Source organism: Oryzias latipes, chromosome 14 (genome assembly GCF_002234675.1).
Source record: "Oryzias latipes chromosome 14, ASM223467v1".
Classification (NCBI taxonomy): domain Eukaryota; kingdom Metazoa; phylum Chordata; class Actinopteri; order Beloniformes; family Adrianichthyidae; genus Oryzias; species Oryzias latipes.
In genome coordinates this window covers 2,231,535-2,344,912 of record NC_019872.2, presented here as the reverse complement: position 1 = coordinate 2,344,912, position 113,378 = coordinate 2,231,535, and the positions used below count along the sequence as shown (strand labels likewise).

The 113,378-nt window shown below is 44.7% G+C and overlaps 4 protein-coding genes across 6 annotated transcripts; 2 read left to right on the top strand and 2 right to left on the bottom strand.

Moving 5' to 3' along the window:
* The first annotated feature begins 20,092 nt into the window (after positions 1 to 20,092).
* LOC101156427 (spectrin beta chain, non-erythrocytic 4-like) lies at positions 20,093 to 66,961 on the top strand. Of its 2 annotated transcripts, XM_023962197.1 has the most exons (20): positions 20,093 to 20,823; positions 21,024 to 21,178; positions 35,955 to 36,218; positions 37,502 to 37,735; positions 37,881 to 37,970; positions 39,620 to 39,898; positions 39,979 to 40,109; positions 40,225 to 40,429; positions 41,691 to 41,936; positions 42,022 to 42,156; positions 42,272 to 42,513; positions 44,638 to 44,776; positions 44,879 to 44,963; positions 47,730 to 47,941; positions 48,298 to 49,739; positions 50,482 to 50,542; positions 50,621 to 50,889; positions 58,655 to 58,825; positions 58,911 to 58,953; positions 63,794 to 66,961. In XM_023962197.1, exons 2-20 carry the CDS (start codon positions 21,056 to 21,058, stop codon positions 64,076 to 64,078), a joined length of 4,656 nt encoding a protein of 1,551 aa, XP_023817965.1. In that variant the 5' UTR covers positions 20,093 to 20,823; positions 21,024 to 21,055; the 3' UTR covers positions 64,079 to 66,961. The 2 variants fall into 2 exon arrangements, with proteins under 2 accessions (XP_023817965.1, XP_023817966.1); XM_023962198.1 differs by lacking the exon at positions 20,093 to 20,823 and having other exon boundaries at positions 20,872 to 21,178.
* A 3,560-nt stretch (positions 66,962 to 70,521) lies between these two features.
* Positions 70,522 to 77,627, top strand: micu2 (mitochondrial calcium uptake 2). The gene is made up of 12 exons (XM_023962216.1): positions 70,522 to 70,777; positions 71,848 to 71,977; positions 74,025 to 74,056; positions 74,133 to 74,208; positions 74,286 to 74,333; positions 74,409 to 74,491; positions 75,069 to 75,116; positions 75,195 to 75,292; positions 76,255 to 76,426; positions 76,520 to 76,628; positions 76,729 to 76,886; positions 77,362 to 77,627. The coding sequence occupies exons 1-12, from the start codon at positions 70,586 to 70,588 to the stop codon at positions 77,461 to 77,463; spliced, it is 1,248 nt and encodes a 415-aa protein (XP_023817984.1). The 5' UTR covers positions 70,522 to 70,585; the 3' UTR covers positions 77,464 to 77,627.
* LOC101155950 (interferon regulatory factor 2-binding protein 1-like) lies at positions 77,617 to 82,741 on the bottom strand. Its single transcript, XM_004076076.4, has 3 exons — positions 82,174 to 82,741; positions 79,078 to 81,078; positions 77,617 to 78,241 (listed from the first exon to the last, which is right to left on the bottom strand). Exon 2 carries the CDS (start codon positions 80,882 to 80,884, stop codon positions 79,103 to 79,105), a length of 1,782 nt encoding a protein of 593 aa, XP_004076124.2. The 5' UTR covers positions 80,885 to 81,078; positions 82,174 to 82,741; the 3' UTR covers positions 77,617 to 78,241; positions 79,078 to 79,102.
* Positions 82,742 to 82,859: 118 nt separating this feature from the next.
* On the bottom strand, positions 82,860 to 98,342 carry LOC101166731 (heterogeneous nuclear ribonucleoprotein L). 2 transcript variants are annotated; one of them, XM_004076033.4, is made up of 15 exons: positions 98,220 to 98,342; positions 97,957 to 98,084; positions 97,487 to 97,605; positions 97,095 to 97,332; positions 96,232 to 96,317; positions 96,031 to 96,127; positions 94,950 to 95,022; positions 86,180 to 86,215; positions 85,913 to 85,981; positions 85,584 to 85,834; positions 85,304 to 85,425; positions 85,022 to 85,223; positions 84,872 to 84,929; positions 83,282 to 83,377; positions 82,860 to 83,188 (listed from the first exon to the last, which is right to left on the bottom strand). In XM_004076033.4, exons 2-15 carry the CDS (start codon positions 98,038 to 98,040, stop codon positions 83,130 to 83,132), a joined length of 1,590 nt encoding a protein of 529 aa, XP_004076081.1. In that variant the 5' UTR covers positions 98,041 to 98,084; positions 98,220 to 98,342; the 3' UTR covers positions 82,860 to 83,129. The 2 variants fall into 2 exon arrangements, with proteins under 2 accessions (XP_004076081.1, XP_020564290.1); XM_020708631.2 differs by lacking the exon at positions 86,180 to 86,215.
* Between the last annotated feature and the right edge of the window lie 15,036 nt (positions 98,343 to 113,378).

The window sequence follows — 113,378 nt, the reverse complement described above, 5'->3', positions numbered from 1 at the left end:
GTTGGTTCCCACACAACCTGAGCTGTTAAAGTGATACATCTGACCGCTGCAGCGGCAGCGCAGCATCACCGCAGAGCTGTGGTTAAGTCAGGCCTAAGAAGTGTACAACATTTTCCTGAAGGGCAGCTAGCTCAAAAATATGAGGGGGGGGGGGGGGTCACTGGACAGGGGATGAAGAGCAAATCCAGACAAATGTGCAAGACTGGCATGCACAGTTCTGATCCATGTCCTGACCCGGGTCAGCGGGCCTGCATCTGGTCAAACAAAATCAAAACTTTCAATAAATGTAGCAGTGGAAATGTTTTCACAGCTCTTGCTGCTGTTTCATTAAAATGTTTCAACAGAATTAACTTTCCTTCCTAAAGGTTTTTCCCTTATAACAGTTTATGCTCATTTAAGAAACTGTTCCCAAAGTAAGTGGTCTTTGTGACCATCTACCTGAAGAGGTCAAATGATCGGAAGAGAAATGTCGTTACATCATTAAAATCCTTCACCCATTTTTGTCCAAAGGTTTCCCCCCAAAGATTGGATCAAATCCAGAGTAACTAAATACCATCCATCCATCCATTCTTCCATCCATCCATCCATCCATTCTTCCATCCATCCATTCTTCCATCCATCCATTTTTCCATCCATCCATCCATCCATCCATTTTTTCCATCCATCCATCCATTCTTCCATCCATGGAGCCATGGAGCATCATGAAGAAAGTAAAGAAACGAGTTAAAAATGGGAATGATAAAACTTTCACAAAAACTAACATCATTTGCCAGCAGTCTTTCATCTCTTTAACAAAATCTAATTGTTTTTTTTCTACATGAAATTGTGTGGCTCAAAGCTCTTGATGATCACACACACTCTGGTCATGCTTGTGTGTGCAGACTGTGGGATTAGTTATAAATGCATGCAGCCTGATCTCAACTTGTCCACTGGAACAAGAAAGGAAAATGATTGCAAAAATGGCGCCCTCTAGTGGGGAAACGCATCACAAACAGCTTCAGAGCGTCAGTGCAGTTTGTTTCAGATTTGTGCAGCAATTACTTACTTTTATCAGGTTGATGGCCTGATCCATCAGTCTGATTAGCTGAACTGTTTTGATGATGTTTATGTTATTTTGTTATTATCATTATAAAGTCCTTTTTAAAAACTTTAGCGACAAAACTGTACATTTGCATGTTTTATTTAAGATTCAAAATTCCCCTTAAAACTCTTAGTACATTTGCCTGTAAATGTACTAAGAGTTAAGTAAACCTCCTTTTCACACAAAAACTGCTCAGCTGTAACTCCAGAGACCCAGATGATGGTCTGTAGACTCTGATCTATGCTGATCAAGTTGGCCGTTCAGAACTTTTTAAAATACCATTTACCTGTTGCATTTTTCAAAAATCCTGCTGAGGTAAAGAAATCCATTACTCACTACCTCTTGACTGGTGTTCCACAAGGCTCTGTTCTGGGCCCAACTTCTTTTCTCTGTTTATGTTGCATCTCTGAGTTCCATCAATCCTGTTTTTGCTACCACTTGTAAGCTGATGGCACTCTCTGCTTTTCACACCAAAGCACCGTGTCATCACACATCTCTGCCTTCCCACAAACAGCTCTGAACATCTTCAACTCTTGAAGACAGAAGTCCTGAACTTTTCTGCCAGCTCTGCTGTATACCACAGCTTCACAATCAACCTTTAATCTTCAGTGATGATTGGTACAAATTCTGCAGGAAACTTAGAAGCCAACATTGATGACAAGCTTAGCCGTACCATCTTCTCCACCTCCTTGTCCACAGATTTCCCTACACAACATCTGGAAGACCAGACCCTACTTTCTTTTTTCACAAACCAGCTCCTTGTTCAGGCGCTTGTCATCCCTGCAACATGGAGTTAATTCAGTCTCAGCAATCAGAAATGCACACAACCTGTTTCACAAATACACACTCTCTGATACGCAACTTTATTTTGACGCAAATGTGCAATATAAATTTGGGAATGCACACGTTGTGTTTCACAAATGCACACCCTGTGTTTCACAAACACATAATTTGTGTTTCACACATGCACAATAAGTGTTTCTCACAAATGTGCATGCTGTGTTTCACAAAAACACAATACATTTTTCAGAAATTCACAATAGATGCTTCACAAACATCACTTTTAGGTACACTTGTAATATTTGACCACTTCACCCTCATCAACCCTGCTGCCCTTAAGGAGACCCAGCTCCATCTTTCGATGCCAGTTCGTTACCCCATAATGGGGACTACGTCTGGTCTGCCTGCTCATGCCTTGCTTAATCTTGCCTTGCCTCACACTAACCTTGCACCTCCTTGTCTCAGGATTCACCAAAACGAAGGTCACCCGTGTAAGTCATCTGTCACTTACCTGCTGCCTGACAACTGATAACAAAGAAAGAACCATAAAGAATAGCTAGAAAGCAATTAACTGCATAAAGGGCTATAAGGCAATTTCACATTTTTTAATGTGTCTCCTCCAAGCTGTAATAACATTCAACACAATAACATACCAGCTTTGGATTTATTTTCTCTCTTCTCCTTAAGGAAGCTGTCTTTGCCCATTCAGTCTAGATGAAGGAGTGTTGGTTTCAGGCTATGACCTGATGACCATCGATGACCGCGTAGCCGTCCTTTAAAAAGGCCTTGAGTCCTCTCTTCCTCGCCTCCTTCACTCTCGGCCAAAGACACTGACGAGTCTCCCTGTCTTCTTTGCAAAAGTCTTCTTTGAAACGAATATTCAGATCTTTGCAGATTTTTTCATTTTTTGACATTCTCCAGACTTGGTCTCGAACAATTCTAATTCCAAACTGGATGATAATTTGTCTTGGTTGGTTGTTTTTTCCTTTCTGTCCCAGCCGATGCACTATGTCTACTGTGTTTCACAGTTCCTCAACATTGACCGACATCGCTTTGGAAAGGATCTTTAGAATTTCACCTCTTGTGATTTCCCCTTCTTTCTCAGGAAGGCCAATAAGTTGCAAAGACCATCTTCCTTTATATCTTGCATGTTCCAGAGACATTTTATGGAGAGAAGTATTTTCTTTTTGCAGAGACACCATCTGCAGTGTGAGGCGGTTTACATCTTCCACAACACTTTTAACAGCAGCTGTATTTGCATCAACAGACTCTTAAACTTGTTTAACAGCATCTGTGTTGTCTTGCAGTTGAAACTCATATCCTTTCAGATATTCACGTTGACTATCAAACTTGGTTGTCAGGGTTTGAATTGCGTTAAAGAGGACACTGTTGGATATTTCTTCCTTGCTTTCTTGTGGAGTAGGGGTGTGTACTGGCAAGAGTCTGGCGATACGATACGTATCCCGATATTTTACCGGAACATATTTTCTTTCTTTTTTTTTTAAATATGACTTTAAAAAAACTGGCAGAATTTTGAATCAATACAAGTATCTGCAAATTAACTATTGCGATATTTTGCCAAATCGATTTTTTCTTACACCCCTATTGTGGAGCATTCTTTTTTAATCTTTTTAGGGTTTGGGCTTTTTACCGGTGTGTGGTGTCTGTGTCTCGTTTGATCTTGTGAGGTGTCTTCCTGCTCATCCGTCCATTCAACCTCTCCCTCGCTGTATGTCTGTCCTGTAGCCACCAGGTGGTACTCGTGGTCTTTGCTAGTGTTAGCCATTTCTTCTATCACGTCGAAGTTCGAAAAATACAACGAAAACCATATTCAGATTGAAAGTTCTTTGCTGGTACCACCTCCCCCCCCCCTAGACTTTCTCCAGCTTCCACACAGGTGACAAAAAGCCCCGCCCATCTTTGATTCTGTACCGGTCGGTGGTTAGCGTGTTAGCTTTAGCATGGCTCGTAGGTATATTGCCTTCGGTTACTGGCTTTTGCAACTTTCCAGTGGACCTTGAAGCAAGGCAAGAGTGGTTGAATGCAGTTGGCATTGATTGAATCCAGCGAACTGTGTCCTGGTGATGAGATTTAGAATGTGTTTCATTTAGGATAGTTTGCTAATACTTTATCCTTATTAGCTATGATGCTCGCGTCCTTTTAGCACTCAGACACCTTGTTCCCTTCGGTCTGGATCATGAGGAGGTGGAGGAGAAAAATCTTTAACTTCCACAGAAAGTTCTGTGGAGAAACTGGCATCACTTTGTACCACTCGCCATATTAAAAATGCAGTGTGATTACGTTACCTCAAGCCAACCTCCCTGTTAACCACAGATCAATACCCCCCCCCCCCATTTTTTTCTCTCCATTCTTCAAATCAGGGCTGAGATTGGAGTCAGCCTCCAACTGTCCTGTGGCGTTACCCCTAAAGTAAGAACAGAGTTACAATACTGATGTCCCTAATCATAATGTTTGATTTTGTTACTCCTAACTAGGGGACTTTGCATCTCCTGGGGCCTCATTTATAAACTTTGCGTACGCACAATAGAAGGCGTACGCCACTCTCTACGCAATAGTTGATATTTATAAAAAGCAAACTTGACGGGAAAATAAGCGGTCCTTCACGCAAGCTCTGACCCAGGCGTACGCACAAAAACGGGTGAAATGAGAAACGGCGACACCGTCGGCAGATGGAAGAAACACGTGAAAGTGACAGTGTGTGCCAAATCGTGCTGGCATGTGCTGTGCTACACAATGTGGCACAGCTTAAAAACGTGCCTCTACCCCCTGGCGCCGACTGCTGTGTTGGCCCCGACCCTGAACCCCATCCCCACGCATTTGAGCCAAATGCTGCTGCTGTGCGCCAGCGTTTGGAAGTGATGCGTCGCTTGTAAAGAATAACAAAAGGTGTGGAAAATATTATTTATTCAAGAATTCCTTCATCGTGCAGTTTATTTCAGTCAGTCTTGATTTCGCCCAATTCCTTGGCCACCTCTCTGATTGAACTAATGACTTCCCTCTGCATTTCAAGGACTGCATCGGTGAGGACACGTCCACTGCTGGAGGGCTGAGAGCCGCGTGCCGTGGAGACGCTGGGTCCAGACGGCTGCTCAGCTGCAGCATCGTAACCACTGGTCCCGCTGGAACACCCAGCAACTAAAATAAAATTGTTCTATATTAATAAACTGTAATGGTGTAGCCGACATACATGTGACTTGACTGCATTCATTTTAATTATTTCTCTTGCCCGTGTCACCCGGTGCATCTGGCGCGTCGGTGTGCCCCCCCGCCTCAGTCACCACTCCACTTAAAAGGGATTCCCCAATGATAGCCGCCAGTCTCTCATCAAGAGGGGTCAGCTCCGGTGTCCCCTGTCCCCCACCCGTGGCAGACACACTCTGGCGATGGAGCGCTAGACGTATTTCGCCTCGACTTTGATGTCCGACCTTTTCTTTTTTATTTCGGCCACGGTCCGAGGTTGTGAGGCTACAGCATTTACGGCGTCTGCCACCGTTTTCCACTCACGTGCCTTTTTGGCATTAGTAATGCCCACACTGTGCCCTCCAAACAACATTTTTCTCCTCTTTTCCACCTTGCCAACGATAACTTCTACTTCACATTGAGTGAAGTTACGTTTTTTTCATTTCCTCTCTTTGTTTGCCATGGTTTCGCAATCAATGAACATTCATTTGTGGGCGTTTCACGGACTATTTATGGACAAATATGGGCGTGTCATGAAGCCGCAAAAGCTGCGCTGCATTTAGAATTGGTTGTGATTTATTAAGGGAAAGATGCGTAGGATGTGCGTGCGCACGGTTTTATAAATCCTAATATTTCTGTGCGTACGCACGTCCTATGTTTCATCCGTACGCCACTTCTGACGCAAATCCTACGCAAAGTTTTATAAACGAGGCCCCTGGACTTAAAAACTTTTACGCCATGCTTGTTTGCCGTGCACCTTCAGGTCTGACATCAGTGTGGAAGCTGGAGAAATTCTTGGTAGCCATTCGATTGGCTAAAAGCGAGCACGCCTGCTTTGCTGATGAGTTTGATTGACAGATTCATTGGCCAATGGGGAAATTAGTTGACATGCAGCGTGAAGGGAGTCTCAATATTCACTGCAGAAAAATCTCTCACAAATGTGGGAAGATTCACAAAGGAGAGCGGGTTTGTGAATGCACATTCTAAAATTCACACGATCTGTGAGTTCATATTACAAGTGTACCTAGAAATGATGTTTGTGAAGCATCTATTGTGCATTTCTGAAAAATGTATTGTGAATTTCTGAAATATTTATTGTGTTTTTGTGAAACACAGCGTGCACATTTGTGAGAAACCCTTATTGTGCATGTGTGAAACATTTAGTGTGCATGTGAGAAACACAACATGTGCATTTCCAAATTAATATTGCACATTTGGGTAAAATTACAGTTGTGAATCAGAGCATGTGTATTTGTGAAACAGGTTGTGTGCATTTCTAATTATTGAGAATGCAAAGACCATCTGAAAAAAGTTTGGATCATCTACACACAGGGGGGTCAAACTCCAGGCCTCGAGGGCCGGCCTCCTGCTGCTTTTCCAGAAACCCTGCCTTGTCTGCTGCTGATTACCTGGATCAGGTGGGTTTTTTCCAGCAGCTGCTGAATCAGATTTAAAGCTTTATCCTGTGGGGAACTAAACAACACCTGAACTCCTTCAACAAGATCTACTTACCAGCTTGCATCCCACTTCCTACTGTGCTCTGAGAGCTGCGGCTGGTGAGGCACTGCCTTACCAGTCAGATTTACAAACATGTATCCAGTAACTCATTTGCCAATCACATATCTCATATAAGCATTTGTTTAGAAACATAGCAGGTTCATATTGGTCCAATGAAGACTATAAAATGTAAAGCACTTCAGCATGACGCCAAAAACACCAAGATAAATGCTACAGACAGACTATAACAGACACAGCACCACGGAGAATGCACACTCTTTAACACACACAAACACACAAAATTCACACACTGTTGTAGCCTGAAGTCCATTCATCTCTCCTTCTGAATAAAAATTTCTGTGACTTTAGTGTAAAATTCATCTTTTCATCTTTTAGTTTAAGAAGTCTGTCAGTCTCAGTAAGTATGTCTTGGGTTCGGCGTTGATCATCTATTATGTATTTATTTATGTTATTAGCTTTTAATAGAAGTTCAACTTTGAGGCATTTTTTACTGAGATTACATCCGCCATTTTTGCTGTCAGTCAGAGGAAAACAAAAAATAACAGACTCCTGTTAAACTTTATAACTATATAAGTTATATCTGGCCCTTCAAGAACAGCCACTATGCTGATGTGGCCCTCAGTGAAAATGAGTTTGACACCCCTGCTATAGACGGCCTGATCAGCGTGCCTGTGAAAAAGGAGCCCGGTCACTATGACAAACTGGCGTCTAAAGTAATGAACACCTGTTAGACCCAGTATTTATTGGAGACGGGACACAATTGGAAAAAATACAGTGTTTTCCATTGAAAAGGAAAGTGTTTTGCTGTTGACTGCGAGCTCCATGGAGAAAGTGTGTGTGTGTTAGCCTGGGGGGCGGAGCTGACAGCACAGACTCTTCCTGGAAGAGGCTGTTCTTACTGGTCAGTGTTGCCAGATTGGGTGGTTTTAGGGTCGGTTCTGCGTTTTTTTTTCTCTCATGAAAATATAATAGCGACTAGGCAGTGTGGCTGTTGGATTTCTATGTACTGGAGCTCCGTGAACACACCAGGCTCTGTCACATGACCTTTTGTTGGGGGTGTGCCGCCCCGCCTCTTAGAAATTGTGTTCTTTAAAGCTTGACACTGCGGCCGCGTGCAAGAGGAGCTACCAACTAATGTTATCGTCTGATCGCTACATAGGGCTGTCTCTGTGTATGTTTCACATACAATGCATGGGAGACACGGAGAATGTGGAGAGATCAGGTTTATTATTTTAAAGAGTTCTGCATGGTTCTCATGTCTCCATGTTTGAGTTCATAAGATCTTCCCAGAGAAAGTCTCTGCTTCAACTCCCGCAGTAAAAGCTGCATCACCGACAGAGTTTGAAGCTTGCTGTCCCTCGTTAATCCGAGAGTGATAAATAAAACCAGGGGACCTGATTTATAATTATTGTCTCGATGAAAATAAAAAATACCATACGGTGCAGGAGGCCAGAGCAGGCTGGCTCCCCATCCTGCAGCGGGTCTCTGTCTAGCCGCCAGCGTATTTATCACAATTGCTCCCACTCCATGAGCTCTGCGACAGACCGTCTAGGGCAGGGGTCTGGAACCGTTACCATTCAAAGAGCCACTTGGATCAGTTTCCCACAGAAATGAAAACACAGGGAGCCGCATCACCCTCTGCAATCAGAAGCGGTGAGTCAAACCCTCTTCCCCGCCTGTTCATATCCTCTGCATATCCTGAGAGTTGTTTTCCCCCGCGCTCCTCCAGTCTGTTCTACACAGAGAGCGCAAAATACGGTCAGCATAGCAGCAGGTTGACACAATAGTCGGGGCGCTCTAGCGCAAATTTCATTAATTTTACGTGGAAACAGAGAGAGAAAAAACTCACACATTTTGACGAATAGGCACCACGACATTCTTAGAACATAGTAATTATTTTACAAAAAACACAGAGAGCCACAGCACAAGGATGAAAGAGCCGCATGCAGGTTGCTGACCTCTGGCCTAGGGTGTACCCGACTTTGCCCCACAGAAGCCGGGACTGGCTCCATAAACCATAGAATGGATATAGCGGGTTAAGGAAATAAATAGAAGGCCGGTCCACTGAAGAAATGTTCAATACTGTACTCATTTTATTATTAGTCTGAACTATCTTTTATTTTGAAAAATAACCGGATCAAGATGCTAAATTAGTCCAGTAGGGGAAAAATAACAACACACAAAAATAGATAGAGAGAGAGAGAGAGAGAGAGAGGGACGGACGGACGGACAGACAGATAGATAGATATGGCTGGGTAGCTCGGTTTGTACGGTGAAGGACTGGCACGCAGGAAACCAGGGTTTCCTGCGCCCAAGGGGAGAATGAACAATCAATGGCAGGTAATGGTATCAAATGGTATCAATGGTGAACAGATAACATCATCCATTGAGGGCCTTTGGGCAAGACCCTTAACTACAACTCAAGCAATCCCACCCAGAGGGGTTACATGCAGAGAATGTGGAATGAATGGATGCTTCGGAACCCACAATCAATGCTAACTGCCAAACAACTGGTAGCTCAATGTTCTAATATCCACAAATGGCATCTCCTATCACAACTTGAGATTGAAGTGGTACAATACACCACTGGGGAGCCAGAACAGCAGATCAGAGTCTCTTAGAGTCCTGTTGATGTTGCACAGCTCCAAGCATTCAGTGATCCATGTGTGTGGCATTGAGTCATAGGCCTTCTTGTAATCAATCCAGGCTGTGCACAGGTTGGTGTGTCATGACTTGCTGTCTTGAGCGACTGTTCTGTCGACCAGGAGTTGGTGTTTGGCTCCTCTGGAGCCTCTACAAATGCCCTTCTGTGTGTTACTCATGAATTGATCCATGTGCCTTTTTATCTTGGTTGCAATGATGCCAGACATGAGCTTCCATGTTGTGGACAGACAGGTTATTGGCCGGTAGTTGGATGGGACTGCATCCTTTGAGGGATCCTTCTGGATCAGGATTGTTCGCCCTTCCGTTAGCCATTCGGCGTTAGTCCCATCTCTTAGCAGCTGGTTCACGGCTGGGTAGCTCGGTTGGTAAGGTGCAGGACTGTCATGCAGGATTCCGGGTTCGATTCCCAGGGCGGAATGAACAATTAATGGGCAATTAACATCACCCAGTGAGGGTCCTTGGTCCTAGGGGACCAGAGGTGGGGGGTGGGGGACCAGAGCACCCTGATGGAAAGTGGGCTACTGCAACAAGACAGAAATGGACTAGATGTGAGAACAAGGTTCTGTTAGAGTGCAACTACTCAAGTAATCCCACATGTGGAAAATGTGGAATGAATGGATGCATCAAACCCACAATTAAGGCTAATTGCCAAACAACTGGTCGCCCAATGCTCTAACATCCACAAACGGCAACTCCTATCACAACTTGAGAATAAAGCGATTCAATACAATACCAAGGGAGTGCCAGAACAGCAGGCTGTGCAAAGAGGCCCCTGAAACAATCCAGCACATAACTGCAAGGTGTAAGCTGCTGGCAGGGAAAGCATACATGGCTGGAATAATATACAGGAACATGTTTGCAGAATATGAACTGGAATGGATATAGCGGGTTAAGGAAATAAATAGAAGGCCGGTCCACTGAAGAAATGTTCAATACTGTATTCATTTTATTATTAGTCTGAACTATCTTTTATTTTGAAAATTAACCGGATCAAGATGCTAAATTAGTCCAGTAGGGGAAAAATAACAACACACACAAATAGATAGAGAGAGAGAGAGAGAGAGAGAGAAACTCCTCCAAACGTGGTAGAGAATGAAAGGGCAAAGATCCTGTGGGACTTCCAGATCCAGACTGATAGGATGGTAATGGAGAACCAACCAGACATTGTAGTGGTGGATAAAGAACAGAGGAAAGCCGTTGTGGTGGATGTGGCAGTGCCAAGCGATGGGAACATCAGGAAGAAGGAACATGAGAAACTGGAGAAATACCAGGGACTCAGAGAACAACTGGAGAAAGCCTGGAAAGTGAAGGTGACAGTGGTGCCTGTGGTAATTGGAGCACTTGGGGCAGTAACCCCCAAGCTGGAGGAGTGGCTACAACAGATACCTGGAAAGACCTCAAACCTCTAAGTCCAGAAAAGTGCAGTGCTAGGAACAGCTAAGATACTGCACAGGACCCTCAAGCTCCCAGGCCTCTGGTAGAGGACCCGAGCTTGGGTGAGAAACCACCCGCGGAGGGTGAGAGGGGTGTTTTTTTATTTTCTTATTTTGTACACATATATATATATAATGGAAATGGAAATGGGGCAATTACCATAAAAAAGACGGGCAATTACATCACCCAGTGAAGGTCCTTGGGCAAGACCCTTAACGTTAATGCCTACCTCACAACATGAGAGACAATGAACCACATGTCATGCCGGCTCAGACGTCGCCCGGCCAAACAAGGTCTGCGTCAGGTGTTGAGGAACCAGAGCACCCTGATGGAAAGTGGGCTACTGGAACAAGACGGAAATGGACTAGATGTGAGAACAAGGTTCTGTTAGAATGCTACAACTCAAGTAATCCCACCCAGAGGGGTTACATGCAGAGAATGTGAAATGAATGGATGCTTCGAAACCCACAATCAAGGCTAACTGCCAAACAACTGGTAGCTCAGTGCTCTAACATCCACAAACAGCAACTCCTATCACAACTTGAGATTGAAGCGATACAATACAATGCCACGGGAGAGCCAGAACAACAGGTCAGAGAGGAGGTTATGCCACACTTCCACCCTGAGATTGGGTACACAGCCCCAACAACCACAATAACACTGAGCGAGGCAGCAACTGACCTGAAAGACAAGATCATGTCTACAATGAACACTAGGCTACCCCGACACCAACTACGACGGTTAAGTGACGTACCTGAAAGTCTACTGGAAACTGTGAATGAAGCATTGAGGGCAATTCCTACCACAAATATTACAGAAACCAATGAACTGGTTTACACTTCAGCAGCAGTGATCCTTGAGATGCTTGGCTACAAGAGCAACCATGGAAGAAAACAGTACCCACCATGGAAGCAACGGTTAGAGGCCAAAATCAAGGCAACTCGGAAGGATGTGAGTAAGCTGACAGAGGCTCAAAGAGGTACAATGAGAAAGCAAGTACCTAAGAGATACAGCCAGATGCCCATACCTGAAGCACTGGAAACTGCCAAACAAAGGCTCCTAGCATTGAGAAGCCGCCTAAAGAGGTACACAAGAGACAATGAAGCCAGACGAATAAACAGGCTCTTCGCAACTCAACCTGCAAAAGTGTACGCTCAGTGGCAGGGTCAAAACAGCCGAGCAGACCCACCAAGGCTAGAAACTGAACAGTACTGGCAAAGTATATGGGAGAAAGAGACAGCACATAACAGCAATGCCCAGTGGCTGGTCTCTCTGAGAAAAGAACATAGCAACCTCCCTGAACAGAATCCAGTAACCATCACAGTGGCAGACATCCAAGAAAGAGTCTCAGGTATGAAGAACTGGACAGCACCGGGCCCTGACATGATACATGCCTACTGGCTAAAGAAGCTTACCGCACTCCACGAGCGCCTGGCAGCACAAATGAGCCAGCTGCTAAGAGATGGGACTCACCCCGAATGGCTAACGGAAGGGCGAACGATCCTGATCCAGAAGGATCCCTCAAGGGTGCAGTCCCATCCAACTACTGGCCAATATCCTGTCTGTCCACAACATGGAAGCTCATGTCTGGCATCATTGCAACAAAGATAAATAGGCACATGGATCAATTCATGAGTAACACACAGAAGGGCATTGGTAGAGACTCCAGAGGAGCCAAACACCAACTCCTGGTCGACAGAACAGTCGCTCAAGACTGCAAGTCACGACACACCAACCTGTGCACAGCCTGGATTGATTACAAAAAGCCTATGACTCAATACCACACACATGGATCACTGAATGCTTGGAGCTGTACAACATCAACAGGACTCTAAGAGCCTTCATAGGAAACTCAATGAAGCTGTGGAAAACCACCCTTGAAGCCAATGGGAAGCCACTTGCACAAGTGTCCATCAAATGTGGGATATACCAAGGTGATGCTCTGTCCCCACTGCTGTTCTGCATAGGTCTCAACCCCCTCAGTCAAATAATCACCAAGACTGGCTATGGATACCGACTCAGAAATGGGGCCAACATCAGTCACCTCCTCTACATGGATGACATCAAGCTATATGCTAAGAGCGAGCGTGACATTGACTCCCTGATCCACACCACCAGGATCTACAGTACTGACATTGGGATGTCATTCGGGCTCGAGAAATGCAGCCGGATGGTGACAAAGAGAGGCAAGGTAGTCCACACAGGAGGGGTCTCACTTCCAGAAGGAACAATAGCAGACATCGAGGACAGTTACAAGTACCTTGGAATTCCACAGGCAAATGGCAACCTGGAGCAGGCAACAAGGAAAGCTGCAACAGCTAAATACCTCCAACGAGTAAGGCAAGTCCTGAGAAGCCAGCTCAATGGCAAAAATAAGACCCGGGCAATAAACAGCTACGCACTGCCCGTTATCAGATACCCTGCAGGAATAATAAGATGGCCAAAGGAAGAGATACAGACCATGGATGTTAAAACACGAAAGCTCCTCACCGTGCATGGAGGGTTCCATCCCAAATCCAGCACCCTGAGACTGTATGCTAGCCGCAAGGAAGGAGGCCGAGGACTAGTGAGCGTAGAAGCCACTATCCAGGATGAAACATTCAAGATCCATGAGTACATCAAGCTCAAGGCCCCAACTGACAGTGTGCTCAGTGAATGTCTCAGGCAATGGAGAGCAGAGGATACAATGCTGGAGGACAGATCCTCATGGGAGGACAAACCCCTGCATGGGATGTACCACGGGACCATAACTGAAGTGGCTGATATCAAGAAGTCCTACCAATGGCTAGAAAGGACTGGCCTACAGGACAGCACCGAAGCGCTCATCCTGGCAGCCCAGGAACAAGCCCTGAGCACCAGAGCAATAGAGGCTCAGATCTACCACACCAGACAAGACCCAAGGTGTAGGCTGTGCAAAGAGGCCCCTGAAACAATCCAGCACATAACTGCAGGGTGTAAGATGCTGGCAGGGAAAGCATACATGGAGCGCCACAATCAAGTGGCTGGAATAATATACAGGAACATGTGTGCAGAATATGAACTGGAAACACCAAGGTCAAAATGGGAAACACCTCCGAAGGTGGTAGAGAATGAGAAGGCAAAGATCCTGTGGGACTTCCAGATCCAGACTGATAGGATGGTAATGGCGAACCAACCAGACATTGTAGTGGTGGATAAAGAACAGAGGAAAGCCGTTGATATGGCAGTGCCAAGCGATGGGAACATCAGGAAGAAGGAACATGAGAAACTGGAGAAATACCAGGGACTCAGAGAACAACTGGAGAAAGCCTGGAAAGTGAAGGTGACAGTGGTGCCAGTGGTAATTGGAGCACTCGGGGCAGTAACCCCCAAGCTGGAGGAGTGGCTACAACAGATACCTGGAAAGACCTCAGACCTCCCAGTCCAGAAAAGCGCAGTGCTAGGAACAGCTAAGATACTGCGCAGGACCCTCAAGCTCCCAGGCCTCTGGTAGAGGACCCGAGCTTGGAGGAGAAACCACCCGCGGAGGGTGAGAGGGGCGTTTTTTTTTGTTTTTTTTTATATATATATATATATTATATACATATATATATATTTTATATATATAAATTTTACATATATGTATATACATTTTTTCAGATGAAATTTGAGTTGGAAAACTGTGACACTATCTGGCAACACTGTCACTGGTCTACATCACAATGTGAGAACCCACTTGTGGATTGGGAGGGGCTGGTGCTCACAGAGCAGGTTTTTAGAGGAACACTCAGAAATGCATTAACGGATCAAAAAACTACTTTGGAGTTGTTAAGTAAGAAATGAACATTATAAGAAAAAAATGTCATCTGCAAGCAAAATATACGTCCATCATTTGAAAACAAAATCATTCATGTGTTATTTACAGTTCAGGTCCAAACAATAATCCTTGAGGTGTTCAAGTAAATATGTATACAAGTGTATTTATACCATGTTCTGGGTGAATACGTGGTTCTGATTGGCTGCAGGGTGTCCATTAAAAAGTGATAATGGACACGTTTAAAAGAAGTTTGGTCAAAAAGCATGAATGTTTTAGAATATTGCACTGGCCTAAATGTCAGTTGGACAGACGTTGGACCACAGTTTATCACAACAGTAAGACAGTAGACAGGATCTCTGTCCTTCAAATGTCTCTATGACGGACATGGCAGGATCTTTAATCTCCAATAGTTTGTTGTCTGTCTTTCTGTTTTGTTTACCTTATTGCTTAATACAGAAGAAAACATTTTTTTTATAAATAATTTCATTATTACTTAAAATAAATGGTTACCGTAGTTTGTTGATGACCAGAGTTACTGCAGGACATTTCTTCAATCATACTGATCTAGGAAACTACTTGTCGACTTCTCTGAAACAAACTTTAGCTTCATCGTCTGGACAAAAACAAGCATTAAGAGGTGAACTCTCCCTCTGAAATGGTGCTTTGGATCACTTCACATGACGCGTCACTGCTGCAGAATGTGTTTCGGCCAGGCTGTGTAGCCATAACCAACACAGCCTGCACAAACAGTCGGCTTTCTGTAAAGAGCAATTTAAATGTTAAAAAATGTTTCTTTAAATGTTTCTTCAGTTCGGAAAATTACAGCCATTGATTTGGAGTGCTTTAATCAAAAATCTAGCTGACATTTTTGCCAATAATTTGAATTATATATGACAGAGTTATACAACAATTACTTATTTTATTTCTCTGACGTTTCCATGGCCGTTGGAGGCTTTATCCACAAGTTTGGTTTTAAAACGTAACCACTAGAGGGACACAGAGCACCCTGGTGTTTCTGACCTGTTCTGCTTTCCCAACACGGAGCACACATCACTCCAGGACTCAGCTCACTTCAATGACTCCCTGTCAGTGTTGCAGTTCTGATTCAGCTTTTACTGTTTACAGTTACCATGGAAACAATGGGGCAACAGTGCATTTTTTTTCCAGCTCCCAGTTATGGAACAATATTCCCTCTGAACTGCTCATCAACAGCTTAACACGACTTCTTCAGAAAGATCTTTTTACACTTTTAATTCTCTGTAATTGGTGTTGTATTACCTACTTTTTTCACAATTTTCATTCTTTTGTTTCTCTTTGCATTTTCTTTTCTCACTTTTTATTTAGAAAGAGAGAAACCTGATGGCGTTGTAAAATGTTACATTTTCATTCTTTCACTTAGGAGATTGGTGGCATTTGTTTGTATCTACTATTTTTGTTTGTTTGTTTTCCACTTCTTTTAAAGGGTTTTGACACTTTTTAACTATTACCAAGTTTGTTTGTTTCCCAAGTATTTCCTAGAAAAAATTGTATTTGTACCTATTTTACTGAAATGAAATTGAGTTTTTGTGTTCAGTTTTGTTTAATTAGATATATATTTCAAAGAATTTTGTCTGATTTATGTTTTGAAATAAATATAAAACAACTGATCTTCTGCCTCTTAAGCTATAGCTTCATGAGAAAATCTCCTTTTTATCAACAGCTTGTCTAAATCATTTAAGACCACATGTGTTTCTATTGTGTTGTTGCTGTTTCTTTGATAAGGTAAATCTCAGCTGTAACCCATTATTCCTTTAGAGGAGTTCACTAATTATATAATTTTGGATCCTTTATCAATGTCAAGAAACACAAAGACGATTTTCTGTTGGTTCTCGTAAACATTAACTAAAGAGTTCTTTTTTTCTGTTTCTCTGCAGTTGATCTGGGTTATGTCACTCAAACAAGCCTCTACATTTATCTGGACTTGGGTCTGGCATTATTGTGTTTTTGTTTTCATATTCGCTTGTTTGTTTGCATGCTTATTGAAGTTTACAGTAGTTTTTTTACATTAAGTGTGAAAAACCCACAAAGCCAAACAACCAGAGGAGTTGGAGGAGATCTAACGTCGAATTCACCAAAAACCTTGTATAGGACTTAGGTCTCCAGCTTAATGTGAAGAAAGCAGAGCATCCAGAAAAAAGCACAGGCCCTGCTTCACTCTTTTATCTGTTAAGAAACGTAAAAAGCTTAATCCGGTGAAGGGTTTGTAGGTTTTAACAGATCCTTCATCATTTGAGGCGATTTCACAGAAAGTGTCAGAAATATGATTTTGAGCTTCTTCCATTGTGAAGAATGGATGTTCCTATGCTTCACTTGGAGTTACGTGGTCGTTTGGATCATAGCAATCATCTGTTTTGGGAGATCATGTGATTGTTTGACTTCAGCAACCTTGAGTTCGTCATCATATCCATGACCGGGCCATCCAAGGCCATGTATGGCCTGATCATGGCCTGAGGCATGTCATGTCCTCGTCACGTGTATCCAGCTTTAAAAAGACCCAGGATGACTTCTGGCACCCTGATACAAATGTTCTATATCTTGGCTCAGGTTCTCTAGTCTCTCGATTTTTCTGCCGATGCAGAATTGATAAGTTTGACTGTGACAGCCACCGTTGTCAGTTTAATATCAAGGGAACCACCACTTTAATAGCAGTTGACCACATTAATATTTTTCAAGTCAACTATTAGCTGATGAGGATTGACTGAGCTCTTTCATCCCTCAGAGAAGAGAAAATCCTCTGGATCTACGATTTCAGAAGGTGTGGGAAATATAGAAAAAGAATGCACCCTTTTGGATCATACATGGGGGTGCCTGAAAAGAATGCTAAATTTTTTGGAGGAGTTTTTGAAAAAACTCTGGAACAAAGTTTCAAAAAACATTTCTTTGAAAATGTGAGATGGTCTCTTTTAAATAAATAAAAAAAACAGGCCATGAATGAAAACCCTATGAATCTACTCAACAAAAACACGTCCTAAAACAAGATAGTACTCCATTAACTGTTTGTACAAAACACAGGTGTATATTTTAGTTTTTTAAGGAGAGTCACAGTGCTTGTTCTGAAATATCCATTAACGTCATCATGCAGAAACACAGCAAGAACATTAAGAGTGTCGGTTTTCTCTGTGTGGATGTCAAAGAGATTAAACCCAAAAGTTTTCGTTCACCTTTCAGCATATCATTTCAGGGATCGCCCTAGTGAATAAGCTTTAACTCATTGGAATCTGTTCCATTTTCCCCACGGCTTAAGTTTGGAAGGAAACCAACAGTTTTTGATGCCTCTTGTCGGAATAAGGTTGCCCTTTACAATTCCTGGAAGACACGAATGATGTTAAGAGATAAGGTTGATTTATTATGAAGAGCTCTACAACATGGGTAATCATGTCTCCATTCAGGGTTCATGAGATCATTCAGAGATTCTGCCGGCAGCTTCACTCCTGCTCCCAGAGCTGTGTCTGTATGACAGCCACTTCCACTGTCTATCTGTGTCTCCATGACCCCGTTTGAAGGCTCACTGTCCCGCATTAACCTGAGATGAGAAAATAAAAATAAAGTTAGGCGACCTTTTTTATTATTGTCTCTATGAAAAGAAGAAAAAGATCCTTAAGTTCGGGAGGCCCGAACAGGCAGCCTTCTCATCCCGCAGCGGATCTCTGTCTGCCGACGTAGCAAGTGACCAGACCGAGAGCCCCCGCGAAGTGATAGGTCTAGGCCTATCTGCAGTGGCCCAGAAGGGTCAGAACACAACACTTTAGATTCACAACACAAAATAACATACTACAATTCGTCACGATGCTAAAAAAATTAACTCTCAACACAACAAAATCAACCCACAACACAACACTTTATCTCAAAAAGTATACCTGAGTTTGGTAAAGTTGGTAAGAAATTCACAGATTCTGACTTCCGGCCTCAATGACTCTTCTGATAAACGGTAAAATGTGTCAGCAAGTATCTCAATCATTTTGTGTTAACAAAGAGAGTGAACTGCAAATGCATTTCTAAAGAAAAAACGTTGCTTTTTGCCTTTGAATGAGAATTGTTCTCTTTAAACTGTAAATGGAGACACGGCAGGGTGACAGTTGCCAAGGAACCGTCAACAAGTGCAAGTTCAGAGAAAAACACACGATCGGAATGAACCGTTTACATGAACAACGATCGGATCAACAATCGGCAATACCCACCTATCTCCATCGGAAAGAAATTTTGATCTGATCAGGGCAGACTATTCCGAACGGCGTGTTTACATGACGCATTCTTCTTCCGATCAGGCGTTCTTTCCGATTACTTTTGCCCATGTAAACGCAGCTAATGTTACAGGTAACATGTGGAGGATAGAAGAGCTTCTTAAAGAAACAAATTCTTGTTTGTTGAAGGTAAATACCTACTTTCTACACCATTACATGAATAACATCTTGAAAAATCAATCAATTGAATTTCCCGGATTCTCTTTTAAATGATAAATGGCATGTACTTATACCGCTTTCCTACCTACTTAGAGGTCCCACTCTTACACTGATGGGACCGACCTATAACCACCAGGAGCAATGTGGGGTTCAAGGACACTTTGGCACATGGAGTTGCAGCATCGGAACTGAGCCTGTGGTCTTTGGATCAGAGGTGCACCGTTCTACCTCTGCACCACTGTTGCCCCCCTCAATGTCTCTCACTGTTGAGGTGGATCTACGATGAACATTACAGACCAAACGCAGCTGTCATCTTCTGTCTTTACCTTTTTTGACCCTGTATGCATCACACAGCTTCATTTGGGCCAAACCAAATTAGTTTACGCAAGGAGTCCCATTTAAGAGGACCCCCTTAAACTTTCATGTAAAAATTAAATTCCTTGACGTACCCCAACTGTAGACACTGTGTCTGATGCCTAAAATTCAGCTCTTTTACTATCATAATTTAGTCAGTTTTCTAGTTTTAAAGCAGTTTTTTATGTGAGTAATGACTACAAAGTAAGGACATGCAGAAAAAGCCAACACAAAGGCAGCAAAACCTGTTCTCCACTTCAGCATCATAAAACTTTAACCACTACTATGCTTTGGCAAAGCTATTTGCAAAAAATGTTTCTATTTATTTATTTACTTTCGAGACCAGTTCATGAATAAAAAATGTCTATGATGCAGCAGCACGAAAAGACATGAGTCAGAAAAAAATGTTTTTTTTTCAACATTTGAATAACGAGCATGTGTGGTGTTCAGTATCATGTTAAAGCAGCCGGTGAACCCATGTGCACCTTCTGTTACCAGGTGACACGTCTGCAGCATCAAAACCACACGCAGCCTTCCTTAAAGAGACCAATGATTGGGGACCAGATTCAGTCAGAGCGGACCATGTGTGGATGCATACATGGATGCAAGCTCGCTCCAGTCCCTCCTCCCATTCCCAAATCCTGATCGCGTTCCGAGTGCAGTCATTTCTTGTGCAGAGAAATGTCCCTGGTGACACTGAAGGATGACGCAGCCACTCTCTTCCCCCCACCACCCTTGTTCTCCTGCCTACTAACACCATCTTTTCCCTCTTTCAACTCCCCCCCTTTCTTTCATTTCACTTTGGTACTACCCCTTTCTCCATTTCCTCTCCCAGTCCCCCTCCACACACACCCCACCCCCCCTTTGCTCCCACTCTCTCTGTGCTCTGGCACTGCAGTGCTGATTGTGATTGAACACACACATTGATGCACACACACTCACGCAAGCGCACACAGGAGCGTAGCTGAGAGGCAAGGACTGCAGCAGCATGCAGCAGCAGAGGCCGAGCCGTTCAGGGACTCCAAGCGGGAGAATTCAGGAGAGGAGATAGAGAGCTGTTGGAGCCCAGCCTTCGTTTGCATCTTTGCAGAGAGGGGACGGGGGGTTTCAAGAGTGGATGCTTTATCTTTGCCAGTCTCCTCTGTACTGCTTCTACATCTTCCTCAGCCTGCTCCTCTCACTTCAACTCTTCCTCCACCTCCCGACTACAGCATCATTATACAGGACTACAGATTGACCAGGACTGGCGAGTGGTGGACGGTCGGGCTTCGCCTCTGTTGAAGGATTCCTACATGGCTATGCTACATCTGCAACCTCACTGATGTCTGGATTCTAGCCGACATCCTCAGCTAGAAATTTACCTCAAACCTGCAAGGAATCTTGGATGTATATATAATTCTTTTCCAGCCTTGTCGCTGGCGCATTTCCCTCATTTGCCGGCTGTTTTTGCTCTCTGTGAGACTGGCTAGTAGGCACTGCAGCATCAGGACCGCAAGATCCATGAAGCAGTAGGGCATGAGGACCCAGGGGCCACCCGAAGCAAGGGCTTGAGTACTTCCATTGCTTTCACTGCTGAGGTTCTTATCTTGATTTTTTTCTCCCCCAGAAAAGGGTGTCTGGGTTGGGGGGTGGGGGGTGCACAGGTATCTAGGCCCCTGTGGAGCAGAGCGGGTGGCTCTGTTGTAGAAGAGGCAGGAGGACATCCTGTGGGAGAGGGGGGAAGAGGAGCTGCCTCGACTGTTGGACTCCTGATGGTGGCTATTTTTGTCTCCCCTAGCTGAGTGACTGGGACAGCGGGTGGAGGAGAAAATGCTTATGGCTCGGGACACAGCGCGGGATGAGGCTCAGAAGCTACACAGGAAGTGGCTGAAGCACCAGGCCTTCATGGCAGAGCTGGCCCGCAACAAAGAATGGCTGGCCAAGATAGAACAGGTGAGTGGCGGTGGCCGCTGGGGGTGGGGGCCAGAGAAAGTCAAGGAGAGCACATGACTGACATTCAGCTCAGATTGTGGATGTGCTGGCGATATTATCCATTTATTCATCCAAGCATCTATCCATCGGCCATCCATCCATCCTCATTCTATACTCACTCCACCTTGTTCAGGTTTGCAGGGTGGGGGCTGCTTACCCAGCTGCAATTGGGGGAAGAGAGAGTAGACCCCAGACAGGTCCATCCACAGGGCAGCACTGTGATAGTGAAGTTAGGTGAGCCGTGATCGCCCAGCTGCTGCTGAACTCTCAAGGTTATGATGCTTTCTGTTGGGCTCTCGCTGTGGTTCCTGCTGTTTTCTGCAGCTCACAGGGATTTATGTATGGAGACTGCAATGACAAGTGTGAGAAATATATGAGCCATGTTGTAGTGAAGGCCTGAAAGATTGATCTGGTGTGCTTTTTCAATTGCCTCGGCCTTGGGCTATACTGCTCCCATGAAGAGACATCTCCTCATCTCAGGCTGATACCATGCAACTTGAATTCATTCATTAACTTCATGTTTTCAATGGCAGTTTTATTTTTGCTTTTTTCCCCAAGAAACTGTGAATAAAGGCTGAACCACAGAAACAAAGGTTTTGAAATGATCCCAGCATCTTCAGTACACAGGGCATAGTTTCAATTTCAGCTGTTCAGAATCTATAGCCTTAAAAAATCATTTAGATGTGAAATGAAAGCTTTTACTTGAAATAAATTTAGAAATCATAAGTCAGAGCTTTTAAATTCCCACTGGGATTTGATCTAAGCTTATTTAGCTTCAAACTGTCTAGAAGACGTTTATATAAATCCTGTCTAGAATCTGGGTGACAATGTTTGACACACCAGTCCAGCTTTACCAACCCTTTCTTATCCTAACATGTTCTTTTAAAATGATCAACTCTGTCACAGAAATCTATTTCTCTGTTTTAATTCTGAAAAATTGGATGTTTTTTTGCATTTTGTGTGGTTATTTCTGAACTAAAAGGAGCATCACTGTGCTTGTGGAGGCTGGTCCTGCACAGAGACTGCCCCCCTCGGGGGGGTTACTGCCCTTCTCTCTTCTGTGTTTGAAGCAGAAAATACTGGAATGGTTTCATTCTCATCCACTGTCATTGCTTACATTGTTTTGTGGTGTACCACAGGGTTCCAGACTTGGTTTTCTTTTGATTTCTCTGTCTTTGCATCAGCTTATCTGTAGGTATTTCCTTCTCAGTTATGCTGACGACCAACATGCAAACTTTTATTTTAGCCCAAACTCCTGCAGGCTGTGTTGGTGGGCTTAAAATCCTTCTACATCTCAACCACAACTAAAACCTGTTTATTGTGGCTTCAGAGAAACAAGTCTGATCTGGAAAAATATTCTTCTTCTTTCACAATAGTTCCAGCCAACAACATCACTTAAGCCACTTATCTGCCTTCTTGTAACCCTTGTGCTATCCTAGGCACTTTAATGTTGGGAGTTGGATCATCTAGACCCACTAGACAGTGCTCTGAACCTTTTTTCTTCAATGATTTGTGATCTTCACTGGTGTCCATGGATTACATGAAATCTTTCCACCTTTATCCACCTTTGTCATGGTAGGGAGAACACATCAATGTAAGGGGGGGTCATCTAAGATAGCACAAGGGATAACCTGATCCTATAGAAGTTCTGATTCCTGCTGTGGTCTGGCTCCGGGTCACTGGAGTTGATGCTGTACCTGTGCCACAAAGACTCACACCTCTGAGAGGCTGCTCAGTTTCTTCCAAGGATGAGGATGAAATCCAGAGGTTTCATATAGCTGGCTGAAAAAAGCCTCTTATCCTGCAGAAACAATATCTGCTTTCTGGTAATTTCCTAAAAAACAACATTTCCCAGTTTGATTTTTAGGATGTAATCTTTAATCACTTGAGCTGTTTATTTCTTTTGCATTGTTTCAGATTGGAATTCTTTTTTGCTGCTTCTTGAGGAGATGGGTACGGAACTGGTCTTAAAAAAATATAATACTAATTATAATCAACCAAAACATATTTTAAAAAATCATCATGTTAGGTCACAGTAATCCAATATCAATAGTTTAGATTGGTAAAACATACTAATAAGGCAGAAGACCTTTGATCTAAAACACAAATCACAGCTATGAAGGGATGTTCAAGCAGAAGTAATCTAACACAATCAACCATTCCTAAAACAAAACAATTTCTGACTCTAAAACAACAATTTAAAATGTTTAATTTTAATTTATATATGAGACAAGAAAATAAGCCTTTTATTGGTATGTCATCTGATGATAAATTTTATTTTTATCTTGGATGTAACGAAAGGAAAATGTATTTGACTGTAAAAAAAAAAAAAAGGTATTCGTCAGAAAGTTGTCGCTCTTTAAAAAGCTAAGTTTGGTCTGTAATCTTCCTCATAGAAACAATTAATTGTGAGAGATGGAATGTAAAATAATCCTGGTAATCACATTGTTTGTTTTTTAAAGGATTGCTTTGTTTACTGGTGCAGAAAATAAGTATTCATCTCCTACAACCAAATCAGATTTCCGTTTCTCACAGACCTGTAATTTTTTCGTTAACCTTTGTGCTATCTTAGATGACCCCACCCTTCCATTGACGTGTTATTCCTACCATGACAAAGGTGGATAAAGACGGAAAGATTTCATGTAATCCACGGACACCAGTGAAGATCACAAATCATTGAAGAAAAAAGGTTCAGAGCACTGTCTAGTGGGTCTAGATGACCCAACTCCCAATGTTAAAGTGCCTAGGATAGCACAAGGGTTACGAAGCTCTTCTATTATCAACTTGTTACCTGTATTACTGTGACGTCACCTGTTTGACATGGTTATCTGTATTAAAGACACCTGTCCTCACCCTTACAAAGTAAGACTTCAACCTCTCCAGTGTGACCAAGACCAAAGAGCTGTCAAAGGACGCCAAGAACAAGATTGTAGACTTGACCAAGACTGGGATGGACCAATCTACCATAAACAGTTTGGAGAGAATAGATCAACTGTTGGAGCAATTTTAGAAGAAACAGAAGATCACTGACAATCTCTCTCCTCTTGAAGCTACATAAAAGATCTCACCTGGTGGAACAAATAATCTGGAGAAAGGTGAAACACAGACCAGAACTACACCGGGGAACTGGTCCCTGACCTGAAGAGAGCTGGGACCACAATGGCAATGGTTACTATGGTAACACATGATGTAATCATGAATTAAAACACAGCAGAGCTCCAAAGGTTCTCCTACTTAAAACAACACGTCTTGAGCCATCTCGAGTTTTCCAGAGACCGTCTGGATGATCCAGAGGAGGCCTGGGAGAAGGTCATGTGGTCAGATGGGACCAAAACAGAACTCTTTGGTATAAACGCCATCTGTTGTGTTTGGAGGGAGAAGAATTCTGAGTTACATCACAAGAACGCCATATCCACAAGACATGCAGGACCCTTGGTGGGAGGATGCATGAAAACCTTTGTGAGCAATCAGAAGATGTCCTTGCAGTGCCCTACCAACCAATTTTACCTGCACTTCTCCTGGATGTCCTCCATTTGAGCGTGGTGATTGGCCCCCGTCTTGCTCTCTGTTCCCATGGGTCGGGGCGGTTGGGTGCCTAGAGAGTTAGACTGGGTCTCCCTTGGGGGGACCTGCTTTATGCTGGGCATTGGATTGGGGGGATGCTCAGGACTCCCAGGTGGTGGTGGGCTGTTTTTCTGGGGCTGGCTCTCCGGTGGATTGGGCCCTTAGCTGGTGCCCCTGGAGGAGGGCTAGTCTTGTGGCTGAGCTGCAGCTTTCATTCTCCATACTCCTGTGCCCCCCTGCTCTATGGCATTGGAGGCTGCTGTGGCAGTTCTGCCAACCCTGTTCTGGATGGGTTAGGTGGGTTCCCCGGCAGGCAGATTTGCTCGGTCTGCTATTCCTTCTTGGTGTATGGGGGCCCCCCGACTACCCCTGCTGCCACGCCTTTAGTGGGGGTTTTACAATACAGTAGAACGCAAACACTCACCTGATCACAGGTGCTCACCTTTGCACAAATAATGACGCAAGATGGAACGATATGATCATGTGTTTGTTTGTTTGTATGCATAGGTATGTGTGTGTGTGTGTGAGCTGTAGTTGTGGTGTGTACATGTTGACATTTTTGTGTGTGAAGATCTTTGCAGCCAACAGGTATGTTTGTCATATTCGAGTGTGTGTGTGTGGACAGGCCGCGCTGCTTTGACTATGCCAGATAGTAATGATGATGAACTTCCACCAACTTGTTGCTTTGTGTTTCCACCCCACCTACTTCTTTAACCCCTCCCTTTTACCCCCCACCCCACCCCCACCCCCCATCTCTACATCCCACTCCCTCCTCTTCTTTTTTTCCCGTCCGGTCCAACATAGAAAGTTTACAAACATAATTAATATGAATAAAGTTTAGCCTCAATTACAAAAGAAGTTTACACAAATACAAACCTTGTGTGTCAGAAGAGTTATAACCTCCTATTGTAACAGTAAAATCTGTCCAACACAAGAGATCAGCTCTGATCTGCTTGCTCAGCTGCCGGACTAATTTAATTTAAAAAGAATACCGTTACCACTGTAAAGCAAGGGGGTGGAAGCATTATTCTGTCATTCTGCAACAGGAAAAAGGCTCATTCTGTCCCGTTTCTGCAAAGGAGACAGAATGACTGATCTGTGTCAAGAAAAATGGATGACTGAAACCATATATGGTAGGATTTTGGTCAAAACGGCTGAGTAGCTCGGTTGGTAAGGTGAGGGGCTACCATGCAGGAATCCAGCGTTCGATTCCCGAAGGGGAAGAAACAATGGTACTGGGGGCAATTACCATATCAATGGCAAGCAGTTAACATCACTTAGTGAGGGTCCTTAGGCAAGACTCCTAACGCTCCCCCAGGGGATGGGTCAAATGCAGAGAAGAATTTCCCCATTGAGGGATGAATAAAGTATCCAAAAAAAAACAAAAACTCCTTCGATCAGTGAGAACATTGAGGATCTGGATTGTACAGCATAATAATGATCTTAAACACATTGCCATGGCAACTAAGGACCTGGAACGATGACCTGGAACGATGGACTGATCAGCTTTTGTGTCACCACATGTGTTGTCCGCTGTGATGCACTTGGTCATTTTGACATTACAGTAAAAGAAACGTACCATGTCTCAATCCATGTGGAATTTTCCAAAATCGATATTCGATTAATCTCATTTTGAAATGATATAATTTTGGTTTAGGTCGATTAGATTAACAACTTGCATTCGACAGATCAGTCTGATTGGATAGCAGGCAAATATGCATTAACTAAGTTGATGAATTATTACCTCTTTCCTTGATAAGTAAAACCTTCACAGCACTAAACTATAAAGCATGCGTTTTAGATAGAAAGATAGAAGTGAACACCTGGCTGAAGATTCATGGCGCCATCTGCCAAGTTAATGTATTTAGTAAAAAAAAAAAGAAGAATCTGTGCTTTTGCAAGTCCAGACCTGAAGCTCAGTGATTCTGTATGATCTGACACTAAGACACCTTTGATTAGTTAATATTTAAAGACCTTATAATCTACAACCTCTCTCTCTTTTCCTGTAAGTGTTTTTACATAGGAACAAAAAGTTGACTACTGACTGCATGTATAAATTGTAGATAGAAGGTTTTTAGCCTTGACTGGAAAATAGTTTCAGAGGCAGAATGAGCGCCTCCATCCCCATCAAACTTCAACCATCAATCTTCTTCTTAAAGAGCTGAAAGAACATCAGTAACATTTTCAGTTCCACTGTTTCCATCTGTCTCTAAAGATACATTTAAATGGTGTTTTTTTTCAAAGTGAAACAGCATATTGTTCACTTAAGAATCAACCCTTGTAAAAAGTCTCATGTCAAATACCACAAACGTGACCTGAAAGAAGTGACAGTGAGGCAGGCGGGGGGTCCTTTGTCGGCTTTGCAGACTGCATATGTGTCTCTATCATCATCCAATCTCCGGCTGTGTCTTTGTTGTTATCTGAGAGACGCAGAGATGAGACGAGGCTGCCGTGGAGGCAGAACGCTGTGTCCTTTTGGAAGGGTTCCCGCCGCGGGCCACACCTCTGTCCTCTCACAGTGCTTACTCAGCACACACGGCTCCGGACGGGGCCTGAGGAAGATCTGTGGGACCTTCTCTGTTACATCAGGACCACTGACAGCTGACCTTGTGCCAAGCTTTTGCATGGGATCTGGGGTCAGCACTTTCGGTTGACACATTAAGAAGGCCACAAGCACAAGCACACACTGTACGCTCATGCATGTGACGGAAGTGGACACTTCGGGGCCCCCTTCTGTCTCATGGAAGAGGCTGCAACCTGCTGCAGTTCCACCAACAGACAAAGGAAGTGGCTACTGCACACAAGGAGAGTGTCTGCCCTGAGACTGGAAGGTAGTGGGTTTGAATCTGTTCTTAGGTAAGACAGAAAGCTCCAAAAGAGAGGCTTAAGCCTTCCTGCTGGCAGAAGGTAAAATGCAGACAAAAAATTCACAAATCCAGGTGTGTGGCAGACACTGGCACTGTGACTGTTCACAACACGGTTCAAATAAAGACCACCTGATTATTGCATTCCAATGTAATGGTAGAGAGGTTAAAAAATGTTAACTTTTACATTGAGTTTTCACAAAGGGTCCAAAACAGTGTTTTTAATAATCTTTGTGATTTGATCATTTGAACTGCGTTTCCTCTGAAGTTTGGGTCAGCCCTGACGCCGGCCTTGAGCTCAACCATCTCTAATCTCTGGACAGAAGAGCGAGGCTCTCGTATGTTGGTGGGTTTGTCTGCAATTTCAATCAGCTACAGATTTTTATGGTTGACTTTTTGTGGAATCTCTGAAAAGATGATAATATCTTGTGTTGATTGAACAATTAAATACACATTTAAGATGGATAGCTTTAGTAAGAAAAGACTAAAGGCTGCTTTGTGGTTTGTCCAGTTACCCTTCAACAAAGATGGGCAGAGATGCAGCTTTTTGTTTGCAGCCTGGGATAATTGTTGTACTGCAGGTCCAGTTCATAATTTTTTCACCACAACATCTCAGTCCTGTTTACCCAGTACCTTCGTGGTTTTGGTTTTTCGAGTCAGATCTTCTGTCCCCTGACCTTTTGTTGCCATATGTTTTGTTACGGTTCAGACTGGTTTAATGTCGCCACATTCAGACTGACAGCTTTTGTTAAAAATGTGTCATAGACCTTTTAATTCCAGTTTCCATCCATGTCACTTCTCTTCGCCACGGTCCGGCCAGCATCTGTCATCCAAACTCTCTTGGGTTAGAAGAAAAAAGGACAAGCTAACACGCTTTGTGGCTTTCATTTTCTGTCGTTCTTCATCACCAGCATTAAGAGTGTTTGTTGGTCAAACAAAAGGTCTGTTCTGAGTATCTTCATGAACAGGTTGTTGCTCTGAGAATCTAGGCTTCATGTGCTGCAGGGTTTGCTTGGAAACACTTATGACTCGGGTCCCACTAAAGGAAACACCTATGAAGAATATGATCAGTCCCAGCTGTTGGCTGTGTTCTTCTGCTTTGGTTCTAATTTCCTGTGACTCACAGTTTACGCATAATCTATAAGAAATTACAGGAACATTTTTGTTTTTGACGTTGTACATCTAAATAAGTTAGTAAAATTGCAGGAAGACTAAACTCCACTTCCTTGCTGATGGTTGGAACATCCCTGGCAGTACTTTAAGACAATGTGATGCAAAATGCTGCTCACATAATCCCAACTGACAGTTAGCTTTCACTTTAGCCAACATTAAGCTAGTCTAGAGCTACGCCATGACAGGCATTTATTATTCTCTACTGTTTTCACTTAAAAGAAAGAAAGGGAGTTTATTATTTCAGCATTACATGCACTCAGAATCCCATCAGCCTTTTAACTCTTGCATAATGGTTAAAAGGTGGTGATCTATGCACAGGGATGGGTTGATTATGCACCCATTCATTCTGCTCACCATATTCAAACAGTAACAACACTGTGTTTACCGAAGCACCGTGGACAACAACAGTCTTGTTGGTGGGAGCCATGCCAGCAGGGACCAGTACTGCTTCACAAAAGACTTTTAATGGCTGTTCAAGAACAAACCATTCCTACAACGTAGTATGACTGTAACAGAACCACCTGAACTTAAACAAGGAGAGATCTTGAAAGTGAGATTGAAAGGTTTTATAGTGGAGCATGGAAGGTCAGTAGTCTTTGGCTGTTGGGCTCTGGGCCGCAGACATCTTCTAGTGACGAGAGCCCAGACGCTGATGGTGGTTAAGGCCAGACCACGGCGAATCGAAGAGCCAGAAGGAGAACGAGGAGGGGGTGAAATGTCTAGAATGCAGATAAACAAACTTCAATGAATTGAAATACAGGAATTTGATTGTGATTGGCTGTAAGGAAAGTGAGCACTTTAGCTATTGGCTCAGGGTGAAGACCAAATGAGTGACGCTTGAGTGATGACTCAGCTGACCCTGTATGACTAAAGATCCTCTCTTCCTTAGTGAAATTGTGCCAAAGCTTTACGAGTGGCAGCAGAACATTCTGGGAAGAAATGTGTTGCCCCCCCCCTGCTTGAACTTTGGAACACACATTTTAATTTTAGAAAATCATTTTGTCTTTTCTCACTTAACTGCCCTAAAGTGCGTCCTCGGTTAAGTAAGCTCTGCAGCCGTTTTTTTCCCTGCTGGTTTGACGGGCTCTTTAAGGACCAACTGCCTTGAAAATTGTGTGTGTGTGTTTTTTTAACATGTTTTTGTAACATTTTTCGTGAAGAATTGATAGAGAGAGAAAATTAAGATTAAAATAGCATTTTAGAGCATTTCTTTGATCAAATCATTTGGAATCAGCAGTTTGAAATAGCTTGTGACGTACAAGTTACTGTGGCAGGCCACAAAGTCCCTCTCTGAAGAAATCCTGCTGTTCTGCAGAAACTATGTCTTAAAAAATGATTTTTTTTGGCCTGAAAATAGCATGATTACAATTAATTGGGAATACTTTAAAAATAGATCAAAAGATGACTGGAGTTGGACTTTAACAACTTAGAACACATACCAAAAGAGTGCAGCTCAACAGAAGTCTTCAGCGACAGCAAATTCCAGAAGAACAGCCAGAACGATAAAAACTTGGACGTGAGAGGTTCAAGGTCTGTTGTTTCAGACCGGGGGGGGAGTTCAGGAGAGCCAATAGGATTGGGAACTCACACAGCCTGAACATGAACAATTGGATTCAAAAAGAAGTTCGAACTATGGATAAGGGGGCTGCAAGGTGGCGCAGTGGTTAGCACTCTTGCCTCACAGCAAGAAGGCCCCCGGTTCAAGGCCCGGTTGGGGGACATGAAAAACACAACATCAATGGGGGACCTTTCTGTGTGGAGCTTGTAAGCATGGGTTTTCTCCAGGATCTCCGGCTTCCTCCCACCGTCCAAAACATGCTTCATAGGTTGATTGGCAACTCTAAATTGTCCAATAAGTGTGAGTGTGAGAACAAATGGATGTGTGATCGAAGATATTCTACCCTGCGACAGACTGGCGACCGGTCCAGGGCATCCCTTGCCTTCGCCCAAGTGGCCAGGATAGGCTCCCGTGACCCCGAAAGGGAATTAACAGTAAAGAAGATGAATGATGAATGGATTAGAACATGTGATGAGGAGGATGTGAGCCATTTCTCTCCTCTAGACACTCATCTTACTGCAGATTATGTCATTAAGTGCATTTAACCAGACAGGTTGTAACCAGTGGATCTCTGACTCTGAATCCTCAAAGACTGGATTGGGTTAGTAACCTTTTCACTGGGATAGAACCAAGATTCTTCCTGAATGTTTCTGAAAAGCAGCTAAAGCTCCAGAGCTGATGAATTCTGTGACCCTGGGCTTAAGATAGCACATGTGTGCACACGCACACACACAAAGAAACAACTAGAGAGAGAAACAGTGTGATACAGAGACAGAGAAGTTTCCAGTTTCATGTAGAGCAGGGCTGCTCACTCCTGCTCCACGTGAGCTACCACCCTGACTGTTTTTCAGATCTCCAAGCCCTGCCAGCTGCTGATTAGCTCAATCAGATGTTTCCACATTCTGATTGACTGAATACACCTGGTCCAGGTAATCAGCAGCAAGCAGTGCAGGGAGAGCTGGAAAACAGGCAGGGTGGTAGATTTTCAGGAATAGGAACAAGTAGGCCTAATATAGTGACATATTGTGATACATTAACATGCATGTGTTCACCAACGACAACCGACATGATTTTTTTTTAATAGTTTGTGTAATGCAATCCAACTGTTCTGCTTTCTTCCGTGTGTTTTTTTTGTCCACGTGTATCTTTTGCATACTTTGTCCGGTTTTTGCCATTCAAATATCAAAATGTTCTGAAAATTAAGGTCATTGTTGCTCTCTTCTTCAAGTTCTACTGCAACTTGTGTTTTTCTGCAATTCAACATAATTGCTGTTACTTTTGCCATAGAAAGACATGGGGAAGGCTCTTCTGCAACTTCAAACTTTCTGCAATTCTAACTTCTGCATATTTTATGCCTTGTTTTATATAGCTTTACCAAAGCTAATTAAAAGCTACAAGGTAGCTTTTAGGATAATGTCACAGCAGCGCCAGGCGTGTGCCCAATATAGAGACACAGAAAGGCATTTTCAGCAGTGATAAAATAAAGGTTCTAACAAGTAAACAGTTGGACTCTTTTTTTTCTGGTTGATGACACGACAACTGTTGCTTTATATTCTTTCCTACTTTGCTTACATCATATGACGACCAGCTACGGTTGTCATGTGATGGCCGTTTTGGTCCAGTTGTTCCTCTCCAGGAACAGACTGGGGGCTCTCAGCAAACCGAAGCTAAGTCCGATAGGAAACTAACTGAGACCATCTAGAAAGATGGGTCTGACAGCAGGTTCTGGTCCCGGACCAGGGTCTGCTAGGGCGGAGTCAGACTGAAAATGTGTTCAGGATTATCGGGGAAAACAAGCTCTGGTTCCTTTTGGCAGAGCAAACGTGTCCAGTCTGAATCCACTCTTTGAAACAAAGAGGCAGAAACTCAGAGATCAAACAGTCGTCAAGATCTCAAAAGAAAAGCTCACAAAAGCAGCGATCCCCAATCTAACACTGGAAGTGAGGCGGTTTGAGCAGGTGCCTCTTTAAAAAAGCATTTTACCAGTGCAGACGCTGCAGCCCAACATCCCATTCATTGGTGACTCTAGCACAGGTGGACACTGAATGCTGCATTCCTGCATGTTTCCCAACATACCCTGCTCTGGCATGTTGTAATTGGCTAGACACAGGGGCAGGCTTACTATTAGGCAAAAATAGGCAATTACCTGGGGCCTCAACTCTCTGGGGGCCCCAAGCTGAACACTTAATAAAAGTATCTAAAATAAATTTTACATCCATAATTATTTAACTCTGTCATGAAAAAAACCCTCAAATCCCTGAACTGGTATAAGATTGATCTTGTAAAAGTGTTTGGTCCACCCCCGTCCTTCCACAGCAATGGTATATTCCAGTCAACAGCAAGTCCAGAGACTCGTAGCAAACAGAGGCAGCATTGCCAGACTGGACGGTTTCCAGCTCAATAGAGCGGTTTTTAGTCTGACTTTGGGGTAAAATTGCTTTAGGTGGATGGACATAATTTGGGCGGGTACGGGATCGGTTCTGGATCGGTTCTGGAGCTTTTAGTCCCTGAATGAAACACGTTTCAAGCAGGGAAGTGCGGTCTGGGGAGAGACAGGTGAAGGACGGTGCTTCACCTGTCGTCTTCCTCACCTGTCGTCATGAGATGTAAAGTCTACTGATAATAAAATCAATGTGTGCACTAACCTGATCCATAAATGCTATTTATATGTTAGATTCTACCCATTTTAATTCTCAAAATCGCTTTATTTTGTGTATTTCCTTTGTTATTCAGCGCAAGGCTGTGAGCTTGAGATTACGCCATCCTGAGTGAAGGTATCAGGTATTGTCTATTTAGTTTACTCAGCGGATGCTAATAATGTAAAGCGTATTATTATTTTTTTTACATTCCAGACATTTTGATTCCATGTCCTCCCTTTCTATGGTCATGTATTTCAGTTCAGATCTGATGTGAAGCTGTGCTGAAAAGACAGAATGAGGCAGAATAACAACAGAGCTTTTTGTGTATATTAGTATAAACAATAGGAGGACTTTTACTGTTTGTGTTGCACAAAATTCCTCTTAATACACAATTAGAAAAAGAAAAAGTACTTCTTAAAACCATCTCAGGTGATATTTAATTTAGTTCTTAATGTTTTATTTAACAATTGTAAATTTTATATGAACAAGAACCAGTTTTCAAAAATCAAATCCCTCTCTATTACGTTTCACAAGAACTTTAGCTTTTTTTTACATAACCTAAATTCATGAAACGTAAAAATACAAGAACAATTTCCACTTTAGTTCATGATAGGGATGTAGTGTTTCATTGTTTGTGTTTTTTCACTTTCCTTTTTAATTGTTCTTAATATTTGAGTAAATCATCAGTGATTGTTAGTAAAGTTCAATAGAAGTCCATTATTTCATGTTTGTCTCTGACTGCAAACATGGTGGATGTAATAACATTGAAAATGGGTTCAACTCATAAATAATGAATGATTCATTGCTGCTAATTAATCACTGATCAATATTTTGGTCTTTTGTGGTGGTTTTTAGATCTCATTTAGGCTGGAAAGCCACAACACTATCTGGCAACACTGGCAGAGATCAATAGATGATTCAAAGCCTTTTTTTAAAAAAATGGTATGCAGAACAAACCAAGGGGCTGAGAAAAGACGAAAAGAAAAACCAAGACATTTGTTGCCAAACTTCCAAAAGTTCTGGAAGACATAAAATTGGAAAATTAAGAACAGAATAAAAAAAAACAGTTCCTTTTGCTTCTTTAGTAAAACCTGACAAATGAAAGAGAAGACAGATTCAAATGATCACAACTCCTGACTTCGAACAGTGAAAAGGTAAGATGGCCGTTTGTCTGTTTTAGGCATCAGTTCAGGGTAATGAGATGAAAGTGCTTGACAGAGGAACTCTAAACAGTGTGGATCTTTTTGATCAGCTGCAGAAGGTTCCCTTAGAGCATGCATGTTTTTACAAGTCACCCATTAAAACGGATCTTCTGCAGCACTTTATCCTTGTAATTTATATGCTGTTTTTTTGAACAGGAACAGCCACATTAAGCAGCTTTAATACATTTTGATAAAAAATTCCTTAGATAAATAATCTGATCGTTTCAGTTAGTGGAGTGTTCATATTCTGCTCAGAAAGGGGCTCATCTATTAAATCCAAAGATGGATAGATATGCGTGCCATAAAAAGTGAAATAAGCAATCGTGTTACAAATGTCATATGCAGACATCACAGATGTAGTAAATGGTAGTTAATCTTTAGGCTACATGTTTTGTGTATTACCGCTTTTACTGCAATGAATTTGAGGACATCTTTGAACAGTAACTGTTCCCATAAATGAAAGATAAATAAGGAATGGCTTTCATCCTTTCTGCTGCTTTACAGTGCTTCATCAGCAATCTGAGTTGCCTGCAGAACCTGGCAACTCGTGCTGCCATGATGTTTCTGTAGTCACTAAAATATCACACTGTCAGCCATGACTAACTGCTCTTCACAAATCCCCTCTGGATCCAACCGTTCCAGGGAAGCTTTACAGTCCAGGACCGCCAGTCCTGCTCCAGAAACCTCTGATCTCTTTTCCTTTTGCCGTCCCTGCTCCTGTAGTCCTCCTCCCTGCTTCACTCTGAGGGTAAATACAGCCGAGCAAAGCAGCAGCGAGAGAAAGGCAGTCTTCCTTTCTGCTGGCTCTGCATTATGAGAGAAAATCAGCGCTGAGTAAAGATAGGAGTGAGGGAGCGAGCGGCAGTTAAGCAGAGATTCTGTGCCAAGAGAAGGAATTCAGCGCCGCATTATGAAAGAAACAGAATATGAGGCCAACTATTTGAAAGACGAGGGACAGAAGCAGGACTCAGGAGGTGCTACCCATCATGCATGGCTGAACCCAGAAAACCCACATGCCACTATCACATACCAGACAGCAGAAGCCTCTTTTTGTGGAATCCAAAGACAGCCTTGCAACATCTTCACTCCAAGCTGGAGGAGGCCAGAATTCCTCTGAATTTGTCGCATGCACTTTTACTCCTCGACTTCACTGCTTTGAATGTGTTGGTAAAGGAAGCCAAACAGCTTCATTTTACTGTATAGCTCTGTTTATCTGTGGGTCAGATCAGATACTGAAGCTCCAAGTAGGAGCAGCAAACAGCACAGAGAACACAGCTAGTTTTTAACCTGCTCTTGAACAAGAGGGGGGCACCAAGAAATCTAGGAAAGTGTTTGTTTGTAAGATCCAGTCCCTCCCTTATACGCTGAAATGATTATTTGAAAAAAATGATCTGTAAGTTCCGTTTACCAATGTAAATGTGGAGATTTGTATTGAGCTGTTCATTAAAAATGTTATATACAAGCTGGAAAACATTCATTCCTGTGATTTTAGTCTAAACGGCTGCTCTGTGCGCCGTGCACCACCGAACTCATGAGAAGCTTGCCTCAGAGCAAAACCTGACATTAAAGCAGAAAACCAGCAAAAACAAAGAGAGCACTCAGCCAAGAAGTAACAGTGCCTGACATGATGCCATTTACAGAGAGAACCGCTCTAACATTTGCAGCAGAGTTACAGTAGATGAGCTGCACAGCCTGGTTTGACGGCTGCTCCTTAACATGCTTTGGATTTCTCTGCAGGAGGGCGAGGAGCTGATCCAGGAGAAGCCGGAGCTGCGTTCAGTGGTGGAGCAGAAGCTGGAGGAGATCAGGGAGTGCTGGTCTGACCTGGAGAACACGACCAAAGCCAAGGCCCGCCAGCTATTTGAAAACAACAAGGCGGAGCCAGTGGTAAAGAGCTACTCAGACCTGGACAGCCAACTGTCTCATCTGGAGCAGCAGCCCCCCCAGCTGGAACAGGCTCATCATCTTCCTACCTTCAACGAGCAGCTCCAGAAATTCCAGGCAAGTCTCTTTCACTGAAAAGCAGGATTTAGAGCAAGACTGTCGAGTCCTAGTCCTCAGGAGGACAGCAAGCTTCTAATTGATAGAACAGATAGTTCGTTGGTGAAAAACAAGTGGGGGCGGCAGGCCTCGGGGCCCCCCCAGGCCTCGGGGACCGCCCAGGCCTCGAGGACTGCCCAGGCCTCGGGGACCGCCCAGGCCTCGAGGACCCCCCAGGCCTCGGGGCCCCCCCAGGCCTCGGGGGCCGCCCAGGCCTCGGGGCCCCCCCAGGCCTCGGGGACCGCCCAGGCCTCGAGGACCGCCCAGGCCTCGGGGGCCGCCCAGGCCTCGGGGCCCCCCCAGGCCTCGGGGGCCGCCCAGGCCTCGGGGCCCCCCCAGGCCTCGGGGACCGCCCAGGCCTCGAGGACCGCCCAGGCCTCGGGGGCCGCCCAGGCCTCGGGGCCCCCCCAGGCCTCGGGGGCCGCCCAGGCCTCGGGGGCCGCCCAGGCCTCGGGGCCCCCCCAGGCCTCGGGGACCGCCCAGGCCTCGAGGACCGCCCAGGCCTCGGGGGCCGCCCAGGCCTCGGGGGCCGCCCAGGCCTCGTTATGAGCTGCTCTTAAGACAGAAAATATCAGTGTTTGTAATGGAAGGATGTTTGCATCTGATCCACCTACAGTCAAGAAAAAAGGCTTCTGATTTTCTCCCAGATCTAAAGATCTAAAACTAACAAAAACATGACTGTATGAGCAAAAACAAGATTTTGTGGATGAAAATATAATCCTCTTAGTTTACACAATAAAAAGAAAACTTTTGTCATAAAAGTAGCCCCGAGATGAATGTATCTATTATATAACAACCTCTGTCGTCTTTTTTACTGATCGAGTCTGTGTTTTGTTCATAAGCTTTATAAGCTTTATAAGCTTATGCACCTGAGAAGCTTTCCCTTTTCAAATGTGAAGTGAAGTGATCAGTAACCGTTTTCCGGTGAGTTTCAGCTGCTGCTGCGCCTGAGCTCTGCTGAAGGCAGAAAGGTCCGTTTCAGCATCAGAAGTGCCAGCCCGGACCACGCTCCACTAGCCAAGCGTGTCGCTCAGTTTCTGGGCTTTTTTAAGTGTTGTGCGTCTACATATTTGCCGCTGTTTTCATGTTGTCGCACACGCAAAAAATAGGCTCCATGTGCTTTTTTTTTTGGTGAACGTGAGCTAAACCATTACATAACCCAGATCGGCTCTGTGAGGAAAACAGCTGATGTGTTTGTCCGGCTTCGTTCTGCTGTTACGTGACCTTCAGCTCCTCCTTTGCAGGCCATGGAGTCTCAGATAGGGGACTTCTACAAGGATGCGGGGGAGCTGGGGAGTTTGCAGGGGCTCTGCCTACCCCAGCAGGGCCTCATGCCAGGCGACAGGGATGACACGGAGCAGTCGGGCGGGGTGGAGACCCGCATAGTCCGCCTCATTGAACCCCTGAAGGAGAGGCGTCGAATCCTGCTGGCCTCCAAGGAGATGCACCAGGTGGCCCAGGATTTGGAGGATGAGATAGTGAGTGGCGCATGTTTTTTCTTTGATGCCAAAGATGACACTGGGATGCAGAATATCATATCAGAAAGAAGACAGCCCCAGCTTCCTTGTTGGATAGATTTGTTAAATGTGCAGAACCCACTGACCTGGCATCAAATGCTTCCAGCTGTGGATCCAGGAGAGGCTTCCACTGGCTTCCTGTAAGGATTTTGGGAATAACCTGCAGAGTGTCCAGCAGCACGTAAAAAAGAACCAGGTAAGGGTCGTGCAGGATGATGGGTCATGCTCAGGGGAAGCTGATGCAGTCTCTGCCCCACAGCATGGGACAAAGCAGGAGAGCAGCAGTGTGTTTCAGAGCCGTGCATTAAGGGCTTTTCACAGCACCTTCATGCTGTTGTCCCGTGAGAAACCAGCTGCTCTCTGACCTGTCTGCCCCCAACCAATGCATGCAAAACGTGAAAATAAAGCAAAGATGTTTCCATTGCATTTTGTGCAAATCAAGAAAAACACCTCAAAAATGAAAGTTTTCTAATATCGCTAACTCTAGTCAAATGAACCATTGATTAATGAATTAACAGGTAACATTTTATTCAACTAAAATGACTAGTCTTTGGAAAGTTTGTCAAAACAGAGAATTTTTCATCTTTTTGACTCCAAACTATTAAAAAAATTCCAAATAGAAAAAGTATTTTTTCCTTCCTTCTAAAGTGATAATTTTTCCAAATGTGATGCGAATTATCTGCTAGTTTTTCATCTGATAGTGAAAAAGGTAACAACACTACTTAAGCATCGCAGGCATCCCTCTCTTGCACAGCCATCTTGAATTAGCTGTGAGGATTTAAACAGACACTAAAACAGCCTTGCAGCACTTCAGTTATGTTTGTACCGTCTTTAAATGAGACGCTTTTCCTCAAATTAAAATGCATTAAAAGGCTGTTTATTATTATGTGAGCAGAAAGATGAGTTCTGGTCATAATTGTGCCAGACGTTTGACTTAAATTAGTTTGTGTTCTCATGGTATTATGAACGGGGCTGATGTTTCCCAGACAACAGGTTAGAATAGAAGAACATTCAAAGTCATTACGGACTTCAGCCTTCGAGGAAAATGTGCGTTTCATCCCATAGGTTTGATTAAATCTGTTTTAAGTTGAGAAGAAAAGCTGCACTACATCAACGCACCACTAAAATGAAGGTTGAGTTTGCTGGGATTGTTGCTAAGAGGAAGCAAAGCATTAAAAGAGAAGTAGTCCAAGACCTGTGGAGCAGCACAACTCATTTTGGTGTTCTTGGGGGACATCACTCCCAAACACAAACTGAAATCTATCACTCAAACATGACCTAAACCAGTTGGAAGCAGGGATCCTGGTGAGATTACAAGACAAGTAACAAGCTGTTTGAATTTCTTTTGGTTGCACACCTCATCTTTTCCAGCAGATTTTAAGCTGCATAAGCACTTTGTCAACATTCTGAAAGGCCATGAGGATGATTGTTAAATCAATCAAAAAGATTCATAAGTCAGGTTTCAAATCAGCCAGAATTGGCCAAAGGGTTTCATGCTGCGACACAGAAAACTGTTAAAAGCCTAAAAAATGCATTTTAAGAAGTGACTGAGATGCTGCTCCACGCACAGCAAAAGCTTGATCTCCTCTTTGTTTTACCGGCAGTCTTGATCTAGGAACAGCTTGAAGAAAGTGATCAGCAGAAACAAGATTTCTTGAAGAAGCATGAGGCAAACCAAGAGCAGAGATGGTTGATGCTGACAGACGGCTGAAGGATTAAAAATAAATAATATGAACTTAAAAATCTTTTCTAAAACAAACTGAAAGAAATGAAAGATGCACCATCCCTTTTGTGTGACCGCTCCGTGATCAGATTCCAGGGGTCATCAAACTGTTGGTCTCACAGGCACTCCAGAGAGAGCTGACCGGGCGGCGAGCTCGGGTTGAGGAGGTCCTGGACCGGGCAGGAATCATTGCATCGCTGAGAACCCCTGAGGTGGAGTTTGTGCGTGAGGGTGCAGGGCACGTGCGCCAGCTGTGGGAGGTTTTGCAGCTGGAGACTGAGCGGAGGGCTGTGATTCTGGATGCCGCCCTGCAGGCTCAGCAGTATTACAGTGAAGGAGCCAAAGTGGAGTCCTGGCTGTCAGGACAGAAACTTCATCTTGCCAGTGAAGAAAAAGGGGCGGTGTGTACAGTTCTGATATTTCTAGTCCTCTAACAGATTCTGTAGCTTTTGTATCTTGACTTTGGAATGATGTGTTTAAGGATGAGGCAAGCACGCTGCAGCTACTAAAAGCTCACCTGACTCTGGAGCAGACTGTTGAGACGTACGCAGAGACAGTCGGCATGCTGTCGCAGCAATGTCAACGACTCCTGGAGCTGGGACACCCGGAGAGGTGTGGCATGAAACCCACTCATGCATGATGTTTCCATTTTTCGTATGGCGCCCACCTGACAAGGTGTGCATTAACGCAGTGAAACGTTGTCTTGTGTCTGTTGTGTCTTCCACAGTGAGCAGATCATGAAGCAGCAGTCCCACATAGACCGACTGTACGTATCTCTGAAGGACATGGTGGAGCACAGAAAGACCAAGCTGGAGCAGCAGTACTGGCTCTATCAGCTCAATAAGGAGGTGGAGGACTTGGAGAGGTGGATCACTGAGCACGAGGCGGTGGCCAGCTCCACCGAGCTGGGCCAGGACCTCCAGGAAGTCTCAGTCAGTACACTTGTATGGTTTGTTCACCAAAAATAAAAGCTTTTCTGAGGATATAATTCTATGACTGTTTAGCTCTTTCACAAGAAAGCTTTGAGTTCTAAATTGAATATGAAAAAAAAAAACACTTTCAATCATGACTTAAAGTTGACCTTCAGTGACAAAAACTACACAGTATCATTTTACACAAAAAAAAAAAACAATGTTTAAGCTTTCAGACTTTTCTTGGATTCCTATGATTGAATTGCTCCAAGTAACTAGTTCATTCTAAATGAGTAGTTTATGATAGAAAAGTAGTGGACCCTGGACAGTTCAGCAGTCCATTACAGGACCACACACTCACACTCCTAGAATCACCAATCACCCATGGGACATGGGAGAAAACCCACACATACACAGGCAGAGCATACCCCATATGAACCAGGGCCATCTCACTGGAAGCTTGCAAACCACCAATAGATCAATGAAGAATTTTTCATTCATCCATTTTCTAATCCATTTGTTCCCTTTCGGGGTCACAGGGCTGCTGGAGCCTATCCCGGCCAATTGCGGGTGAAGGCAGGGTAAACCCTGGACAGGTCACCAGTTGGTTGCAGGGCCACAATCACTCACACTCACACCTAGGGACAATTTAGAGTAACCAATTAACCTATGAAGCATGTTTTTGGACGGTGGGAGGAAGCTAAGGTTCCCGGAGAAATCCCACTAATGCACAGGGAGAAAATGCAAACTCCACACAGAAAGGTCCCCCATTGATGTTCTGGTTCAGGTCCCCCAGCCAGGACTTGAACCAGGGGGATTTCTTGCTGTTAGGCAAGAGCGCTAACATGCTTGAGAAATGTTTTTTTTCTGGAGATAGCTGTGGGCCAACACTGCGTACCTTCTGAAAGCAACCAGGTCGTTTTAATGATAAAGCCATCAGCAGGCTGTGTGGACACATGCTCATGGTGTCCAAAAGACAAGAAGAATAAACTGGAGGTAATCACAGCTCAGCCCAGAGGACACACAAGAGCTGTTACCTTTCAATGGGTCAGATCAAGCAAAGACCTAATTTGTGTGCAGCTGTTTAGAGTGAGAGTCTGAGGCATGGGGGACACTTGTCAGTTTTAAGTCCTGAGTGGAAATGTGGGAATGAGAAGGTAGCCACAGTCAGTGTCGGTCTCCCAAAAGACTCCAGAGCAGAGACATGTTATGAGTGTGTGCATATCCTGTTCTGTTCACGTCCTCTCTGTGTCCCTGAAAGGTTCTGTGTTCTTTGCTGCAGGTGCTTCAGGAGAGGTTCACCAAGTTTGCCACAGAGACCAACAGCACTGGTGAGCAGCGCATGGAGCAGGTGAACAAAATGGTGAATGAGATGATCGACTGCGGACATTCAGATGCAGCCACCATTGCTGAGTGGAAAGATGGTCTTAATGAGTCCTGGGCTGACCTTTTGGAGCTCATGGAGACCCGCAGGCAGATGCTGGCAGCTTCTTATCAGCTGCACAAGTTCTTCACTGACTGCAAAGAGGTGCAGCCAAAACAAATATGAAGCTGATGGTTCTCCAGATGCTCTGTAGTTTCTGTTTTTGTGACACTGCATTTCTGTGTTACAGGTCCTGGCTCAGATTGCAGGGAAGACGAAGCAGCTTCCAGAGGTGAGGGCATGCCAAGCCAACATCTCCAATCCAGCCACTCTGCAGAGGCTCATGCACTCCTTTGAGCATGCCCTCCAACTGCTGGTTGCTCAGGTAAGTGATGTGTCGTCAAACTCTGTTCATTTTAGTCGATTTCTACCAATGGTTTGCTGATTTCTACTCAATCCCAGAGGTGGCAGAACTTCAATTCTCCGTTCTGTCTTGTCAGGTGAGGATGCTGCAGGAGAACGCTGCCCAGCTGAGGACCATATATGCAGGGGAGAAGGCTGAAGCCATCATGGTACAAGAGCAGGAAGTCATGGATGCATGGAAAGAACTGCTGAGGGCTTGTGAGGCCAGTCGAGTCCAGGTGACTTCCGTGACCGACAAGGTGCAGTTCTTCTCTGTGGTGCGGGAAAACCTCATGTGGATGGAAGGCATCATGGGCCAGATAAGATGGGATGAGCCAAGGTAAGACATCCTTTCTCTGCTGAAAAGCACCTTTTTTGGAGTTACACTTGTGAACCACCTTAACCTTTTTTCTAATTAGATGTAACTGGAAAAAGTACTTTATTGACATCTTTGAGCACTCAAAGCTTCTTGTGGGACATTTTATTGGTCAATAAGAGATGATCAGCTTGAAAAAAAACTCTTCGTTTTTATTATTTTATTCTTTTGGTCTAATATTTCTTTCTGATTAAAAAAACATTTTATAAACACAACTCTTCTCTATCACTTCTTTAGTTTTTATGTTCATAATGTTGACAAGAATGATGTAAAAACATGTAATAATAAACTTTATAATAGAAATTGAGTTACAATCAAATTTGTTAACAATCTTTTCATCAGTGTAACAAACGATAGGAGACATGTGACCCATTCAAACCACTGTCCATACATGAGAGAATGCAGAAGCTTGGATTTGCATGATGCCAGTCTCCTGCCCAACAAAAAAAACACAAATATTTATATTTATTTGGTTCCTGCAGACGGAATTCCTTACAACAATAACCCCCACCCCAAATTTACAAAGAAACTGGGTCTCTTGTGGTTGCATGATGGGATAGCTGACCTATGCAAAGACAGTCCAGCTCCTTCATCACTATGTGCCGTTGCCTCAAGCTTTTTAGAAGACAGGAAGTTATCGGAAAACTGGGCGGGGCCACAGAAGGTCCACAACCCATCAGCAGGAGCAGTATCTGCTCTTTTGTTCAAAGAGAACTGGAGGATCACATGCTGAGCCATCTAAAATCCCCTTCAGCTAGACATTGGTGTGGATTTTCATGGTGGTGGTCTCTCTGCCGTCTCACAGAAGCCTTATTGGCATTTGCTAGGTTGAACCGGAACAGGTAGAACAGTCACTAGCTTGGTTTCGATGTACTATAAAATTACGCAAATTGGACTTGCGTTAATAAATTTGGCTAATGGAAACACGACAATTAAAAAAAAACTTGTATTTATCAAAAAAGGTTTTTGCGTTTGGAGGGTTTTTTTGAAGCGTATAGAAATTGACATATTTCACAAAACCGCAATGGAAACACAGGTCCAATCTGAGCACTTAGAACGATCACAGAAGAATCTGAAGAAGCTCTGGTGAAACGCTCCTCTTCCTGTTACTCTTTAGCATGACCACCTCATTGGTGGGTCAGTGATGGTCTAAGGAGACAAATCCATAGAAGATGCCTGTAGACACTAATGACCATTGTCAGACCCTGCATTGGTGGAGTGGGTCCTGGGTTCCTCTTGATGAGGGATAGTGCCCAACCACATGCAGGAGAGGATTTGCTTTGGCATTGACTGGCATCCTGTTTACCTGACTTAAAATCCCACTCCAGTCATCTTCTGATCTATTTTCAAAACCTTCCCAGTGGTCTTTTAATTATAATTATGCTGTTTTTAGCCACAATCAAAAACCTGTGTCGTTTTCTAGGACATAGTTTCTGCAGAGAAGTAGGTATGAATCATTTATTTAATAAAGATTCAATGACACAAGGTTGTTGATTTGTAGAAGTTATTTCTGATTTGTCAATAATTCAATAAAAGTAACATTACAGTTTTTTTCATAGAGCACCATTATAACACTTAATCCAGTCTCAAATAATCTTTCAGGGCAAAAAGATTTTTCATATTTTGTTTTTACATAAATCCTGATTATTATTTTTTTCTTAAACAGAGAACATTTTCTGCACTAAAGTTTCTAAACAGATTTATTCCTAATCCTCCTTTGCTGTAGAAAAATTCATAAAAGTCCTTCTTACAAGTTTACACAAATCAGAAACAACTTCATTTTCTTAAATCTTCATTCTCCGTAAAATATTTGTGTCTGGTTTAAACTTTGACTTTGAGATGAAGATTTTCCCTTTAATGTCAAAGTGGATGCTAACAATCAGACGCTAACTTCTGCCACGACCGGCTTTTAGGGTGTGATGTATGAATAAAGCAAAATAAATGACCCAACCGTGGTAGAACTGGTATGTTCTAAATACAATCTAAACATGAATGCACCGTGTCTGCAGCTTTATTGTCTGCCACCAAATCTCTTGCTCTCAACTACTTTGTCTATGTCTGAAAGGACCTTCATCTTTTACTCTTCAGGGATTTGACAGCTCTGGAAGTGATGATGAAACAACACCAGGAGCTGAAAGCCAAAATAGACGGTCGCAGCAAGACCATCCAGCAATGTGCAGACCTCGGCAAGATTTTGATAGCAGCAGGCAACCCTGCATCAGAGGAGGTGGGTTAGTTTTCTGACGTTATACCCATAAACCACACAATTTCTTCTCTGATAATTTGCAACCAGAATTCCGTCATGACTGCCTTTTGTCCTTCCCACCAGATCAAGGAGAAGTTGGACAGTCTTTTAATGAAGCAGAAGGATCTTGTTGAAAAATGGGACAGGCACCAGGAAAGGTTACAGAGCAGTGAGTAATTAGAATACATACAGATGGTTAATTGGTTACTTTAATTGTCCCTAGGTGTAAATGTGAGTGTGCGTGGGTGTGTGATTAGTGTGGCCCTGCGACAGACTGGCGATCTGTCCAGGATGTCCCTTCACCCACGAGTGGGCGGCCGGGATAGACTCCGGCAGCCCCGCGACCCGGAAAAGGACAAAACAGGTTTAGAAGATGGAGGGATAGATGTAAATATAATTAACAAAAAAGATTCAAATAAAAGATCTTTATCCACTTTATCAAATAATGTTTTTGCTATAGATTGAAATACATATTTTAGAATGCCTGACCATTGTTTCTTTTGTTTTTTTCTGTCAAAATTCATAATTTATTACTGAGCGGGAGCTTTATCCATGTTATACTTTAGATGTTTATAATGCAGGGAGAAAGAGGTGGAATAATGGCCCTCTACAACATTTAGAGATGGACCATACATCAATTAAAGTCAGACCCTATAACTGCTATAACTAATGTTTCTGTCATTTCAAAACAAATTGTTAACTTTGTTTTAACACCTAAAATGCATCTTCTCACTGTACAAATACATGGTACTCACCTGCTTCTTTTAAATACTGATCCCTTCCCTACTGCAGCCAAGTTGATTTGATGTATTTTGTTTGGCAGGTGAAAAGGCTCACCTGATTCTGGTGTGCACCAACAAAGAAAAAAACTGTAGCCCACTTGACAACAAGGGACATTTTTCACTTGCAAAGGAACAATGGTCCAGTTCATTTCAGTGTGAATGCAGATGGACTTTCTGTGAGCCAAAGAAAAAGGAGGGGTTGAAATATGTAAATAATAATTGTTAGCACTAATTATTACAATTGTCAGAAGAGTAGCCCTTTTTCTACTTTTCCTCCTTCCTTCATCCTTGTCAGAGCAATGAATTAACATCTTGCAGTATTTGCAAGGAACCCCTGCTTAAGAAGATGCATGTCCAGACCCGCCTGAAGTTTGCCAATGAACCCCTTCATGAGAGAGACTGGGAGAAGGTCCTGTGGTCAAATCAGACCAACATGGAGCTCTTTGGCATCAACTCAACCCGTCGTGTTTGTTAAAAGAGAAATGGTGCCTGTGATCCCAAGAACACCATCCCCACTGTCTAGCATGGAGGTGGAAACATTATGCTATGGGGGGGGGGTCTGTACAAGACTACTTAAGCATGTATGTTTGTGTATGTATGGGAGAGCATCATGGGCCAGATAATATGGGCGGAGCCATGTACCATCAAATCCTGAGTGAGAATCTCCTCCTATCCACCAGGAGGCTTAAAATGGGTGGTGGATGGGTCTTCCAACGGGATTAAACACAGCCAAGGCAACCAAGGAATGGCCGAAGAAGAAGTACATGATTTAGAATTGATTTGCAAAAAGAGTGAACCAAAATTCCTCCTGATATGTACAGGAACCTGCTCATCAGCTACAAGAAACATCTGACCTCTGTGCTTGCTAAAGCTGCTTTCGCACCAGACTTGATTCGTGTGGAGGAGGGCTCCAGTTTTATTGTCAAGTCAATGTAAGGTCCTGCAGCACAATTTGAGTGTCGCGGCATGATTCGGCATCACAGTGTGTCCAGAGTTAAAAAATCTAAACTTTGACGAGGACGACGCGTCGCTTCAACCCATCAGGGATTCAGCTTTGGGGATGTGACTTAATGTGTTCAATGAAGAGATCAGCGTCAGGTGGAGTTCAAATACAACATGGAGGAGAAGCATATTGTTCTCCCACAGAACCTTATGATAATTTTATTATTTGGATTAAGATTATAATAAAAAAACTTCCTGTAATGTCTTCTTATTTTTCCCCACCTTGGACTAATGTGGGACTGCGAGTCTTCAAACTGGGTCACAAAGGCACAGAAGTACCGTTGAAAGTGGCCGTCATTCAAATTCAGCTCCGGCAGCAAGGGTGAAGTGGACCGTACTGAGAGAGTCTCTGAATGATGTCATGAACCCAGACATGAAGACATGATAACTGATGCTTTCGTAGAGTTTTTTAAAATAAATAAACCTCAACATTATCTGTGTCTTCCAGGCATTGTAAATGAGAAACACAGACCCTGCTCCATGACGCTATCAGGCTAAGAACATTTGACAGTAGCTCCTCCCACGTCAAGTTTATAGAAACATTTAATTGTGCAAGCGTGAAACAGAAAATTCGGCAAGTTTCTAAATAGAGGCAGCCGACACGAATATTATGCGTGAATCGCATTCGGTGTGAAAGCAGCATCAGAAGGGTTTTACCACAAAGTTACAAGTTTTTATTTGTGTAATTTCTTTAAAGTCGACTCCTTGATTTTATTCCGGATTTTCTATCTCTCACCGTGCAAATGAACATACAATTAGGATGACAGACTGTCGATTTCTTTGTAACCCTTGTGCTATCCTCTGCACTTTAACATTGGGAGTTGGGTCATCTAGACCCACTAGACAGTGCTCTGAACCTTTTTTCTTCAATGATTTGTGATCTTCACTGGTGTCCATGGATTACATGAAATCTTTCCACCTTTATCCACCTTTGTCATGGTAGGGAGAACACGTCAATGTAAGGGTGGGGTCATCTATGATAGCACATTAAGCGGGCAAAACTACAAAATCAGCAGGGGATCAAAAATTTATTTACATCACTGTATAGATGTTCACAAACATTCAAGTATGCAAAAGATTGTCACTTTAGCAAATATAAGGAAAAACTATTGGGATGTTAAAGTTTCTTTTTTATCTGCTGTCACTTCCAGAACAAGAAAGGTTCCAGTTTGCCCAAGAGACTGTAAAGGCAGAGGCTTGGCTGAAGGCTAAGGAGCCCCTGATCACCTCTAAGCAGAAAGAGGGAGGAGAGGCCCCCACCCACCCCGATGAGGTTGAGCAGCTCATACTTCGGCACGAGGCCTTCCGCAAGGCTGCTGTAACCTGGAAAGAACGCTTCAGCTCCCTCCGCCAGCTTTCTGCAGTAAGCTTCAGTACAGATAAATGTTTAATCAGTTTGGTGGAGTCCCAGTTCAATGCTGCCACAGAAAATTCAGCCTTAAAATGTTGTATGTGCTTAGCAGACATTAGCACACGCCATCAGTTGCATCATTATGATCTTATGTCTTTGACATGACCTGCATGCAATAAATGCTCTCCTTCTGCAACCTCTCTGCTCCTATGCTATATTCCTAATATATTTTGAACAACATACAAGTAAGTCTAGAACACATGCCTTGTGTGTTTATTTGTGCTGCAATTGCATTATACAAATCCTTCTACCTAGCTTTATTTAGTTGTATGTACTTCCATCACTTATTTATCAAATTCTCTTTGTAGGCTGAAAAGAAACAAGAGGAGGACAAAAAGAAAATTCCACTCTCCAGTCGAAGGATGTTCCCTCTTTCTTGTTTGACTCCCAGTGTTCCTTCAACCAGTGCAACCTCCTCCTTCTTGAGGCAGACAGTACATGCTCAAATAGAACCCAAACCATTACAAACCAGTTTGGATTTGGGCAACAGCTCAGTAACACAAAGATTGTCATCATCACTTTCCAGCTACAACCCAGTTTTAAATGGATCAGGCTACCAAGGGCTGGAGCAAAGGAGCGCTGGGTTGGTGAACACCTCATACCTTGGAATGAAGCAACCAGCAACTGCAGGAGCAAATAACCCCAATTTCTCTGCATCCCAGATTGGAGGGACAGACACCTCTACCTTTCAAGGGAAAAATAATCTACCTGGTGGTAGTGCAGAGAGCTCATGGTATTTTGGAAGCACCACTGTGAGTGGTATTCAAAATCATCCAAGCAGCGGCAAGTTAGGAAGTTCAGGTAACATAGCTCAGCAGCCAAGCAGTGGAGGTATTGGAAGCCCTGGCTACTCATCTCCACAAAATTTGGGAAGTTCCAGTTTTTTTGGACAACAACCTGGAATTGGAAGCTCTGGGTACTTGGCTCAACAGCCTAACATTGAGAGCTCTGGATACTTGGCCCAACCATCTAACATAGCAAGCTCTGGGTACTTGGCCCAACAGCTGAACATGGGAAGTTCTGGGTACTTGGCCCCACAGCCCAATATGGGAAGCTCGGGGTACTTGGCCCAACAGCCTAACATGGGAAGTTCTGGATACTTGGTCCAACAACCCAACATGGGAAGTTCTGGGTACTTGGTCCAACAACCCAACATGGGAAGTTCTGGATACCTTGCACAGAATTATCAAAGCAGTGGATTGGGAAGCTCAAGCTATCTGGCACAAAATCATTACAGTAGTGGAAGTCTAGGGAGCTCAGGTTACCTGGCACAAAGTGGTGGCATTATGGACCCTAAAATGGCATATGCATGGCAGCATCTGAAAGCTGACTTCATGCAGCCCAGGATCAATCACATCCACAAAGCTATAAACCCCCTGCTGGAGGCCAGCAGGATGCAGCGAGAACAGTTTGGAGACATCCCAATGGCCGACATGGTTGGGCCAGAGTCAGGACTGGAGCTGCTCCATGGCCGTCTCCAGAGGGATCCCAGAGGCAGCCGCTCTGATCCTCAGATGGACCATTTGAGACGAGAAAGGGAATACAAACTAGGAAGACAAACCTCCAGTGAACAGGAAATACAAGCTCGGTTAAATGAGCTGCCAATGATTGTGCGACAGGAGCGTTATCGGAGGCGTATGGAGAGGCAGTCATCCAGTGAACAGGAAGGGAGCAACAAGCAGAGACTACAGAGACAAGACTCAAGCGATCTAGAGGGCTCTGTTAAGGACGGATCCGACAAACGCTCAGGGTACTTGACAACAATTTTTTTTCTAACTGTGCTTCATCAGCAGGATCCTGGAGATCTTTAGAAAGAGACGTGGTCTCAGACAAGATGGCGGCAAGACATCATTAGCCGGAAATGGAAATTCTACACGTTTTCAGATATGAGGCACCTTTTACTAAAATTTTTCATGTAAATCCGCTGTTCAATGTCCAACACAAGGATAAAATGGGGCAAAAGGGGTTATAATTTTATTCCTTTCAAAAAGTAAATGAACAAAAGTGTTTGGATTTGAAAAACTGTTACACCAGAGCTTCAGCTCCAGTGTTTACATTTCTGCACAACTGTAACTTTTCTGTATTCTGTTGTGGAGAAAAGTGGCTTTGCGTCGGTATTTAAAACTTTGTATGCATATCGGCACAAAGGCCCCTTTCTCTTCCGATCAGCTGATTCACATTGATCGCATTAGGAGTTACGGTCAGAGCAAAGCAGGCGTTGGCACAGACATCTCCGATCTTAAAGTTTAAATGCTTAAAGCTAATAAAAAACTAAGAACTGTTAGGGTCGCTGGTTAAGTTAGTGTTTTTGGAACAAAATAAGAGTATTTTCCAACTGAAATGGGGGTGGGGTGGGGGAGGGATCATGTACTCCCGCCTCTGGGTTTTTGGTTCTGGCCAGTGATGTCAGGGTGCCAAGTTGTCTGCAACCAGGTCTTCTTGAACATTTATGATTATTTGCTGCAAGTGTTTTAACTTCTGTTGGCCCACAGGGAGAAGAGATCTACCATGGCAGAAATTGTGGAGCAGGCTCAAGAGAGAGAAGCAGCAAATGTAAGTAGGGTTACATACATCATCTGACAGTGATATTGTATTACTTCTCCTTATATTATTGCTTGGTGTCACATTCAGGCACGAGGAGAGCCTTATCGACCTCCTAGCAGCCTCTCAGCACCTGTAACTCGCTTTGATGGACGCCCTCGTGCTCGAGACCGCCCCAAACCCAGAAGACGACCTCGCCCAAAAGAACCTGAAGAAACTCGCCGTTCTCGCTCTGCCCCAGCAACTGGTGCCCCGACAACCCCCCAGCCGCCTTCACACACTGCCCATAATGAAGGCTTCCTCTATCGTAAAAAGGCCACCAGCACTGAGCTTGAAGCTCAACAGAGGAGCCCCAACAGGTACATTCATCTCTAAGAAATAATACCAAACACAGTCCCAGGCTCTTTTCAAACAGCTATGTTTTAGCTCCAGTCATAATGTCTTACTAAAGACCACGTCCTTGCTTAAACTTAGATCCGTCTTTGTTTTCCTCGTCTGAGCTGGAATCTGGATCTAAACTGGACGACTGGATAAATCTGATATTGCTCATTGTTTTTGTTGCACCAGTAATATTAGGTTGGTGGGTGTGAGGGGCAGTAAGCTAGCAGGAGAGCCTGTAGACAGACGAATAATGGGAAGTGGGGGTGAGATTTGCTCTGCACCAACAATCCCGCCCACAACACAGTTGAATTTCTGATGAACTCCTGCTGCTCTGCAGAAACTATGATCTAGAAAACGACCCAGAATTTTGGCTAAAAAGTGCATAATCATAATTTAAAGAACCACTGGGAACACTTGGAGAACAGCTCAAACAGAAGTTTAGCTCAGGCGGTAGAGCAGGTCGTCCAACAACCGAAGGGTTGGCGGATTGATCCCCGCTCTCCCCAGCCAGTGGCCCCCCTCCGAGCGTGGCTAGTCTGCAGCTCACTGCTACCCCCAGGGGATGGGTCAAAATGCGGAGAAGAATTTTACCCATGTGGGATAAATAAAGTATCAATTATTATTATTATTATTCATTCATAACTCAAACTTTAAACCTTTTGGCATAGTCAAAGCATTTTTTCCCTTTAACCCATAAGAACCCAGACTCACTTTTTCTTAAAACTAAAAGTATGTGTTTTTTACCACAAACCAAGTGGACCACAGAACCTATTTCTAATATTTCTGTTACACCGATGTCACCATTGGTTTTTATGGGCTAAGAACCAACTGAATTATTTTAACATTTACCTGGTTATAGTGCAGGAGGCTGCACGTTAGCTCGGTGGTTAGAGCTCCCACCTTACAGCATGGCCCCTCTGTAGGGAGTCTGCATGTTCTCCCTGTGTGTGTTTTCTCCAGGCCCTTCAGCTCCCCTCCACAGTCCAAAAACATGGCCACCCTGAATTGCTTGTAGGTGTGAATGTACGAGTGAGGACAGTGGGGCAAAAAAGTATTTAGTCAGCCACCAATGGTGCAAGTTCTCCCACTTAATGCTGTTAACTCAATACTTTATTCTATACCATTTGTTGGCAATGACAGCAGTCAAATGTTTTCTGTAAGTCTTTCACAAACTGTTGCTGGTATTTTGGTCCATTCTTCCATGCAGATCTCCTCTAGAGCAGACATGTTTTGGGGCTGTTCCTGGGCAACACAGACTTTTAATTCCCTCCAAAGATTTTCTTTGGGGTTGAGATCTGGAGACTGGCTAGGCCACTCCAGAAACTTGAAATGCTTTTTATGAAGCCACTCCTTTGTTACCCGGTCAGTGTTTTGGGATTGTTGTCATGGTGAAAGACCCAGCCATGTTTCATCTTCAATGCTGATGGAAGGAGGTTTTCCCTCAAAATCTGACCAAACATGGCTCCATTCGTTCTTTCCTTTACATGGATCTGTCGTCCTGGTCCCTTTGCTGATAAAACAGCCCCAAACCATGATGTTTCCACCCCCATGCTTTACAGTAGGTTTGGTCTTCTCTGGATGCAGTTCAGCATTCTTTCTCCTCCAAACACGACGAGTACAGTTCTTACCAAAACAATATATTTTGTTCTTCTGACCATAGGACATTCTCCCAATCCTCTTCTGGATCATCCAAATGCTCTCTAGCAGACTTTAGACGGTTCTGGACATGTACTGGCTTTAGCAGGGGGACACGTCTGGCCCTGCAGGGTTTGAGTCCCTGGTGGTGTAGTGTCTCATTGATGGTAGCCTTTGTTACTTTGGTCCCAGCTCTCTGCAGGTCATTCTCTAGGTCCCCCGTGTGGTTCTGGGATTTTTGTTCACGGTTCTTGTGATCATTGTGACCCCATGGGGTGAGATCTTGGGGGGAGCCCCAGATGGAGGGAGATTATCAGTGGTCTTGTATGTCTTCCATTTCCTAATAATTGATCCCACAGTTGATTTCTTCACCTCAAGCTGTTTACCTGATGCAGATTCAGTCTTCCAGCCTGGTGCAGGTCAACAATTTGGTTTCTGGTGTCCTTGGACAGCTCTTTGGTCTTGGCCATAGTGGAGTTTGGAGTGTGACTGTTTGAGGTTGTGGACAGGTGTCTTTTATATAGATAACCAGTTCAAACAGGAGTCAGTAATACAGGTAACAGGTGGAGGACAGAGGATCCTCTACAGAAGAAGCTACAGGTCTGTGAGAGACAGAAATCTTGTTTTGTAGGTGAACAAATACTTATTTTCCACCATGATTTACAAATAAATAATTTTAAATCAGACAATGTGATTTTCTGGATGTTCATCCTCATTTTTTCTCTAATAGTTGAGGTCTACCTAAATCTAGCCACAGGGGTTGCAAGCCAGTTGCCTCTGTGCCGGTCCCAAGCCCGGATAAATAGAGAGGGTTGCGTCAGGAAGGGCATCCGGCGTAAAAATTGCCAAAATAACCATGCGAATCATCCACAACACTTTAGACATACCGGATCGGTCGAGGCCCGGGTTAACAACGACCGCCACCGATGCTGTTAACCTACAGGGTGTCGGTGGAAATTTGACTACTGTTGGTCAAAGAAAGAGGGGAGGCAGAAGGGTCCGTGGCCAGAGAGAGAAGGGAAAAGGCAGGAACATAGGTTTGAGAATAGGGACTCTTAACGTTGGCACAATGACAGGGAAAGGCAGAGAGCTGGCAGACATGATGGAGAGAAGGAAGGTAGATGTACTGTGTGTGCAGGAGACAAGGTGGAAGGGCAGCAAGGCACGTAGTATTGGAGGAGGATACAAACTGTTCTATCATGGTGTTGATAGGAAGAGAAACGGGGTAGGAGTGATTCTGAAGGGGGAGTTTGTAAACAGTGTTCTAGAGGTGAAAAGAGTCTCAGACAGGATGATGAGCCTAAAGTTAGAAATTCAAGGGGTGATGGTGAATGTAGTCAGTGAGTATGCGCCACAGGTTGGCTGTGAGTTAGAAGTGAAGGAGAGATTCTGGAGTGAGTTGGATGAGGTCATAGAGAGTTTTCCCAGAGGAGAGAGAGTTGTTATTGGAGCAGACTTTAATGACTTTCATGTTGGTGAGGGCAACAGAGGTGATGAGGAGGTGATGGGCAGGTTTGGTGTGAAGGAAAGGAATCTGGAGGGACAGATGGTGGTGGACTTTGCGAAGAGGATGGAAATGGCTGTAGTCAACACTTACTTCCAGAAGAGAGAGGAACATAGAGTGACGTACAGAAGTGGAGGTAGGAGTACTCAGGTGGACTACATCCTATGTAGACGAGGTCATTTGAGAGAGGTTAATGACTGCAAAGTGGTGGTAGGAGAGATTGTAGCCAGACAGCACCGCATGGTGGTGTGTAAGATGATTCTGGAGGTCAGGAAGAAGAAGAGAGGGAAAACAGAAAAGAAGACCAAGTGGTGGAAGCTACAGAATGAAGAAACTTGTGAGGAATTTAGGCAGAAGTTGAGACAGGTCCTTGGTGGTCAGGATGAGCTTCCAGAGGACTGGGAAACTACAGCAGAAATTATTAGGGAAACAGGTAGGAAGGTGCTAGGTGTGTCATCTGGAAAGAGGAAAGACGGTAAAGAGACTTGGTGGTGGAATGAGGAAGTACAGGAATGCGTCCAGAGGAAGAGGTTGGCTAAAAGGAAGTGGGATGTAGAAAGGACTGAGGAAGGTAGACAGGAGTACAAGGAAGCGCAGCGTAGAGTGAAGAGAGAGGTGGCAAAGGCCAAACAGAAAGCTTACGATGAGCTATATGACAGGTTAGACACAAAGGAAGGAGAGAAGGACTTGTTCAGGCTAGCCAGACAGAGAGACAGAGATGGGAAGGACGTGCAACAGATAAGGGTGATTAAGGACAGAGATGGAAAGGTGCTAACAACCCAAGAGAGTGTACAGAAAAGATGGAAGGAGTATTTTGAGGAGCTGATGAACGAGGAAAATGACAGGGAAAGAAGGGAGGAAGATGTGGTTGTTGTGGAGCAGGAAGTAGCAGAGATTGGAAAGGATGAGGTTAGGAAGGCTCTGAAAAGGATGAAGAGCGGAAAGGCCGTTGGTCCTGATGACGTACCTGTGGAGGTATGGAAGTGCCTAGGAGAGACAGCAGTGGAATTTCTAACGAGGTTGTTCAATAGGATTTTAGAGAGTGAGAAAATGCCTGAGAAATGGAGGAGAAGCGTTCTGGTTCCGATCTTTAAGAACAAGGGTGACATGCAGAACTGCAGCAACTATAGAGGAATAAAGTTGATGAGCCACACAATGAAGCTGTGGGAAAGAGTAGTGGAAGCCAGGCTTAGGAAGAAGGTGGAGATTTGTGAGCAGCAGTATGGTTTCATGCCCCGTAAGAGCACCACTGATGCCATTTTTGCTTTGAGAATGTTGATGGAAAAGTACAGAGAAGGTCAGAAGGAGCTGCATTGTGTGTTCGTAGATTTAGAGAAGGCGTATGACTGGGTGCCGAGGGAGGAGCTGTGGTACTGTATGAGGTCGTCTGGAGTGGCAGAGAAGTATGTCAGAGTAGTTCAGGACATGTATGAGAGAAGTATGACGGTGGTGAGATGTGCTGTAGGTCAGACAGAGGAGTTCAAGGTGGAGGTGGGACTACACCAAGGATCAGCTTTAAGTCCCTTTTTGTTTGCTATGCTGATGGACAGGCTGACAGACGAGGTAAGACAGGAATCTCCCTGGACAATGATGTTTGCGGATGACATTGTAATTTGCAGTGAGAGTAGAGAGCAGGTGGAGGAACAGCTAGAGAGGTGGAGGTTTGCTCTGGAAAGAAGAGGCATGAAGGTCAGTCGTAGTAAGACAGAATACATGTGTCTGAACGAGAGGGATCAAGGTATAAGCGTTAGGTTACAGGGGGCTGAGGTGAAGAAGGTGCAGGAGTTTAAGTACTTGGGGTCAACAGTTCAGTGTGATGGGGAGTGTGGAAAAGAGGTGAAGAGGCGAGTGCAGGCAGGTTGGAGCGGGTGGAGGAAAGTGTCAGGAGTGTTGTGTGACAGAAGAGTGCCAGCAAGACTCAAAGGAAAGGTGTACAAGACAGTGGTGAGACCAGCTCTGCTCTATGGGTTAGAGACGGTAGCAGTGAGACAGAGACAAGAGGCTGAGATGGAAGTAGCGGAGATGAAGATGTGGAGGTTCTCCTTAGGAGTGACCAGGTTAGACAGGATAAGGAACGAGTACATCAGAGGGACGGCTCATGTTGCCTGTGTTAGCGACAAAGTCAGAGAAGCCAGACTCAGATGGTTTGGACATGTTCAGAGGAGGGATAGTGGATATATTGGTAGAAGGATGTTGGAGATGGAGCTGCCTGGCAGGAGGGCAAGAGGACGGCCAAAGAGGAGATACATGGATGTCTTAACAGAGGACATGAAGTTGGCTAATGTTAGGGTAGAAGATGTCCATGATAGAATGAGGTGGAAAAGGATGATTCGCTGTGGCGACCCCTGATGGGAAAAGCCGAAAGAGAAAGAGTTGAGGTCTACCTATGATGAAAATTAAAGGGCCTCTCTCGTCTTTTTAAGTGGGCAAACTTGCACAATTGGTGGCTGACTAAATTCTGTTTTGCCCCACTGCATGTGGCCCTGCAACCGACTGGTAACCTGCTGAGGGTGTACCCCACCTTCACCCTACAATAGCTGAATTGGCTCCAGCAGCACCATGACCCCAAATAGGAACTCAGCAGGCTCTGAAAATGGATGGATTGATGATCATGGTGCAACAAGACTGTAGGGACCACAGCAGCGTTTCTATAATTGTCCACGTTATGTAAGATCGTTTTCACCTGATTAATACTTTTTTTCTCTCCTTTTCCTTTTGTCAAAAATACAAATACATTTACTGAACAAAACATAAATTTTAGAGCTTTACAATTTTACAACTCTATGAACGGAAGGGAGCAGTTTGAGGAATACAATTCTTATCAAGCGTTAGAATGAGGAAGAAAAGTGATTGAAGTGTTTTTGAATGTGGCATGGTTGAAGGAGTAACACTCCTTACAGCTAAGAACAGGAAACTGAGGCTACACTTCAAACAGACTCACTAAAACTGGACAATAGAAGATTGGAAAAACGTTCTCTGGTCTGATGAGTCTCCATTTCTGCTGCAACATTCAGATGGTAGGGTCAGAATTTGGTGTCAATGACATGACAGCGTGGATCCATCCTGCATTGTATTAACAGTTCAGGCTGGTGGTACATATACAGACAGATCTTGAGAGGGTCCCATTGTTAGCTATTCACGACCCACACAATGAATAGAAAACAAAGAAAAAGTAGACAGTGAAGTAAAAATAAAAAGACGAAGTAACATACACTAAAAACCATTTCAATAACTCTCAAATTTTTCAATAATTATTTTTAAACTGAAAAATATTTTCAAAACATTCTGTTGATAATTCCAAAGTTTAACACTATTAAAAGAAAAAAAAGTGTGAATGACTGGGTACTTGAAATTAAATCTCCTATGATTTCCATCATCAGAACTGTCATGGTAGGGTGAACACGTCAACGTAAGGGTGGGGTCATCTAAGAAACCACAACAAACATTGTTAAGCATGCTTAACAATGTTTGTTGTGCTATTTAGTCTTCAAATCTCAGAAGAATTAATTATCAAATGAATGAATACTAAATTTGTACTTTTTCTATACCTAACTCTATTCATTCAAATAATTCATTTCTGCAAGAAACAAAGCAGCCTTATTGTAGTTTTCTATGTATTACCCCACACTAAACAATAAGTCAGAATAAGTAAACGCATACAACATTCTTATTGTTTTACCAGATAAAAATACTTAACATTATTAACACAAATATATTTTTGGACACTTTAGTTTTAACATATATGTTGATACAGATTTTCATCTAATGCAGGGGTGGGCAAACTACGGCGGGCGGACTGGATCCGGCCCGCTTCCATTTTTTAAACCATTTTTTTATGCCCTTCATTCTCTGTTTCTTCTTTTAAATGTTTTAAATTATTTTCATAGCAAAAACATTTGTCTTCTGCAAAAAATAAAAGATTCAGTAAATTTTAAACTTGTTATATACAAAATGAAAAGAAATGGACCTTTGTGGAATGCCACATTCAATATCCATACATTTGGTAGAATGACCAGCAAACTGCACATATTGTGTTTTATTAAATAGAAAGACGTCCATTTAAAAACAAAGAATTGGAATTCCTCTCTTAAATGCAGATATGCTGATTTGATGCCAGCCTAGGACAGCAGAGAGTGTGTGTGCATGGGTGAATGGGACTGTAACTGTAACGTGGCTTGGACCTTCAAGGATTGTAGAAAAATGCTACATAAGTATCTGCTATTTGCCATTTACCATGATATTATAGACCTACTTTGTCTGTTTAGTAGTCTTCATTTGAAATAGCTTTGATGCCGTAATGCTAAAAATTGATATTAAACTCTAACTTTTCTTTGGCACTTAGACAAATCTCATTTCTGCATGCCTAACCTTTTATAGCACCTCTATGAAATTGTCTTTTACCTGCTTATTTCTACAGACAAAACTATGTTGTTCATCTGTCAGCAGTTGCCAAAGACAGTATGTATCTGTGATGAGTCATAAGCATAGACTAGAGCATTGGGAGCTTTCCTTCAAAGCTTAATCATTTTTGTGGTAAAAGCAATCACACAATTGAGAAAACTGCCCTAATGCACAAAACATGTGTTTATTTTTACACTTTTCAGCAAATCCTGGGTGAATGTATACTGTGTGCTGAAAGAAGGAAAGCTGACTTTCTATAAGGACGCTAGGAATCACAGCACAACGTATAATGGAGAGCCTCCTGTTGACCTTGGAAACTGCTCATTCGATCCTTCCATGGGATACAAGAAGAAGAAAAATGTCTTCATCCTTCAGTAAGAATCTTCTTAAGATGCAATATTGTTAACATTTTTAACAGAAATGCAGAACTACTCTAACAAAAACTGCCTTATTTCACAGAGAAAACGATGGAAACAATTTCATATTCCACGCAAAGGATGAGGTAAGAAAATTAAAGTGTTTCTATTATTTGGTTAAGAAAAAAGGAATGAAAAGTTGTCAAATATTTGTCTGGATCAGGAAAGAATCCATCAGAGGAACAGATCATGATAGATGTTTTGGAGATAAATACAAGGAAGCAGATGGAGATGGTTTGGACATGTTGAGAGGAGGAACAGGGAGGATGCTGGTAGAAGAGGAGGTTCATTGATGTAGAGAAGAAGGACAGGAGAGTTGTTAGTGCGAGTGAAGAGGATGCAGAGGAGAGACTTAGATGGAGGTAAATGATTTGCTACAGCGCAACCAAAAGGGAGCAGAGAAGGAGCAATATCTGAATCTATCCCTTTTTAAGTTGAATTGAATTGAATTCATTGAATTCATTTGAATGAAAGTAAAATAACTGTCTGAAAACTACGTGTTATTTTTAAGCTGACTGAACTAAAAAAATGATTTATCTTAACTAAAGCAAATAGTTAAGTTAGATCAAAGTAAAAATGTTTCTCTTTCCAACATCCATATGTGGTCTTATCACCCTCTCATGGGGGATAAAGTATTATCTGAGCTTCTTCATCCACTAAATTATCTTCAAATGGATACGGCATGCTGCTTCACCTCTCTGAAAACAAACTAACCTTCCTCAATCTTACCGTGGTAACTAGCATAACCTGCTTTCTGGAATACCCCTCAGGAAGCTTGTGACCTGCTGTCAGAAGTCAGAGCTCTGTCTCCCCCTCTGGGAGGTTATTCCAGAAAGCAGGTTATGCTAGCTCCCACAGTAAGTTTGAGGATAAGGAAGTGGACAACCGCAGCTTTCTGTTCCAGAAATGGAGGTATGTTTCAGAGTATGTCAAGTTGCCATAGCAACTCATGCTCTGAACATAACCTGGTCTGGAGCAGGTTTAGCTGAAGGTTAGTTTGTTTTCAGAGAGGTGAAGCAGCATGGCGTGTCCATTTGAAGATGATTTAGTGGATGAAGAAGCTCAGATAATACTTTTTCCACCATGAGAGGGTGATAAGACCACATATAGATGTTGGAAAAATAAACTTTTTACTTTGATCTAACTTAACTATTTGCTTTAGTTAAGATAAATCATTTGTTTTAGTTCAGTCAGCTTAAAAATAACACATAGTTTTCTGACAGTTATTTTACTTTCATTTAAAATTAATTCAATTAAGTAGGTGTAACTTTGGTGCTGCTGTTAAATCAGCACCGCAAGGGATTGTGGGATACCATTCCGTTTGCCTGTCAGGACGGATTTGGGTTTAAGTGTGGGTTTTTGACCAAATGTGTTCAGTTGTTTAGCTGTTTTACCGTGTTTTGACGAGTTATTTTATCCTACTTTGCTTAAGTCTCTGCACCATGAGTGAGAGGGAGGCAGAGGATGATGAGTTTATATAGCACCCCTACCACAAAGTAATGCTATGACAATGATGGAAAATTCATATTTGAATTCATGCACTCTTTGCATATTGTGTTGTTCTTTTTATTGTTATACAAATAAGTATATCTGCCGGCTCAAACTTAGACATATGAGAGTTCAAGAATTGTAATGACTTAAGATGGAAAAAATATTAATTGAATTGGAGTAATATGACATTTAGTTAGAAAAATATGTAAATTTGAGTTGTATAAACAATTATTGAGTTTTATAGACGTAGGAAATTAGGTTGAATAAATTTAACTCAATTATTTGTTACCAATAGAAGTAATTCATTTAAGTTGGCAAAATTGGATAAGTTATATACATATAAGTCACAAGGAAAATGGAAATCAGATCAGAAACTCGTGCGTTTACTTTGTCTGTTCTTCTACTACAAGCAGAAACTCTTTCTTCTGATGATGCAGCCGTGTTACTTTTTTGATGGACGTAAAATCTTCATACGCCGTCATTAAAATCTCAGACTCCGTCTCACTGAAGTATAGCACTTTTTTTTTGTTCACCACGCGTTTCCATGCTGACTCCGGAAATCGGCGATCCATTGAGAATGTCTTTATGTACTTGCTGTGCACGTGCATTAACCCAGGGTTAACAAGTGGAGCGTAATTACGCCTACTCATATCCGATCTTTTGGAACAGACATACCCAGAGTAAGCAAGTTCAGACGGATTTCAGCCAGAGTTCAGGCTTAAAGTCAGGGTAATTTAAACATGCTTCCTGGAATACCCCCCTGGTCACCAGCGCTAGCCGTCCCCAGTGTTCCTGCCGCACTACATCTCCCAGCAACCCCAGCACACATGTCCTGGATGCCACACACCTGACTCTCATGTACAATCACTCACAGTATACTTAAGCACTGAACCTCACTCAGTGCGAAGTATTGTTTGTCCAACTCTGCCTTCATTACCGAGCGTCGTATCCAGACCTGGGGCCTCATTTATAAAACTTTGCGTAGGATTTGCGTCAGAAGTGGCGTACGGATGAAACATAGGACATGCGTACGCACAGAAATATTCGGATTTATAAAACCGTGCGCACGCACATCCTACGCATCTTTCCCTTAATAAATCACAATCAATCCTAAATGCAGCGCAGCTTTTGCGGCTTCATGACACGCCTATAGTTGCCCATAAATAGTCCATGAAACGCCCACATATGAATATTCATTGATTGGGAAACCATGGCAAACACAGAGAGAAAATCAAAAAAACGTAACTTCACTCAATGTGAAGTAGAATTTATCGTTGGCGAGGTGGAAAAGAGGAGGAAAGTGTTGTTTGGAGGGCACAGTGTGGGCATTACTAATGCCTAAAAGCCACGTGAGTGGCAAACGGCGGCAGACGCCGTAAATGCTGTAGCCTCACAACCTCGGACCGTGGCCGAAATAAAAAAGAAATGGTCGGACATCAAAGTCGAGGCATAAAAAATGTCTAGCGCTCCATTGGGGGGGGGGGCACCGGAGCGCCAGATGCACCGGGTGACACGTGTGGTTCCTCCGAGTGCTCCTCTGTAACGCCGGGCCCAAAAGCCCGCAGAGGTCCAACAGGACGGCTCGAGGAAGTGGGAACCGGCTCATAAGCCACTCATCCTCGTTTGCCAGCAAGTCTTCTTGCTGTCTAAAGATGCGTTCAATCCGAATTCTTCCATTTGCCACATCTTCTAAGAGCGCAAGATCAGCCATTGTGCGTCATTACGCATTGTGATGGGGCATTTTATTTCCCTCCATTTAATTACATCTGACAAGCTACAGATGTCGGGAATAATCGACGTGGAAATGGGAAATTGTTCAGCGCAAATGTAATTTCTTGTTGCTTTCTGAATGGTTGAGACATATGCCATACATTGTTTTATCAAAAATAAAACAAACTAAAGGCATATCCATGAATACCATAATTCCATAGCTTATGAAGAAATGTTTTACTATGAAAACAACTTTCCCTAGTGGACAATTAATGCATCTCTCTCTATCTATCCATCTGTCTGTCTAATTGCACCTATATCTGCTCCGCCAGACGGACACACTGACGGGAATATCAGTTTTGTACATTATTTCGTTCTGTTAACTATATTATTTATGAGGATGAATTGCACAACATGCCAATATTGCAGAACATATTTCACTTTTCCTTCTGCAAATAATTGTTCATTTGAATTTCTGTTGTAATTTTCGTTTGATTTTTTTGTTTGTTTCACTGCTTGATCGATCAAACGGGTGTTCGTGTAGGCTGTTAATTGTAAGACTTGCTTTGTGAAGTCTTCATGTTATTTCTGAGAGGCAGTATTGTCATTTTCACTTTCACGCGTTTCTTCCATCTGCCGACGGTGTCGCCGTTTCTCATTTCACCCGTTTTTGTGCGTACGCCTGGGTCAGAGCTTGCGTGAAGGACCGCAGATTTTCCCGTCAGGTTTGCTTTTTATAAATATCAACTATTGCGTAGAGAGTGGCGTACGCCTTCTTTTGTGCGTACGCAACCTGTATAAATGAGGCCCCTGATCTTCTGATTTCCTGACCCTGTTTTGCCACTGATTGCCTGCCGCCTGCCCTGAATCTCACCTGGATCCTGACCTTCCCTGTTACTTCTCTTGCACTCCAATGCTTGTTATTGACCACTACCTGACCCTGAATTAGCTTCGTGAACTTTTAGCTGAGCTAATAAACCTGCTGCATTTGGAACCAGCCGTCTGCCTGTTCCTGTGACACCAGCAGACTGTAGTTTATACGTAACGTACGTATTCTTCTAACAGCCTTTTCTTTTTTCATCTGCTCCTGTTTCAACAAAATTTGCATAAAGAAATACTCAGTTTTAAGCCTAATTTACTTCATACATGAATTTATTTTATCATGAATCTTTGTATAAAATTGTTCCTCATTTCTATGGATCATACATATAGTTAAAAAGAGGATATGCATGATGGAGGGCAGTGGAAAATAACAGTGAGACCTACTGAAGCTAGGTTGGATGGTTTTTGCCTTTTGGTTTACACATTGAGGCATCTTCTGTTATAAACTGTTTTTTTTAAATAAAAACATAACCGTACTGAAACATATTTCAAACTCACAAGAATTTTTTGCCTACTTACTAGTCAAATAAACCTATCACACTTGATTATTTCAGTTATGTAGAACTGATGTATTTTTGGACCAAAAAAAAGTCTTAAATATGGCAAAGATCATCTTGTATTGGACTAAAAACAAGAACAGTAGATCTGCACAAATTGGTTTCCTCACATGAAACAAGTCTCTTCCTAATCATCTTCTCCAATGTCCGTCTGGGTTTTGTCTGAAGAGGACATGTAGCTCTAGAACTAAAATTTCAAACTCAAATCAGAGAATTAAAAGTATGAACAGGTGATGTGTCACACAGGAGGAGAGGTCTTCACTAAGCTGTGTGTTAACTTCTGCAGGAAGACCTGAAAGCTTGGACTTCGAACATCACCGCCTCTATAGATGAGCATGAGGCTATGGCCAAATGGGACAAGCCGGGGACCTCATCCATGGACCCCGATCACTCTGAGAGGAAGGAGAAGTCCGAGGGGGATGCAGACGCTCGCTCAGAGAGGTCTGAGGTGGTGGAGATGGAGGAGAGGTCAGACAAAGGTGACGGCTCCGAGAAGTTAGACACTTCCGAAATCGCAGACAAGTTGGAGGGTGGGGCAGGGGGCTCCAGCACGTCTGGAAAAAGCAAATGAGGAGTCTCTTTGCATTTTGATGTTCTTCATAGACACCAGGTGTGGGAGGCAGAGGGTGGGAGAGGTGTTTGAGCATGTTTGCAGAACCTCAGTGTCAGAGGCCCATCACTGGCTTTGAAATGACTATTGTATACTATGACAGACTAATCTCTCAGACCCCCCCTTCACCCATGCAATACATCAGTGCTATTGTGCCACCTGCTGGTTGACGTGGGGGTCGGCCCACACAGACGCAGAGACAGACGGATACAAGTTTCGCCGCTGTCCCGTTCTATCGTTGATCGTTTAATCTCTCGGATTCACCGCATCTTTCTGTACGTACCTTTGAAGACGTCATGCTGTGTCCCACCAGACCAACCCCAGACTTCCACAAGTCTCACAAGATTACAAAAGACTATGTTTTTGAAGCAATACACTTTTTTATGTTCTTCTCTTTGTTAAAACAGAAATGAAGGCAGGAAAGAAGCAGTAACCAGAGAAGCCAATGTGATTAGCGTGCACGCCAGACACAGCGCACGCACGTGTACGATAGTCATGCCCACATGTATTCCCATCACAGGCCTTGCTTTGAGTCATGCTAGTGTTATGGAATGTGGGTGCTGGCCCCTAAAGTCTCGATTACATGTTTTTAGACCAGATTTGGGGTTTTGCATTTTTTTGTTCGACACAAAGACAAAATCTCCACTCTGCATGGAACAGTCTGCTTGTGCTCCCATTAAACACAGGAACCGCAATAATCCCTGTGAATTGGGAGGCGGCGGCACTTTTTCTTTTTAGCACTCTGGCACTCCAGAGGTATGTGACACCTGCAGGAGAGCCGGTTTGGAGAGGAGAGCCAACTAAAATATCATAATTCAGAAAACTATGTCCACAGGTGCGTCAGCTGTTTGCACTTCAGTGGTGCAGTTCATTTTTCACCGAATGTAGAGTTTGCAGCAGCTGTGGAATGTCCCCTCACCATCAGGCCTGTGGGGCCCTAAATTGTAAAACCAGCTGAAGCTCTCCATGTCTCAGCCATGTGGGAGCTGCTCTGTGAGAGGCAAGTCATGCTAAAAGTGTCACGGCTCAAGTTCTAAAATATACTTATATCTATCTTTGTATGTATACCAATGAAACCTGTGCTCCAATTAAACAACACTCCCAATGGAACAACCTAGACATTTGTAACACCCTGCAAATAAAACAGTCATCACTCTGATATAATGATGTTTATGACATTAAAATTTAAAAAAATATATGCAAATTACAAGTCCTAATAATCCTAGTGCGTGTATAAATGTACACCGGTATCTATATGCTGTATTAAACTCCTTTTACCAGGGAAAAGCAGCAGGACATACTGTAGGTATGTTTGTTGTATTTTTATATGCATATATTTATTGATGTGAGAATCAGAAAATGTCCCACAGCCCCAATAAGATCTGGTCCTGGCAGCTGAGAAAGAGGAGCTGCACTGATGCATTACACACTGATGAAGCACAAGACAGCCTGGCTTCAGCGGATGAAGCTAAGCTGTGTTGGTCGACAGACACAGGTGCATTTATTGTTTCTCATGCAGATTTTTGAATGAGGATCACAGGCAGCAACAGAAACTCTCTTCCTCTGCTGCGCTTCATCGCCCCTCATCTCATTCTGCCCCTCGCTGTGGGACTTCCTAATAGTCTTCCTTTAAAACACCAAAAGAATGCGTTAGATGCTGTGCTGGTTGAATTCTGTGAGTTCAGGTGGAGTGAGGAAGGTTTTTTCACAATGTTTGTTTGTCAGTCTCTGTTTTTACACAAGTGCCATGTCATGCAGTTTGCTGGTTCAGAGAAAAGGGGGTACAGGCCGTTTCTTTCAGATTTTGTCACTTTTTTTTGCTTTTTTTAGCACTGAATGAAGAGGATTTTCTTGTAACTGTCCTGATTCATGGCAGAAATCTATCCAGCACCCCCACGTTACAGGTCCCATCACTTTTATGAAACACATGAGGGGCATTTTCCACTCGGCTAAGTCCACTTCAGCCAACATACATAGGTAGCAGAAAGCGTGACTGAATGCAGAAATATTGTGCAAACATTGATGGTCTAACATGTATGTCTTTGTTACGTCCCATTCCAACTTGCTGCTATGACATTCAATAAATCTCCAAACTTGCTGACGCAGACGTGACGTGGAATTGATGTGGTCACACATGCAGGTCGCATGCACACACACACAAAAACTGGCATGTCCTGTCCAACACGGCTGTGTCTTTTGACCTCCCGCAGCAGTGAGGCCCACAAACACAAGGACATGAATCTTGGCTTGGTTGAATATTTTAGATCTAATACTAACAAATTTTCTTTGGAACCACCAGAGCCTGAGACTAAAGACAATCCTTGTTTGCACCTCTGACTCCAGGAGTGGCCACGTTTAACCATCTTTCCCAGACTTCCCTGCCCCACGCACAGAATATTGCCTGGATCAGGTGCCAGTTAGGTGCTTCACGAGCAGGGGTGGTTGGGAGGGAAAAGGCGGGTTGTTGCCCCGCCCCTGAACTGGAAGGCAGATCTGCTCCACACACACGCATCACGTCAACATTTCCACTGACTGCTGGTGCACTGAAAAGCCTCCAGACCAGACCCATATGAAAAGTGGAGGAACGTATAAATAGTTGATGTGAGAGTAAAAATAAAGGTTGGTGCAGTCTTTGTTTTGCACATCCAGGCCTGCGCTGGGATGCAGCCAGGTCTGTTTCTTAACAGAAGCGTTCATGTCCGCTGAACTGCACAAACTCTGCACAACTTCTTGTATGTTTTGAGAATGTACATTTTAATTATGATTTATTTGTTGAACAACATCTGCTAATATGTGTGGAAATCTACGGTCTGGGATTGTCTCATAAAATCCGTTTATCCTTCATGTTGCCGTGGTCTTCTTTCTCTGTGTGCTCTGGTTGTGTCAAGCAGCAATGATGTCACAGACTGCTGTCAGTAAATGAAGCAAGGCTTCCCTTTGCTCATAACGATAATAATACATTTAATTTAGAAGCCCCTCAAGGACAATGTACCTCGTGATGAATGAGGGTGACACCCCCCCACACACACCCCAGCACCTCAAACAGCATCACTGTTCAAGCTCCAGACAAAAACATACGGTTGCTTCAAGTGGTTTTGTGCTAACAGCAAGAATTTTGTTTGTTTCACATTAAATGTGAAGAAAATTCAGACATTAGTAAAATAAAACAGCAGATCAATCAATCAATTAATGCTCTTCATCTATGCGGCTTTACTCTTCCTCATCCTCCGTTGGAGGGGGCTTCCCTTTGCACAAAGTAGTACCTGTACACCTGGAGTTTATTTCATCAAGTATATTTGAGTATAAGCATAGCAAGTATATATAAACCATGTATTCTTCGAACAGTGTAGGAATACAGAATACTTGTTCAGACTAAATTAGATCATTTTAGGTTTACAAAATATAGATAGTATATAAAAGGTCAACTTTAAGCATACTGCCTCCCATTTAGTATCTACACTTTGTATAATTGTAGTACACTCAGACTACATTTTACTAAGGGAGAGTTTTAGGAAACAAACAGCATTGATTTTTGTATAATACAACAATTTTCACATTATCATTTTTATTTTGAAAAGATTTTTGGAAAAAATGTTATTACAATCCCAGATTCTGGAAAATTCAAACTTATTATAATAAGAATATTTGCCACTCTAAATAAAAAGGAAATAATAGTTTTGAAAAGCAATATGAAACAGAGTTTATAAAAAGTATTGTTAATTTGCAAGTTTTGGTGTTTTTTTCACATTTCCATTGTACTTTGATCAGCAGCGGTTTTAGCCACGGGTCCTACGGGCGATAACCCGGGGTGCAAATTTTCAGGCAGCTCAGTGCTGGTAAAAAAATTAAAATAAATTTGCGCCACTATTGGTTTTCTATCATTTATTATATCACAGAGTTTGGAAAGGCCTGAAACCTGGGAATTGGCGCCCCCGCAGCTGCACGCTCCTGTCAATGACCCTTGTGCTATCCTATGGGGTGAAGATGACCCCCCCTTCCATTGACGTGTTCTCCCTACCATGACAAAGGTGGATAAAGGTGGGAAGATTTCATGTAATCCATGGACACCAGTGAAGATCACAAATCATTGAAGAAAAAAGGTTCAGTGTACTGTCTAGTGGGTCTAGATCAGTGTTTTTCAACCAGTGTGCCGCGGCACACTAGTGTGCCGTGGGAGATGGTCAAGTGTGCCGTGGGAAATTGCCCTCATTAACTGATCTAAAAGCAATTATTACCATCTCCAGGAAATCAGCTCTTTGTTCATCCAAACAGGCCCTGATAAAACACTGAGAAGTAAAGAATATGAAATATCAAAATTATTTTTTCTTTGTGTTTATATGATTCTATTAAAGACATTTTGATAAGAATAACGGGATACCGCGATTTAGCTGCAGCTATAACTGTGTAAGGAAAAGTCCCGCCCCTTTAACTGTCTCCACCAATCATTCTTGAAGGCTTAATCACATGTCATCAGTCTGACCAATCAGAAGTGTTTAAAGTATTCACTTCCTTGTTTCGATTTAGCGCAAAAAAGTCTCTCTGTTCTAACAAAAATACCAGCTAAAGCTCGTCTTTAGCGGTGTAGCTTTCCACAGAATCTGGTATCAGACTGGAACACGTGAACAAAACCATGAAGCTCAAAGACGCTGGTCTTTTTGCGGTCGGCGGATTACGGGCACTACATCTCCCATGATGCAGTAAAGTGACTGTCTTAGCGCACAATGAGTCTCTCCTCTTAACGTCTTAAAACAACGAACACACATCAAACAGTTTTTGAATCTTTTGACTTAATTTTTAATACATCTTTTAGAAAAAACAGCTGCAGCTTCCAGCGTTTTCTGCAACAATTATCACAAAAATGCATGTGAGATTGCAGAGCGGCTGTAGATCAATACAGACTGAGCTTTTTCTTTTTTTTTATTTATCTATTTTTTTGGATGCTGGTGTGCCGCGGGATTTTTGTCAAGGTTAAAGTGTGCCGTGGCTCAAAAAAGGTTGAAAAACACTGGTCTAGATGACCCAACTCCCAATGTTAATGTTAATTGGTTAAGGTCGCGCAAATGTGAGTGAAGGAAAAGGGGAGAGGTGACGGGTGCAGGCAGCAAGATGAGCATGGACAACAGCCGCGATTGTGCAATACCTGGATCATTGCCGGCCTTTAGATGATTCAGCTATTGCTAATGTCATTCTTTATGAACTAGATATTTTGATGACGTGTCTTTGTTTTCCATTTACATGTATTTTTTACTTCTGCCTGGGGTTTATTTGGTGTCAGTATTTGACATAAAGACAGCAGGAAATGCAGGAAAACAGCAGCACTTTATGAGATCATAAACAAATAATAGATCATTTGTTTATGAATGGATTGAGGTTTTTTGGAGCATTTTTACTGTTGGTGCTGCACAAAATTAGGAAAATGCCAAATTCTTCTGAAGTAATCCCAGTGATGAGTTCTGTTATTTAGTTTTTAATGTTTTATAAGACCTAAAAATGATATTCACGATAACAGAATTAAAAAAAAAATCCAATCCCTGATCCGTTTCACAAAGACACACACACACCAAGCAGGAATGAACTTAATGCTAAAAATGATGCCAGGACTTCAGCTCTAGAAAAAATGACAAAAGAGCAAAGAAAACAGAGCATTTGATTTATTTTTTGTAATTATTAAAATTTCCAGACTTTGTTTGTTTTTTCTGCAGAATGTTCATATTTGTATAATATTGACAGGATATATTTTTATGGAGAGAAAAATATGCGTAATTTAAGGTTTAACTTGATTTATTCTGGATTAATATTCCTGTTTTTATTCATATTTATTATCAAAACGTTCAGTTTTAAAGGTTTGACAGTTTAGCTTTACTGTGTTCAATAATTGTTTATCTTGTTCGGTCCGCAACCTAAAGCATGTTTTGGATTTAAGCCCCCTGTGCGACTGAGTTTGACCCCCCTGTAACAGAGCCTAGAAAATTCATCCATTTTTTGTGTAAAATGGGCAAAGGAAAATAGGGGTCACAAAAGTTAAATTGGGTTAGGTGGGGGGTGGGGACGCTAGGGGAGTGGGTTAGTGTAGAACCGCCACTGACTTTGATTCAATCCTACCTGCTGACTGTTTAACAAACATCTGTAGTTCCAGCGCACGCGCATAAGAAAGGTCGAAGCAGAAACGTTTTCTGGGAACATTTGTCATTTACTGAAAATAGGATGTAATAGAGACCCCAAAAAAGTTATCACGTGCAGGCGGCCACGCGCGCACAAGTGAACAGGCGTTAATCCTCTGGGCAGAGGGACCGGCTCACATAAACCGCCATCAGAGGATAAGGAGGACCCAGACGGACCCTTGCGGGGCGAGAGGGGGCGGGAGGAGGAGGAGCTCGGTGTGCTCGCGCAGGCCCTGGGGGCGGGGCCTGCAGTCGCAGAACCACGGAACTACGGAAGCCGCACAGTTCTAGCCGTAGCTTCCTGAAAATGTCCTCCTGGAGAAGGTTGGCTGCTGCGCTCAGGAGCGCTGTTGGGGGGACCCGGGCCCTGAGGGCGGCCGCCCTGCGCAGAGCCGTAGCTCCCGCCGTAGTGGGTTCCGTCCTCGGAACCGGCCTCGTCTGTTATCACCGCTGTCGGGTTTTGGAGAGACCGTCTACCGTTTACGCTGCGGAGGAGCAGGTGAGTTCACCTGGAGGTGTGGAGGAGCCCTGCCCGGCTCTCTGTCATACTTACGCACACTGACATCCGCCACGCGTTTGTAACCACGCTTAACTTGTGGGAGCAGAGTTACTTCTGCGCATGCGCAAAAGTGCTACCTGTCAGTCCACGACAGAAAAAAACAAACTTGCATCCTCAGATCCTCCATCTGACCATCCCGCCCAAGGAAAGGGTTGAATGACCTCACTTCCTGCTGTCATTGCGCAAAGGCAGAACTCCACAGAGAAGCTTCTGTGTTTATGAAACCCAGATGAAGGACTCCCTCTGTTGGTGTTGACAGAGGGGATGTCTGTGGGATCCATGGTTGATGCTCTTCTCAGGATAAGGTCCACCTGCTTCTCTGAGGATGTCAGTAGGTGTTTGATACTCTGCAGAGAACCTACAGGTTAAAGGGCCTATATCATGCTAAATGAGACTTTTAAGCATAGATAATGTTCATTCATCACTGAAAACAACCCCAAAGTGGTATTTTGATCCATTCATTTCTGATTATTCCTCTAAAAAAAACCTGCTCTCTGAACACCAGCCGCTTCCAACCCACAAAACAAGCGGGGTCTCATGATCTGACGTCGAGCGGTGACAACAGCCCCGTTCAGGGCACATACAGGCCACGCCTCTGTCATTCTGCCCCAGGACAGCTGATCAGTAGTTACCATCACCAAGTATGAATGAATAATGGACACATTGGAAGAACTTTGAACGTCTGGAAAAGCGTAGATAAATCTAATCCATTATAAATATTATTATATTATCATAAACATGGGTTTTTTTTAACGTAAACGGCTTAAGAATAGCATGGTATAGGCCCTTTAAAGACAATGTGCAATCGGAGAAGTCGCCTTCATCTCTGCAGAGTTCACCTTCCACATGGATGCACCTCAAAATCTGGTGAGGATTCTTCTCAGAGGAGGCTGTTGGTTGTGTTGTCAGAGCCTCATCCAGATGTTCACAGAGCTGTGTGCTTTCTCTCATCACTCGTGAGCTGGATTGAAGCTGGACCTTCTCCTGTTAAGTCTCCTCTCTCACGACAGGAAGCTCCAGCTCCTCAGATGTCCCCCAGAAAGATGCGCTTCATCCAGTTCGCCTCGGTGGTGTATGAGCAGGAGCCCTACATGACCCCCAGAGACTTCCTGTTCTCCGTCATGCTGGAGAAAGTGGACCGTGAGTACCCCCAGAGGGTCCACCTGTTCCTGCACGCTGCGTGAAGACGAGCCCACAGCGTGGCGAAGGCGTGTGTACCTGCTGTCAGTGAGCTGGCAGCTTCCAGCAGAGAATCGCTGTTCTGCAGCTTCTGCAGCTCATCAGTCCTCCTAACTTTAAACAAATAATAATTATAATACATTTTATTCATATAGTGCCTTTCTTGACACTCAAGGTCACCTCACAGTACATAAGATAAATAAAACACTCAACAAAAACACAAATAAGTCAACAGTTAAAATTGTTTAAATGTCACAAACTGAATGCATGATGAAAAAGGTGAGTTTTGAGATGTTTGGAGAACTAAAAAAGGGGTCCATATTTTGTAGATCAGAGGGGAGGGGGTTCCAGAGTTGGAAATGAGACGTGATCTGGGAGCAGCCAGTCAAAGGGAGGAAGAGGATCTGAGGGAGCGAGTGGGAGGAGCAACAGTCAGGACCTCTGACAGATATGAGGATTGTGGAAGTGAACCTTGACATCACTTTCTGATGACCAATGAAGCTGCTTTCAGACGGTGTGATGTGGTGAATGGAGGGGGTTTGGGTTGCCATTCAAGCAGCTGATCTTTGAACCAGTTGAAGCTTACAGAGGGTTTTTGGAGAAGGTCCAGAAAGAAGGGAGTCACAGTAGTCGATACGGGAGGAGATGAGACTGTGGACCAGGACAGCTGTGGAGTGAGGAGTGAGAGATGGACGGAGACGTCAAATGTTACGCAGATGGAAGTAAGCGGAGCGAGGGAGGTTGTTGATGGGGGCAGAGAAGGAGAGAGGGCTGTCAAGGATGTTAACTTGAGGGGAAGGAAATATGGAGGAATTGTCAAAGGAGAGAGAAATTACAGAGTTTACTAAGGGTGGATTTAGTGCCAACTATAAGAAGTTCAGTCTTATCGCAATTAAATTTAAGAAGGTTTGCGGTGAATCAGGACTTGACTTTGAGAAGACAATTGGAGAGGGAAGAAGGTGGAAAAGTGGAGCCAGGTTTGGAGGAGCTGTAGACGGTGGTAGTACGCATAGCGGTGAAAACGGATGTTATGTTTCCGAATGTGACAGAGGGGGAGAAGGAAGATGGGGAGCAGGGGCCCCAGGACAGAGCCCTGGGGCACACCTGTGGTGATGGGAGCCACGGGAGAGAGAATGATTTTAAGCGGGTGCGACCTGAGAGATAGGAATGGAATCAGCTGAGGGGAAGGTTGGTGATGCCAATGTTGGAAAGTCTGTCCAGAAGGACGGGGTGGGAGACGGTGTCAGATCTAGCGGGAGGAGGGTGGAAATGGAACCGGTTGTTAGTGATCTTAAGGGGCTGTTTCTGGGCTGTGGAGGGGACGGAAACCAGACTGGAGCTGTTCATATAGATTGTTAGTGGAGAGATGAGCAGCTACGGTTTTTCACAATTTTTTTAAATGAATGTTTGATATTTGGGGGAAGTTGTTGAGGTTGGAGGGGTCTGAACCAGGTGTTTTAAGTCTGGGGTGACTACTGGTGAGTTCAGGGCAGTGGGAACTGTTCCAGTCTTGAGGGAGGCGTGAATGATGCTGTGATCAGTGGGGACAGAGGAGGGACAGGAGCCTCGACCAAAGCAGTGGGTGTTGGATCAAGCTGGCAGGAAGAAGGATTGGATGTTTGGATGGGTTCACTCATTTGATCTGCAAACTCCAGCCCCCCATTGTCCTGCCTTTGTGAGCACAGAGCAGCCATGGTTAGCCTTCACAACTAGATATGGTAAAGATAAAGAGACCCAGCTTGGGTTGTTGCAGCGTTTGCATACAGGCTCAATACAAACACACAAACAGTGGGTGACAGTCAGAAAAAACAGTCGGTTTGCATAACAGCTCTAGAAAAACAGACATCATCAACAATAGGACGAACCAGAGACGTGCAGATCCACCAACACTTCCTGCTTTTGTGTGGAATACTGTCCTTCTGTCTGCGTGCACGAGGCCGCTGCAGCGGATTCAGCTGCGTGCACATTTGTTCCGTCTTCTTGACGCTGATGTCTGCTCTGCTTGCAGGGAAGCTGCAGAAGAGGGTGCTGACCGCGCAGGTGCGTGCCCACCCCCTGGTGCAAATCCTCCATGCAGCTCCTCAGTCTGGGCTGACGTGAAGTTTGATGTTTGCAGGAGGTGAACAGCATGCTGCGCACCGCCTCAGCAGCCGGAGCCGGCACTGATCTGTTCAGAACCTGGGGCGATAACGGTCAGGTCCCTTCGGTTTCTGCGTGTGTGGAGGCAGACTTGTGTGCTCAGACTCTGGCTTTCCTTTGGATCTTGCAGGTCTGATTTCCTACACAGAGTACCTGTTCCTGCTGACCATCCTGACCAGTAAGTGACGCGGCTCCAGCAGCTTCAGTGATCCTTTGGGGATTCCAGATTCCTGAACGATCTTTGCCATTGCAGAGCCCAGGACGGGATTCCGTATTGCCTTCCAGATGCTGGATGTGGACGGAAACGAGCAGGTGGACAAGAAGGAGTTCCTGAAGGTGGGTGGGGGCTTGTTGCTGTGGATCAGATCAGATGATGGAAGATGTTTGTTAAACTGTTGCTGCCTTTAATGCTGTCGTGATGCGGCTGAAGGCGCCACAGCGGTGAGTATGAGGCGGCGCCGCGCATCAGGTGAGGAGAAGCTGCCATGTTCTGTGACTTTGTTTGCCCCTTCTGCCCCTCGGGCTGCACCAAGGCCCCTGACAGTTTAGTGCTGGAGACTGCATGTTTTTGCTTTTTTATTTGATGATCATTTTCGGTTGTGGCTTCGTGCACGATCAGTGAAGGAGGCCGTGCACGGATTTGGCTCAGACCGCTCTGATCCTCCTGAAACTGTTCTGACAGACAAACCAGAAACAAATGTCGTCTGTAGTGGAGTTTTGCACTGAGGTGGGGGCACAGATGGAGGTCTGGTTGTTATGTTTTTCAGTAAAGTTGCTGAAGTCTGCCTGATCCAGAGGGTTGCTGCATGTGTTCTTCCCTGCTCCAGGATGGGGGGGGGGGGGGGGGGGTTCTCTTATACATGAACTCTGGACGCTGTTTTAAAAGTAAAACATTTCTGTATTTGTGCCGAAGCTGAAGACGATTATTGGCAGCAGCAAAGCCAGAGTTGCCACTGCAAAGGTGAGTCTTCCCTTTTTTCTAAAAGACCCCCCCCCTCCTCCTGTGCGGGTGAAAGATAATGTCTGCCATGTTGTGCAGACAGCAGCAGAGAACAGCGAGGCTGTGAGCACATCCCTGCAGGCCTACTTCTTTGGGAAGAGAGGGGAAAACAAACTCAAGTATCAGGAGTTTCTCAGGTGAGTGAGTTAGCATCACAGTCACCAGATGGGGGGGTGTCAGCTGGAACCCCACCCACAGCCTCACTCTTTGAAGGGGGCTCCTCTGTTAACCTTTTTGGGTGGAGGGACATGCGTTTTAACACGATCAGCAATGGAACTAGAGCCAGGTGCAGTTCAGTCAGTCACCACTGGGGGCGTCTTGATGACTCAGTGATTGACAGGTGTGGTCATGTGACCCATGTGTTAGGAAGAAGCTAAAACAAAGACATTTTTCAGCTTCCATGCATCACCATCACAAAGGCGTCACAAACCCACATGAAAATGGGTGGAGCAGACTCACCCGTCAGAAGTTTGCTACTGACATAATAGGGCTGATGATTGACAATCACCTGTCAAACCACCACAAATCCAATGGAGCTCAGTTAAAACCTCAAAGGTCCAATTAACCCTTTACCACCCTTTAGCTTCAGTGGTTCCTTTCTTTAGACCACCGGAACTTTTTAGCTGTTTACGCAGTTAATATAATCCCAGCAGATCCTGACGCAGAGAAGAGCCGCCCGGCGCCGTGATGCCACACTGGACAGTCAGGAGGTGTGGCAACACGCCCGGCGCCGTGATGCCACACTGGACAGTCAGGAGGTGTTGCATATTTGTGTAAAGCTGGAATGAAAAACCACTTTTCTCTGCGTCAGAATCAGCTGATTCACGTCGATTGCGTGAAGTCCAAAAGTCACAGTATGTCAAAGAGCGCTTGTCATTTCTGTGTGACAGGTTTACATTATATTAAGGTCCATGAAACCTCCCACTTTACCGTTGTCATGGAGATGACATGTAACCAATGAGGGGATAAAATGTGATTGGAACCAGACTGTATGTTGATTCCTGATGTAAAGCTAGGTTGTTGTTCCCGGCAGTGAATAGAGCTCCATCAGACTGGGTCTGGTTAAACCCAAACTAACCAGGTGATCTGTCCTGAGAAGGTTCATGGAGGACCTGCAGGCCGAGGTCCAGGAGATGGAGTTCCTGCAGTTCTCCAAGGGCATGGACACCATGAGAAGAGAGGACTTTGCAGAGTGGCTGCTCCACTACACCAACGAAGAAGACAATGAGATCTACTGGGAAAATATGAGGAAAAGAATCCCTGCTGGTCAGGTACAAGGCCCCCCCTCCCCATAAACTCACCTTTTCTGCATGTGTAAAGTGCCAACCCCCCCTCCGTGACGCCCTCTGAACCTTCTCTCCCAGAGCATCACCTTCGATGAGTTCAAAGCCTTCTGCCTGTTCAGCAACAACCTGGAGGATTTTGTCTTCTCCATGAAGATGGTCACCGGGGCCAACCGTCCTGTGGGCATGGGTAACCCCCCCCCCCCCCCCCCCCCCCCCCGCTGCAGAAGCCAGGGTGTTTTTTCTCCCCTCATCAGGAGGTTAACTCCAGTTTCCTGTCTGAACCGCAGCTCAGTTTCGGCGGGCCGTGAAGATCGCCACGGGCCACGAGCTGTCAGACAGCGTGCTGGACACCGTCTTCAAACTGTTCGACATGGACGGAGACGACTGCCTGAGCCACAAGGAGTTCATGGCGGTGATGACGGACAGAGTGCTGCGGGGCCTGAAGGTGAGCGCCCCCTGCTGGGCCCAACACCCCACACACACTCAGCTGCAGTCTGAAATGAGTCACATTCCTGTCGGGTGAGATTTGTCAAAGCCTGTGTGAACACGCAGCAGCTTCACACACCCAGCAAAGAGGCTCTGCTGGGACACGCCTTTCTGGGGGGGTTGTAAAGGTTTTGTGTGCGTCTTTAGGCTTCTTGCACAGCAGAAACCGTTTGAGTCTTTGTGTCTGACTTTCAGTGGAAGGAAGTTTTGATCTTAAAGCCAGCTCAGAAAATGAAAATGACTTTCAGCATCATTTCTTTCACTCAGTATACTTGAAGTTATTTAGGAAATTCTGTAAAGAAAGATCGTTTTGGCTCTGTTCCTGTTAACTCTGCATTGTTTTTTGGAGAGCACGTGTTTAAAAACAGGCTGAACTTTCTGCTGCAGCAGCTGACCAGCGACTCACACTCTGACTTCCTGTCTGCTGCCTTCAGGTGCAGCCGCAGAGCGGGGTTTCCGGCTACTGGAAGTGTGTGAAGCGGGAGACCCTGACGGGAGCCAAAGAGGCGCTGGGAGACGGCTGGTGTCCCATCTGACCCCTCCCCACACACTAACATGTCTATATGTATAATCACACATTTAAGAGGTTTATGCAGCCAATGCTATTTGTGGGCGGGGCTTGTGTGCACATGCAGATGCGTGGCGCAGCGGTTGGGTTGTCTAAATAAAGTTTTGAAGGAGGCGGTGCATTCACAGCAGAGCCAGGCTTCTGTCCTTTATTGTAGATAGGATCCTGTCAGATCAGCGAGTGGGTTCACCGTTCTGATGCTAACGGACGTACAACACAGATTCAAGACGAGTTCAGCGCCGTGAGGTCAACTAATCAGCGTCTGATGCCAAGGTTACCAGTGAATGTAGCAAACACAGCATGAAGCCATCTTTGGTCTTCTATAAACAAATACAAAACAATTTGTATCAAAAATAGAAATTACAAAGCCATATTGAAAGTAAATTCACATTTTGACAAACACTGAAAATCTTGACAGTTTTTTTTTGTTTTCGTTTCCTTGGCATCTGTTTGAGCGCTGGTTCTTTTTAAATGGTCATTGTTCTGAGGAGAACACAATTCAATGTTTAGAGCAAGAACAGAACAGGAAAACAGATTGTCAAACAAACACGTGTGCTTTCAATCCTGGACAAAGATGGGGATCTGCTGGAAGCTGGGCCGGGCCGGACCCGCCCCAGACGGGCCGTTCTGTAGTAACTGGTTTGGTGTCGTCGTCCTCCGGGGTTCAGCGTTAGCCGTGATCGTGATCATGTGCACACGTGGGATGCTCCGGATCAAAGGGAAGTGCTTTCAGAGTGACCCCTCCACTGTGGATGACAGAGAGGGACCATTAGGGAGGGGGGGCGCTCTAACCCTGAGGGACCGACTTAAATTCAACGTCTGCTCCAAGCTACAAAAACCTGCTTACAAATTAATCCTGCAGTTTAGCAGGACAAAACACGGGGGGGATCTACACATGGTGAAGACACCCCCCCCCCCCCCCCCCCATCTGAACATGGTGTCAGCCTGGGATTACAGCAGAACCAGGAACATCCCTGATCATCAGGTTCTAGAGGCGACTGTAGTCCAGAAGGAAGCTTCCAACATCCTCTGTTTTGTACAAACCTCATGGATTTGTTAGCTTCACAGACACTAAAGGATTCCCTTTTAGGGTGTGCGTTTGTGGGGGGGTGGACTTACTAGCTCGTTCTAGAAACGCATTGTGATCCACGCTTGGGTTGAACGGCGCTGTGGCCGGCTTGCATTGTGGTCTAGAGCCCGGTTCAGTGGACTGAACGTACCTGAGCACGAGTCTCTAGACATCGCCAAGTAGGCTGGTGGAAAATATAGATGACACTTTTGCTTTCATTGGATTATTTCTTTTTAATGTCCACAAACGTTCTTGGTGGACTGTAAGCCAATAAAAAGACACATCCTGCCAACTGGAGGAGGAAACCCTGATAACGGCGCTCAGGCCCAGATCGCCATCGACCTCGTAGTCGCTGGACATGTGGCTCCAGTAGAGGTCAGTACCGATGGACTAGTGAGAGAAAACCTTTGAATCTACAACACACCGTCTGCTACAAAGAAACGTTTACTGTTGCTGGTGTTGTAAATAATTTTGGTTTTAGCCATGGTTCTTATAACAACGCTGCTTTCTTACCATTCATAACAGCAGGGCGGAGACATCAAGGATCGCTCTCCTTCTTCACCGTCACGTCTCCTTCTCCAGCCAAGATGGTGGAGATCTCCCCCTGCATGAAGGCCCAAGGCACGGTGGAGCCCGCCAGGGGGCAGCGCTCTCCGCTGGGGCAGTACACCTCCCCGCCTTGACCCTGGCTGCGGATGAACCCTCGGGTGCAGGGGAAGCAGAACTTGTGGTGTGGGACAGAGGGACACTGGACAAAGTGGGTGTCCTCCAGGCGCTCCCTGCAGAGGGTGCAGCACAGCAGCACCCCTTGTGCACCGCTTACGGGCTCCCCGGTGGCAGAATTGCTGCTGGGTCCCACCGCACTCAGGCCCTGGCCCATGGCGGCCTGGGAGACGGAGGTGGAGGCAGTTGATGGACTGCTGCTGGTGGAGCGGCCGGCAGCTGAGGTGTGAGCCGTGGACATGCTGCTGCCATCTCTGGCCATCTGACTGGAGCTCAGGCTGTCTGCCACCCCCATCAGAGCTGAAATGGGGGAGGGCTGGCTGTGGTGACGTTGCGGGCCCTCTTGCGGGGCCCCCATGCCTTGTAGAGGGTCAACGGCTGTGTATCCAGTTCGAGGCCAGGGCTCCCTTCCTGAGTGATCAGCTCTTCCGTCACTCTCTCCATTTTCCGAGCCTGGGGAGGCCTTCCGGCGCCGGGCTGTGCCCTTTGCTGGACCAGGGCGCCCAGCTGCTGCTAAAGGGAGCATTGCATCTGGCTGTGGCAGAACCTCAGGGATGGGGGGCTCTTTAAACATCCGCACGCCATCATTCAGCAGCTCCGACAGCCCGCGCCAGTCCCCCGAGCCCTGCCTCTTCTCATACTCCACGTAGCGCAGCCCAGAGTTCACCGCTTTGCCAGCATCTTTGGCCGAATCACGGAACATCTGCCGGACCAGGTCTGGAATTCCCAAAAAGATGATGCCCTGGCTGACGGGATACTCCACAAACACCTTCAACTCCACCTCTGGAGTGGTGGTGGCATCGAAGGCCAGAACTCGGCCCACTAGACCGTGGTCTTTCCTGAAGCGCACGTTGAAGGGGATGCAGCTGCTCAGGGCCACAAGCACGTCCCGCACTCCTTTGGGCCGGTTCGGCCAGCCCTCTATCCGGCTGCGGGCCACCTCGTTCAGTTCAGCCACCAGCTCGCTGCTCCGCCACACCGCTGGATCGATGCCCACGAGAGCAGAGGTGCTGGCCCCCACACCCAGAGACACAGCCTGTCTTCTTCCAGCATCACCCATCAGGGGGCCAGCTGACACCGCTAAAGGTGTGGCCCCAGCCCTGGAGCCTGGCAGGGGGGCGAGGATTCCGTGAGGGGAGGCAACCAGCCCCTGGGTTATTAAGGCGTGAGAGATGGTGCTGTGGAGGCCGGACACTGCCCCGCTCACAGCCCGGCGGGTGTTCGGGCTCTGGCGGCTCCCCTCCGACAAGGCCACGTCCTCAGCTCTGTGCAGACCGTTAGGAAGACGAGAGGACCCCCCATAATCCCCCCGGGCCCTGTCTGCGCGCTCCCCGTGCTGCCGCCCCGCCTCCGCGGGCCCCGCAGAGCCGGGCTTGCTCTGCGGCGGCCCCGGGGACCGGCCGTCCAGCACCCCGTGCGTGCTCTTCAGCTGCCTGGCCGTCTCGATGAGCAGCTCTATCCGGTCCGCTCCGTCGTAGTTGACGCAGCCGCGGCACACCGCCTCGCTGAACTCCCACAGCATGGCCCACGGCATCTTGGGCAGATCGCAGAGGTAGCACCACTGCCGTCGGGACGAAGACTGCGAGGCGGAGGACATGTTGTTTACAGGCCTCAACCAAACTTTCTTCGGAAGCCTTCGCGCTGCGGTCGGTGTTTTGAACGTTTCCGGGCCGCTTCCGCTCTCAGCACATGCCGCGGACCGTCCGACCAAAGGCCCGCCGACTCCAACCGGCAGTTCTCAGCACAATGTTGAAGAATTCGGGTTTTCTGTCTCGGTTCGTTCGCCTCGCTCTGTGTGGAAGGAAGTAAAATGTTATAAGACACCGGAAACACCTACGTGAGTCCTCCACAAAGCCTTATGGGAAATGCAGTTCGGGTGGAGACCCCTGTTTCAAACAGTGAAAAAACTCTGTTCGAATATAAACACTATTTATAAAAAAAGGCAATCAACTGCTGCTTCCGAGTTTTTCATTTGAAAATATAAAATAATAGTGTCATAAAATATTATTTAAATAAAAAATGGAACATTTAAATGAAAACCTTTGCATTTGGAACATAATATGAATCCTACATTGGCCTTTAGAACAGACCCTAAACTAAATCATTACAAAGACAGAAATTGTAATATTGTTCTTCTACACACAGAGGTTTAGGGTTGTAAATATCTGCGGATGTCCTAACAGCAAAAGATATAAAACTTGTTTTTAATGTGAGGTTTAACCCATCTTATACCATGGTCCGGGTAAATACTGTAATCAATTCTTTCAAAAAGTTTGATGCGGAAGCAGCTTCCTCAGCAAAAAATAAGATGAAAGCACTAACAATTGATTTAATATTAATTTATTTTGAACGTGACCATGGTATAAGCATCAGCCAGACTATTTAACCAAAGGTTTTCGTTCATCCATCCAAATGATCAGAATCAGGTGTCCTAATCACTTGGCCTGACCACAGAATCGGCACTCATGCACGCAGACTGTTTTTACAAGCATTTGTGAAAGAATAGACTGCTCTCAGGAGTTTAGTGAATTCCAGCGTGGAACTGTCAAGTATTTCTTGGAGTCAAGACGATCTAGGAAACTACTGGTGGACTTTGTTTAGCTTCATCATCTAGACAAAGACAAGCGGGTCTGAACTGATGCTTTGGATCACTTCACATGTTGTTCAGCATGAGCCTTCTACCACTGGTTAGTCCTTAAACACCAGTCAGGTGCAGGCTCTGTAGCGGTTACCATGACAACGTGTCACTTCATGTGAAAAAAATGTATTCTTAAAGCTTTCCCAGCGGCCTTTAAATTATGATTATGCCATTTTTAGGTAAGATCCAAAATCCTGTTTTCTAGGACGTAGCTCCTGCAGAGCAGCAGCAGTTCATTAAAAACATACCGTTTGACTTTGTAGAAGCAACCGTACCACCACTTCGCATCAAATGGTTCACACCTGTTCATCAGCCTTTAATTCCTGAGAAATGGACATCATGTTAGCATTTGACCTTACTTGGACATTTGTAGTACCTACTTGGGAGAATATTGCAAGTGATGTTTGCGATATTTATTCTGACTTTTCAGCATTTGTTTGATTAAAAACCGGAATTTATTGCAGGAATACGATCACTGGTGTGACAGGTTGTCCTTAACAGAGAATACTGCAACTCTACTGCTGACAGAAAGAACAGAATGAAATCAGTGAAACTGCATCCATGAAGCAGATGCCGGTTATTTTGTACTTCAGCATCACATAAGTTTGTGATGAAGAGGTTACAGGGTGCAGAGATGAAGAAAGTGAAGGAAGGGTTCAGGTGTGTGACAAGTGTCAGCAAGAATGAAAAGAAAGATGTAGGAGAGGTCAAAAGGTCCCAACTCTATAGGACTATGGGCTGTATCCTCTGGTAAATGTCATTTGGCCTCTTTCCATGAATCCTGGACAAAAAAAAAGAAACCAGCTTCTCTATTAAAGTCAGAGTTTACGCGACTGTGATGCTCTCAGGGTTCAAACTTCTGGTTTTGGCTGAAAGTCCTTTCCATGAGCTGGTTTCTCCCCAACACGTCGTCAGTAATAATCAGAGCTCTGACTATTGTTATCAATTTATTTAAAAACCAAATACAAAGATGAAGTGAACCAAGATGCTGCAGTGAACATACAAAACTGACAACAAAAACAAAATCAACAAACGGAGGGGGGGGGGTGTCTATATTAAAAAAACACATCATTTAATTAACATTTTCTAAAGCACATTTAGTCTTATTTTAGTTGGCATCAATTCAAAAGTGTGACAGCAGGATTGTGGTAGAGCCTATGCAAAAACACCAAACAGTACAAAACGGGGGGAAGGGGGGGGGGTGTTAATTTGTTTGGTGTGTGGTTGAAAAACACAGCTTCAGTGTGTAGGGGTATGGGCCACCTGCAAGACAAGGATGAGGGGAAAAAACAAGAGCATTAAGCTTCACAACACACAATGAGAACTGTGCAAGTTTGTATTTAAAATCCCACTTACTGGGGTTTTTCATCTGATAATGGTTGATCATAGCGAGTGCCTCCATGGCGTCATTGATGGACTCCCACTCCAGCAGGCCGGAGGAACTGCGCTCACCTGTCAAACACCAAAGGATTACTGAGAATCTGCAGAGGAGTTGAGCTGAGCGCGGTTTGTGGAACACTGACTTCTTAGGCTCTGCTGTTCTCAGACACGGTTGTGGGTTTTTTCACACACCTGACATGTTTTGATGGACGTCTTCCAGACGTCCTTCAAAACATCTAACACAGGTCAGTTAATACACACACTATTGAACGTTACTGAACTTTCACACACTGCCTGGAACAACCGCGCTGATCAAACAGCGGCCCATCTGGTGGTACTATTGACAGACATTAGTTCAGAATGGAGCTGGAATAAGAGGAGCAGGTGGTTCTTCTAGCCCTGAGGGTCTAGACCCAGCAGACCGCTGAAGCATTTCTTCCTGCTCTGGTGAGTTTTGTTCCACTGAGAACCGGTCTGCATTCTCACTGGACAGAAATGTAGCAGGGCGCCTTGTTTTCATGCTTGTTTGTTTTTTTCTCCTCAGTGGTTGAGCGGATGTGGAGCAGCGGTAGGGCGGTCTACCCATGATCATAAGATTGCAGGTTCGATTCCCGCCTTGCACGCCCATGAGTCGAAGTGTCCTTGGGCAAGACACTGAACCCCACCTTGCCTCTGGTGGAAGGTTAGCGCCAGTGTTCGGCAGCGGAGCCACGTCCAGTGTGTGTATGTGTGTGTGTGTGTGTGTGTGTGTGTGTGTGTGTGTGTGTGTGTGTGTGTGACGGTGTGTGTGACGGTGTGTGTGTGTGTGACTGTGTGAATGGGACTGTGACTGTAAAGCGCTTTGGGCCTTGTAGGCAGAAATGCGCTATATAAATATACGCCATTTACCATTTTTTCCATTACACCAGCTCAGTGGCCTTGTGGTAGAGTGTCCGCCCTGTGACTGGAAGGTTGTCCGAGTCCTCCCAAAGACTCTAAAAATGGGACCCCATGCCTCTCTGCTTGACACTCAGCATTAATGGGTTGGATTGGGGGGGGGTTAATCCACCAAATGGTTCCTGAGCGTGGCTGTGTCTGCAGCTCAGCGCCCCCCCCAGGGGACGGGTCAAATGTCACAGGTGTGTGACAGATAATGGGACTTTAACTTTAAAGCGACTGCTCTACTGCGGCACATTTCCATGTCGGAACACCGTTGTCCTTTGACTGAGGTTTGATCACTGGAACGGTGTCACTGGCTGACAGGTGTGTTTCCGTCCTACGTGTCCATGTTCTAAAAGGGCAGGGTTCTGTCCCTTTAGCTCTGCAGCTCGGACAGTGACGTTCCCACAGAAAGTAAGAAACTAACGGCGATGACTCAGGCGTCTGTGGCTCTGACACGCAGCTGTCAGAAACAGCACACGGTAAGGAAACCATTCACAAGAATGTTTTCAAACAAATCAACAGCTCCAATTCTTTTTAGTAGAGCAGAAATGATTTGGAGGAATAACTGCTGAGTCACTCGTCGTGTGACCGTCATACGACCTTGTCCAGTGGGTTTTAAACCAGAGCGCCGACAGCTCTACTCACTCTTTCCAGTGAAAAGCTTCACGCTTGCAGGACTCTTTATTCCCAGTTCTTCACAGATCTGGAAGCACAGGGCAGATTTAATCCCAGGTTCAAAAATGAGGGGAAGGTTTTACCCAAAAGGACCCAAAGCTCTGGCCAACCTCTGCTTACCTGGCTGAAGGTTTCTTCAGAGATGTCAGGCTGGGCGTTAAAGAAGTGCAGAACGTTGCTGGGGTGTTGGATGCGGTTTTTAGCCGCCTGCTCAGGGGAGGTGAAGCGGTTGTTGCGTGATCCATGGAAGTCTTTGAAGCTGCTGGTGTTGTCTTCCAACTGATAAGACTGTCCCGGGACAATGGCCTGCTGTTTAGACACACTTACAGAGGAAGAGAGCATCCTTCAACCTTCCGCTCTAGATTTGTTTGCGGTTTGGAATTCCTGTTCAGCTCTTCCTACCAAACATTAAGTTTCTGTCCAAAGAGGAAGTTGTTGTTGAGGTGAGTGATGGCTCTGTCCACGGAGTAACAGTCTCCCATCTCCACCATTGCCGCTCCAGGTTTACTCTTCATGAACTTGACCTAAGAGAGCAACACAGAAACATTTACAAAAACCACCATAAAAGGTAACGACCACCATCATCATCATCATCTGTCTAAATGAGTCTTTATTTCAGTTCCCTTCTTTGACCGAACTTCTACAAGGGGACCTCCTTCACCCAGACCTCTGTCACACTCACCCTCTCCACGTTGCCATAGAGACAGAAGATGTTGAACACTTTGTCAGCATTGATCTTTGAGGGCTCCAGGCCGTACACCATAAGAACAGGAGAGTCTGCATGAGGACCGTAGTCAGGAGGGGGGGGCCCGTATCCTGCACCGTATCGTTGGCCGCCCCGCCCCCGGCCGCCCATACTTGAGTTCAGGCGATGGGGAGGTGGGGGGCCATAGGCATCATCATTGTAGGCATGGTAGCTGCCCTGGGGGCCACCTAGAATAGAGAAAGGTCAGGGATGAAGATGAAGCAGCGGGCCTTTCTGCACATTAAACCTCATGTATCGATGTTCACCGTAGTCGGGGGGATGGTCACCCAGCAGGGCGGGCTGCCTCTGCCGTTTGTTGGGATTGGCGTTGGGATCTGAAAGAACAACAAAGCTTCTTTTAGCTGGTGCTCAGCCCGGCACTCAGCTGTCACGCTCCACTACATGCCGAAGGAAGGGTTTGTCAATCACATGCAACAGAGGGTGCTGACATTCAAATCTGCACTTTAATGTGAGACATAATGGAGATTTTTATTTTTTACTCCTCTATCTACAGTCTCCGTACAAACACACACCTTGTGAATTGTTCCAATTGCCTTCCCCATCAGCATCTGTATAAGTACACACATGTGCATGTCAAATTCAACATGATCACACAAATGGACAACACTGAGCAAAACACTCTGAGGCATTTCTGCAAAGAATCATAAAGGAAAAAACGTTCAACGGCGTGGAGAGCACCTGCTACTTTATTGACGGCTTTGCCAACAGTCATTACAATCAGAACAAACACAGGAGGAACACAGGTGATGCCCGGAGAGGAAGAGGAAGATGCTCCTCTCAGAGAGGATCATGGTCAGATCAATGTCAATCTGTGGATTCCAGACTCACTCTAGTCATCAACAGCCACGTTCCTGCTTCAGGATTGTTACCGTGTCAATAAAGCTGTGAGCTCTACATTAACATTCATCTGCTCTTCCCCAGAAGCTCACCTCTGACATGACATTTAAAAACCCCAAATCTGACTCTCTCATCAGGTGTAGAGGAGTTTTAGCCTCCTCCTCATATGTGGGAATCAGTGTGATGCTGGACAGATGTTAGGATTGACACAGTGGCACAGAATCAGCAGGTATATGTGTGCTTGGAAAGATAATGACAGGCGTCCGTCAAACTTCCCTTAATTTCCTAGTTGAGCAGAAAGTCTCCATTTTAGAGTCCAGGTTGACATAGAAAAATCTTCATGTGGTCATTTCCAACAGGCTGCTGATAAATGACCAGACACGGCAAAGACAGGATGTTTAAAGCATCCCAACTAAGATTCTTCAGTGTTATGCAAACACACAAAACAACTGTGCAGAACTAAACCTGAGAGCCAAACTTCCTACAGGAGATCAGAGAGAGACATCAACAATCAGCTCAGAACACACGAAATAAGATGTAGAACGTAAACTTCACATGGTCAAGTTTAAGTAAGTCCGTGGTTGTGAAAGGTTTTTAAAGTCCCACTCAACTTGTTCTTGTTGCATTATTCTCATATCAGACATCTCATATGAAATAATTTAAGATTAAAAGTGCGTTTCTGAGTATTTCTTTATTCAAATGGTGAATAAAAACCTGTGGTTTGGAAAAGCGAGCCAGTCTCTCTGCTCCACTCCAGGTCTGAATCCTTCCCTCACAGACAAATAGATCCATGAACGTCTTTGTTTTCCTCGTCTGAGCTGCTATTTGGCTCGAAACTGTACAGCTGCATAGCTCCAATATTGCTAGCCTCTTTTTTGCTACGCTAATGTTATTTTGGAGTTGCGAGGGATGTAAGCTAGCAGGAGAGAGTGTAAACAAAAGCATGATGGGATACAAACGCACCAACAGTCCCGTCCACAACCCAGAGGTGAACTTCTAGTGAGCTGCTGCAGCTCTGCAGAAAATAGGTCTTAAAAAATGACGCAGACTTTTTGATCTTTGCTAAAAACTGCAAAATCCTATTGAAAAAAATAATGCTTTTAGAATAACTCAAAAATAGAGTTAGAGTGGGACTTTAAATGATCCACTGAGACCAAACACGGCTCAGAAACAGCCAGAATCGTCAGCGGCTGATGGTCCCAAATATCACAGAAGTGCAGTCAGTGACAGCTGCCCGTAGGACCATCAGCCTTTAAGGAGGACTGCTGCAGAATTAGCTTGGTTGGAGGTGAGAGGGACCTCTGCACTTTTAAGTGAAACATGAAACACAGAGATGTTACATCATTCTGCTTTGAATGGAAAACAAAAACATTCAGACAGAAGTTTGTCAGGTGTCACATGAACTGAAATGCTCACCATCATGTCAGATTATTTGTTTCAGTACTTACAGCACTACACATGGCGCATGGGGCACAGTGGGCAGGTAGGGGGCAGTCTTCAGCTACCCGACAACCTCTGCCTCATTGTCCCTCCTTTTAGCTCCTCTGCTTCCTTGCATTCCCACCACCAGAGAGAAAAGTACATCCACACATCCATGGTTGTTTTTGTCTTGGTGCTGCTGGCTTTTCAAACTTACAGGCTGGTTTCCATCTTACCGTGCTCTGATCACAAAGCAGGGCACATGCAGCCTCTGACAGAGGGCTGTCAGTCCACTGACACACTGAGCCAAACCTGCATCACACGGGAGGCGTTAGAGGATCACCACGGGATCACCAGAGCAACAGCTAAGACGCAGAACATGACAAGAAGAGCACAGGGATGGGTAGAAGGGAAAACAGAACACCAGAGTCCAAAGCTTGAGAGGATTTGTGGTCTGTAAGCTGGACGGCTGTCTGATAGTTGTGTCGTCTTCACCCCCCCCCCGATGGGACCCCTTCCATGGCGCTGGATTATTGCGGTGTGAGAAAGCATGTGCTGCTCAGAGTGCGGTCATCCGGAGTGTTCTGCTCTGAAAGCTCGGTGTGTGTGGTGAGAGCACCAGCGCCTCCTGCTCGCCGATCTGGCCGCTTCCTGTGTGTCTCGTCAGTGTGCTGTGTTGGAGTGTGTGCTCCTCAGGAATCTCCAGATCAGATGTGGCGTAGATGCTTATCGGGTCTGACGCCGTCAGGCTGTGGCGGGAATGTGAGGTGTCTGCTCGACGCCGTGGGAAGTTCTGTCCCTGTAGGCATTAACGTGCCTTCCATTGGGGTGGCGCCCAAAACAAGGAGGCTCAGAGTTGAGGGTGTGTTCCAGAGCGTGAGGCCCACTGTGCCAACATGTGCGCGGGTCGTGGATGATGTGAATGTAAGGACACCAGGAGCACCTCAGGGCTGAGATCTGACCTTTAAATGTGCTGGTCTGATAGCACACCAGAGAAAAGACCTCACTTCTGTACAGAAGGAAAAATATATTTCCCTGAGCTCTGTCCATTATCTTAATGGTTACCCATCGCCTAATGAGCATATTTCTAAATATTTGTCAAGATGGTAACATCGGAAGAAAGCTTACATTAAAACAATGACATCAAAAGACTCACAAGCTCAAACAGCTCAAAGGTTTTTGGACACAAAGTAGTGAACAGACGCATCAAATGTCACCTCTGGGTGATTTGTCACATTAGCAGCTACATACAGTGGGGCAAAAAAGTGTTCAGTCAGACACCAATGGTGCAAGTTCTCCCACTTAAAAAGATGAGAGAGGCCTGTAATTTTCCTCATAGGTGAACCTCAACTATGAGACACCTAATGAGAAAATAAATCCAGAAAATCACATTGTCTGATTTTTAAAGAATTTCTTTGTAAATTATGGTGGAAAATAAGTATTTGGTCACCTAAAGAGCACCATACCTACTGTAAAGCATGGGGGTGGAAACATCATGGTTTGGGGCTGTTTTTCAGCAAAAGGACCAGGACGACAGATCCATGTAAAGGAAAGAATGAATGGAGCAATGTATGGTCAGATTTTGAGTGAAAACCTCCTTCCATCAGCACTGAAGATGAAACATGGCTGGGTCTTTCACCATGACAACAATCCCAAAACACTGTTGCCTGGGTAACAAAGGAGTGGCTTCATAAGAACCATTTCAAGGTCCTGGAGTGGCCTAGCCAGTCTCCAGATCTCAACCCCATAGAAAATCTTTGGAGGGAGTTGAAAGTCTGTGTTGCCCAGCGACAGCCCCAAAACATGTCTGCTCTAGAGGAGATCTGCATGGAGGAATGGACCAAAATACCAGGAACAGTTTGTGAAAACCTTGTGAAGATGTACAGAAAACGTTCGACTGCTGTCATTGCCAACAAATGGTACAAAATGAAGTATTGAATGTCTTAGTTTTGTTATTGACCAAATATTTATTTTACACCATAATTTACAAAGAAATTCTTCTGATTTTCTGGATTTTGTTCTTCTTTTCTCCCACATAGTTGAGGTTCACGTATGATGAAAATTACCGACCCCTCATCTTTTTAAGTGGGAGAACTTGCACCATTGGTGGCTGATTAAATCATTTTTTGCCCCACTGTTTTTATGTAAAACTAAACTTTTCAGTAGCAAAGAAGAAGGCAGGAATCCAATTGATCAACTCAATGAGATCAAGATCCACTCATCCTACTTGTAATTTATTCACCTAATTAAAAAGTTATTCATTTGGATAGTTTAGGCTCCCTGACTATCTAGTGCCCTGGACTTTAAAAGCAATTTGGATACCATGTTCACTACTTCTTATATGATGTCACAGATTTCACAAAGTAGAAATCTAAACCAGTGTTTTTCAACCAGTGTGCCGCGGCACACTAGTGTGCCGTGGGAGATGGTCAAGTGCACCGTGGAGAAATTGCCCTCATTAACTGATCTAAAAACATTTTTCATCTCCAGGATTTCAGCTCTTTGTTCATCCAAACAGGCCCTGATAAAACACTGAGTAGTTAGGAATATAAAAGATCTTAAAATTACTTTTTATTTGTGTTTATTTAATTCTATTAAAGACATTTTGATAAGAATCACGGTACCGCGATTCAGCTGCAGCTATAACTGTGTAAGGAAAAGTCCCGCCCCTTTAACTGTCTCCGCCAATCATTCTTGAAGGCTTAATCACATGTCATCAGTCTGACCAATCAGAAGTGGTTAAAGTCTTCACTTCCTTGTTCTTAATTCTGCTGATAAAGTCGCTCAGTTCTAACAAAAATACCAGCTAAAGCTCGTCTTTAGAAAAAAACAGCCGCAACTTCTTGCTTTTTCTGCCACAATTATCACAAAAATCCACGTGAGATTGCGCGCGGGGGGGGGGGGCGGTCGATCAATACAGACCATGAATTTCTGCTTCTTTTTTTTTTTGGATGCTGGTGTGCCGCGGGATTTTTGTTAGGGTTAAAGTGTGCCGTGGCTCAAAAAAGGTTGAAAAACACTGATCTAAACAATATGAACTAGTTATGAATCCACTGTGATATGATGATGAACATGTGGATAGTTTATAAAAAATGTATTTAAATTACATGTTTTTAAATAAAAAAAATGCTCAAATACAATGCATTGTGGTCTATATTAGCCAATATAGTGAGCATTGACGCACACTGGTTTTCCGCAGAGACTTCTGGGAAATTTCCAGGGTACTTGATTTTGGAATTGTAGATTCGGACAGCCCTACAAAATGGTGAAACACTATCTAGTGCACTAAGTAGAGAGTAGTGAAGAACCCGTGTAGAGTTAAGATCCCATCAGATGAGATAGTTTATTCCAGTGATCACGTTAACAGCATAAAATCATGTCCTTTGTCAGATACTATTCATTGTCTGATTTTAGGAACTCTAAGTTGAATTCCTCCCCAATCATCAGATTTCCTTCAGCATGTTAGAGAGTGAGTCTGTCTCTGGTTCTGCAAGTGGATGAACACACGGACACAGTAAGCAGCTCCATAGACTGGAGACTGCATATCCATGCATCCCCTCTCGGACATTCGCATCTTCCCTAACCAAAACCCTGGTTTAACACACATGTACGCAAAAAAAGAATCAACAAATGATGTGCAGCCTTAAAGACAGGAGACAGCACAGTTTTAACACGCTCACTATGACCTCCAGAAGTCTATCAAGGCTGCTAAGAGAAGCTACAGCCAGAAACTTGAGAGCAGCCACAGGGAAAAGAACACGAGACCCTGTGGCAGGGGGTCAGATCGATCACCAACTACAGGACAAACACCAGCAGATCAGAGTTCCAGAACAACATCCTGCCACACAGTCTAAACAACTTTAACGCAACATTCCACCAGAACAACAAAGAGTTTCCCCTAAAGAGGCTGCAGGTGTCTCACACACAGGTCCTCAGGGCCCTAAAGCAGGTGAACCCGCACAAGGGGACGGGACCGGACCACGCGTCATCAAGGGTTCTGAAAGCCTGTGCGGAGCAGCTAGCAGAGGTGTACACAGACATCTTCAACCTCTCCCTCTCGCAGGAAACGGTGCCCCGAATCTTCAAGTCCTGTGTGATCGTCCCGAAGAAAACAAACATCACAACGATGAATAACCTGAGACCCGTGGCTCTCACTCCTGCAGCAATACAGTGTCTGGAATAGCTGGTATTGTCACACAACTCCTTGTTCGAAAAATCTGTGGACCCCTGTCAGTTTGCCTACCGCCCCAACAGATCACCAGAAGACACGGTAGCCCTGGCACTTCACTCCACCCTGCAACACCTGGACACCAGGAACACCTGAGCCCAGTTTCTGTTCCTGGACTACAGTTCTGCCTTCAATACCATTAGCCCCCGCAAGCTGACTGCAAAACTCTCCAACTGGGAATACCTACATCCACCTGAAACTGGATACTGGACTTTCTCACTGACCACAGGTGGTGAGGCTGGGAAAGAAGGTCTCTGCAGAGCTGACAGTCAGCACCAGAACACCGCAGGGGTGCTGCCGGCTCAGTCCAAATCCCTTCTCACTGTACACCTATGACTGCACCTCCCTGGACTATCCAGACGACACAACAGTGCCTGGTCTCATCAGAGGAGGGGACGGGTCCGCATACAGACACCTGGTGCACAGGATCACCATCTACAGCGGGGACAACAGCCGTGTTCTCAACGCGGAAAAAACAAAAGAAGTACCGTAATTTCCGGACTACAAGCCGCTACTTTTTTCCTGCGCTTACAGCCTTGCGGCTTATTCAGTGACGCGGCTAATTTCTGGATTAAATTGGCGACCGCCATGTACGTACTTTCGAACTCAGTGAATAGTTTGAATTCTCTATCTAACACCAAGCACGAGGCATTTTTATTCAACACACCTCTAAGCAGCCAAACAGCATGGACTTGACTTCAGGTCTTAGACACTTCAGTCATGGTTCAACAAAATGAAACACGCATGCCCGGCCGCATCCCAGAATCCTTTGGGGCCATTAGACCCAACGTGCATGTGATCGCCGCTACAATATGATGAAGCTTTCAAGTTAAAAGCAATCGTTAAAACCAGCGTGAAAAAGTCCACCGTCACCAACGGGTTTGGAAAAGCCGGTTTGCTGCGTGACGGAGAGAACAGCGCATGGAGTGAATTTTCACTCCATTTACGGTTTCTAAGGAAACCGTAAAAGCGGAATTTTGCTTTGAAAAGCTCACAGCCTCCGTGTGAGCTGGAGACATCTTCTCCTGCTGATTGAGCTGCGGGGCCGATGGCAGTCTGATGGCTCCCACACGTAACAACGCATCCGCCCCTCATACACAAAACGTACAGTATTAAGTCCGATTGCTTTGCACAGAAACTATTTGCTCCATCCACCGGCGCAACGGGGACGAAGTGCTCCTCCTTGAAGCCGCCCTGGCCAGAGGTGTCGGAGTAGATAGGAAGGGGAGACAAGGAGCGCGCGGGGCGGGAGTGGAGCGCAGAGGCTTCTGAATTCTGCCGCACGCGCCGCACTGAGGCGCGCGCTTTTCAGTCGCCGCTGCTGTATTTTACCGGTGTGTTTTTTAACCAGTCCTGTTACTCCCATAACGCTGCCGCGACACAAGCGGAAGGAGAAGTTTTCCTGTTCACCCCTCCATGCACTGCTGATACTTGCTCATTCTTAAACACATACAACAGTGTGGCGAGCCGGGCGTTGGCCCCGCCTTTAGCCCCTAAGACTCATGGGAAATGTGGAATCGCGGATGTAAATTTCCTCATTATAACTGAGGGATGTAATGTTGATTATATGGTTACTGTTTGTAATTTTATGTTAGATACCTAGATTGTCAAGAAGTAAAAAAAAAATGAAATAAAAACACCATAACTGAGGGACTTGTGAACAGAATATAGGTCCATGCTGTTTGACAGATGTCGATACACTCAAATACGTGAGCCAGAGGCTAAGTTGGCACCACCCACAATGTGCTAATGAATTGCATTCGCTCTGGGACGCTGGCCTTGATCCGTCAGGATGACAATACTGCCTAACACATGTGCGGCTTGTACTCTGACGCGGCTTGTTTATGTATAAAAGCAGTCAAACACGTGAAAATGGGTGGGTGCGGCTTGTAATCTGGTGCGCTTTGTAGTCCGGAATTTACGGTAATCGTGGATTATAGAAGGAAAGCCCCGCCACATCAGCCGCTCACTGTCAACGGGACTGTGGTAGAGCGGACCAACTGTCACTGGTGAGTTTAGTCTGTAATGTTCATCATAGAAACACGTCATCTGTAAGAGACAGAAAGTGAAAAAGAATGCAGGAACTCACTTTAAATCCTCTAATCATCCGGATAAAATCCCCAGTATTTCACTCTGCAAACACTTCAGAAGCTAAATGAGTTTTATGAACTTTATCTCTTTAGTAGGTTTGTTCTGTGAACAATGAGGGTGAATGTAAGTAACCTGAAGAAATTAAGGCCACACTAGCTTTCATTAAATGACCTAAAAATGTGCTACTTCCTGTATTGACCGTTATCTCAAAGCTCCCTTCACCCATTCCTCTTGATTCACCCTGAACACAAGCAGGATGAAAGCAGGTTCTGACCTCAGAACCGAAACAATCCCAAACGAAAAGCAGCACAGCACCAGGTGAAAACCTGCTGAAAGTCCAGCTGCTAAACATGGCTCGGTGACGCACGCTTCACCAACAGCAGCAGCGTTTACTCCTAGAAACAGGCTAAAAGAAATCTCCACCATGTGTGACAGTTTCTGCAGCTGCAGTTGGCGTGTGACATGCCGTGCGTGTGAAGACTAAGGTGCATCAGAAAACTCTATGGTGCTACAGCCCACATGCACGACCTGAACCTCAGCTGCTCCTCGTGCCCTTACTGTGTGGTGGGAAAATGCATCCCAGCAGTACTGCCTGTGAGACGCAGCTGCACTGGGGTCAGAGGCAGTACTGCAGGCCATCAAAGATCTGTACAGTGAGGAAAACAGGAAGAAAAGCCGGAGGGGAGGAGCCAGGGGCTGCACGCTACCTTGGCTGCTCAGGTTGGGGTTTGTGTAGTCCCATGTGTCCTGATCGTTCTTGAAGACGTTAAGGCGTGTTGGCTGTGGAAACAATACAAAACAACACAAAAATGTGAGTGGGGTTTGTTGATTGATCACTCTCCAGCTGCCCCTCCCCCCTCCGGGGGTCAAACTTTACCTCACAGCTATCAAATCCATAGGCTTCACCTGATTGGTCAGAGCCTGCCAGCTTCTCATGTCAGCACTCTTTACATTAATGTGCTTCCCAAAAGCAACGACATGCAGATGCTTTGGAGTTTAGCAGGAATATTTTCCAAACAGCTGATGTGTTGTGTCTCTTTGCTACCGTTGCTCTGTGGATGCTTCAGCACTTTGAGAAAACTCCACCAGATCAACCAAAAAAAACACTTACCATTGCCAATATATCAGCTGGCACATGTGTTCATGTGGAGTAAGCCCACCCCCACTTCCCATCATCCCTTCGTCTAAACTCTCTCCTTAGCTTACAGCCCCTCACAACCCCATCCTAACGTTAGCATTGCATCTAAAATGGTGAGCAGCATCAGATCTATCCAGTTCTGATCCAGATTCCAGCTCAGACCAGGAAAACAGACGTTCATGGATCCATTTGTCTGACAGGTGGATGATCAGAATGGAGTGGAGCAGGAAGCTTGTGGCCCAGTGATTGTAAGATCTACTACACAAATACAATCTTTTTCCAACGGCAATTTTTGATTTGCTCCTGATTCACCTCAATTTAAATGAAAAAATACTCAGAAATTTAATTTTAGTTTTCTTTATCCACAAGAACCTGATAAAAAACACAATTTCCATCAACGTGGGTCTTTAAGCTGAGCTGCACTCCAGCAGTAGAGCAGCACCAGAGTCCCACTGAGCCTGTGACATCATCACACAAAGTGAGAGCATCCACACCCTCAAAGGGCGTCAACCCCTCCACAGCCGAAGAACTGCATCAACACTGAGTGTGTGCAGCTCTGTCCAGCACGGCTACAGCAGGCAGGGGGCGCCGTCGGCCCTCGCAGCTTTAGACCCCAGGCCTGTGGGCTCTGTGCAAACACACCCACTCACCTTGGCATATTCAATCTTCAGAGTGCAGCAGCCAGAGTAGATGTCTGCTCCGTTGAGAGAGGCTTTAGCCCTCTGGGCACTCTGGACCGAGTCAAACGTGACACGGAAAGGTTAAGGTTTGCTCCGACTTTATGAAAAACGACGGCTCCACCTTCATTCAACATCAGGAAAAAAAATCCTTTAGGAATCTGAAAAGGATATTCCACCATGGCCTGAACGCCATTCTTTCTGAAGATAACGATCCTCTGGACGGGACCACAGTTGTTACAGATGGTGTAGAGAACATCCTGTGGAGACAAAGTCCTTAAAATCACACCAGACTTGGGTTCCTGTGGAATGTTCACTTTAAAAGCTCAGTGCGTTCATGTCAGCCTGACACACACCAGAGTGTGAAACAACACCAGAATCTGTCAACAACACACTTCTATGCTGTCACATCCTCAGGTTTAACAGAATTTTCATGAAGTTTGTCACAAACATGTTTGCTGACATCAAAAACACAAATCCAGCAAAGCAAGAACAAGAAGGACAGTGATAAAAACTAAAATCTGCATTGAATCTTGATTTAGAAAAGAGCAAAACCTTCAGGAAAAAGAGGGAGGAGAAGCTGCATCATGTGTGACATAAGAGCTACAGCCTCTCTGAGCGCTGAAGCTGGCCTTTCTTGTGGTTTTTAAGAATGGAACCGTTGATAGTTCAGTGACGAGTGTCAGCACATGAAAACGATCCGGGTCAAGGACAGACAGGAAAACTGTTCCTGACTCCTTCAGGAAGCCCAGAAACTGCTTCATGAGAACATCTGACCTTTAAGAGAATCTCCACAAAACTGAAGATCAACAAACTGCTGAAAATGTAAACCATTTTAGAAAATGTGAAACTTTTGTGAGAAGTAAGATATCTGAAGAAGAGGAATAGAAAGGAGCCGTGATAACCAGCAGACGGTGCAGCCGTGATCATTTGCAGTTTCATGGATGTGAAGAACACACCACAGACTCTACTTCGTGTGTCCGTGTGCAGACACTCATGTGTAACAGCCCATTTAAAGGGCGATGCTGTCACGTTACCGTGGTGATGGGATAGATGGGGTTCAGGATGGTGAGCAGCAGAACATTGTTGACGCTCCGCGTGTCGTCCGAGTCTCCAGGCCGGGAGATCTTCTGGGAGGTGGAGTAGTTGATGAAGGCGGGGTGGCCGGCGATGTAGACCTGGTTTTCTGCAGCAAACGTCACGGCGTTGCAGGACGCGTTCACGTCCTCGTACTCCACCAGGGCCTGCCGCTTTTTAGGCATCATGACCACATAACTGCCAACAGAATTCCACGGTCAGGTGTGGGAAAGTCTTGTTTCACATGAATGCATCATTATCAGAGTGAGACAATTAGGTAAGAAGATTGAAACCATGTTTGTGTCAGCTGTTCACTCTGCAGGACATATTCGGATCAACACACACACATTACCTTATTGCACCAAACTCCTGCAGGGCATCCACCAGGTCAGCCTCCATGACTCCGTCCACCAACCCCCTGATGTGCACCACCGGGGAGGGCAGCGGCTTGTGCGGGTCATCGTAGCTCTCCTGGAGAAACAGACCGCGGCGCCGGGCCGGTTAGCGACAGACATCCGCCTGGCACCGAGAAGCGGCGGGACAAAACGGGCAGCGAAGGGGTTTTCGGCTGGGCTTGCCATGAACGGTGACCCCGTGGTTTCTAGACACGCCCGTAATGTGCGAGTCCGTTAGGACAACGACGAGCAGCCCGGTGAACGAGCGCTCAGTGAGCTAATGCTACTGCGTCGCTACGCCTCCACTCCGCCGGTGTTACGATCATAAATCCCGATTTTACACAAACTGTTGGACTAAAAAACCCGAAAACAAAGCCGCGTGAGGGCAGTGAAACGTCTGCTTCCAGGACAGGCGTCAAACACTCACCGTTGTCATTCCTCCGTCCTCAGTTTTCTGTCTTTTCGATGCTCGGCCGCCGTCTCCGTAGTAGCGGCCCGAAGCGGCTGCCATGTTGTCCCGTTCCGTCAATCAAGCGCGTGCTGCATTCAGGTTCCCTGAGAAATATGGATTTTTTTTGTTTTGTTCTTCAAGCTGCTGTCTGTTTTAGGTCATTCAAAGTTAAACGTCCTAGTTGTTGTCTTTCCTTCAGGACAATGATTTATTGCCAAGGTTAAACTACACTTACATACCTTTGGTGAATTTGTGATGGGAGGAATTTTGAAAACGATCAAAGATGAACTGAAGTAAAGTTAATTGGATATAGTGGACATTCAGCAGACATTCGCTCCAGAAACACTGCGGACTTGAGCCGAAAGAAGAGGAAGTCAGGCGGGTTGTACTAGGAAGAGGTGTCGGTGAACGTTTGCATTTATATTTAGGGACCGTTAACAAATTAAGTACATTTAAATGTAAATTTAAAAGTCATGTGCATTTTCATACATTTCTTCAGTAGCTTCTACGTTATCCTCACCAGTTACTAGGGGCGCGCACCTGTTAGTAACGGGTGCAGACAAGATACCAGTTAGTTAGTATCTGGCCATTTGTGGTCATTTGCTCACAGAGAAATCGTCCCAAGTTACCTGAAAATTGCATTACGTGAGCTAATTGAGTTTTACTTTGCTCTGAAACAAGTTTAAAGTCACGTGGTTTGTTTCGGCCCAGGGGTTACACCAGTTTAGATCAGGTTCAGGAAGAATGAAGATCATCTAGTAGACTCCAATAATATTGGTGGATCCATGCAAAGTGCGTTCTAAAAGGGCTGCCGGTAAGGAAAGAACATGTCCGTCTCATTCTACATGAACTTGACCCAAAGGATGTTGAACTCTAAAGAACCAGACGTCTGCATCGCTGCAGTTACTTTCCAAAAGGTACAAATTATATTTGGCATTTGGATTCTTACGACAAACTAAAGCCATTTGGTATTTTTATTAATGGCTGTTAGTAACTGGTGAAAAACAAACAAACAATTGAAGTAAAAAAATAAAATAAAAACTAACTGGTTATTTTTTTTTCCTTTTTTACTTCAATTATTTTTATTTTTTTCTTCAATGGCCCTTTAGGCCATTTCACCCAGTCACCTCAAATCACTCTAGAATAATCAAACTCATTAAGCACAATCAGGGACAGCAGTTTACATGAGCTTTTGACATTTCTTCTATTTTTATGTCATTTTGAAGTGAATATTTTCGTGTTTTCCTTCAATATTTTTTAAGTCATTGAACCCAGTTGTTCCAATTCACTAGCTTATATTGGCTTTTGGGTTTCATGTGAACTGTTACCGATAGTGCTCAATCAGTTTTACTAATCTACAGTAGAGTGATTTGAACCGATTGGGACCAATAACTTAAAATTTCCTAAAAATAGAAAAAGCCTTAAAAGCTCATCTAAACTGCTGTCACCGATGGTGCTTAATCAGTTTTTACTATTCTAGAGGGATTTGCTGTGATTGGGTGAAATCACGTAGAAGCTAATGAAGAAAAACATAAAAATGTACTTCATTTGTTGGCTTTCCCTAAATATGAATACAAACGTTTATTGACACCTCTTGCTACTACGATCCGCTTTAATTTATCTTTCTTTCGGCTTCAGTGCCTCAGTGTTCCCGGAGCGAATGTCTCCCTAATGTCCACTATCCAATTAATTTCACCTCAGGGAATGATCAATATAACTTTCATCCATCACAGTTATCTTCAAACTCATTAAAGGGTCTATGTCATGCAAAATCACATTTTTGAACTGTTAGGAGTGTTATAATGTTCATTCCTCATTGAAAGAAACCCCAAAGTGGTATTTTGATCCATTCACGAATCTTAGAGTATTCCTCTAAAAACCTGCACTGTGATTACCAGCCCCTCCCAATCCACAAAAACGAGCCAGTTGACAAATTATGACATAGACGAGTAAGAACAGCCCCTTCCAGGAAGAGTCTGCACTGCCAGCACCGCCCCCAGACTAACAGACACACCCACTTTCTCAGTGGAGCTAGCGGTTTGTTTTCGTGGACGAAACGCAGACACGTCAATGTAATACCAGATGAAAACCAGGACAGATATCCAACTCAATAAAACATTCCTCGTTTCAATAAAATAATTTCTGAATTTTCTAGCTCTCTCCATTCAACTGGAATAACTCTCAACACTCAAGAATAGACAACTGATTAGTAACAAGTAATCTAATATCTTCAACCTTGACCTGTAACATTTCCCACTCTCCTCTCACTAACCATTGTGCTGTCACTCTGGCCCTTTCCCCTGAAAAAAATCAACCTAAAAAAGGAACATCCCACTGGAAACTCAATAACAGCCTTTTAAATAACACAACGTTAAAAAAAAATCCTTATTCCTGAAATAAAAGCAATACAAAACCTGTCTCTTATTAGCAGATCGGAGTGGTTCAAATTTAATATCAGAAAAACTGCTATAGTAAAAGGAAAATTATTGGCCGGTAAAAGAAGACTAGATCAGACTGAAATTAGTTCCAAATGAAACACATTTTGTAATCAAACTCAACTAAGTGAAGAGAATGCAATTGAAATTAACCAACTTCAATCTAAATTAGATGAACTCTATACAGAAAAAGGAAAAAAAGCATTTATTCGTTCAAAGGCAAAGTGGATTGAAGATGGAAGAAAAAAAACTCAACTTACGGTACTTTTTTAGCTTGGAAAAAAGTAGACAGTAGACTCTCTAGTCTAAGACCAAAACACTATTAAGGATTAAATCACCAATTTTTATAAAAACCTTTATACTTCTAATTATTCAAGTCACATCACCTTCTTCTTTGAAAAGTTAATTCAGGATAAAACTCTTAAAATATTTAAGAAATTCCGAGAGCTCACAGAATCTGAATTTACCTTAGATGAACTTCATTCGGCAGTTTCCCAAATTGCCAGTGGTAAGTCACTAAGACCTGATGGGATTACGGCTGGGTTTTACAAACACTTTTGGAATGACAACAAAGAAATATTGTTTGAGGCATTCAATGAATGGATTGACAAACAAATGTTATGACCTACAATGAGAAGAGGCATTATTTCCCCTTTACCAAAACCAGACAAAGATCTGTTATTAATTGATAATTGGAGACCAATCACACTTCTCTGTTGAAATCATAAAATAGTAGCACACGTCTATGCCAACAGACTGAAATCAGGAATAGGTCAAATCATAGACGAAACACAATCAGCCTTTATTAAAGGGCAACGCATTCATCATCACACTTGTTTAATCTTACAACCAAATTATCCCCCATGATAGTCTTATCCTCTTTCTGGACTTTTTTAAAGCCTTCGACTCATTAGAACACGCTTTTTTGTTTCAGCGCCTTGGAACCTTTGGCTTCGAATCAAAATTTTGTAACATAATAAAAATGTTCTACAAAGACACAATGTCAAAGTCATGCCTCTGTCTCCCCCTCTGGTCACCGGCGGGAGCAGTCTCCAGAGTTCTGAAGCACTTCATCTCCCAGCAACCCCAGCGGGAACTTCCTGCTTGCCACACACCTGACTCTCATTCACGCAATCAACCACAGCATACTCAAAGAGGGTTTAAAAGAGAAAGCAAAACTGTACATGTATTTAAAAAACATACGATGTCCCTGCTGGAACTTTACAAGGTTAGAAATTATTAATAAGAACAAATGAGTAATTGTCCCTTTTGGTGTCATACAAAAGGTAATTTAAATGTTTTGAGAAAGAAAAACTGTAAATTGAAATATGCTCAATATAGGTATTGTATAAAGGAACAAGCAAGACTTTTTCTTCTACCCACTCCTTTTTGGGTATACTGTTTTTTTTTGCCAATTTTTTAACTCGTGTTTATTTTCATTTTGTGTTTGAAATAAAAGAAAATAAAAAAAACAGATATAGTTTACTCTGAAAGGCCTAAGAAAAGCATGGTATAGGCCATTTAAACAACTCTAAATCAGTTCACCAATCTTCACAGATTAGCAGTGCAGTGAAACCACAAATTTTTTTAGAAGGTTTAAAGGACCCAGAGATGTAGGGTTAAATCAAAGGCGCTTTACCAATTCAGAGTAGACCAAAAACAGAAAATAGACCATGTGTTCAACAATACCCTTTAATACTAGATGCACAAGAAGGAAAAAAAAACTAATTAAAGATTTAATAGTTGCAGGAGTAATAATCAAGTGCAATAACTCACCGTGCAACACTCCCATATTTCCAGGGAAAAAACAGGCGCCCTCCACTGTTTGGAGTATGGTAAAAAACTTGCAGGCGGTAAACAATGCAGTTATTCAAAGAGCACCCTGTGTGCCTGACCACTATACATTACTGCTCTCGTTACGATCGGATGCAGCCGTCTTCACAGTGGTAGACATCAGTAACGCATTCTTTTCTGTGCCTGTCCACAAGGACAGCCAGTACTGGCTTGCGTTCACATATGGCAGCCAAAGGTACACTTGCACCAGACTACCGCAAGGTTATTGCAAAAGCCCTACAATTTATTCTCAAATAATGATAGCGAGCATGGCAAAATTCCAACCTCCAGGGGGAAGTCAAATACTAATCTATGTAGATGATGTTCTGATAGCATCACCAGATAAAAAAACTTGTATGACGGATACAGTGGCACTGTTAAAACATTTAGCTGATGAAAGCCACAAGGTCAGTAAAGATAAATTACGGCTGAGCAGGGAACAGGTAAAATATCTTGGTCATAACTTAAGCGTAGCAGGACACACAATTATGGAAGAATGGAAAACAGCAATTCTCCAAGCACTAAAACCTTTAACGATAAAGCAAATGATGTCATTTTTAGGCCTGACTAATTATTGCAGAAACTGGGTACCGAACTATGCTGAAATAACGGCTCCCCTTCAAAACTTAATGTATGAAGAAGATTTAAAAATGACTTCCCCTGTAAACTGGACACAAAAAGCAGACACGGCCTTCTGTGACATAAAACAGGTTCTGGTGTAGAGCAACGCCTTAGCGTTACGTGATTGTAGTAAACCTTTTGTACAAATGGTAGACTGCAAAGGTCATTTCATGACCTCAGTTTTACTCCAACAACATGGAGACAAAATGAAAGCTGTAGCTTATTTCTCTTCAAAATTAGATAGTGTGGCATGTGCACTACCGCATTGCGTCACAGCAGTAATTGCGGCGTCAATGGCAGTAAAAGTAAGTGCAACAGTAGTATTATTCCACCCACTGACCCTTGAGGTTCCGCATGCAGTTTCAGCATTACTTTTACAGACAAACTTTTTTGTCGCCTGCGCGACACTTATCCTGCATGGCCACATTACTGTCGCAACCACACCTCACTATAGACAGATGCACCACCTTGAACCCTGCTACATTGTTGTCACTTCCTTGTGATGGAAGTGTGCATGATTGCCAAGAATTAGCAAAAAAAACAGCAAAGAGCCGACATGACCTAAAAGATCAACCACTGACAAAAGGTGAAATCATTTATGTAGATGGTTCTTCAAAGAAAAATGAATAAGGAAAAACCCAGACAGGTTATGCTGTTGTGACTCAAACCATAGCTTTAAAAGCAGAGCCATTGCCTTCGCATTATTCAGCTCAAGCAGCAGAGTTACTAGCTCTGACGGAAGCATGTAAACTAATGAAAGGAAAAGATGTAACCATTTACACAGACAGTCAATATGCATTTGCAACTGTACATACCTTTGCACAATATTGGCAAAATCGAGGCATGATAACATCGACTGGAAAACCAGTCACGCATGCAGATCTATTATCTGCATTATTAGTGGCTGTAAAATTACCAAAATCCTTAGCCATTTGTAAATGTGCAGCTCACACAGCAGGAAAAGATAATGTCTCTAAAGGAAATGCTTTCGCTGATAAAATGGCAAAAGAAGCCGCAACAAAACCTATCCAAACTTTCGCACTAGAAATCAACGAAAATAAAATAATTGAAAATGAAATACTTTTCAATTAGAGGGATTACTTCCGGGTTAGCATGACGCTGTGACGCGGACCGGCTCGAGACCTGGTGGAAAATAAGATGATTTAATCCTGGGAAACTAAAACAACAAACAAGCCAGCGGAATATCTTTTTTTCTCTCTTTTTCTTCTTTTTTTGGGATAAATACACCGTCCCAGTGTCATTCCCCCCCCCCGATTTTTTTCCAAAGTAAACTCCGAACGTCCTGGAGAGCTGCAGCAGCGAGGAGGATCTGGACAGCCTGACAAGCTACATCGACGAGCAATACGAGCGTCTCGTCATGGGAAAAACCCCTCAGTCAGCCAAGCCAGCCGCCCCCACCAAGCGGAGCCGACCCGAAGAATCACCGGGAGCTTCTCCACCGAAGACGGAGTTTGAATCTAACGCGTGGGATATGCTTCTTAGCATTGATGCAAAACTATCCAGCTTCGACAGCCGTCTTTCCCTCCTGGAAGTTCTTCACCGGGAATTTCAAGAGATCAAGGATGCTCTAGAATTTTCCCAAAAACAAGTGGAAACCCTGACCGCGGAGAATTCAGCGCTGAGGGAGTCGGTAAAGTCCATCACTGATGGAATGAGCCAACTCTCTGAAGAAAATAAGAAGATCAAGGAGTCCATTCTGGATCTTCAATCAAGATCCATGAGAGATAACCTGGTGGTCATGGGAATACCAGAAACACCAGAAGAAAACGCAGAGGAAAAAATTAAAAACTTTATTCAAACCCAGCTAAAGCTTCCAGAGGAAAAAGTTAAAACCATAAACTTTCACCGTGTGCATCGCATGGGAGCAGTGAGACCTGGGAACCGCAGGCCCAGACCCATCGTGGCCAAGTTTGTCCTTCACAAGGAGAAGGAAGAGGTGAGGCGCCGTGGCAGGGAGCTCCGGGGAACCGACTTCAGGATGGATGATCAGTTCCCCAAAGAAATCTTGGAGCGCCGAAGGATCCTGTTCCCCATCAGGAAGAAATTTCTGAGCGAAGGGGCCCGCGCTGTCATCTCTGTGGACCGACTCTATGTGAATGGACAGCTCCACCGCGACCCAAACGTCACTCCCTGGCTCTTCTAAACCAGATATGTATCCACAAGCAAGCAGCAGATGTCCTCCTAGCACCCTACCCGCCAATTTTAACCGCACCTTAGACATTTAGGGCCCCTTGGTGGGGAGGGTGAGGGGACATCACTGTGAGTAATCAGGAGATGTCCCCTTAGTGCCCTACCCGCCAATTTTAACTGCACCCCCCTTAGTACACACACCCCTCCCCCCTCAATATATACATCCCAACATAAACACACACACATGCACACACACACCCTCTTAAACACACATATACGCACACACATTTTGCAAGGAAGGTGGGACCTAGGACCATCTGTCCCCTGCCTCTTCCCTGGTGGGGGGTACGGGCCCCTTTGGAGCGGCGGCCGTGTCCCCGGGGTGCCGGCTTCCTGGGCCCGGCGGTGCTCTCTCCGCGCGGTGGGGGGGTTCACATTACATCTGAGCCGGGGGTGTTGGTGTCCCTGGGGGGTGGGTTCTGGTCCTTGCTCCTGAGCGCTGGGCCCCGCCTAACTTCCAACTGTGGCCGAGCCTGGTCGGGCCATATTTACAACACCCCTTGTGGGCCCTCTTTTTTCCCCGGGGTTCCCCCCTCCTGGGCGGGGGCGGCGGGCCCCTGCCTTGCTCCTCCCTGGACCAACCGTGGGCCGGGCGGATGGCTGCCTGGAGTGCGGGGCGGGTCTCCCTTGGGGGGTCCTGGCTCGTACCTGGGGTTGGGGCGGGGGGGATGCCCGGAACTCCTGGGTGGTGGTGGGGTGCTCATCTGGGGCTGTGGGCGTCCCTCTCCGGTGGGGCCCTGCGTTGGGCTCTCCCGGCGCGGCGGGGGGGCTGTTCTCCTGGTTGGGCTGGGGCGGCCCTCTCTTTCCCTCTGTGCCTCCCTGCTCTCTGGCTCTGGGGGGCCTTGCGGCGGTCCTGCTGGCCCTGGCCTGGGTGGCGGGCTTGGTCGCCCGGGCGGCGGTTGTTCCCTGCCGGTTTCCGTGTGGCGTGGGGGGATTCCGGCTGCCGCTGCTGCTGCGGTGGGGGTCTTGGGGTGGGGATGGCTGGGCGCTCTCCTTCCTTCTTTACACATTCCACCATCCATATTAGAAGAACATGAGCACTCACCTGAGCACGGGTGTTGGCTCACCTTTGCACTGGCGGTTTGCGTGACTGAATGACTGAAATGTTTCACACTAGTTGGTTTTAAGGCATAAGTATGCGTGTGAGCACTATCTGTTTTGTGTACATGTCGACAGATGGACATTTTTGCAACTAGCAGGTGTGTTTGACACTTGGGTGTGTGTGTGGACAGGCTCCGCCCTTTTTGTACTGCATTTGAGCCTTACCATGGTGATTAACAACCAGTAAACTTGTTGCTCTATGCTGCTTCATGGTCTTATCCCCCTTCCCCTCCTACTATCACCCTCCTTCCCCCCCTCTTTCTAACGTCCCTCTCTCTTCTTCCCCTCTTTCCTTTTCCGTCCGGTCCAACACCAAAGATCTTCAAACATGTTTGAAATTAATAAAGTTTGGCCTCAATTACAAAAGGGGTTTATTCAGACATACCTTTGGTTTGTCTGAAGATTAATAACCCCTCTTGTTAAAGTAAAATATGTCCAACACAAGAGGCCCTCAGCTCTCATCTGTTTGCCCAGCTGTTGGACAGGACAAGGTAAAAAAAAAAAAAAAAAAAAAAAAAAAAGAAACACCAGAAGAAAACGCAGAGGAAAAAATTAAAAACTTTATTCAAACCCAGCTAAAGCTTCCAGAGGAAAAAGTTAAAACCATAAACTTTCACCGTGTGCATCGCATGGGAGCAGTGAGACCTGGGAACCGCAGGCCCAGACCCATCGTGGCCAAGTTTGTCCTTCACAAGGAGAAGGAAGAGGTGAGGCGCCGTGGCAGGGAGCTCCGGGGAACCGACTTCAGGATGGATGATCAGTTCCCCAAAGAAATCTTGGAGCGCCGAAGGATCCTGTTCCCCATCAGGAAGAAATTTCTGAGCGAAGGGGCCCGCGCTGTCATCTCTGTGGACCGACTCTATGTGAATGGACAGCTCCACCGCGACCCAAACGTCACTCCCTGGCTCTTCTAAACCAGATATGTATCCACACCCTTTACACTCTCTGCACAGGTGTTAGTTTATGCTTATATGTGACACACTGGGCATAACTCACGGGGCATAAAGGTTTCCACTTTAGGTAAAATCACCACCAGTCTCCTCAGCAGCTTCAAGCCTGTTCATGATAGGTTTGTTCTGTTTCTACCCTCCCTGTTTCCTTATTTATCCCCCCCTCTGCACTCCTTTCCCCTTTTTCTTTTTTCACACACTATTCCCTCCCCCTCACCTAAACTGCCACATAACCCAGCCACTCTACAATAGTACTGATCTGCACAACACACTCAGACACTCAGGATGTCCAGCATTACATCACATGCACTGTGCATTACACATTAAGCCTCATAGCAACATCAAGCACACAATTATGTGTACATATATACTCATTTTTGCCTCCATCAACAACATACAGTTTCTAGCATTCACCTCAACAGCAGCATGTCCACCCTAAGGTTAGTTACTTGGAATGTGCACGGAGCTGGAACCAGAGAGAAGAGACTGAAAGTAATGAGCAAATTAAAAGATCTCAAAACTGATTTTGCGTTTCTTCAAGAAACTCATATGTCTAGTTCCTCAGTGAATATTCTCGCCACAGCAGATTTTCCCAACGTATATTCAGCCTGTTATAATTCTAGACAGAGAGGAGTAACAATTATGATAAATAGGGAAATTAAATTCACAGAAACTAGTACAGTCATAGACCCAGAAGGAAGATTTATAATAGTCACTCTTTCCACTCAAAATATGCAGCTGTGTTTAGCTAATGTGTACGCCCCCAATGTAGATGACCCTAAATTCTTTCATTCCTTCTTCTCTGCGCTATCTGAACATACAGACAAATCGCTAATCATTGCAGGTGACCTCAACATGTGTTTAGATCCAGAGATGGATAGGCTAAATAACACAGGAAATCTTAGAATCTGGCAATCCACAAACACTGTTAAACAGTACATGGAGGATTTTGGTCTTTGTGATGTTTGGCGTTTATTCCACCCCACGAAAAGAACTTATACCTTTTTCTCCACAGTTCATCAATCATACTCCAGGCTAGATTATTTCTTGGTTAACAGCTCCTTGTTGAGCATAGCTACGGAAGCACAGATCCACCCCATTACTATCAGCGACCACGCACCAGTTTCCCTGACTCTTAAAAACAAAACATCACCACCTTCATTAAGGAGCTGGAGGTTCAATACATCGTTGCTCAGAGACCCTAACTTTATAGATTTCCTTGCTAAAGAATGGTCCTCATATCTTCAAAATAATGACCACCCAGGTATTTCCTCGTGCCTTTTATGGGAGGCCGGGAAAGCAGTCATGAGAGGAAAAATAATCGCCTTCTCATCCCACAAAAAAAGAAAAGAAAACTCTAAACTAGTGGATTTAGAGCAAAAAATCAGACTGTTAGAGGAAACCTACAGCAACTCTCCGGATGAACAAACTCTACAACAAATAAGGAAAGTAAGAATCGAATTAAATGAAATAACTAATCAAAGAACACAGTTTTTATTACAGAGACTACGCTTGGAGAGGTTTGATCACAGTAATAAATCTGGGAAATATTTGGCAAATCAACTCAAAATAAACAAAGAGAAGACAACTATTTCATCAGTCATAGACCTAACAGGAAATGCAACACATGATCCAGCTGCAATAAATTCAGTTTTTAAAAACTTTTACCAATCTCTCTACTCATCCCAAATTAATCCCTCTGACAATGACATCAACAGTTTTCTCAATAGCATAGATTTGCCTAGACCAACAGAGGAACAAATCACAGCCCTGGAGTCCCCTTTTACTAAAGAAGAGCTACATAAAGCATTAACCAACATGCCTAGTAAAAAAGCCCCAGGACCAGACGGCTTCCCAGCAGAATTTTATAAAGAGTTTTGGCAAATCTTAGCTCCCATTTTTCTCAGAATGACAATAGAAATTAAGGACAACAATTATCTACCTCCAAATATGAATTCTGCTAATATAATCTTACTTCTGAAACCTGGGAAAGATCCCACATCACCATCCAGCTATCGACCCATATCGCTGATTAATGCAGATCTTAAAATAATCTGCAAAGCTTTGGCGGGAAGGCTGGAGAAGGTAGTTCCCTCTCTAATACATCCTGACCAAACAGGTTTTATAAAGGGTAGACATTCATCTACCAACATGCGCAGATTAATCAACCTCATAGATTATACAACCATCAACAACCGAGAAGCAACCATTTTGTCACTGGACGCAGAAAAGGCATTTGATCGGGTCAACTGGAAATTTTTAATAGCCACCCTGAACAAATTTGGCTTTGGAAAATCATTTATTAACTGGATTAAAATACTATATGCCTCTCCTAATGCTCGTATCAGAACAAATGATCAAACATCTCCAAGCTTTAATTTACAAAGAGGAACCAGACAAGGCTGTCCACTATCTCCGTCTTTATTTGCACTATTTATTGAACCTCTAGCTGCTGCTATTAGGCAAAGTCGAGACATTGAAGGCATTCAAACCAAAAATTTAGAACACAAAATAAGTCTTTATGCAGATGATGTTTTACTATTTACTCCTAATTCACAATCTTCCATCTGCCAAATCATCTCCCTAATTAATAGATTTTCCTCAGTTTCAGAATACTCCATAAACTGGTCTAAAAGCACAATTTTACCAATTAATTGCAATTATCTAAATCCGTCATCTATTAAAATACAAACAGGCAACATAAAGTACTTAGGTATAAATATCTCCTCTAGGCTTTCTGATCTACTCAAGCTAAACCACACCCAACTACTTAAAACAACCGAGGCTGATCTCACTAGATGGAAAACTCTACCCATTTCTCTAATCGGGAGAGTTGCAGCCATAAAAATGATGATTCTCCCAAAAATTAACTACCTATTTTCAATGATTCCTTCCAAACCTCCAACTACTTGGTTCAAATCATTAGACTCATTCATTTCCCAATACCTCTGGGAAGGTAAACCCCCACGGATTAGTTTAAAAACTATTAAAAAACCTAAAGATAGAGGAGGACTAGGCCTTCCAGACTTCCAGGACTACTACTCCGCGAACAGATTGTGTTATGTACAAAAATGGCTGAATCCTGGTGTGCTGGATGAATCCTGGCTAGACATTGAACAAAATCTCTGTGATAACCTAGATATTTCTAATTTACCTTTCTTCAGTTCTAAAATTAAACAACACAAATGCTTCAGAAGTTTAAACATCAGCTCATCCTTAACAGCCTGGTGGGATTTTCTTAAAAAAAACAACCTCACATTATTTCCATGTAAACTTACCCCCATTTGGAATAACCCTGACATTTTGATTAACAAAAACATGATTCATTTTGCTTCATGGAAGAACAAAGGAATCGAGCAGTTCCAGCATATAATTCAGAATAGAAAATTTATGTCCCTCTCAACGTTATCCTCAACCTATGGAATTAATATAAACAAATTTCTAGAATATCAGCGGCTTAAATCAGCTATAAGCACTAAATACTGCCTGACCCAAATAGACCTAGACCCTCCCCTTACAGTAACACATTTCATGGACCTTAAAAATCCCAAACTCACCTCCAAAATTTATAAGATGTTATCAGACATAGATGAAACCATTTACTTACCCATGACAAAATGGGAGTCTGAGCTATCATTGAATTCTAGTGATCAATTTTGGCTACAGATCTGTTTGAATGCCTTTAATATGACCAAAAGCCCTAATCTGCAACTTATTCAATACAAGATTCTCCACAGAACTCACTACACCGGACAGAGGTTATTTAAAATGGGTCTGCTACATGCACACAGTGCATAGGTAACAACATAGACGACTATTTGCATGCCCTCTGGGTCTGTCCACCTGTCCAATCATTCTGGCGTAAGGTTTGTGAGGATTTATCAATCTGGTTTAATCATAAGATTCCTGCTTGCCCCAAATTCTGCTTATTAGGTGACCTGAATAACATCAACATGGAATCTAACAAGGCTTATATGGTTCTCACCGCTGTATGTATCGCAAAGAAAACTATCCTCCTAAACTGGAAATCTAAAAATAATCTTAGCATCAACCACTACAGAAACCTCATGTCAGAGCATATTAGTTCAGAGATAATGTCCTCCACAAAAAACCTGTCGGCTTCAGACTCTCCCTGGCTCCAGCTGGTTAGTCACATCACCTAGTGGGGGTGGGATGGTGATAGGTTGAGCCGGGTCCTGGCTGGTTGGGTGGGCTCTGCCGGGCCTGTCGTTCTCCCGGCTCGGGGCTCTGGTTGCCTGGGTGGGGTGGTGGTGGGGGCGCACACTCTGCCGGCAACTTGGCAGGGGTTCCTGGGCGGGTGCCTGCTGGGCGCAGGGTAGGCAGTGCGGCTGACCGGGAACGGCGGCCGGGTGCCGTGCTGGGTGGCTGGTCGCCGTGGCGGGGGCTGGGGGGGGGGCTTGGGGCTCTGGGGCCTGGGGTCGTCTGCCCGTGGCCGGTGTTTCGCCCGTGGCCGGTAGTTGGCGCGTGGCCTGGCCCCCCGGGGGTCGGCGCCGCAGTCACAGCAGGGGTTAATGGGTTCACTTGGGTGGGTTTATTTCATTGTTATTATTATTATTATTATTATTATATTAATTATTTTATTTTTATTATTATTATTAGTATTATTATTATTATTATTATTATTATTATTATTATTATTATTATTGTTATTATTATTATTACTTATTTATTTTTGGGGGGGGGGGGGCCTGGGGGGGCAGTGTGCTAGTCCTTAGGGGGGCCAGGGTATGAATGGTGGGGCTGGACCCCCTGCCCCCCCGTTCTGGCACCGGGACCCTTCCTTGCTGGCTGTCTCTCGGCGCCGCGAGGCTCTGGTCTCCAACTGCGGCTGGCTTGGCGTTTCTGGCTGCCCGGCCGCTCTGGGAGGGGGGGCGCCTACCGCGGCCGGCTGGGGGGCCGGTCGCTCGGGGGAGCCTTCTCCCCCGGTTGTGCCCATCCGCCCGCTCCTCCCCGCTCTCACCCAAACAAATATTGCACACAGGCACATAGGGCCCCGGGATCTGGATGGGAGGGGTATGCTGGCGGGGCTCACTGGGGATGCCCCTCTCTGGGTTCTCGTTGGCACCCGCCCTCCTCCCCGCTTTTTACTTGCATATTAGACACTCTGATTCATCTAGGGCCTTGTGGAGAGGGTCTGGTGGAGGGGGGCACGGTGAAACATCCGTGCTCACCTTTCGCTGGCCCCCCCACAATTTTAACTTCCTCTGTAGACACACACACTGCATGCTAGCAGCACACACACAGCAAATACACACCACTCACAGAGGGACTCCGGAGTGGGGGGCTTTGCGGCTTGGCAGCGGTGGATCCCCCCACACTGGTGACCTCCTATTTTACCTGCAGCACACACACAGCACTCCCACACCTCCATACATGGGTGGGGTCGGGGGGGGGGCGGCCGGTCTTCACCCGCCTGGTCCTCTCAGGGCGGCCGGGCTTATGGGTGTCCTGTCGGCTGCGGGAGGGGTCGGGCATGCGGCGCTGGGGGTCGGCCGGCTGGGGGGGGGGTTGCTGCTTGGCGGCGGGGGTAGGGAGGGTAACCAGATGATTGTGAGTATGTGTGTGTGAGTGCATGGGTAGGACCGACCTGGGGGCTGGCTCGCTGGGACCCTCTGGGGCTTTCCCTCCCCATCACAGAGAGGGGAGGGCACTGAGAGGGTTGGGGAGGGGGGGGTCAGATATTATGGCGGGGGGGGTGGTAGTGCGTAGGGTTTTAGGGGGGTGGCTGTGGCTGTGGGTGCGTGGCGATCCCTGGGTTGCTAAGGTCGCGGGCCTGGGCTGGCTTGCGGGGACGGGGCGCCGGTCGGGTGGTGGCCGGCTCTTGGGTTCCGGGGGCCCTGGCTTCGTCCCTGGCCTTTGTCTCGGTGTCCGGCGCCCGGTGGCCCTCATGGCTGCCGCCTGGTACGGCTAAGCGCTCCTGTCTTGTGGCCTGGGGGCCGGACACTGGGTTCGCTTGTGCCTCTGGGCATTGGGGGGGCCCCTGTAGGGGGGCCCTCTCTGTGCTTGGCTGGTGGGGTGGGCGGTCCCCTCCCCTCCCGGGCTGCCTGGGTCCGGATGCTGGGGGGGCTTCTGGCCTGGGGGGCTCTCCTCCCCTCTCCTGGTCTGGCTGGTCTGGCTGGGTAGGATCTGGCTCCCTTTATGAACACACGGTTCACGTCGGCAGCATGCATGTATCTCCACCCCCACGTGCACGTGCACACTGCTCCCTGTCTGCTTCATCCCTCCT

Bases quoted from the DNA above. Each gene is read 5' to 3' on its own strand.
- LOC101155950 (XM_004076076.4), bottom strand. From the start codon at position 80,884: ATGTCCTCCGCCTCGCAGTCTTCGTCCCGACGGCAGTGGTGCTACCTC.
- LOC101166731 (XM_004076033.4), bottom strand. From the start codon at position 98,040: ATGGCAGCCGCTTCGGGCCGCTACTACGGAGACGGCGGCCGAGCATCG. The intron at 84,930-85,021 runs GTAAGCAGAGGT...CTGTGCTTCCAG, and splicing joins CTGAAGAAACCTTCAGCCAG to ATCTGTGAAGAACTGGGAAT. The intron at 83,189-83,281 runs GTAAGTGGGATT...CTTGTCTTGCAG, and splicing joins TTATCAGATGAAAAACCCCA to GTGGCCCATACCCCTACACA.
- LOC101156427 (XM_023962197.1), top strand. From the start codon at position 21,056: ATGCTTATGGCTCGGGACACAGCGCGGGATGAGGCTCAGAAGCTACAC. The intron at 40,110-40,224 runs GTGTGGCATGAA...TGTCTTCCACAG, and splicing joins GAGCTGGGACACCCGGAGAG to TGAGCAGATCATGAAGCAGC. The intron at 41,937-42,021 runs GTGCAGCCAAAA...TCTGTGTTACAG, and splicing joins TCTTCACTGACTGCAAAGAG to GTCCTGGCTCAGATTGCAGG.
- micu2 (XM_023962216.1), top strand. From the start codon at position 70,586: ATGTCCTCCTGGAGAAGGTTGGCTGCTGCGCTCAGGAGCGCTGTTGGG. The intron at 76,629-76,728 runs GTAACCCCCCCC...TCTGAACCGCAG, and splicing joins CAACCGTCCTGTGGGCATGG to CTCAGTTTCGGCGGGCCGTG. The intron at 76,887-77,361 runs GTGAGCGCCCCC...TGCTGCCTTCAG, and splicing joins GAGTGCTGCGGGGCCTGAAG to GTGCAGCCGCAGAGCGGGGT.